Source organism: Gouania willdenowi, chromosome 11, assembly GCF_900634775.1.
Source record: "Gouania willdenowi chromosome 11, fGouWil2.1, whole genome shotgun sequence".
In the NCBI taxonomy this organism is placed as follows: domain Eukaryota; kingdom Metazoa; phylum Chordata; class Actinopteri; order Blenniiformes; family Gobiesocidae; genus Gouania; species Gouania willdenowi.
In genome coordinates this window covers 31425740-31541277 of record NC_041054.1, presented here as the reverse complement: position 1 = coordinate 31541277, position 115538 = coordinate 31425740, and the positions used below count along the sequence as shown (strand labels likewise).

Genomic DNA, 115538 nt, shown 5'->3' with positions numbered 1-115538 from the left:
CATTTCATAACCAAGGCAAGTCAATGTGCTTTACATGATCAAAAAGTACAACAGCTTAAAATCAATAAGAACATTAAAGTAGGCAACAAAACATTTAAAATCATGACATCATCATGACCATAAATCTCTATCAATCATACACAGTAGAGAAAAAAAGTTCATTTAACTTTGATTTAAAAATGTTCACATGTGATGCTGACTTCAGCTCTGCTGCAGTTTGTTCCACTTCTTTGCAGCATAACAACTAAACACAGCATCACCATGGTTACTGTGAGCTCTGGGCTCCACTATCTGACCTGTGTCCATAGATCTCAGAGACCTGCTGGGTTCATACCTGACTAACATCTCACTGATGTATTCTGGACCAAACCCATTCACACATTTATAACCAGCAGCAGAACTTTACAGTCTCCTCTGAGGCTGACTGGGAGCCAGTGTAATGTGTTCTGACCTCTTTGTTCTGCTTCAGACCTGAGCTGCAGCGTTCTGAACCAGCTGTAGATGTTTGATGAAGACCATTACAATAGTCCAGTCTGCTGGAGATAAAAGCATGGACCAGTTTCTCCTGATCTTTCTGAGTCATTAAACCTTTCACTCTGGAGATGTTCTTTAGGTGGTAGAAGATGTTTTTGTGATAGATTTGATCTGATGCTGAATGTCAGATCTGAGTCAATCAGAACACCAAGGTTTTTGACTTGGTCTTTATCTTCTAAAGATCCAGACTCAGATACTTGCTGACAGCAGTCCTCTTTTCATTGTTACCAAAGACAATCACCTCCATCTTGTCATGGTTTAGTTGAAGGAAGTTTTCTAGGACACGCCCCCCCTCACTAAATTGTCCATATCTCAAAAAGTGTTCATCAGATCAAACTAAACATTTACAGTGTGAATATTGGATAATCACTGAACAATTGGTAAACATTTCAGGTAGGTTGTTTGTTGAAATGACCCAGCAGCTTCTTGCTCCAGGTGTCTTCTTCTGTTCGGCCACAGGTGGCGCTAATGACCAGAGTGTGATTGTAACCTCCGTAAAACACCAGCGAAGAAGAAACACGATCAGCGTCCTCCAATGAGCTGCTGCTGTCAGTGCCCGGGGAGGGAAGGCTCTGCTAATGCTAACTGTCTGCTAATGCTAACTCGTCTCATTATGTTCCTGAGCCGATGAGAGGGTGATGGTTTTTAGCGCTGGAGGTGCAGCGGCCTCAGGATGCGCAGCTTCACCGGGCAGCAGCAGAGCTCTGGGGCGGCTCCAGCTGCTAGCAGCGCCTAGCTAACATGCTAACCTGGAAAAGGGCTGCAGCTCAATGAGGTCCGGGGACCCACCTGTGTTCGTTCAGAGATGGTACAAAGGTGAGTGTTTGTGTCCACAAGTGTGACATCAGAGACATAACTTTATATAGCAGCGTTAGCATCATAGCTAAGAGGTTAGCTGCTAAAGAACAGGCTTTGAATGCAGCTCAGCTCGTGTTTTTAACGAGTCAGATTTAACACTGGGATAGTTTGACCTCCATCACCTGTGATTCACCTGTTTGATGGAAGAACCCAGTAGAGTAGTTCCTACCGAGCATGAAGCAGTGTTAGCATCTAAATCTAAATCTGTGTTAGCAGTGATATCATCTGTTAGCATCTAAATCTGTGTTAGTTTAGCAGCTGTTGTCACTTTCCTGGATTACAGAGCCTTGGATTAGCTTCACTAACTGGATTAGATGTTTCCACCATGGAGACAGAAGCTCCTTCAGTCTTCTCCCACAGTAGTTCATAGAACTAACTCAATCAGAAGTTATTGATCGCAGAACCATGTCTTTATTGTGTTCTATAACTAATGGTATCTTTATAGGAGCATAGGGCAGGATTTGTGTCAAAAATAAACATGAATTTAAAGTTTTTTTTTTTAATGCTAATGGTTGATGAAACGTTATAAACCAAAGACAAAGAGTCCACACACATTTCTACCTGTTGCCTTCAACACATTGTGATACATTTTGTTCTCCTGTTCTGGGCACAAACTTCTCACGCAGTTCTGCAGACGTGAAGTCTAATGACGCTGATGGTAGTGTGCGTTCTCGACTGAGAAACATCTTAATACCAGAAATAAAGAAGAATGAGAAGAAGTCGTCTTGGAGACTGAAAGAAGACAAGCACAGTGGACTAAACTACTGTTTGGTTCTGCAGATGTACGCAGAGGCATGCGCACATGAACAGCGAGTAAATAAATAACTGTCACAGTTGGAGTACGGATCGGGACACATTTTCATCATCCGACCAACAGTGAAAACTTTATTTTTTCTTAAAGAAATGACATATTTATGTTTGTTTTAGTGGTAAACAGATTTTATTAACAAACAACTGATAATGTCATCATTAGATCAGCGCACAGTTCACAAGAGAAAGTGAAACACAAACGGGGCGCAGTGCACGCAAGAGACCCATGAGCCCTATGATCCTTTAAGTACAGAAATATCTGACAGGAGCAAAAAGACTCAGCTTTGATTCAAAATGGACTGAATGTTCTTTGTTTTTAAGATATGAAACAGTCTCTCTCTCCACACCTGGAACACCTGGATCGTCGTTCTTAGAGAACGCGTCACAGGAAGCCGGTGACATTGTTGACAGCTCTGACAAACATAATCCATCCATCAGTAGTGTCACTGTGTCCCGGTCGGTGGGGGACAGACAAATGGCCCCAGTGGGCCGGATCTGGCCCGTGGACCACTAATTGGGGTTTTACTGCTGTTAGTAATGGTATCTTTCACATTTGAACTGATACTGTGTACCTGTGAATCAGTATCTATTTCCTGTACTTTTGTGTGGTAATAAATAGTGTTGGCATCGTTTGGATTTTAACGATTCTGATTCCGATTCTGAATTTCGGTTCCTGTTCGGAACGATTCTCGATTCCGATTCTTTGAGTTGTGCAGGTCAACAGGTCACAGATTTCACAGGATAATTTTTTTTATTTGAAAAAGCCTTTAAACAGGTTATTTTTATTAATTCACTTAGTTAATATAGTTTAATGTGGTTACTGTAATGTAACTAGGATATTAAATTAACAAAGGTTTCCAACTGTAACTAAAAGTGAAACTTTCTGAAATAAAACTACAAACAAGTTGTCATCAGTTTAAAAAACATAGAGCTACAGGTAGATGTGAAACTAAATAAAACAAACTCAAACCCTGGAACAGTCATGTGACAAATCAATCAATAGTTTTTGTTGAGAATTATTATTATTATTCTGATACAGTGGAAACAGAAACTATAAAAAATAATTATATTATGAACCTGTTTTTATTGTAGGGAACATATTATATACATACAGTAAATGTAATTGGAGTCTGAAGCCACAAAAAAACACCACTTTAAAAAGATAATAGACTAATATAAAACCTCTTTACAGTTATGAGTCATTTTGCGCTTGCGCGACTTGTGGTGATGACGCGCAGGTGACGACATAAACCAAGATGGTGGCGGCCCGGACTACAGCTGATATTATGTAATAAAGCCTTAAAAGACATGAATATAATGAAAAGTGTGGATGGACAGAGACATAAACATGTAGACACACACAGACTTATTTTTTTTTTTTTTTTTTTTTTTTAAAGGATTTTTTTGGCTCTAGTGGCCTTTATATGACAGTTGCTTGACAGGAAGGGGGTGAGAGAGAGCAGGGAATGACACGCAGGAAAGGGTCCCAGGCCGGGAATCGAACCTGGACCTGCTGCAGGTGAGGAACTACAGCCTCCGTACATGGGGCGGGCGCTCAACCCACTGAGCTACACACCGCCCCACACACAGACTTATTAAACACACACAGACTTATTAAACACACACAGACTTATTAAACACACACGGACCTCGGTAAACGGAACAGGCTTCACCGACTGGCAGGCACTAGGACCCAGAGGTGGAGGAAGTGCGTCCCCGTAGTTTATCATTTTTGGAACCGGTTCTCGGTGCCCAACCCTAGTAATAAATGGTAAATAATTAAATCTAAATGCTCCAATTTACCATATTTATCTCTCATAATAACAAACATCTGTTTGTATTGTATATTGTAACATTTTCTTCATGATGAAAACCTGAACTAGTGCTTTTTTTTTTTTTTTAAATAACTGCAAAAAAATAGAAAGCTGCTCTATGTTGTATTGTCTATATTTTATTTGTGCACAGAGGTAATAAAAACCTATGTGAACCTAAAAATGAACATATTTCTGTGTCTGCTGGAACACAGCGACTAGCCTGGTCTACGGCTCTGAAAGCTGAGTCAGCGTCTTTGTTACACACTTTTCGACCAAATGAAGCAAGTTTTGGTTGGGTGCTACTGCTAGGGCCAGAGCTTAGTTAGTTCTAATCCTGTTTATCCTAAGAACTGTGTGTGGGAGGAGCCTGTTTGTATATTTTAGCTGTGCGGTTACGAGGTGAAGGAGAGTCAGATTAAAGAGGTGTGTGTGTGTGTGTGTGTGTGTGTGTGTGTGTGTGTGTGTGTGTGTGTGTGTGTGTGTGTGTGTGTGTGTGTGTGTGTGTGTGTGTGTGTGTGTGTGTGTGTGTGTGTGTGTGTGTGTGTGTGTGTGTGTGTGTGTGTGTTCAGTCTGCAGAACCTTTTTATCAGCTGTTACTGAACCCTCAGCTACGCTGTTGTGTGTGTAATGTTGTGTTCAGGTACTGCTTGTACTCTTCCACTCCCTCACAGTCACAATGATGCGTTTAAGTACCAAACATACCATCTTTTGATTTCACGTGAATCGGTACCAGGTAGTACCGAAGGAATTCAGTCGCTTTCTAAAAAGTACACAATAAGCATTTTCACACACACACAAATCTCGCTCTTGTTCAGTTCTCGCAACTGAGGTCAAAGGTCAAGAGGTATAAACTCTCCATGGCTGACAGCGAGATTTAGATTATTTTTCCCGTTGGGGCATTGATTGCTTAAAAGATTTTTTGCATAAATGTGGTATCAGTCTGCGAGGCAGAAAGACAGTTAGATGCTAAAGCTAATGCTGCTAAAGCTAATGCTGCTAAAGCTAATGCTGCTAAAGCTAAAGCTGCACAAGAGCTGAAAATTCAGGCTTTTCCTGACTTTTCAAACTGTTTACTGTCCATCTTGTGAACTTCCTTTAAATTTGTAAATGTAATATAATAATAATAGCTTATTAAAAATAATAATTGGCCTGGTTAGTGAATGGTGGACCTCATAAATGTACCTTTTCAAAGTGAGAACTCATCCTGTTCTTTTCACACTTGTCCCTCAATTACAAGTAGACAGTCATCAACATCCCCCTCCAGATTGGTTTTCATTATAACTCAACTTTTTCCTAAATGTCCTAAATCTAAGATCTTAGACGTATACATAATAAATTATGATCACATCAGAATATACAATTACTAACTATCTTAAACGGTTTCTAAAACAGCTGTCCCCTATGAAGATACCTCGAACAGAGTTAAAAAAAAAAAAGGACATTAACTCCAGAGGAAATAATTGCACGCTTCTCATTTTCAAACTCTATCAACGTATTGATATCCTGACACACACTGAATTAGGTTATCGTATATTAAACAGTTTCTGAGAAAAGCTGTCCAGAGCTCAAACCTATATCCTCCTTCACACTTTATGGCGGGGATAATAATACAGTAATATATGATTTATTAGCGCTTTTCAAATACATTTTACAGTTAGGCCTGGGCCGATAACAGATTTTGCTGGACAATATATTGTCCCACAAATTATTGCCGATAAACGATATTGTTGACATTTTTTAGACCAAATTAATCACTAATATAATAATAACATATAATAATGCAAGTACACCTTTTCAAATGCAATTAACTTGTATTTCTCATTAGTATTTTTTACCATTGGAATGTCAAGAACTTTTAAATATTTTAAACAAATAAAACAAACAATTAAAATAAACTCAGAAAAAAAATGCACTTTAATAAATATCACAAATAAAAACAATAAAATAAACCCTTTCTCTGTTAAGAAAAAAAACACCTCAAATATAAAACTACACACAACCAAAGCAATAAATTAAAGAGTTTATCACGTCTCTATCAAAAAACTAAATAGCACTTGGAATAAATGATAAATATTGAGACACAGAGGTATATAATATAGTTGTACATTCCTTAACAGGTATCACTTCTAATCCAGTTAGAACCTTTGTAAACAACAATGCTAGTGGCCCCGCCCCCTCCTGTTTCATTCTGTTTTGTTTTCATTCAGTCTTAAACCAAACAGAATGGACCAAATAGTTTCTAGTTTACTCTGTTTATTCTGCTATCTATCTTTAAAAGCAAGGAACGTCTGTGTACGTGTGTGTGGAGCAAATATCTCTCAGACGCGGTGAGAGTTCAACCTGATACTCGGTCAACAGGGTTCCAAATACCCCGAGTGTGTGTATCTGTTATTTTAGAGTAATTTAGTCATTTCAAAATGTTTATTTTAATTTTATTTCACCTCTGGACGGCCCCGAAATGAAACCTATTCAATTCTTGACCTCAGGGTGTGAGGGGGCGCTAGCGCACCATCTATATCTATTTCACTGCACAGCTCCTCACACGAGCAAGAGTCACGTGTGCGGCCAGAGCCAATCGCTGCGCACACAGCCAAGCAGACACGGACTGTGATAGAGAAGAATATAGTTTAGACCGAGACACTGGAGCTCTCTGAATAGATCATATGAAACCATCAGCCACTGGTGAGTCTTTAGCAGACACGTTTCTCAACCCGTTCAATTCTCCATCTGGAAAACTACAGATTATCTGTGGTGCCGTGCATGGAAGCTAAGCTCTGACCACTCGGTTCAAAGGTAAAAAATGATTTTAGTTTTTTAAAAAGACAGCCGAATGTACATAATACTTTAATGTTGCAATGCTGCAATGTCTATGGAGTTTGGTTATCAGCGTCTCAAACATTTCACAGGAACACACACACAAGGTATTTATTTATTTATAATAAAAATATACTCAATGAGTAAAATAAAACAAAAAACTAAACAATATTTATACAAAAAGTACACAAAATGACAACAGAAATGCATAAAAATATACAAAAAGGCTCCAAAAACACACAAAATTACTCCAAACAGCATACATTTAAAAAAGAATACACCAAACAATCTTATACACACACACACACACACACACACACACACACACACACACAGTATTTATAATAAAAATATACTAAATGAGTAAAATAAAACAAAAAACTAAACAATATTTATACAAAAAATACACAAAATGACTCCAGAATCACACTACAATGGCAACAGAAACAATAATTATACAAAAACATAACAGAAAGATACAAAAAATACACATAATGACTCCAAAAAACATACATTACTGAACAATATACCAAACAAAAAAATATAAAAGGGAGTAAAAAACACAACGAACACATTTATCATGCACATGTCCCATAGAATTAAACCAGGAAAATTGCACCACATTTTGCACCCACAAATATACCCCTTATGCTCCCACATGAATGCATACTTCCAACAGGCACTGTACTAGTAGAACAAACATGCAGGTGCTGACGGTGAACCCTCCTCATCCAGTCTGTTTGGAGGCTAAAGACGAGGGAAACTAAATACTTAGATTTAGCTTGGATGCTAGCCCCACTCAGCATCCTCGCTTCTGCTTCCAATCACACCGCTTACGTCTCGTCCACTGGCGTGCACCGTGAGTAACAGGCTCCACTGCTTCACAGGCCGCTGGGTGTAGCCGGCGTATCAATCAGAAGCTACGTAGTAGGTCCAGAGTTACTGCATCTACTGTAACTGTTTGATTGACCTAAACCTAAGATTACCTGGCTGTGGAATACTATTATAGAGTAATTACGCTGCAGGTTCACTGATAAATAATTAGAACTCAGTTATCTGTTGTTTAATATCCGTTGCTAACACTAGCATCTGCAGCCGACAGGCGTGCCACCAAATACGCACGCATATGACAATATACCGAGGCCGGCAAACTTACTGAGTTCATTTTATTTATCGTCCGGTTAATTGATTTATCGATATGAGTTTGACTAAAATGCTCAGATATGTGCATCATTCCCAGGTAGGGTCTGAATTCCGACCGCTGGAGTATTCTGTGTTGTCATTCACCTGGGGTCACCTGTGTGGAAACAAGGGGACTGCCCTTGCTTCACACTGCTGGGGGGTCTTTCATCAAAGTGTTCTTAGTAGAGCCAGGCCTACAGTTTAAACCTGGTTTAAAGCCGTTCATGACTACGCCCCTTTTCCCATTCCATCAAACTCTTCTCAGCTTGGAGCTCTCCAGCTCAGCCAATCAGCTGACAGTGTTTAGATTAAATACACGTCTTCATTAGACCCATGAGATCGATCACAGATTTAATGATTACAGACGTGAGGGCGGATGCGCTGCAGCTTTTAAACGATGACTAAACAGCCAATAGAAACCAATGCTGAGACCAACAGGATGTGACATCATCTGTTACTGAGCAGTGACAATAAAGGACGGACGTGTTTAAAAAGTTTGTGCTTTGAACATTTTAAAAGTAGTAAAGGGTTGGTGTTATTTAGTCAATTTATCACAGAAAACAACTGATCATGTGATCACACAAAAGAGATGTAACTCATAATTAAATAATATATAATTAATGAGACTAATGAGTGTTTGATGAACTCAACACTAAACATTAAATTCTAATGAACAGAGGGAGCAGCTCAGCTGTGCTGTTGGATGCTGTTGGATGTCACATCCAACACTGTAGACGCTTCAGGTACAGGTGAGCTGTGCACGTGAGGTACGTGCACTGTGTGCACATCTCTTAAAGTGATAGTGTATCTTAGTGATTGGGAGCCTTAGTGCTCCGCCCTCTCCCTGAAGCCCCTCCCTCTCTGTATATCCACAGCTTTCTCATTATTAATCTCTGATCAATAAATAAACACATTTATACCGTGTGGTAAACAGAGGTGATGATACACACGTATATATTATATATTATTACTGATGTTTTAAACACATGGAGACTGTGATATCATTAATAATACGCTACACATTAAACCTGTAATAATGATTATATCATCATCTGTATCGGTTTAAAATCATATTTAAACATTTATCATTATATTCTGTATTAATACCGTATTAAAGTGGTATTTCAAGTATAACAGAAGTCTTTATTGAGTGTTTTAAAACATCACTAAATGACTTCTTTAATAATGATGACGTGGTTTCATGAGAGTGACTCAGCAGATTAAACCTGGTCAGGAGCAGGTTTGACCCACGGACTGTTACCATGGTAACCAAGGTGTTTTGTTCCAGTTAGAACCCGACTTAATGGAACCAGACTCTCAGGTTAAACCTGGACTTAACTCTGAGCTGGGTTTGATCAAACATCCTCTGATTAGCTGTTCAGATCCCTCCTCCAGTCTGAATATGTGTAAAATGGTAAATGAACATGATTTATATAGATCTTTATCACCACTGAAACAGTCTCAAAGCTTTACATATCTGCTCATTCACCAGTGGGACAGGACTGACATGCAAGGCGCTAGTCAACCACTGGGAGCAACTTAGGGTTCAGTGTCTTGCCCAAGGACACTTCGACACATAGTCAGGTACTGGGATCGAACCCCCAACCTCTCGATCAGAAGACGACCCTCTACCACCTGAGCCACGGTCGCCCGTAATATTAATAATAGACACTATTAAAACACTAAAGATCTCTGGAATAACATAAACATTGTTAGGTTGTAATAAACAAGCTTGTTTACGTTATTATCTCTGACCTTTGACCCCCCGGTCGTGTGAAAAGTCTTCAATCTTTTCTTTAAAGTTGAAGTGATGAATATATAAATCTATAATATGAACATGTTTACTCTGATTCCTGTTCCTGACTGATTGTTGTTCTGTTTCCAGGGTAACGGCTGAATGATAGCATCCAAGATGTCCTGTTCCCCTACTTGTCCTGTCTCTGCACACCTTCGGAGCGTTCTCTGTGTGGTCCAATGGGACGCCTCCGTTTCCCCCAAACACTGTGTGGAGTTGTTCTAAAGTGAACAGTAGCTGTGATAAGTTGATGAACCAATGACAGGATGAAGTGACTAAGGTGACAGAGTATCTGCTTCCTCCTCTCCCTGTTCTGTTCACGTTGAGCTTCTTTAGGCCATGGTTCGTAAAAAAGGTTCTCTCATACTATGTGGTGCTTTCCTGTTTGTGGCCTGGAACGCTTTGCTCCTGCTCTACCTATGGGGTCGCCCTCCCATTGGACGCCTCGGAGAAGGAGGCGGAGCTGAGCCCGGAGGGAAAGAAGAGTGGGGTCTGGGGCGAGGGGGGGGCGCCCACCTGGCTGGGGAAGTGATCCGTCTGGCTGAGGAGGTGGAGCTACAGCTGGATACGCAGAAGAAGCTCCTTAAACAGATAGAAAGTCTCAGGGCGGTGTGGGCCCGACAGAGGGACTTAGGGAAGAGAGAAACGGACCATAAAAAAGGTGTTCAACCTGAGGTTCTCCACCAGCCCCCAGACACAGCGCTTCCTAAAACCAGCGTGACCGTCAGGGAGCAAAGTGAAGCCAAACGCACACAGAAACCTCCTCCTACGGCCCCCTCAGACTCCAGGTCCCAACAGAACCAGGTTCCTGGAACTAAAGACCCCTCCACGTCCACGTCTCCAGCCCCAGTGGTCATCCCCGTCCTGGTCATCGCCTGTGACAGGGTGACGGTCAAACGCAGCCTAGACAGACTCATCCAGTACCGCCCCTCTCCACAGCTCTACCCAATCATCGTCAGCCAGGACTGTGGCCACGCAGAGACCGCCCGCGTCGTCGCTTCCTACGGAGATCAGGTGACCCACATCAGCCAGCCCGACCTGTCGGACATCAAGGTGCGACCGGAGCACAGGAAGTTCCAGGGCTACTATAAGATCGCCAGACATTACCGCTGGGCCCTGAACCAGGTGTTTAACACCTTCTCCCAGTCCACAGTGGTTATAGTGGAGGACGATCTAGAGGTGAGTCACTACTTCCTGTTTCTGTGAATGTTCACATGTTCTAAAGGGTCATTACAACTTTAATAATATTACATCTTTATTCTCATAAAATGACGACTTTACTCTAAAAATATTATGACTTTAATATAAAAATATTATGACTTTATTGTAAAAATATTATGACTTTAATGTAAAAATATTATGACTTTAATGTAAAAAAATATTAAGACTTTAATGTAAAAATATTAAGACTTTAATGTAAAAATATTAAGACTTTAATGTAAAAATGTTATGACTTTAATGTAAAAATGTTATGACTTTAATGTAAAAATATTATGACTAATATAACAATATTGACTTTAATGTAAAAATATTATGACTTTAATGTAAAAATATTGACTTTAATGTAAAAATATTATGACTTTAATGTAAAAATGTTATGACTTTAATGTAAAAATATTATGACTAATATAACAATATTGACTTTAATGTAAAAATATTATGACTTTAATGTAAAAATATTATGACTTTAATGTAAAAAAGTATTATGACTTTAATGACTGGTAGTGCCCAGATTTTTATTTTATTTTAATGTGGCCCTAATACGCCGTCATGTTTAAAAAGATTGGCATTAAATTGAACATTTCCTCCCGTTTGTTGCCCCCACTAGGGGGCTCGCCCCACACTTTGAGAAGCACTGGCTTTAGGTGTGAACACTCCACAGACACTGAATGAATAACTTCTTCCTGCTCCAGGTGGCTCCAGACTTCTTTGAGTATTTCCGAGCCCTGTACCCCATCCTGCGCGCCGACCCCAGCCTGTGGTGCGTCTCAGCCTGGAACGATAACGGCAGAGACGCTTCGGTGGATCCCACCCAGGCCCAGCTCCTCTACAGGACCGATTTCTTTCCCGGGTTGGGGTGGATGCTCCTGAAGGAGATGTGGGACGAGCTGGAGCCCAAGTGGCCGTCTGCGTTCTGGGACGACTGGATGCGTCAGCCGGAGCAGAGGAAGGAGCGCTCCTGCATCCGTCCTGAAATATCTCGTACCATGACGTTTGGCAGGAAAGGCGTGAGTTTAGGTCAGTTCTTTGACCAGTACCTGAGATACATTAAGCTAAACACGGAATTTGTGCCTTTTACCAAACATGATTTGTCCTTTTTACTACGAGAGAACTATGATGAGAAGTTTATCAGAGATGTTTATGAAGCTCCGCTGGTGAAGATGGAGGATCTGCAGAGGTCGGGGGCCGTGAGGGGACCAGGACCCTACAGGGTCCAGTACTCCACCAGAGACAGCTTCAAAGTGTTCGCTAGGAACCTGGGCGTGATGGATGATTTAAAGTCTGGGGTTCCTCGTACAGGCTACAGGGGCGTGGTCAGCTTCGTCTACAAAGGTAGGAGGATGTTCTTGGCTCCACCCCCGGGCTGGAACCACTACGACATCAGCTGGAGCTGAACTAAAGCCTGACTCTGTCAGACCAAAGAAAACCTGGAAATAAATCCACACATTGGCTTTCATAACACTGATGTTCTTTAGCGTTAGCGACGATGCTACGTACCGACCATTGGCCACGTGCCTTGCTTCTTAAGTACATGATTGGTGTGTTTTCTAAAAATATTGACCTGACATTAATAAAAGTAGAATCAATACCACAGAGAAAAAGAAGAGATAAAATATCACATTAATGTGTTTTCATTGTCATTAGCCACATGTTCAGACTAGCCTTTGCTGCTAATGCTACACCGTGTTTGTTCTGCACACTTCAGACCTGAAACACACACACACACACACAGTGAGGTCACATGACTTATAACTATTGGATAGTGTTACTACTTCCTGGTTCCTTACAGAGATGATCTGATGAAGGTGGGCTCACAGCAGGGTTGGGGTCAACTGTTCAATTACGACTTCAATTATCTATGTTCAATTACAAATAATTTCCTCAAGTCAATTCAATATTCAGTTCAATATTATCTGTCATCTAATTAGTTCCTCATCTATTGATGACCTTGTTAGGTTTCCTAATCAATGAATATATTGATATTTATGGTGTGGGCTCTGAGCCTTTTTTCTGTCACTATAAACATAGTTTTATATATTTTTAATAAAGATAAAATGATCCTGTAGAGAAGTAACAGGTAAAGTTAATCTGAAACATATTTTAATAATAACTACGTATGTGTCAGACATAGAACATGGTTCACCAGGTTTGTGTTTAATTACATTGTAATTGAAAGTTTTACAATTACAGAGTCCATTATCTGAGCTCAATTACAAATAAATTGATCACAACAGCAACATTATTTTCCAATTCTAATGATGTCATAGTTGTAATTAATAATAATGATTGACCCCAGCCCAGGCTCACAGTCCTAATAGAAGGAGACACTGATGTGTAAGTTTATTAAATTATAAACGTCAAATACAAATGTTAGATTTTGTGACACTTTAATTTGACTAATTAAAGTGTTTTATCTCATGAATTCAGTGTTTGTAATAGTTTAATAACGCGACATGTGCTCAGTGCAGATTTACTACAATAATAACTTTTAAAATGGATTCATTTCCTCAAACAAATGATTACATTTAATAAGAACAACAGAACAAAGACTGGGCTAATCCACATCATTGTGTGTGGGCGTGGCTAAAGGAGGAGGATGTTACCGTAGTGTACTTAGCTTTGGCACATTGTTTTCATGTGACTGTGACCATTTCTCTATGGTGATGTGTTCAACCACTGCCTGATGTCTTTATAACTTTAATACATTATGAAAAGAATAAATAAATTATTTTGATATGGATTCTGATTCTTAAAGAGTCTCTTCTTTTTCAGCGTCACTGATCAATGTATGGATCCACTATTGGTTTCTATGTCAACTAATGGTCATAAACTACAATATGTTCAAATTTACTTTGATCTCCTGAAGTGTTTTCACTGTCAACTGCCAGTCTTCCTCAGAGGCGTCTGCTTGATGTGTCCTTGACTTTCGCGTCATAATTTGCAGAAGACAAATGTATGAATGTGTATATATAGTTTTTTTTAATGTGATGTATTTTATTCAAAAAGAAGAGAAAATGAACTTTCTGGAATTAGTCATAATTTATTGTAAGAAAACGTGAAGCTTGGGTTTATTTATATATTATATTTATTTATTTATTACATTTCAGAATAAATTGCTATAATTATAATTAACTGAATCCCAACAATAGACTAATGCCTCAAAACATATGTTTTTATTGAACACAAACATTCACACAGCATGTTTACATAAGTTCATACTAAGAATCGTTCTCTACAGCAGTGATTCTCAACCTGGGGGTCGTGAGACACTGGGAGGTGGTCACCAGATGCCTTCAAGAAACTCAGAAATATATATATATATTTTAATTAGAGCCATTTTTTTCTTATTTTTACCTTTTTCTACAACTCCACCAAACTCACCATATTTTAACCTATTTTATTCACTTTTTATTGACATTTTTCTCCTTTTAATGTATTTTTGCTACATTTCTCCCATTTCTGACACTTCTACATCACATTTTAATGACTTTTCTACACATTTTTTCCACGTTCCAGACATGTTCATCACTTATAAACCATTTCTACCACTTTTACACCTAATGTCACATATGTTGATCCATTATTGTCACTTTTAACCTCTTTTCACCAGATTATTTTTGTCTATTTAACCACATTCACCATTTTTCATGCCCATTATTTACCAGTTTAAACTAATTGTTCCAATATTGACACTTTGAACCATTTTTAAAACTTTTTCTGTCTGTTTTTGTCCAGTTTAGTTTACAACTTTTAATCAATTTCTGTGGTTTTTAATTTCACCACCTTTTCCACTATTTTTGATCACTTTTAATCTATTTTATTAGTGATTAAAACATAACTAAAACTATAATAATAATAAACGATAACAGTGGATATTATTCAGATGAATAAATAAATGTGGTTATCACAGATTCATAGAACAATAGACCATCATTTTACTGACTTTATGGATGGACCCCAAAAATCTCTCCTTTATTCCCCCTTATAGATGGTCCTGTCTCCACATGACTGTTCTTTAATGTTCATGTCTGTGTTCAACCACCTTCAGCTACAGTGGGGGTCCCTGCTCTCTGGAACCTTTATTTTGGAGGGTCCCTGCTATCTGGGACCTTTATTTTGGAGGGTCTCCACTCTCTGAGACCTTTATTTTGGAGGGTCCCTGCTCTCTGGAACCTTTATTTTGGAGGGTCTCCACTCCCTGGGACCTTTAATTTGAAGGATCCCCGCTCTCTGGAACCTTTATTTTGGAGGGTCGGTGGCTGAACAGGATGAGAACCACTGCTTTAGAATAAAGCTAAAGTATCTATAATAGCTTTCTGCTCCTCTTCATATTTCTCATATTTAAAGGCCTGGATTTGGCCCCCGAGCCTCGTGTTTGACACGTGGTTCAGTAAGATGGTGGTGACGTCAATCCATTCTCGTTAAGTCTTGTCCAATAGAAATACACAGAGAAATGGACACGCCCTTTGTGAGACTGGCACCACGTTGGTCTTCATGTTCCCAGGACTAACTGCTCACAGCTTCTGTCCATGTCAAGTATGTGTCAAACTCAAGGTACAGGGCACAAATCTGGCCCTTTAGAGCAGTGAAATAGGTCCGCAGAAGAAAGTAAAACTGAGAGGAAAAGCATTTTTATTGGATAAATGACCAAATAATTCAGTCCTTACAAATTAATAAATTCATTGAAACTCCAACATTTGCAGGATGTTGTTATTTCCCTGTGTGTATGTCACATGGAGCCACAAATTGTCAAAAAAAAAAAAACTCAATTCCACAAAATTTCCCCAAATTACACAAAAATGTTGTCACAAAATCTAGATATTATAAAGTTAAAATCCTGAAGACACTGATTTATGTCACTTATTACTTTATTATTGTTATGGCCTTATACATATTTATATCAGTTATACATGGAAGTACAAACTAGGACAAAATAAGATTAACATTGTTGTTTTTTTTACACCTGAAATCTGTGGCTGACTTTAGATCAAACTGCTCCATATTTTGCCCCTAAGGAGAAATAAACTGTTATTTATTTATTTAGTTATTATTACATTATGTTTGATTTTTCATTTTTATTCATTTCATCAAAAACACTAATAATTATAGATATACTAAACATTTGTTTGTTCTTTACTTTTTTAAAGTGATGTATTTGATAGTTATTATTTCCATAATCTGTAGCTCGCTGCTGATGGCAACATTTTTAGAACATTCCAGAATACGGAACGAGTCTTTTTTTTTCTTCTTTTTTTTAAATTAATAAATTGATAATACACAACAACTTCCTTAGTTTTACATCAATGTACAACATTTACAAACATTAATTAAATACAGTTCATTAACCAAAACAACACAAAAGGAAAATATACAATAAAATAAAAACATTGTACAAGAGATATTTTTTATACATTTAACTTAATCATCAAATTAAGGAAGATGCCAAATTGAAAATTTTTAAATGACAAGAAATCACTGTTTATAATATTAGAAAACAACAAATCATATAGAGATTTCCATATAGATTTAACTATTTCACACTTGTTTCTAAATTTGTTTTGCATAATGTATCAATTGTCCACATCCAGTTTAAATCTATTAACATAATTTGATGATTAAATGTAATTTTGAAGTGGACTTCTTTATATTTGGGGAATATGACATTTTAAACATGTTCTGATGGCTGAAATTTCAAATTTAAAGTAGTTTTTAAATTAATTTAGGGGAAAATGGAGTTTACTAGATATTGTCTCATGAATTGATTATCACAATAAGTCTAATAAATCTATATAGTCTAATCTGATCTCGTGTAATGTTATTTTTTTACCTTATTATAAATATTTAGGGAGCGCCCAAGATTATATTTAATCTCAAAATAGTCCAAAATCATTATGTTAATACTGAACGAGTCCTATCTATCTTCATAGATCTATATACGACGCTTCCGGTTGTCGCTGTTACGTCATCAACACGAGCCGAAACACGTTTGTTTTTCAGGAGTTGTGGAAACACAAGTGTTTAAAGTAGGTAAACTTCTACATGTTTATCAGCTGATTACGGTTAAAGTTAACGTAGCTGAGACCAATTACTTCCGGGTGGGAGTGGAGCCCACGTGGGCGTAAATGCTCATTTACGTCCGATCGTGTGTGAATGTTTGTTAAATTAAACGTTTTAAAGATGATCTCAGTGCTCTGAGGTTACTGTGTAAAGTCATACCTCGGTTTATCAGCTTATTTAAGCTAATATTATCTCATTTAAGCTCATATTATCTCATTTAAGCTCATATTATCTCATTTAAGCTAATATTAGCTCATTTAAGCTAATATGAGCTACAGTTGGGCCACAAGCTACTTTAAAGAAAAAAACATTTTTTAGCTTTCACAAGAAGGTTTCTAAAGCAGTGGTTCTCAACCTTTTCAGGTCGAGACACTCAAAATAAAGGTCCCAGAGAGCAGGGACCCTCCAAAATAAAGGTTCCAGAGAGCAGGGACCCTCCAAAATAAAGGTTCCAGAGAGTGGGGACCCTCCAAAATAAAGGTCCCATAGAGCAGGGACCCCCACTGTATCTGAAGGTGGTTGAACACAGACATGAACATTGAAGAACAGTCATGTGGAGACAGGACCATCTATAAGGGGGAATAAAGGAGAGATTTTTGGGGTCCATCCATAAAGTCAGTAAAATGATGGTCCATTGTTCTATGAATCTGTGATAACCACATTTATTTATTTATCTGAATAATATCCACTGTTATCCAGGAACGTTTATTATTATTATTATAGTCATCTTAAAGATGGAAATCATGGTTTTAATCACTAATAAAATGGATCAAAGTGACCAGAAATGGTGGAAAAGGAGGTGAAATGAGATTTTAAAAACCACAGAAATTGGTTAAAAGTTGTAAATTAAAGTGGATAAAAACAGACAGAAAAAGTGTTAAAAATGGTTCAAAGTGTTAATAGTGGAACAATTAGTTTAAACTGGTAAATAATGGGCATGACAAATGGTGAATGTGGTTAAATTGGTAAAAATAATGATGAAAAGAGGTTAAAAGTGACAATAATGGATCAACATATGTGACATTAGGTGTAAAAGTGGTAGAAATGGTTTATAAGTGATGAACATGTCTGGAAAGTGGAAAAAATGTACGGATGTGATGTAGAAGTGGTGTTTATTAGTTTTTATTGTTGTGTTGATGGATAAACATGGTGATGTCACTATGTCAGTGTGATGTACTAAAGTGCTGTTTCTCGCTGTGTTCTCAGATGTCGTGTTTCCATAGTGATTCCAGCTTCTGTCCAGAATGTGGAAACGTTCTCCCTCTGCCAGGTCTGGCCAACGTGGTTCTGTGTCCTCGCTGCTCGTTCTCTATCGATGTAGCAGGTAAGTAGGGATGGGCGATATTGACAAAAAAATGTATCCCGATAATTTCTGGTATTTATCACGATAACGACAAAAAATCACGATAAATAAAAACTATAAATAAAAAAAAAAGAAAAGATTCACAACATAGTGTAAACAGGTTCATAACAAACATAAATAAATGTTAATAAATCAACATTAGACACATTTAAAAAGGCTACAATAACTGCTGACTCATAGAGTTTATGAGTTGATATTTTATGGAATATATTAGTGCATATGGTTATTTATTATATTTATTTTTTCACTTGAAATAAAATTATTTTTTAATAAAAAAAAACACATGAAAAGCAAAAATAACTCCATTAATGTTTTTACTGTTGATGAATCTTGTTTCATTTATCTGATAATGAGTTACATAAAGTTATGTTAATAAATAACTATGATTTCCTATAATAAAACCAGATCAAGCTGATGATGTAATCATTCAGTATATTTATGTGTAATAATATCAATAGTTACATTAGCTTAATGGGACCAGCTTTGTCTGTGAACACGTGAAATATCATTAAAAATATTGTGTTTCACAAGTTGGGACGAATGAATAGTGACATTATTTATGCTGATATTTATTTCACACAATGTGTGACATGTTTATCTTTTATTCTTCCATAAAAGTGTTAAATCTGACCATAAATAAATCTATGGTTCTCTGTGGTTTTATTTGGTCTATTATTACTAATATGGAGTGGTTAGCATTAGCTATTAGCTCAGTCTGTGTGTCGGTGTGTTAGCTTAGCATAGTTAGCTTTAGTTGAGTTTCCAGTTCATAATGGTTGCTACAGGTTCATCTCTGTCTCTGTGTTTGTAGAACTTTAGGTGGATCTGATGGAGGAACTAGGATTGGTTTACTTTGTTTATGTTTATCTGGTTTTAACCCAGTAGTGGTTTATGATGTATCGTAGCATAGTAGCTTCAGGTAGCCATGACGATCACCTCACACACACAGACAGCGGTGTGTGCGGGGAACTTCCATAAACAACGTTCTGCTCCAGAAAATAATAAGTTGTTGATAAACAGGGACAGTTTTGTTCCATGGAACAAGGTTTTTTTGGGGCATTCTCGGCTAAATTAAGGGACAAATGACACTCGCTAATTTCAGACATGAGAATTTATCCTTTATATCGAGGGATGATAAATTCTTACCGGTGAGAATGATTTTGACGATAAATCATAAACGATAAAATATTGCACATTCCTACAGGTAAACATGTGGGAATCATCTTTAAAATCGTATGCAACCACTTCATCTGTGATCCACTCTGATCCAGCTCACTGCACAGCTGCTGTTCCTACGGGAATATTTATTTACCCTGTAGTTCACACCAGCGTTGGGTTAATTAGGGTCTGAAGTCCCAGAAGCTGAGAATGCCCAAAGTCTCACCAAAATGTAAGCACACCTCAGGCCTGCTGAAAAATGTTATAATTTGACGCAATAAAAAAAATTGGTAAAAAACGCGCACAGCCCACATTATAGATGCAAAAAATGCGACAGAACTGCACGACTGGCAGGTTTGACTGATATGTATGAAATTTACCACATATGTTATTGAACCCAGGATGAGAAAAATGGTACGTTATGACCACGCCCACAACCAAACAGGAAGTCAGCCATCTTAGGTCAAAGGTCAAAAATGGCGAAACGCATTTGCGTGAACTAGTCTGAGGGGCTTCATCTGATTCACCTCAAACTTGACCAGAACACTTAGGACCCACTGACCCATGCGCCGCCGCAAAGCTAACTTTTGTTAGCACACCACCATTTCTAAATCTCTATAACTCTGACACACAACGTTCAATCAGCCTCAAATTTCACACAAATGACATTTGCCTAAGCCTAATCATGACTGCCTTGAAACATTTCCCATCATGCCTTGTGTTTTCGAATGCCACCAGTTACGGTCATGTTCACTGTTAGCAACATTAGCACGCCATAATAGAAAAATCTATATAACTTTCCTCATTTGCAATGTTCAGTGTCAGAAAGTCTTTTATGTTTACAGTCCTTTTATTGTGAAACTGCTTGCTAGTGACGTCATTTCCTTTCTCAGTACTAACGCTGCGTTCTAAGGGATGAGGGCTCTCTGTGTGTGTGAATAAGTTACAGTAAGTTTATTGTTTGTTAAGACTTAAATATTGTCATCTGACTTGGTTTAGCATTGTTTACTCACACTTGCTTTGCTTTCCTGTATCTTATGTACATGTTAGAGTATTTTCTGAGTGTATTTTAGGTCTTAATAGGTCACGTGACTGTGTTATTAGCTGTGGGAGACTGTGAAATGTGTAGCTAACTTTATTCAGCTTTAAACTGTATTCCTGTGTGTTATATTGAGGTTTACACATCGTTTATTTGTACTGATAGATTTTATTTAGCTTCTGCATCACGTCAGATGCACCGAGATGTAATTTGATACTCTCTGCTCATGCACTAGAGGGAGACAAAAACCACTGAATCCATCTAAAATCCTTTCATTATCCATTAACCCTTTACATACCTGCACGTTGGCTGTTTTGCTGCTTATTTGGGTTTTTTGACCGAGTTCATATATTTTGATGGTTTGATTCAATGTTTATTCTTGCATTACATATTTTTATACATCTGTACAAATGAATGGTGTTATTATTATTTGTACGTGATTGGTGATATTAATTATGTTATTATTTGTTTCCTTTAAAGCATCACACATACCTACAAATATTGAAACCCTCGCCATCATCCTGTCTGTAAACCAGCTGTAATAATAAATACGCTGGTAATAACTTCTCTCTGACCAGAGCCCTGTCAAAGAAAACTGTCAGACCAGTATTATCCCCTCCAGAGTGTCCCATTCTATCACAAACAGCCTCATATTTGATACACATGATGACTGTCCATCCCTAAACAAGAATCAATGTGAAAATTACCCATCATGCCTTGCGTTCTCAGATGGTGCCACTTTTAGTGGAGTCTGTTGTAACAGCTCTAGCAGAAAGATGATGTGTCGTGTTAACTTCAAACTGGTGTTGGATGAATCTTCTAAGATGGGAGCAGGTCACTGATACTACTGTGTAAACAGGCCTTTAACTGGTTTTACTGGTTTTTCCTGTTCTACTGCAATATCATTTCTACGTTAATACTAACACCAGGTTATTGCTAATGCTCATGTTAGCCCAATGCTAATGCTAGGTTGATGGTAATGCTAGGTTAATGCTAATGTTACATTAATGTTAATGCTAAGCTATTGCTAGATAATGCTATTGCTAGGTTATTCTTATTGCTAGGTTAACGCTAAAACATTTTAAATGCAATGTCAGCTGCTTGCGGCTTTAATTATGATTGTAATGGCAGAGTTGATAATTAATTAAAATGATGGTGTAATTATAATTGTAAATGTAATTTAAGAAATCTGTTGCTGTCGTAATTGTAATTAAATTGTAATTGGGAGTTCAGAAAATTGACTTTGTAATTGTAATTGCTATGAAAATTCTATAAAAATTGTCAATTATAATTTAACGCAAAACTGGTGAACCATGTTACAGTTCTATATGTACAATTCTACACAGATGTAGTTAATATTTATTAAAATATGTTTCATATCAAGCTTTACCACATTTTACTATTTAAATAATATATAAATCTAGGGGTACACTGACACAAAACAGGCTCAGACGCCCACACCATAAATATTAAAACCTATATATTCATTGATTATGAAGCCTAACAAGGTAATCAATAGTTAGGAAATACATTAGATGATAGATATTTGTTTTTATTGTATTTTACAGCTGATTTAGGACCCATTTGTCAGGTTGTTTTGTTTGTATTTAGCCCTTATGGTTCTTTGTTGGTTCTGTGTGAGCCTCTTGTGTTTAACTCTTGTCTGTGTTTCAGCTATTCCTGCTTGTGGCTCCACCCCCTAGTGATGTCTGTGTGCTTGGTTTGTGACTGATTAGCTCCCTCATGTTTTCCACCCAGGTGTGGCCCATTCCCAATCAAGCTTCCCTCACTATTTATCTGAGTGCTTGGACACAGTATGGCTGCTGGATCATTGTATTGTCTCATGTCAACGTTCCTCATGTCCTGCTGTGTTTGTTCCCTGGTGTCATCGTGCTGCCCGTCTAGTTTTTTAGTTTTCTTATTAAAGAAAGGACTTCTACCAACACTACATCTGCCTGCGTCCTCCATTTGAGTCCTCACTAACACCAAACCTTGACACCGTTAGCATTAAAGATGCTAACAAAAGCTAGCACAAGACAAAGGTTACGTTTAATGATGCTTATTTATTAAAGGCTCAGTAATTGTAATTAATTGTAATTGAACTTTAGTAATTGAGAATGTAATTAATTGACTTTTGGGGAAAGAATAATTTAAATTTGAATTGTAATTATAAAAATTGCCGGTCACTGTAATCAAAAATGAGTTTTAATTGAACATGGATGATTTAAGATGTAAATGTAATTGTATAATGTAATTGAGCCCAACCCCATACTGTCATGTATGGCTGCAGTGGTTCTCAAACTGTGGGGCGTGATGTCATGACGGGTGGGCGTGATTATTAACATTGTTTTCTTTATACTCATAACTTTATTATTTCCCGTCATGAAGTGGAAGGGGGATATAGGTTTGAGCTCCGTCCGTCCGTTTAAGATAGTACTTTAATATTCTGATGTGATCATATTTACTTATGTATACATCTAAGTTCTTAGATTTAGAAAATTAAGGAAAAGGTTGGGTGATCATGAGAACCAATGTGGTGGGGGATGTTAATGATTGTCTTATTACTGTTCTAAAATATGCAATTGCACATTTGTTGTTATTTCACAAGATTTAAAAGGGATTAGCCACAATTTTTCACAATAAAGGTAATTTTTTGTGTGCCTGAAAGTGTTTAATTCTTCAAACAACAGAAAAAGTTTAATGTGTTAATCAAAGATGGTTGTTAAAGAGCAGGAAGTGAAAGGATGTTAATTAAATTAAAGGTCATTTCTTAGACTTCACGTTAACTTTGATGTGTTTTCATAAATGTGTCAGAATTCTCAGGCCAAGAGATCCGCTCAGAGGTGGTGTTTAACAGTGTGGAGGCATCGTCGGTGGTCCTGGAGGATGAAGAAGACTCGTTTTTAAAGGGTCCAGTGGTGAGAACACAGAGAGAACCTGCTGATTGATCACAGCTTCAAACCAATCAAATCATTGATGTGTTGACTTCAGATCGACAGACGCTGTTCTCAGTGCAACAAAGAGGGAATGATTTACCACACCAGACAGATGAGGTCAGCTGATGAAGGACAGACCGTCTTCTTCACCTGTATCCACTGCAGGTAACTATAGTAACTATGTATAGTATATATACTGTTTACTATAGTATATATACTGTCTACTATACGTTAGGATGAGTAGTATACGTCAATATGAGTAGTATACGTTAGTATGAGTCATCATATACGCTAATAACACAGTACGTTAGTATGAGTAGTACGTTAATATGAGTAGTACGCTAGTATGAGTAGTATACGTTAGTTTGAGTAGTACGTTAGGATGAGTACTACACTAGTATGAGTAGTACGTTAATATGAGTAGTACGTTAATATGAGTAGTACGTTAGTGTGAGTAGTACGTTAGTGTGAGTAGTACGTTAGTGTGAGTAGTAAACGTTAGTATGAGTAGTATACGTTAGGATGAGTAGTACGTTAGTATGAGTAGTACGTTAGTATGAGTAATATACGTTAGTATGAGTAGTACGTTAGTATGAGTAGTACGTTAGTATGAGTAGTACGTTAGTATGAGTAGTAAACGTTAGTATGAGTAGTAAACGTTAGTATGAGTAGTAAACGTTAGTTTGAGTAGTATACGTTAGTTTGAGTAGTAAACGTTAGTATGAGTAGTAAACGTTAGTATGAGTAGTACACGGTAGTTTGAGTAGTACACGTTAGTTTGAGTAGTATACGTTCGTATGACTAGTATACGTTCGTTTGAGTAGTATACGTTTGTATGAGTAGTATACGTTAGTATGAGTAGTATACGTTAGTATGAGTAGTACACGTTAGTTTGAGTAGTATACGTTAGTATGAGTAGTACACGTTAGTATGAGTAGTACACGTTAGTATGAGTAGTACACGGTAGTTTGAGTAATACGTTAGGATGAGTCATCGTGTACGCTGATGACACAGTATGTTAGGATGAGTAGTACGTTGTATAATATTGTAATATTTGTTCTTGTGTCGGTAAAAATCAAACACGTTAAATTCACTTATTTAAGTGTCACAATCGATTCAACTTTGACTTTTAAAACTCACATTAAACGACTTTGTAATTCCCTTAAATTTAACCTCTCAAATTCTCTAACAACTGAGGCCTCACATGTATTTAAACTCTGGTAATTTCACGTTTTTCGTATTGTATGACGACCTGGTCACAGGCGTGCAAAACAGCTATGAAACCGGTTGAGTCGTTATATAAACAAGGGGTCAAAATTGATGACAGAAAACCTTGACTGTACCACCACTGTTGTGTTCTTACCAAATATAATTTCCTAAATTTTGATAGTTTGATCATTTACGTCAATCATTTCCTACTTTTTAAAGTTTTAAATGGTGCAGCTCCTCCTCTGAGAGGTTTTGTCTTGTTGACCTCAGAAAAAACAACAGAGGTGTGTTCCATAAAGGAGGGTTAACAATCTCTGAGTCTATCCATAAACTCTGGGTCAACAAACCCCGCGATGGGAAACTCTCTGTATCTGATTTCATTACAGCTGGTATGAAGTGGGTTAATCAACCCTGAGTTTGTAAACCTTGGGTTACTGACGTGCACGCGCGCGATAAAAAGCCATCATCAATGGATCGAAGATGACTTGAGCTGCCATGGCAACCACCCGTAAAATAGTGATTTATTCACCGTAATGGGTGAATTAAGCCGGTGTTTGATGAATATGATCCTGTTCTAAAGGTGTGTTCAGTCTTCAGTGACTATAGTGGCTTAAATCACCCATAATTAGTCACACTTTTTGGTCACTTCATCACTTTATTGCTTCAGTGACGTGACGAGCGCTGAATAATATGAATAAAATATGTTTGAGGAGACGTGACAGCAGCATAGGATGTCTGCATAGAGAGTCCTCCTGTTACACTGGATATTAAGACAGTAAATGCCGCTCGATAACCCATCATTTATATTGATTTTTAATGTAATATTGTTGCCAGAGTCATCTCGACGTTATAAAAAACACTGAAGCGGGACGCGAACCCGCAACCTATCACTTCCAAGAGCAGCGTCACAATTTACTGCACCATCATACCTTCAAAGACGCATGATCTACAGATTTAACTGTATAACAATATAAAACAACAATCGAGCCTTAAAAGTGTATTAATTTAAATGATCATCTCATCCTTTATATTATCTACAGGTTTATATTCAGTGAACTTTACTACAGACGTCAGTAGATGTTTTAATGTAGATCAACCTCTCAGTGTATTTCACTTAATGATCTACATCTACAATGTTATAAAGAAAATTACTGTTATCACAAAACAAAACAAAAAAAACATAAATCAACATTAGTAATGATGTGAACACGTCTGTGGTGTGTGATGTTACTAATGTGTTTCAGAGAAAAGTGTTAAGGTTCATTAAAGTGTTCATAAACAGTGTTCAGGTGGGCGGAGCCAGGTAGAAACCCAGGGTTTCTTTGATAAAACCTGCCAGTGACCAGGTTTAGTTCACGGACAATGTTACCATGGTAACATACTCAGAGAGAACATAACCTGCTTTATGGAATACCACTCTGGTGTCACACGCTCTTCCTCCAGAGAGCAGTGCAGTGTTCCCAAATATAGGACCTCACTCACTAAATAGGCCTTCTTTTCTGTGGCCGTAGGTCATTGGAAAAGTTTGCCAACAGATATCCTGGCCTGCACTGAGTTTCCTGTTGTTGCACGTGTGACAAAGACATAGCTGCTGTCTAAACAAAACTGTACATATTAAGGATGAAAGTTGTTGATGTAAAGTGTATGTTCTGTATTCATTATTGAGAAGGAGAGAGAGAGAGGATGAGGGAGTGAATGGCAGGGTTCAAATTGTGTAAATTGTGGATCTATTTGTAATTTTTTTGAGACGTCTCTCCCCATAATTTACAACACAGCCTCAAAGTGTCTGTGCTGTGATGAAGCTCCGCCCATTACCTTTTGTTTCTTTAAAGGCATCAAGAAAAAGAAGATTCCTGAGAAGAATCCGAGGCTTTTCATTGGATGACGATGTCACCATCATGGGTTCATGTTCCTGAAGCACTCAGTTCATTTTCTTTCTCAGTAGAACCAACGTTGATAACACCACGCCTTGGTGCACGTTTGAAAACATGAGCCAGCAACAGATGAATAGAAAGTGATATTAGTTCTAAATAAATCATTAACAGAGAAGAGAAGAGTGGAAACAGGAAGTAGTGATACAAACACCATGTGGAGCGTTGAACATTTACACAAATAACATCAATGGATTTCTTTTGAAACTTCCTTTTTCAATGAATTAATGTCCAATAAAATTTGTATTGACTTGGCTTTGATGTGCTTTAATTAGAAGGTAATTGTTATTGACGTTTGGGATCAGTTTAAAGACAGATTTCATCATCCAATGAGAAGTCCTGTCTGGTCTGACTGACATTAAACAAAGATCAAAGTAATTGGTGATCAAAGGTGATGCTGTTTCCTTTGATCAGGTGTGACACACATGGTCGTTTCAGACATAAAATATTTTATAAAATCATATATTTATGAGCAAATATTGATGAAATTTTTAATCTTAAATTGTGTTAAATAATTGAAATTCTCTGACTAATTCATTCTGATGTGTCAGATTTCCAGTTTGGAGCAGCAGCAATTTTATATATAAAAAACTAAAAGGATTATTTATTTCAACAAGTTCAAATTTTAATAAGTAAAGAAAAGAAAGGCTACGATCAATCTCATTATGAATAATGGTAATTATTATGGATTCAATCAAACAGAACCAGAGCAGGATTTAAAGCCATAAAAGACTTCATTAAAGTCTCAGTGTTTACAACAGAAAGAGTAAAAAAGAAAACAACAATAGTAGGAAGAGAAGATGACATGATGGAAATATGAATAAAAGGAAAAGAAGTTAAAAGAATCAAGAGTAAGAACGGAATCATCAAAATGTACATTTTGCAGAGATAAGAATCACATTATAATAAACTGTCCAAGATGGAAATATGTAGTTAAAAAAATGAAATGTAATGACATTTTAACAACATTAGAAAAAAAGTCCAACAATGAATTCTATGAGTCTTTGTTCCAGGTTCTGCAATTTGGATTACATTGATTTATTGATTGATGTCTTTATTATAATGAATTACAACAACAGAAATAAACCATTGATCCACAATCACTTAAACTTCTCAACTTACATGTACGAAAAGGAGTTGATGGAAGTGTATGTTTATTTAATCTTAACCCTTTAATCACTACCCATTTTGCTTTTTTTAAGTTTAACTAATAATACAATTAATTACCCATATATCATTAAACAAACAATCTACATATTAACAAATACTTCATTAATGTATCTGTACTGTGTCTTATCTATAAAGCAAGGAATCTGTCTGTGGCTCAAATATCTCAGCGATTCAGAGACAGACAGAGCTGAGACTTTCAACATGGCTGCTGCTTGGTTCAAGGGTGTCCAACGTCAGATTTGTTTGGACTGTAATAACACTGTTCATGAATTAATTCATAAAAATGTCTCAAATGCAGCATTGCAGAACAGCCCAATGTTGACAGGTAGTCATGGTAACTCAGGATAAATTGAAAACTGCGTAGAATCTTTGGGTGGTAATGCTCCTTGCCGTGGTTGCAAACCGCGGTAAAACTACACTGAAGAAGAAGAATCTACAGGAGTGACTGCACAAAGGGCTTTTAAAATGACTAAAGTGGGTCTAATAGCCTAACAAAACAAAAAAACACCTCATAAATCACACAAATTGAGTGTTTACAAGGTCAGTTAAAACAGGATTCAACTTTTATTCTGAATTAAAGAGGACTTAAAGTTCCCATGTAAACCATCCATGAAAAAGCTATTTAATTTCCCACGTTTCTATAGTAACATATTTCCTACGGCACTGCACTAGTAAAAATAATAATTACATTTTAATTACATTTTTAATACAAACTCAATGCATGTAATAATGAAAAACTGCATAGAATACATTATAATATATATTTCTTTTGTACAAACTCAATACATGTAATAAAAAAACTACATAGAATAAATTATAAAACATTTTTTATACAAACACAATAAATGTAATAATAGTAAAACTGCATAGAATAAATTATAAAACGTTTTTTATACAAACACAATACATGTAATAATAAAAAAAAACAACTTATTTTATTTTTTTGCAATCCAAACACAATGCATGTAGCAATAAAAGAACATCATAGAATACAATCTAAAATACTTTTTTTTCCTTTTCTTGTCGGTGTCACGGTCTGAGTTCACATCGGTCTGAGATCGGTTATAAGCATGCGCACTACCGGAAAATGAATTTATGCTACTTCCGCTTAGCTTTTTTCTACTTCCGACGTGCTGAGATAAAAAAAAATGTAATTTCAAAGCTAATGTTATTTGACGAGTGCAGAATGGCTTCTTTTATTTGAGGAAAAATGTCCAATATACGAGACAGGAGATGTTCTAACGAAACAAAAAAATTATAGACAAGTTAATCTTCTTCATGGTGAAGAACACGACATCGCCAGACACTCACTCTCTTTCTAACCACTGGGTGGCGGTAAAACGTCTTTAGTTGTTGCCAAGCGTCACGAAAGCTAAAAAAGAAGAAGAAGAAGAATCCACCGAAGAAGAAATAACAAGGTAACAGATGATATAAATATCAGTTTTTCCAGTTTTGTTTTGACTCGGAGCTGCTTAATGGCTGTAGCTGCGTGTTATTGTGTGTTATTGTGTGTTACTGTGTGTTATTGTGTGTCATTGTGTGTATTTGTGAGGCAGATGATGAAGCTTCGTGTCCAGCTGCAGTGTAAATAATGTAACTGTAGCTGCTTAATGGTTGTAGTTGTGTGTCACTGTGTGTACTTGGGTATTATTGTGTGTATAATTGAGTATCATTATGTGTTATTGTGTGTACAATTGTGTATTAATATGTATTATTGTGTGTTTATTGTTTATTACTGTGTGTCATTGTGTGTTATTGTGTATTTCTGAGGCAGATGATGAAGCTTCGTTTCCAGCTGCAGTGTAAATAATGTAACTGTAGCTGCTTAATGGTTGTAGTTGTGTTACTGTGTGTTATTGTGTATTTGTGAGGCAGATGATGAAGCTTCGTGTCCAGCTGCAGTGTAAATAATGTAACTGTAGCTGCTTAATGGTTGTAGTTGTGTTACTGTGTGTTATTGTGTATTTGTGAGGCAGATGATGAAGCTTCGTGTCCAGCTGCAGTGTAAGAACCTCCATGAGTATCTGAGGGAGCTGAGCCCGGAGCTGCTGGACAGACTCTACAACCACCCTGCCACGTGCCTGGCTGTCTACAGGTACCAGATATTCACACATACACCTGGGTGTCCAACCCATGGCCCGGGAACCAACCCCGGTCCACAGAAGGACATCAACATGACAGAAAACATGGATTATTGTGTAGATTACCAATTAATCTGAGCCCTTCCTAATACACAAATTTAATAAAACTCCACAATATTTGCAGTCTCACAGTTTTCCCCATGATTATATTAATACATGATAGCAGTCAAATTTTAATGAATGAAATAAAAAAAAAAAAAAAACAGCTACATTTTTCCCAAATCTCGCCATTTTCCTCAAATCATTCCATAAAACTTCTCCAAATGAGGTAAAAATCAGTCACAAAATCAACACATTTTAAAGTAAAGATGCTGCAGTGATTGATTCCTGTCACTTACTGCTTTACATACTTTATATCATTTTAAGTTTGGAGTGAAAACTAAGGCACATCAATGTTAAAATAATGCTTTGTTTGTTAAAATTGATTAAAATGGAATCAATATTTTTTTGCTTTTTTCTTTGGTTGTAAATAGTGATATTCTCCGAATGCACAAATTTAATAAAACTCATCAATATTTGCAGTCTCACAGTTTTCCCCATGATTATATTAATACATGATGATGGTAAACATTTTTAATCTCCCAATTTTATTTTCCCAAATTCTGCAAATTTCCTCAAATTATTCCACAAAATTTCTCCAAATTAATTGATCACAAAATGTCGAAGAAGAAAAAAAGATAAAATGTAGACTGAATGGAGAGCCCCGGGAATAAAGATTATTTTTAATTTGTGCTATATTTCTGTTTATGAACAGAATATCATTATTGTTTGATTATAGTTAATAATTATCCTATAATAAATAATAATAATATATAAGTTTTTTGTTTCTTATGCATCTTGTGTTTGTCAAATGGGTTTTTTGTAATGATATTTTGGGTTTTATGATTTTTCTTTTGTATTTCTTCTCGGGATGTAATGATTCACTCAACTCCCGATACGATTCGATTCATGATTTATTTTACAAAATGAGACTGTAGACAAATGACTGAAAAATATTCTTTTTTTTTCAAAAATAAAAAATAAAAATACTGTACTACTGTACTTGTATTTTATCTTTCATTGTAAAATAATCCCATGATAAACTATGCAAAATAATGCAATTTAATTAAAAATAAATCCTGAATGAAATAAATAAAGAAATAATACAAATGAAGAAGAAGTCTATTAATTTAAATTCTGGCTCTACAGTAAAATATGTAAAACTACATAATAGTTCCTTTTCTTTTGAAACGTGCAACTGAAAATATAATTTGTGACTTAACAATTGGACTTTAAAACAAATCCCATATCAAAGAAATAATGTAATTATATATTAATTATATATTTCCTCTCTGTGACCTTCTGACCTTTGATTTCACATGTTTTTTTTATCGATGTGAACCGTGACACCTTTGAACCGATTTTTAACTGCTTCACGATTAATCTTTACATCCCTAATTTCTTCTGTTGCCATTTTGTGTTTTTGGAGTTATTTTTCTGTGTTTATGGAGTCATATTGTATATTTTTTCTAGGTTTGTGTATATTTCATGTCATTTGGGTTTTTTGTAGTAAAATTGTGTATTTTGCTGTTGTCTGTGTATTTTTTTATGTTATTTTTGGTTTCATGAGTCTCCTTGTGTATATCTGTTGTCATGTGGTATTTTGTTGTCGTTTATTTCTACATATATATACTTATATAATAATAAATAGTATTATCACAATGTACTTATTATATAATATATACCAAAATTATTGCTTGTAATTTATCCCAAAATGTAATGATCAAAACAAATAAAACAAGTCTGTTTTCCTGTCTGGTCCGTGGCCCACTTGAGGTCCAACTGCTCTGTGTTTGGCCCCTGATCTAAAATGAGTTTGACGTCCCTGATTATGTGATCTAATCTAACACGTGTTGTTTATAGATTAGATGGTAGAGTAGAAAATGTGAGCTTCTAATCGATCTAAATGTCTACAGGGAGCTTCCCTCTCTGGCCAAGAACTACGTGATGCGGATGTTGTTCGTGGACCAGGCTCTGCCTCAGGCTGCTGTGGCTCTGTGGGTGATTAAAGACAGACACAAGTAAGAGAACACACTGATAATAACACACTGATAATAACACACTGATAATAACACACTGATAATAACACACTGATAATAACAAACTGATAATAACAAAATAACATTAACACACTGATAATAACACACTGATAATAACACACTGATAATAACACACTGATAATAACACACTGATAATATTAACACACTAATAATAACACACTGATAATAACAAAATAACATTAACACACTGATAATAACACACTGATAATAACACACTGATAATAACACACTGATAATAACAAACTGATAATAACAAAATAACATTAACACACTGATAATAACACACTGATAATAACACACTGATAATAACACACTGATAATAACACACTGATAATAACACACTGATAATATTAACACACTAATAATAACACACTGATAATAACAAAATAACATTAACACACTGATAATAACACACTGATAATAACACACTGATAATAACACACTGATAATAACAAAATAACATTAACACACTAATAATAACACACTGATAATAACACACTAATAATAACACACTGATAATAACAAAATAACATTAACACACTAATAATAACACACTGATAATAACAAAATAACATTAACACACTGATAATAACACACTGATAATAACACACTGATAATAACACACTGATAATAACACACTGATAATAACAAAATAACATTAACACACTAATAATAACACACTGATAATAACACACTAATAATAACACACTAATAATAACACACTAATAATAACACACTGATAATAACAAAATAATAATAACACACTAATAATAACACACTGATAATAACACACTAATAATAACACACTAATAATAACACACTAATATTAACACACTGATAATAACACACTGATAATAACACACTAATAATGTGATGGAGCAGCGCCGTCACTAACCGAGCAGCAGCGCGCCGCACACACACACACACACATTCTCTTTCTCCCTCCGTATTTCTCCTCACATCATACATTTAACTAATCTCCTTCTTCCCCAACTGTTGCTAGAGTCACTTGACTGTTCTAGGTTCACCTGCTGCACAAACATTCACACATTCTCACACACACACACACACACGGAAACTCTTACCGGTGACATGACGTCTCTGAGCAGCTGACGGACAAAACGGGGCGGAGTTAACTAAGGGATTATGTAAGGCAGTAGCGCAGGGTGGGAGATCATGTGATCAGGGGTTATTTTGTCTTAATTGTTTTTACATTTATATGGGGATTAATTTAGGATGTGATTTGAAAAATGCATTTGTTTATTAGAAAATCAGTTATCATTTGAAAAGGATGTGAATATTTTTTTTTGTTTGTATTCCTTAATTGTTTTTGGTTTAATTTAAACCACACCCATGGGAGGGGCTAACCTGTTAAAAGCAGTGTAGGAAGCTGCATAGAGGGCAGTCTTTCTCTGGAGGTGCATGTGGGAGCAATGTACCTGAACATTTCTGAAAGCCTCTCAGCTGGAAGTAGAGCTGGGACCAGGTTGGGTTTTTTTTTTCCCTTGATGTAAATATTTATGTTCCACTGTAAATATTGAGCACCGGCAACATTTTTGGAAAAATAAATGAAAGTCGACTTGCCATATGGATGGTCGTGGTTCTTCTTTTTGAACGAAAATCGAACCCCGCCACAAATAATAACAAAATAATAACACACTGATAATAACAGACTAATAATAACACACTGATAATAACACACTGATAATAACAAAATAATAATAACACACTGATCATAACACGCATTAATAACACACTGATGATAACAAAATAATAATAACACACTGATTATAACACGCATTAATAACACGCATTAATAACACGCATTAATAACACGCATTAATAACACGCATTAATAACACGCATTAATAACACACTGATAATAACAAAATAATAATAACACTGATAATAACACACTGATAATAACACACATTAATAACACACTGATAATAACACTCATTAATAACACGCATTAATAACACACTGATAATAACAAAATAATAATAACACACTGATAATAACACGCATTAATAACACACTGATTATAACAAAATAATGATAACACACTAATAATAACAATCATTAATAACACGCATTAATAACACACTGATAATTCAAATCTCTGGTCTTTGGAGAGAGCAGACGTGTTTTCATTCGCTCCGATAACACGACCTTGGCTACAGCTGAACAGCCTGAAAAATTGGGCCCAAGACTGAAGGAAAATGGTGAAAAAACCGCAGGGAGGCCCTTCAGAACCCAATTCAGGTTTGGAAGAGGTCAAGGAGATGATACGCGAGGGTCTACAAAACCTATCTGCCGAGATAAAGTCATTGGAAAAGACCCTGGAAAACTCACTGGAAAACCTACAAAGCGAAGCAAAGGTACTGAAAGAAAAGAATGAAAGAAATGATGAAGAGATAAAATTGTTGAACGCCAGGGTTGAACAGCTGGAACAAAAGGAAAGAGAGAAAGATGTCATCATCACAGGCCTAAAGATAAAACCCAGGAGTTACGCGAGTGACGAAGAAACAAAATCGATTGAACAACAGGTCATTGACTACCTGGAGTCGAAGGACATTGTCCTGAACCCTGACAACATCAACTCCTGCCATCTCCTGCCAAAGAAAAATGATAACAGAGCTGTAAAAATAACCTTCACGAATATGAAATTCAAAGGAGAACTACTGAAGCAAGGAAGAAAGCTGAAGGAAATGAAGGTTTTTATTAATGAAAGCCTGACAAAAAAAAATGCAAGCATCGCATGGAAGGCACGCCAAATAAAAGGAGGAGGAAAGATTCTAAAGACGTGGACAAGGAACTGCAGGATTTACATCACACCACTGGGAGAAGAGAACGGAAAACCAATCCTCATCAAAACGATGGAAGACTTGGGAAAATACGAAGGATCCACCTAAACAACAACATTACTGATGGTAATCATGGATATGGACCCAGATCAATATAAACACTGGAAACAAAACTCAGACTGTGATTATTTTATGGAGACTGAATTAAATTAAATTCATTTCAATTGCTAGGTGGTGGGGTGATTAAGGATTACATTAAATTTAAATTCAAAGTGTTTGTCATATGTGCAGTTAGAAACACGTTTTCCTGTACAATGAAATTACTACCTTGCTTATGAACTAAGATATAATAATGTGTTTATACAAGTTAAATCTAACAGTGGAAAATACAACACTGCCAATAGAACTAACAACAGCTGGATTAACCTTGATGTAGAGACAAAACAAGCTGCAAACTTGTGTGTCCAAAAGAGACATTCCCGAGTGGTGACATTATGGATGAAAAGGGAAAAACCTTCCAAACACCTTCGAAAGAGGAACTATTCTTGAACTGGAGGAATGCTAACAACGTCTGGCAGGGAACAAGGCCAACACGAACAACAATAGAGAGGAGGAGGAATAAAAATTAAAAAAAAGACAACACTGACTACAGATGAGAATACACAAAAAAGGACTGTTCAGAACAACTCAAGAATGTTTGACCAGAGAGACATGTAAACCCATGTAAATTTGCGATGGTAAAACAGGGGACGGGACCCAGATAAGCAAACTGCTTCTCTCGTCTCCTTTTCCGGCATGTACAAAAAAAAAAAAGTGAATGTAACCATGTCGGAAATAAACTGAATAAATAAAAAAATAAAAATAATAACAAAATAATAATAACACACTAATAATAACACACTAATAATAACACACTGATAATAACACTCATTGATAACACGCATTAATAACACGCATTGATAACACACTGATAATAACAAAATAATAATAACAAAATAATAATAACACACTGATAATAACACACTGATAATAACACACTGATAATAACACACCGATAATAACACACTGATAATAACACGCATTAATAACACACTGATGATAACACACTGATAATAACACACTGATAATAACACGCATTATTAACATGCATTAATAACACACTGATAATAACACAATAATAATAATAATAGTAACACAATAATAATAATAATAACACAAGAAAAATAACACACTGATAATGACACGCATTAATAACATGCATTAATAACACACTGATAATAACAAAATAATAATAACACACTGATAATAACACACTGATAATAACACACTAATAATAACAACACACTAATAACAACACACTGATAATAACACACTGATAACAACACACTGATAATAACACACTGATTATACCACTAATAATAACCCACTGATAATAATAATACACACTGATAATAACACACTGATAATAACACTAATAATAACCCACTGATAATAATAATACACACTGATAATAACACTAATAATAACCCACTGATAATAATAATACACACTGATAATAACACTAATAATAACCCACTGATAATAATAATACACACTGATGATAATTACACACTGATAATTACACACTGATAATTACACACTGATAATTACACACTGATAATTACACACTGATAATAATAACACACACTGATAATAACACAATAATAATAATAATAGTAACACAATAATAATAATAATAACACAAGAAAAATAACACACTGATAATGACACGCATTAATAACATGCATTAATAACAAAATAATAATAACACACTGATAATAACACACTGATAATAACACACTAATAATAACAACACACTAACAACAACACACTAATAACAACACACTAATAACAACACACTGATAATAACACACTGATAACACACTGATAATAACACACTGATTATACCACTAATAATAACCCACTGATAATAATAATACACACTGATAATAACACACTGATAATATTAATACACACTGATAATAACACACTGATAATTACACACCGATAATTACACACTGATAATAACACTAATAATAACACACTGATAATAATAATACACACTGATAATAGTAACACACTGATAATAGTAACACACTGATAATAACACACTGATAATAAAGGGAGTGGTGGCCTAGTGGTAAATGACGCTGGACTTGTAATCGGAGGGTTGCCGGTTCAAGCCTCACCTGGGCCGTCACTGTGGGATGTTAACCCCGAATTGCTCCCCAGGCACCGCAAAATGGCTGCCCACTGCTCCTCAGGGATGGGTTAAATGCAGAGGACGAATGCCATTAATGTACTAACATTACATGGCCAATTAAAGGCCAATTAAAGGCGAAAGCCCCGATTTAATCTTAATCTTAATCTTAATAATAATAACACACTAATAATATCACACTGATAATAACACGAATAATAACACACTGATACTAATAACACACTGATAACAACACACTGATGTTAATAACACACTGATAATAATAACACACTGATAATATTAACACATAATAATAATAACACTCCAAAAACAGACAGAAAAAATGTTGGAACAATTAGTTTAAACTGGTAAATAATGGACATGACAAATGGTAAACGTGGTTAAATTGGTAAAAATAATCATGAAATCTGGTAAAAATGGGTTAAAAGTGACAATAATAGGTCAACATATGTGACATTAGGTGTAAAAGTGGTAGAAATGGTTTATAAGTGATGAACATGTCTGGAAAGTAGAAAAAAATGTGTAGAAAAGACATTAAAATGTGAAAAATATGGAAAGAAAAAGGTTCAATAGGTGTGTGCGTGTGTGTTAAATGTTATATTTCTCAGAAAAATATATTTAACGACAATCCAAATACACAAAAAGAAAACACAAACACCTAACGACAACAAATATACCTGTAAACAACAGAAAAATATAGAAAATGACAATACAAATACACCAAGGCCCTATGCTGCAAATCTAGATAATTATATCCTGGATTAATCTTTGTTAGTGGGATTCAGCTGTCCTATGACGGTCGATAACAACTCGCTAATTTAAGCCAAGTGTTTTCAGTCTCGGTACGTGCATGTTCACATAAAAGGGGTGGAGCTTGCGGCGTCTAACCAATCAATGGAGAGCCTGACAAAGTGAGCGTCTTTACAGGAGGAACAGTTTATGATCTTAAATAAATATAATGAATATAAATTCATGATGACAATGAAGAGCAACAGTGTTAGTGCAGTGCACAGCAAGAGGCGGAGCTTTTATACTCGCTGAGATCTGATCTACTTTATAACTTGGTCCTGACCAGGTTAGGTGTATCACATTAATCCAATGGATTAATATCATAAATAATATCACGTTTTTACGCATTCACAGATGCACAGACGGGTAAAGTCATATATTGATTAATTAATATATGACTTCACTCGTCTGTGCAGACGTATACATAAGCTTCATCAGCTGATTGTAGATCAGTCCATCAGATATAAATGTATATGTTTCCTAAATTATGTCATCAGTAAATGAAAAGATTGCATCAATGTCTAAATATTCTCTCTCCTGTCAGAGTCAGATCACATCACATCAGATCAGATTACATCAGATCAGATCACAAAACAACAACAAATATACAGAAAAACCACAGAAAAATGTCAAGCAGGAGAACAAAGGATTGTGTTATTGTGCTGATCTGTGGTCTTTTATTTTGAAGGGACCATCATGAGTGTGTGTCGGTGCTGGCAGGACTTCGTCTGTGGCACAACCAGCAGCTCCAGGGGGGTCTACAGGGGTACATCCTAAACCCAGTGTTCAAAGAGAACCTGAGGACAGCTCTGCTGGGCGGGTGTGTGTGTCTGTGTCTGTGTCTGTGAGTGTCTGTGGTGTGTTTGTCTGTCTGTGTCTGTCTGTGTGTCTGTGTCTGTGTGTGTCTGTGTGTCTGTCTGTGTGTGTCTGTGGTGTGTGTGTGTCTGTCTGTGTCTGTGTGTGTGTGTGCGTGCTTTAATGCTTCTATTGTCTAACCCACAGAGGTAAAGCGTGGGCTGATGAGGGCACCACTCTGGGTCCTGACCGTCATGCCCGTGACCTGGAGAGTCTGGATCGTTACGCTATGGAGCGCTGGGAGGTCATCCTGCAGTTCATGGTGGGCTCCCCCAGTGCCGTCAGTCAGGACCTGGCCCAGCTACTGGTGCAGGCCGGCCTCATGAAGAGGTAACAGCTGCACATTTAAAAATACATTAAAATCAAGGATGGGAAAGAATATCACTATTATAATTATAATCTATATTTCTGCCCTGAAATGATTTTTGTTCATAAGTTAACGTTCATGCGCAGTGTAAACAAGTGATGCATTAAATGGAATTGGAAAACACAAAATGACAGCAAATGCAGTTTACACACTCAATCCAAAAACACACAAAAAAACTCTAAAAACACTAAATAACACCAGATATACAAAATAAAACTCATAAAACCCCCAATAACATTAAAAATACACAAAATAACAACAATAATATATAATATCACTGCAAAAACCCAAAATGACAACAAATACACAAGACTCACGAGACACAAAAGTACAGTAAATATATCTTTAAAAATACATAAAATAATTCCTAAAACACACAAAATAACTCTAAAAACACAAAATGACAAGAAAAATATGTTTGTTAAGCAATAAAATAAATACATTTGTTTTAAATGCAATAATAAAAATATTGGACTGCTTGTAGCTTGTGTAGACTAGGCATAAAAAGTAAATAATAAGATACACAAAACAACAAAAAAAATCACTTCAAAAACCTAACACATAAAAATAGGAAAATCATACAAATTGACAACAAAAATAAACAGTGTTTTTATATTTGACAAATGACGTTTTTATTTCTAATGTAAGCTTCAAACTGTGACGTAGATTATTTGAATAGAATGTGGGTCACTCAGTGTCTGATGTTTCCTGTGCTCAGTGAAGCAGGAGAGGCCCCCTACATCACCTCTGCTGGTTTCCAGTTCCTCTTACTGGATACAGCCTCTCAGCTCTGGTACTTCACACTGCAGTACCTTAAAAGTGCTCAGGTAATGGATTATTAATCACACGTCAAAGCCTGTGGGATTAAAGGAAGTAAAGCATGGATGTGTAAGGTGCAGTGCAGAAACTTTCATTCATTTCATTTTTTAGCATCAAAGTCTGGATTTTGTTTAGTTGAGCCAGCTCTGGGGTTAGATCTGAGGTGATGCTCAATTCAACACCAAAATGACAGAGAAACAAACAGACAATAAAAACATACCAAACGACTACAGATAGACACAAAAACAACCGATAAATAAACAAAACAACCAAGAACACATAAAATGAAAAAAAGGCTACAAATATACAGAAAAACCACAGAGAGATGAACAAAAGCACAATGACAAGTTTGGATAAACTACAGCAGGGCCCGCGTTACGTCTCCGTGCTGAATAACACGTACCTCGTTCCAGAGAATTCAGTCAAATGACTCGATTCCACGACTAACAAAATGTCTCTGAGAGGCTGTAGACATCCGTTCATAGAATATTTATGTCAAATTACAGCCTGATTCAACCAGCATTAATGGAGGAGTAGTCATTGGAAAAATGGGGCCCCCTGGTGCCCCCGTGGCACATACAGAGTAATGAGCCCCATTCATATATCGTTATCTGTCAATAATTCACCAACCGTTGCAATATTTGACTCACAAATAAATGAGAAAATGACTTTAATGCAAATTGACAAAAAAAGGGGCCCTTAATCAAATTGTGTGAGGCATAATCGTAATCTGCACTGAATTACCTTTGAAACCATATACTGTATCACACGTCAATGTTCCCATAAATATGGAAATTACCGGAAATTCTCAGTGATTGTGATTGGTCTGACACTGCTCACTCCGCCCCCTGTCACAGGAGCGTACACATAGCCGCACTGAAATCAACACGCTTAACTTAGCGACTTCATATCGTGCTTCATAGTTCAGCTCCTGTCTGACTGAGAATGTTGGGTTGGGTGAAGCTAATGGAGATAAATCCAGGCTTCACTTATCAAGCTTCATAGTACAGGCCCATGACCAATACAACAGAAAATATACAAAGTGATAATAATAATACACATTCATTTTATGTTCAGCGCTTTGAGATGACTTTGTTGTATTCTGCGCTATATAAATAAAGTTGAATTGAATAACAAGTACAAATATCCACAAAAACAACGGAAAATGTACAAAATGACAATATAAATACACAAAGATAAGACAAAAACATAAACAAACTAGATAACTACAAAACTACAATAAAGATACACATAAAGACAACACAAACACAAAAGACGAGTACAAATAGACAAAAATTAACAGAAAAATATATAAAAGGACAACAAATCACACAAAACATGATGTTGAAATTTTGTGATAAAGTGGATCATCTCTGCTCCAGAGGAACCAGATCCTGTTTGAATTCTTCTACTACTTAAAACATTAGGAAGCTCTTTTATGTTTAATATGTTTACTTTTATTGTTTTTTATTTGAATGGTAAAAGGACTTTATCACCACTGAAACAGTCTCAAAGCTTTACATATCAGCTCATTCACCCAATCACTCTCACATTCACACACCAGTGGGACAGGACTGACATGCAAGGCACTAGTCGACCACTGGGAGCAACTTAGGGTTCAGTGTCTTGCCCAAGGACACTTCGACACATAGTCAGGTACTGGGATCGAACCCCCAACCTCTCGATCAGAAGACGACCCTCTACCACCTGTAGCTCCTCCCACTGTCGACCATGAACTATTTCCTTATTAACTGCAGCTCCTCCCACTGCTGACTATTAATTATTTCCTTAATAATTGTAGCTCCTCCCACTTCTCTCCTGTAGTCTCGGGGGCTGGACCTGGTGGAGATTCTTTCCTTTCTCTTCCAGCTCAGTTTCTCCACCCTGGGCAGAGTAAGTAGAGCATGTGTTGACCACGCTAGCGTCATGCTAATGCTAACATCATGCTAATGCTCTCGTGGTTGTGTGCTAACAGGATTACTCAGTGGAGGGAATGAGTGAGTCACTGCTCACGTTTCTGCAGCACCTCAGAGAGTTTGGACTTGTGTTCCAGCGGAAGGTAGGACAACGTTAACCTGTAGAGCAGCTTATTATGGTTATTGATTCATAAGGTTATTATTATTACTTTTCAAACAATGTATTTCATAATGCTTTAAGCACAGAAATGTTGCTCCAAATTAGAAATAATTGGAATTTCAATCAAAACCTGTTTCACATTTTTGTAAATTATAGTTCTATTTCATAATATTTCGTAAGATGTCTCACGATGGGATGCATTCTTATCTGCAGCCTTCAGAAGCATTTTCTCAATCTGCCAATCCTGATTGGCTGGTGAAACGTGGCCGTCTGCCAGGGACCCTCCCACCTCCTATAAAAGGAGGAGGTGGACAGACACTCCTCATTCAAACACCTCTTCTCACCCTCAAGCTTATCTCACGTCTACTATCAGCTTAACTGTCCGCAGACGGATCTTTTCTAGCCTCATGTTGACAGAAGCACTTGCTTTGGACCACACCAGCTCGAGAAGAAGCCAGCCCCTACCTTGCCTCCGCTTGGTCAGCACTGTCCTCCTGTTCAACACCACTCTACGACCTTGAACCTTTGAGCCTCGGCACACCAGCTGACGTCTCTGCTCTAACGCTGATGCTTTGGCGTACATTGTCCTACCTCATGGGCGCTCACACTCCAGTGGACTGCCCTGCTCCACGCTCTACACCACACCACGATCTGGGGCTTCCAGACACCAGCACACTAGCTGTAGTCTCGAGCAGAACGCTGTTCTCGGTTTCCTTTGACGCTCCAGTATACGTTGGCCCGCATCCCAGCTAGTACACCTGCTAGCTGCCGCGTGGAGGCTTTAAGCTATCCACCTGTTCTCCCTGCTTTCGTCAGCGCAGAAATGGAGGCCTCTCACCGACGGACTGGAGAGTTCTAAGGCTCGCCTCTGCCAATGCAGAATTAAAATCTCCAGTAAGGCCACACCAGGTCTGCTTGAGATGTCTGGAGCTGGAACAGGCCCGGCTCGCTGTCGACGCACCCGGTTCATGTCGACACTGCGTTGTGTTCAACACAAAGACCCTCCACAGGAGGCTGGTGTGTCAGGTGAGTCTGTCTGAGCAGGAACCCTTCCTTCCTCCACGGCGTCCCCGCCGCAGCAAGAGAAGAGCTGGGAGTCCTCATGGATGCTACGGCGGTGCAAGGTCCTACCTGTGGTTCTCAGCTCGACATAGCTGCTGTCTCCCCACACGAGGATGACAGAGACTCCTCTGACCTCCTTGTATCAGGAAAGTATGAGGAAGATGGACTTTCATCACTCTGGCTCGGGGCGAGCTGCCTGTCGCCTCTCGGGCTGAAGATGAGGGTTCCGCACCTGTCTCCCCTCTCCCAAGCCTAGATATGTTTGCAGATGTGCCTCGGCATGGCTGGGCATTCCGTGGCCCGCCGTTGTGATGGAAACAATTAGGTCCCGCTATGAGGGGAAGAGGCTCCCCACACCCAGGGGCACGCCGAGACAACTTCTCACCGTCTTCTCTGAGATGCTAGTTGAGGTAGCGCGTTCCTGGCAGGACCGCAGTTTCATCGGCAGGACCTCGGTGGCAGGTGCCTCATCCATTGACCGCGAGGCATTGGAGAACCTCAGTCTGTTCTGGAGGGCTCCGGTAGAGCCACACCTGCTCCCACGGCAGCCTGCACAGTCTCCAGTCGGACCTGTCTGGCAGAACTTACGCAGTGGCCACGTATTCGGTCAGTGTACTGAATGTCCTCTCTCTGCTCACAGCCTACCAAGCTGAGTTATGTGAGGATTTCGCACAGTCCTAGGACCCAGCAAAGTTGCAGGAGATGTTGGTCATTATCGACGTGTGTCTCCGTGCCCAGTGCTGCGTGGTGCAGGCCACATGGGAAAGTGATGGGCAGTATGGTTCTCCAGGAGCGAGCGCGTTGGTTCGACCTCGCTAAGCTTTCTGAAGCAGTTAGGAGCGACATCCTGGATGTGCCCATAGCCCCTGAGGGAATCTTTGGCTCTGCGCTGAACTCCATGCAGCAGCATTGTGAGGTGAAAAAGAGCGATGATGAGGCTCTCCGCCTCTGTCTTCCCCAAAAACTCCAGTCACAACTCCACCTGTTTGACGGAGGGCGTTCCCACAAACTGCTCCCCAGGGTCCACAGTTTAAGATGCCGAGACCGTCCGCTCCTCGGCCCGCCCTGCCGCAGCCACAACGAGACCCTTCCAGCTCGCCCAGTAAAGCTTCGGCTGCAGCTGCGCCAGCACAGCTCAGCGTACGCAGGCAAAGAGGAAGAAAAAGACGCTTGAGCGCTCCTTCCTCTCTTGGTGAAACAGCTGGATGCTCTTCGTTCTCCAGCTCCACCTGTTCTGCTTTCACATGTGATCAGACACTTTGATCACATGAGTGTGTATGTGTGTGTGTGTATGTCAATGCTAATTTAATCTTTAATAAAATGCATAAACTCAGTATATTTTAGTTTAATAAATTTAGTCAACTAAAACCTTGATGTTATTTATTTCATTTTTTAAAGAAGTTTAAAGATTTTTAGCTAAAGATGGAATTTAATGTGAACAAATGTGACTTTGGATTAAATTCAGCAAACATTTAGAACTATTTGTGACTCCTGAACTGGAGGAGGAGTTGTGTTCAATGTTTATAAAGTGAAACTGTTCCTGTGTGATCAGAGGAAATCAAGGCGTTACTACCCCACCAGACTGGCCATCACATTGGCTGCAGGAGTCACAAGCTCCGCCTCCTCCTCCTCTTCTTCTTCTGTGGTGCCCTCCTTCCCTGGGACTGGAGACACTGGTTACATTGTGGTTGAGACCAACTATAGAGTCTACGCCTACACCAGTAGGTCTCCATACACCACATACTGACTGGGTAAACTGGTTCAGGGGTCTGTGTGGGGGCCACATGTGGCCCTCGGTGTAATTTTGTGGGGCCACCCACAAAATGACACAAAATGCACAAAATGACAACAAAAATCAATCCAAAGACACACAAAATAGCAAAAACATACAAATTGACAATGAAAATTTACAATGCAACTTCATGGGTTTTAAGACTGAAAAGAATTTAAAAAAATGAACAACAGTATCACTGCAAAAATCCAAAATGTCAAGAAATATACACACGAAGACACAAAAATAAACAAATGGCTCCCAAAACTACATAAGGACACCTAAGGACAGCAAATATACACAAAAATTGCACAAAATTACTCCAAAAACACACAAAAATAACGAAATAAACCCAAAATGATGACAGATATAGAATAAAAGACTCAAACAACACAAAATAATATTAAAAAATGCACAAAATAACAACAAAAAGACACAATATCACTGCAAAAAACAAATGACAAGAATTATACATAAGAAGACTCATAAGACACAAAACAGCAACGAAAATGAACAAAATGGCTCAGAGAACACACAAAAGGACAACACACAAAATCAAACCAAAGATACACAAAAAGACTCAAAATAACATCTAAGAATACAGAAAATAACAAAAATACACAATATCACTGCAAAAAAACCTAAATGACAAGAAATATACATAAAAAGACTCATAAACACCCAAAACAAACACAAAAATATACAGTATGACTCCATAAACACACAAAAGAAAAAAACACAAAAGGACAACAAAAATACACTAAATGACAAATTACTTACATTTCTTCAAAAAAATAAAAATAAAACAGTTTCTTTGTTTCCTGTGTTAATGCTCACATTAGTCACTATTCTAATGCTGACATGAATGTTTGTGTGCGTGTGTACAGACTCAGAGCTACAGATTGCACTGGTTGCTCTCTTCAGTGAAATGTTGTACCGTTTTCCCAACGTTGTGGTTGCTCAGCTAACCAGAGAGTCTGTGCAGCAGGCTATAGCTAACGGCATCACAGCACAACAGGTACATTTTTTATTCTCACACACATTTCTAAAATGATTGAAGTTTAAGACATAAGTCATATTAATATTGTATTCTTAGATCATCCACTTCCTGAGGACCAGAGTTCATCCAGTCCTGCTTTCACAGGTACAGCTTTAATCAGCTTTGTTTCACCTGCTCTGTAAAGTGTTCTAATGGTTCCCTGTTCTCCATGTGTTCCCTGTGGTCCAGAACCCAGTGCTGCCCCCCACCATCACAGATCAGATCAGACTGTGGGAGCTGGAGAGGGATCGACTGCAGTTCACTGAAGGTGACTGAGCTGAGCTCACTAACTCTACACTCTATCATTTAAATAGTTTCTATTAAATGTCTTTACTCAAAGCATGTGAGTAGAAGTATAATTAGAGGCTATGCTACAGTTCACAAAATTTCCCCAAAAAGACATAAAACCACCACCAGTACACAAAATGTGTCCAAAAACAGAAAATGACAGAAATATACACAAAATGACCCAAAATTTCCACATAGCGACAGAAAATACACAAAATGTCTCAAAAAAACACAAAACAATGACAGAAAAACACACAGTGACAATAAAAATAGACTAAATGTTTCCAAAAACATACAAAATGACAACAAAGAAAATGTTTGTTATGGTTTAACAGCCAAAGTCACTTGTTTTGTTATTGCTTTGTATTTTTAATTACTTAAAGTGGTAAATGTTGTGTCTGTTATAGATCTTTATGTTGATGTTTTGTGTTTTTTAGGAGTTTTGTACAACCAGTTCCTCTCCCAGGCTGACTTTGAGGTGCTGAGGGATCGAGCTCAGGTTGGTTTTTATTTATTATTTGTTTTTGTTGATGTTCAGACTCTATGTTGTCTTTATATATCTATATATGTTCTATAATGGACATTAGTGATCAGCAACAGTTAAGTAGACTTAATCATTGAGGAACAGATATTCAGCTCAGTACATGTAGAGATGATTTTATTACAAACGTGACTGTATCTGATCTGAGGGCCACATGACTAACATTCATGTCAGCATTAGAATAACGACCAATCAGGGATTAACTGTGTTTGTGGAGTTATTTTATGTATTATTCTGTATTTTTCTCTCATTTTGTCATTGTCTTGTTTGTTTTTTGGTGTAATTTTGTGTATCTTTGTAGCCGTGTTGTGTGTTTTTGGAGTTATTTTGTATATTATTATCTCAGTTACAAAGTGTGGAGGAGGATAATTATGTTTGAGCTCCGTCTGAGTTAAAGAGGACATCTTTTCTTAGAAACCGTACGAGATAATTAGTCATTTTATATCCTGATGTGATCATTTTTTTAATGTCTACATCTAAGTTATTAGATTTAGGACGTTTAGGTCCTGAGGTTTATTCCATAAAGCAGGTTATGTTCTTCTCTGAGTATGTTACCATGGCAACATTGTCCGTGAACTAAACCTGGTCACTGGCAGGTTTTATCAAAGAAACCCTGGGTTTCTACCTGGCTCCGCCCACCTGAACACTTTAATAAACCTTAACACTTTTCTCTGAAACACATTAGTAACATCACACACCACAGACGTGTTCACATCATTAATAATGTTGTGTTGATTTATGTTTTTTTTGTTTTGTTTTGTGATAACAGTAATTTTCTTTATAACATTGTAGATGTAGATCATTTAGTGAAACACACTGAGAGGTTGATCTACATTAAAACATCTACTGATGTCTGTAGTAAAGTTCACTGAATACAAACCTGTAGATAATATAAAGGAGGAGATGATCATTTAAATTAATACATTTTTAAGGCTCGATTGTTGTTTTATATTGTTATACAGTTAAATCTGTAGATCATACATCTATGAAGGTATGATGTCACAGTGAATGGTGACGCTGCTCTTGTCAGTGACGAGTTGCGGGTTTGCGTCCCGCTTCAGTGTTTTTTTATGACATTTTTAGGACGTTGAGATGACACTGGTGACAATATTACATTAAAAATCAATATAAATGATTAGATATGAAGCAGCATTTACTGTCTTAATATCCAGTGTAACAGGAGGACTCTCTATGCAGACATCCTATGCTGCTGACACGTCTCCTCAGACACATTTTATTATTATTATTCACAGCTCGTCACGTCACTGAAGCAATAAAGTGATGAAGTGACCAAAAAGTGTGACTAATTATGGGTGATTTAAGCCACTATAGTCACTGAAGACTGAACACACCTTTAGAACAGGATCATATTCATCAAACACCGGCTTATTTCACCCATTACGGTGAATAAATCACTATTTTCCATTTGGTTGTCATGGCAGCTCGATTAAATGGCTTTTAATCGCGCGCGTGCACGTCAGTAACCCAAGGTTTACAAACTCAGGGTTGATTAACCCACTTCATACCAGCTGTAATAGAATCAGATACCCAGAGTTTCCCATCGCGGGGTATGTTGACCCAGAGTTTATGGATAAACTCAGAGTTTGTTAAACCTCCTTTATGGAACACACCTCTGGAGGTTGTGAGTTATAACGAGAACCAATCTGGAGGAGGATGTTGATGACTGTCTTCTTGTTTTTGTGTGTTTTTGGAGTGAGTTTGTGTATTTATTGTCATTTGAAATATTTTTATGTATTTTTGTTTGGTTTTCTTAAGTCGTATTGTTTTTAGAATAATTTTGTTGGTGTCATTTTGTATATTTTTCTATGATTTTGTGTGTTTTTGCAGTAATTGTGTATATGTTTGTTGTCCCTTTTTTGTATTTTTGCTGTTTTGTTTGTAATTGTCTATAATTCTGTGTGTTTACTTTAGAGGCTTCACAAAATCAGAGTTTCAGTTTCTCATGTTTATCCTGAATAATGCACTCACTAATATTACTGTATGAAGATTCACATCATCAAGTGTGTGTGTGTGTGTGTGTGTGTGTGTGTGTGTGTGTGTGGCAGGGTTTGGGCTGTCTGATGTGGCAGGACGTGGCTCACCGGGTGATGGTGGTGACCCATCAGGGACACAGTGAAGTGAAACGCTTCTGGAAACGACAGAGATCTCAGACATGATCACATGACTGCCGCCGCCTCTCTGTAAATCTCACACATTTCCATCATTTTGTATTTCACTTTATGAGCTTTCTTCTTCTATTTTAATAAAAAAAGTTTTGACATTAATGTTGTTTTAGTTTTTATTTCATACATATTAATTCTGCATAAACCCAACCAAGTTGTATTTAAAGAGATTTAACTCTGAGGCTGAGATAAATTTTGTTCCTGACTATATATATATATATATGTATATATATATATATATATATATATAGACACCAGCCTCAGGTACCACAGCTTTTAACTAACACAGCCCTGCCAGATCATAGCCCCACACAACGTTGGTCTGCAATCACGCTCCATATATGGTGTGCCCAAACCCAAAATCCAGGATTTCACTACAGATAGTGAAAGGGAATTTGCTCACCTGAAGTTAGCCTTGGACAACCTGCTCGAACCTTATCCTGAACTGACTGAAAAATACAAATACCATGTGCTACTTGAACATCTCAAACTCCTTGAGGCACAGATGATTGGCCAGTCATGTCGACATGATCCTTTTCCCTACACAGCAGCCATGCAAGCACTACAGCTCCAGTACGGCCAGCCACATCAGCTAGCACAGAGTGAAATAGCAGCTATTCTCACAACACCTGATGTGAAGTCCGGAGATGCACGCACCTTCCAGAGCTTCGCTCTCAGAGTCCATCTCCTAGTTAGTATGCTACTCTCCCTGGAGGGACCCCAAGGGATGTTGGTCACATGTTGACCGCCTACTTAGTAAGCTGCCCAAATATCACAGAGATGGGTTCATTGAATACCTCCAGCAACAGGGAAAGCTCAACACCACAAGCCTCAATCCCTACAACCTCCAAGACTTGAATAGTTGGCTTCAAGGTAAAGCTCAGCAGCAGCGTCTATCAAACAGACTAGTGCAGCCCTACCAACTGGAGAAACCTTCTAGCAACGGGAAGGAGAAAATTCCATATAAGGGCAAAATTCAGAGCGTAGCTGTGTACCATGGAGCAGAGCCCACTCAGCCAAATGCCTCCAACAAAAATATGTCATCTGGTGGCAAGAAACCCTTTAAGGTGCACTGCCTCTTCTGTGAAAGCAAAGAACATTACATCAGCCACTGTCCCAGCATTAAAGTTCAATCAACAACTGAGCTGGACAGATGGTTAACAGAAGGGACACGTTGCTGGAGATGTGCACGTGCTCACACACCTGAGTCTTACAACCTCAAGAAACCTTGCAGCGACTGCGGTGACATCCACCTTCAAGTGCTTCACAATGTCGCTCAGTGTCGCTCCACCGATCTACAGCCAAGAGCCTCAGAGAGTCGAGTTTACTTTACACCCAGTATAACGACCAGCAAAGTGCTCCTGAAGGTGGTTCCTGTCTTGCTGCACAACAATTGTAATTCGGTGGAAACATTTGCTGTATTAGATGATGGCGCACAACGCACTATGATCTTACCAGCAGCTGTCGAGCTGCTTCAGCTGAATGGAGAGTCAGAGACCCTCACCCTACATGCAGTACGTACAGACGTCACACAACTTCAGGGTTCAAAGGTTAGTTTCCAGATCTCCCCCACAGCCAACCCATGGAAGTGGTACAAAGTTCAGGGAGCATTTACTGCCACAGGTCTGGATCTAGTAGAACAAACCTACCCTGTACAGATGCTTCAAAGACGACACTCTCACCTGTGAGGTGTACCGCTGCAGCTTTTCCAAAAGGTACGGCCACTAGTGTTGCTTGGTTCTGATCATGTACACCTCATCACGGCAACTGAACCAATCCGCAGAGGGTCTAATGGTGGACCCATAGCAATTCACACTGTCTTGGGATGGGCCCTGCAAGGCGCAAAGAGGTGCGTGCCAGAGCAATCTCCGGTGCAGCAGTGTCTCTTCACTTCAGTCATCAGCCCAGACGACCTCCTCTACCGGAACGTCGAACGGTTGTGGCAACTGGATGTTTTGCCCTTCCAAAATGAGAAATTGGCCATCCGCTCTCGTGAGGACCAGGACGCGATAAGCCTCCTGGAAACCAAAACACAGCGACTCAAAGTGGAAGGAGTCTACCGGTACGCAACCCCACTCTTAAGGAAACCGGGAGCACCTAAACTCAATAGCTCCGTACACTCAGTTATGGCTCATCTGAGGGCCACAGAGAGACGACTCAAGAGGGATCCAGAGAAAGCAGCAACCTACTCAGCTGAGATCATCAAACTCATTAAAGCTGGGTACGTAAAGAAGCTCCACCCAAAAGACGGAGAACAGTCGTCAGAAGCATGGTACTTACCCCATCATCTGGTGTGCCACAACAACAAACCACGCCTGGTTTTTGATTGTTCATTTCGGCTCCAAGATGTCTCCCTGAATGAACAGCTCCTACCTGGGCCTACGCTCGGTCTATTACTGGTTGGGGTCCTCCTTCGATTCAGGCAACACCAGGTAGCAGTAAGCAGTGACATTCGTGGAATGTTTCATCAAATCCGCCTGCTACCTGAGGACAGACCACTCCTCCGGTTCATCTGGAGGGACCTGCGCTGCGAAGACCAACCAGATGTGTACGAGTGGCAGGTGTTGCCATTTGGTACAACAAGCAGCCCATGCTGTGCCGTTTTTGCGCTCCAGCAACATGCTTGTGATCACCAGGACACCCATCTTGAAGTGCTACAGTTTGTACAGCAGACCTTCTATGTTGACAATTGCCTTGAGAGTTTTCCTACTGTATCTACAGCCAAGCAGAGAGTCGAGCAGTTGCGCACCCTACTGGCAGAGGGAGGGTTTGACCTCAGGCAGTGGGCCAGTAATCAATCCACGGTGGTCACTCACCTTCCGACCGACGCAAGATCCTCAGCTACGGAGCAGTGGCTGAGCCAGAGCCGTACTGACCTACTTGAACCCACCTTAGGCCTGAGGTGGAACTGTGCAGCTGATACCCTTAGCTATCAGTACCGAATAAGTGTACACTGCGCTGACAATGAGGACAGCGTATCAAGTGTTAGCTAGTCAATATGACCCAATAGGGTTCATTGTGCCATTCACAACCCGAGCCAAGGTGCTAATACAGCAGCTCTGGTCCAAAAAAAGGGGCTGGGATGATCCCGAAATACCTCCTGTCCTCAGAGAATCCTGGGACACCTGGGAGAGTGAGCTGGAGCTCCTCAGCAGTGTATCCATACCTCGCTGTTACCCACCTGTCCCAGTAGAAGGTACAGATGTCAAGTGTGACCTCCATGTGTTTTGTGACGCTTCGGAGAAAGCATATGCAGCAGTCGCTGACCTTACAGTCTATGCAGGAGACTCTATCCACACCTCCTTCATGATGGCAAGATCCAGAGTCGCCCCAAAAAGGCAACAGTCTATCCCCCGCTTGGAGCTCTGTGCAGCACTAGCCGGAGCTCAATTGGCCAACCTCATAGAAACTGAGATGTCGCTCCCCCTCCGACAAACAATTAATTATGTAATTGATATTTAGAAAGTTTTCTACAACAGAAAATTGCATTATGATCAGATATTCCAGTTAAAAAATTGTAAGTATGGGTTCCTTTTTTGGGTTTGTTTGTAAACACAAGATCAATTTTAGTTTGTAAGTCATTGTTGTTGGTTTATCTATAAACTGGGTTATGCTGCAGTAGTCAGTAATCATTATTCATTTTTTTTGTCCCAGTTCATGTTGAAGTTACCGACTATAATTATTTATTTTTTGTGATCATATGAATTAAGAAGCCTTTTTGTTGATTGGAAGTGAGATCGAAATTGAACTTTACAATCAAAAGCAGTTTAATTTTTTAGGAATATGGTTTAACAAAGTGTTGGGCAGTGCACATTCAGAAAGTAATGAACAGATGTAAAAAGGTGTTTAATATGATGAGATGTTTGGTGGGTAGTGAATGGGGGGCACTGGGCAGACAAGAGGTCACTTTAGGCTATTGTGTCTTGGATTATGGTTGTGGTATGTGGATCTGCAGCAATCACGTCTTCAAAAGTTAGACAAGATTCAATATCAAGCATAGAGACTTTGCACAGGAGCTTTTAAAACTAGCCTTACTGCAGCATTACAGGTAGAGATGGGGAAATGCCGTTAGCGCTAATGTTTTGGGTTAATCTACAAGGTCAGGGACAACATCATCTCACTCAATATGTATTAAAGCCTTGTTGGGATAAAGAATAGAAGTTTGTGAAAAGCTTTGCATGGACAAAAACAGAGCAAACAAAATAATGTAAAATTGACCAATTAAAAGTGAGTCCTATAGTGCCAGTGTCAGCAATCCCATCTTAGATACTTCCAGATGTTGATTTTAATTTATTAGACCAACATAACAGGATAAATGCACAGCAATATATAAATATTTATTATTATGGGTATGTGCAGGTTTAAACTGATGCATCTAAGAGTTCATCAGGTAGAGTGGGAGGAGCATCTGTCATTCCAGAATTTAACATTCAAGTAGCAAAAAGGGTTAATGAGGGGTTTCAGTGAATACAAGTATTACAATAGGTAGAGGACGTTAAGCCATCGCTTTAATCTTTAATGATTGTTGAAATGACCTTCTGGTGGAAGTACAGATGGGCTTTTTAGATGTGGGATGAGGGGCCTGTCAGTGGGGTTCTATGGGTTCTATAGGTTCTATGGGTTCTATGGGTTCCAGCACACAGTGGGGTGAGTGGAAATGAAGTCGCAGACAAGAAAGCAAAGAAGGCCACAAAGCATGGACATATAAATTTATTAAGCTCAGCAAAACAGAAGTGAGGGCTATTATCAAACAGAGGAGAAAGGAAAGGAGGCAAAGACAATGTTACAGAATACAGAGGAATGTTGGGAAAATGAGAAGAACAGGAAGAATAATGTCAAGACTAAGGTTTGGTTCCACATGACTGAACAGCACATTATTTAAAATAGGGACACATGACAGTGGAATATGTTGTTTCTGAATGTGGGAAATATGAAATAGAAAGAGGTAGTTTGGTTAAAAATGTTGAGCGAATCAAAAGCCAGTTTAGTTTGGAGATATTGAGGCATAGATCTGAAGGTAAAGAATATGATTTGTTATTTCAATTTTTGAGGGAAATAGGTTTGTTGGATAGAATATAGAATGTTTGTGGGGTTTTTTCGCAAAAGAGAAGTCAGGTACTGAGAGCCACACTCCACATCACTAGGTGGCGGTAATGCACCATGTAGTTGTTTGCCAACCGCCAAAATAACTCCCGTAGAAGAAGAAGAAGAAAAAAGAGAGAGACCGTAGAAGAAGAAGAGGAGGAGGTCAGGGTTCTGTGGAGGACAGCGGGGAGCAGCCCTGGAATGTAAACTAGAAGTAGAAGAACCTTCTACATAAAGGGTTATTATTGTACAGTGTGTAGAGAGGAGCTCCTAAACATCTCTTTATCACCTATTGTTCCATTGTGGGCCGGTAACGGTAAGATATCTGAGCTTTTCTCTGTAGCACCACCTAGCCTGTTAGCACCATAGATCTATATAAGGGATGGAACGAGGTAGATATGTGGTCCAAACATGGTCTCCATGTTTCTAAGGACAATAATATCATCTTCTGTTTATGTGAAGAACCAGGAACACTCTCACATCATCACATTACACAAGCTAATGTATCACATCTGTAGTTTTATTGACATTACTAATAGAATATGGTTCTACTTTATATGGAGGAGAATGTGTATTTTTTTTAGATAATAATTGCTAAATATTTATTTAAGTGGTAAATCAGTTATTATTCCACTTTGAACATATTGAGGGCCTATATGTGATATTTTTACCAAATAGTGCAAAAGTATTACTATTTATCCCAAATTAGACCGGTTTGGGAAAATGCTGTAGACGAAGAATAAGAAAAATAAGTCAAATCAATATTTGCTTGAGTTTCAAAACAGCATCAATTGTTGTCCGTACACAGGATGATGGTCAGTGTGTAGGTTGTGTTTCAGTGCTCATTCCCTCCATACGAGTCCACAACCTTTCATAATACAGGGACTGATGGACAAATCAGAGCTTTCTATTCAGCATGCCGGATGTTTTTTTGATTCATAATAAGAATTACTGAGAAAACATGAATGGAATGATCATCACTTTAAAGCTCTGTTCCACATATTTCACTCCTTCTAAATTTCCAAATTCACTGATCTTTGTTAAGTTGAGGTTTTGTTTCTTCAGACACGGTTTTTCAGGACATTTTTATCTGCGGACATGTTTCAACTGTCAACAGCCAGTCTTCCTCAGAGGGGTTCTGCTTATGCCTTTGATGTTTTCACTTCTCATTCAGTTCCAGCCATTTTCAGATTTTCTACCCCCTCAGTACCAGCCGTTTTTGAGCATTTTGACTGATTTAAAGACCCACAGAATATTTTCTACAATGACTATCTGAAATCTGACACCAGATTCTGAAAGATTGAAGTCTCTACTTTCATCAAAAAAAAACATTTGTTTCTGGCTCGTTTTGCTCTTTTGTAATCAGCTGTTGAATAGAGCAAGTTTTACAGAAATCTTCAGTTTCAGAGCAAAAAGCTGAGAAAAAAGCTTTTTTGTAAAAAAAAAACCCTGTCAGTGACTTTAAAGCTTTTTTTTTTTTTGCTTTAGTGACAAATCTAACATCTGAACATTGTTTCCTTATATAAAACAAAAAAAAAACCCAGACTGGTTCTTTGATGGCAAAATTATTATTATTTATCTATCTGGGTCAGAGTTGAATGTATTTCTTACTGTATTTTGGCGTTCCTCCAACTTTCTCTCCCGTCAGTCTGCACACACAACTTCCTCCTCCTCCCAGACATACAGAGTGTCACTACTTACCCCGTTTTTTATGGTTTTATTTCACAATCGCCACATTATCCATGAGTTCCACACATGCTCTGGTCGGAGTGTGCGCTGCTGTGCGCTGCTGGGAACATCAACTCTTTACGTAGCGCCATTTTCTGTCTCGTAAACTCCTTTACTCTCTTCCTCTTAGCTCCGCGGAGCATGGATGATCTCTCATCCAAAGGTGCGCTGCTACCTCCTACATGTCACCTATTATTTTGCTATCTGGCTCACAGGCTGGGGGTATTTTGTATCCACCTCGACACCACCCTTCCTCCCGTCCTCCCCCCGACACGCAGGGATGACCCGTTTGGCCCGGTTAGTTGATGGTTTTATCTCACGATCACAACATTATCCATAATCCACTCAGGTCCACACATGTTCTGTGCTAGTATGTGGAGCTGTGAGCTGCTGGATATGTCACAATATCACTCTGTAGCGCCATAATCTTGCTTCTTCCTGCTTTGCTGGGTAGCATCAGTGGCTAATCTCTCATCTAAAGGTACACTGCTGCCATCTTCAGGACACAGTTGGTCACTACATCACCCCACAGCTTAGATATTGATGAGGGACCTCCGCCAGGGTGTTTTCTAGTAATTCCCGTGAAAAAATGCAAATGACGAGATATCTCGTCAATGGCACTGAGCGTTTGGATTTGAAATGATGAGATATCTCGTCAATGGCACTGAGCGTTTGGATTTGAAATGACTAGATATCTCGTCAATGGCACTGAGTGAGTTAACTTTGATTATTTGCTGCTGATTTTCCACGTGCTGTGCTTGTCTTTCTCCCAGGTTTGTCTTGTCCTGTCCTGTCAGTGGGAAACACACTGAGTCCTGTTTACTGGGAGTGATGGTTAGCGGGCAGCGTGCGTTTCCGTGACGCTGGTGCTGAATGGCGTCCAGCGGAGGCGGCGTTACCTTCTTGATGGGTCTGGTTAGACACTGCAGCCTCAACCATCTCAGTCACATCAGGTGGAGGTGCAGCGGTAAACAGGTGATGTTTGCTGTTCATTATTTAAAGAGTAACTAAACCCCTGCTTTCTGCTGACCTGACACTGTGTGTGGGGGGGTAATTTAAAAAAAATGCCTGGTGATGTGCGATGTTCACGATAATCTGTCTCAGCCAATAGCAGAATTTAGATGTAATAGCAGAACTCAACCCTTAGAGGGCAGTAACTCTGACATTTCATTAATAAACAGCACTCCTTAATACCAAAATACATATGTATTCAGTTTGGGGTTTAGTTACTCTTTAAGAAAAGAAAATACATGAAGTGACAAAAAAGTATTTTTTTAAAAAATTGTGTTTTAATGACTCAGCATATTGGTCAAAGAAGCAACACTAGAGAATGACTTTATTTATCGACCTATCTACCTATAAAAGCAAGAAAGTTATGTGTGTGCGCGCACCATCTATATCTATTTCACAGCACAGCTCTGCTCCGGTGTGGCCAGAGCCAATCACAGTGGCGAGCTAGAGTCATGTGGGCGCCCACTATATGAATACATACTTCCGACGGGCACTGTACTAGTTTACCAAACCCGACAAGGCAAAAGTGAAACCTACAGGTGCGACAGACATTATATATTTATATCAGAGTCTGACCTGAAACCCACAGTTAAAACCTATTTTTCCCTCATACAAATGACATATTTACATTTGTTTTAGTGGTAAACCTGCTTTTATTAATAAACAAACGCACGTCAAACACAGGTGCGCAGTGTGAAAGCAGTGGATCTATTTACATAATCCACGTTTAAGAAGAAGAATAATCCATGTTCTTGTGCTTCAAGCCTGTCTTAATTTGTTTTCTCTCTGTTCACTCATCTGCTCTGAGGACAGTGCACTGTCAGCTGAAGCACAACACTTTTTTTTAAATCTTAGGATCATTTGCTCAATCAATCAAATTTGCAGATTGAAAGTTTGTTCTGATCTCCACTGTGATCAGTCAGTGAAAACTAGGGATGTAACGATTAATCGTAAGGCAGTTAAAAATCGATTCATAGGTATCACGGTTGATAGCGATTTTCTGAAAATTGAATCGCAGTACTTTTTTTATCCACAAGTGTAGGCGGCGGGCGGAGTCTAATAGTTTCTTTCTGGCCGCCTTCTACACTATGTTAATAAATGATTCATTACCCCTTTAACACCGAAAGAATATCTGTAATATTACTTGAATATCTGTAAAAGTCACATTTTTCTATTAGCTCTGTCTGCTAGCATAGCTTCTCTTCTTCACTGCAAGATATCTGCATGCCAACCGATCACTGTATTACCAGCGCCCTCTGCTGGTCCAAACAAATATGACGTAAATCAGTGTAATCACGGTTTGTTTTTTTTTTTTAAAGTCCAATTGTTAAGGCACAAAATAAATTTTCAGTTGTACTTTTAAAAGAAAAATAACTATTATGCAGTTTTGCATTGTTTATTATAGAACCAGAGTTTAAATGAATAGGCTTCATTTTCATTTCTATTATTCCTTTATTTATTTCATTCAAGATTTATTTTTAGTTAAATTGCATTGTTTTGAATAGTTTATCAAGGGATTCTTTTGACAATGAAAAATAAAAGGAAAATAGTACCGTATTTTCTCGTTTTTTTCCCAAAAAAAAAATTGTCTACAGACCCATTTTGTAAAATAAATCGTGAGAGAATCGTATCGTGAACCCAGTATCGTGAATCGAATCGTATCGGGAGTTGAGTGAATCGTTACATCCCTAGTGAAAACAGCAGAAATGTGATGGAAGTCACTTTGTCTGAACACAATAAATCACAGAAAGAATTAAGTAAAAACTCTTGAATGCAGGACTCCACATCCCACAATGCAGTGCACCAAACTTAACCAACATTGTGTTTACAGTGGAGATCTTTGTCTTTTTGTCTTTATTCGATATATATATATATATATTTTTTTTTTTTCTTTGTAAAGTCACGATCTCGATTCAGATTATGTCGACTATTTTAAAGTTATTTACCAATAAAACAAACCAAATCACTTACTTATAATCATTGTCCTAAATGGAAAAAATTCATAAAGATCATTTAAGACAAGGTTATTTTCAAATATTTTTAAAGTTGTATGTAAGAAATTTATCAAACTGGTTCCAAGTATAATTACCATTAAACTAAAAGTCTGACAAGTTATTTTAGTCACAGTACATAGTTACTTTGTTTAACTAAAGTAGTGTAGCATTAGCATTAGCAACACTTGCTACATAACAAGGCATCATATCAGTCTAGTGATTTTCACACACATATTAATAAAATCATACTTTAAACAGTGTTTGAACGCCTCATTTCACACAGTTTATACAATCATATCCTTTACAAGATAAAACGTTACTGCTTTGGTTACATTAGGCCTGGATGATATGGACCAATATTCATATCTATATATTTTTCCTCTAAATGGCAATAGGTGATATAAACCGTTTATTTTTTATCAATAGTTTTACAATAAAAACAATAATGGGTCAAAGTCAGTGGAGCCACAAAGACCCTTTTATTAATCACTAGCAGCACAATAACTACATTTTGACTTTCCTTCATTAAGACTGAATTGTGTGATTACATTCTGTAGTGTTGCTAAACCACATTCAGGATGTTGTCCCTTTAAGAAGTGTGTAAACGAGCGATAAAATGTTCCCGACATACGGTTTTACGATCTCTGTGATTTGGCAGATTGTCATCATGTTTAAATCCTTCATGATCTAATATCGTCAGATTGCACAAAATGTCGACATACAGTAGCTCCAAAGGTGTCATAATTTAGTGAACAACACTAATGACAGTCTTCATGACACTTTATTAATGCTAATGACAGATATGTACAGTATATGGTAAAGTGTTCCCTAATATGTCTCCAGTAGCTTTAATATTTTTACCAAAAGTTTTAAACTATTTCTAAAGAAGAAATCATGCAAAACACACAACAAAGAATAATACATGTTTACAAATCTTTACTGTTGATGGTGGAAAAGGATAAATGGGCTTGAATGAGCTGCTGTTGGCATGGCGACGGGCCGTCATCGTGTCAATCCATGTGTTTACGGGAAACTTTTCCCTCTGGATGATTGGTGGTCACGACTCGTGTGACTAAAGTACTGATTGGTGTGGTTTCAGGTTGTCAGTGGCCAATGGATGTGTGGGACACGTCACCTGAGTCGACCGGCGTGGGCTCCCGCCCCGCCCAACAGCTTGAGGTACCAGCACATAGCGCTGCCGGCTCTGTCCAACCCTCACCAACACGTCAGCCTTCTAAAGGAGCAGTGGGAGGAGTCTCACACAGTGTGTCTGCTGGTCTCACCGGGGGATGCCAACGCCCTCCACTCTCTCACACGCCTGTCGTTGTTCAGACAGCCCACAGCAAGAGAGTTGTACTTCTTCCTCACCACAGTAGATGGCAGCAGAGAGGACAACATTAGCGTGGACACGTTAAAGACACGCGAGCACGGCTGCTTCAGGAGCCTCTTTGAGACGGAACTATGTCCTGCACCCTACATGTACGGCTCCACATTTTACTGCTTCCACTGCCCCACCACACGCCTCCATCTGGTGCATGGACACGCATGTGAAGCAGGCAGCGGCATGCTGCGTGGACATGGTGTAGCACCCGCTGAAGCTCCGTCGCTGCGTCACGTCTCTTTGTGTAACGCTCCAAGCAGAGCAGAAAGAGAGTGTGCTGATGGAGACGGTGACGAAGAGGAGGAGAAACTGTCCCTGATGTTTGAGAGGCTGAGGGTGGAGGTAAGACACATGAGCGCTGCTGGGGCTCCCCCAGGTGGTTAGAGATATATATTTAAAACATAATTTATTTAGTTATTAATTGTTCCCATGTCTGCATGTGCAGGGTTCTCACCAGTATTTTTTCACAGCCTAAGGGGATATCGCTTGGCGCGTGAAATGTCTGATTCTCAGAGCGCCAAATTTAGCGAAATAAAGCTAAAGTTGTTTTTTTTTTTTTTTTATCTTTGTTCCAGCCTTACTTTAAAGCTAAGAGTTATTTGTTGAATTGGTGAAGGTGATGATGAATGTAGTTTGAGAGTTACTCATTCTTGGTTTATATATATATATATATATATATATAGGTCCTCCACTAATAAATACTCACACACTGTGTAGACAAGAAATAACTTTTGATTCAAACACTGGCTTTTCAAATTTAAATGATGTATTATGTGGGACCTGATGTAATATTGGAACAAACACACATGTGGAGGGTGAAGCCAATGTCTCTTTAAGCCTCAATCAGACGGTATTCACGTCAGTGCGCACACATGTAGAATGATCTTTTTTTTTTTTTTTTTTTTTTTTTTTAAGGATTTTTTTTGGCTCTAGTGGCCTTTATATGACAGTTGCTTGACAGGAAGGGGGTCAGAGAGAGCAGGGAATGACACGCAGGAAAGGGTCCCAGGCCGGGAATCGAACCTGGACCCGCTGCAGGTGAGGAACTATGGCCTCTGTACATGGGGCGGGCGCTCTACCCACTGAGCTAAACACCGCCCCAGAATGATCTGTTCTGAGTTATAAACATGATAAGCAGCTACATGTGCGCTACATGCTATGTACAGAACTGTTTATATTGGATGGTAATTAACAAGAGGAGGATGCACACAGGCAGCATCAGGGGCAGCTAAGTGGCTGCAGGGGTCCTCCGGTAAAGACGGGAACATCTGATGAGATTGCCTGTATTAATGATGGTGCAGCTGATGAATGTGTTTTTGGGTTATTCATATTAAAATAGAGTTAAAACAACCTGTGCACATCAAAAAGTCCTTTTTTTGCCCAAGTGTGAAACAATTATTACGACTGTATTGAATAAAAAAGGAAGAAAACAGAAAATCACCTCTACGTTGCTGAAAACTGAACGTAGGGGGCGCCATCGCTCCGTAGGGGAGCAAAATTACAACATCGGGGGCCCCACCCTCAAAAGCACTGGAGAGAACCCTGATTAGTGAGATATTTTAAGTATATTAGTAGTACTAGTAAACAAAAAAGTTTTACAAGTAAATGTTTTTGGTTGTAAAGTAAAGCAAATAACTAGTAGATAATTTTGTGTTACTGTGGTACTAGTAGACAAAAAATATGTTATTAGTAAAAGTTCCAATCTTTACTAGCACTACTAGTCCTAATGCTAAATTACTAGTTTATATATCAATATGTATCCATATGTCCATATTGCCCAGCCCTAACTATGACTCGTATAGTGATTCTACAAGTGTGGGAAAAGGAAAATAGGGAAATAAAAATCAGAATATTTGTTTTCTATCAAATCAGTATAAATCTGAATTGCAAAACATACTGTATCTGATCGTCACCCAAGTGTTGTGATAAAAACATGTGGTCCCAGCTCAAGATGGAAATAAACCAGAGGATTTAGTGTTCTCAGCGGAACGAAAGTCACGTACGTAACTATAGTTCTATGAATCCTAGATGACCGCCAGAGACGGTGCTTTAGCACCGCATATCTACACTACCGGTCAAAAGTTTTAGAACACCACATATTTCCAGTTTTTTTACTGAAAATTATTCAGTTTATTGTATCATTCTGCACTCTGAAACAATACTGTTCAGCTGATGCTCATGAGGGTCTGGTACCAAAGTGTGTTCTAACACTGCTTTCTGCAGACAGAGGGGGATGGAGGTAACCTAGAACAGCTTTTAATGCTGATTCAACCTTCATTGCTGCAGAGCTACTTTAAATTATTAACACACTTCATGTTCCCTGAAAAAAGCCTATTTGAATAATTCTGAAATGTACATTATTTTTCAGTTTTGGGAAACTAAACCTTTTTTTAACCTCTGGATGTTCAGTTCTAACCTTTGTAACATTTCAAGATATTCATTGGACTTGAATTACAATAAATAACTGGAAAAATTAGGGTGTAAAACTTTTGAGGCGGAGCTTTAGCACTGGATGAGCAATGTCAACAGTGTCATGAGGAATCCGGCCACCCACCCCACACACTGGATGCTGAGGGTTTGATGGCAAAGACCCCTCCCAGAGGAGGAGGCGTTGCCATGTTGACCCTGTAGAATCTGGTAAAGGTGCTGGGTGAGGTCCACGAGGCTGCAGCACAACCCGCCTCAATGGATACACCCTTCAGAGAAGCCCATGTGGTAGATCTCACCCTGGATGGTGGAGGGAGAGCACTGGCCATGTAGGTATGCATAATGGTGATCACCACCCAGTAGGATAGCCTCTGTTTTGACAGATCCCTGCCCTACCTAGGGCCATTATAGCAGACAAACAGCTGCTCGCATCGGCGTATGCTCGATGTAGCGTTAATGTAAGTCTCCTGAGCTCGAGCTGGGCACAGCAATTCTGACCCCCCTTCTGATGATGGTTCAAAGCGTTAATGTACAAGGGTGACATCTTTGGGAGAAAGGCTATGTTTGACCACAACGTGACCCCCCCTCAGGGTGTTACCTCATGCATGTGTCTTGGGGTTAGTGAACAGAATATGTTATGATATGTGCTTTAGCATATATTGTATGCTAAAACATATGATATATGCAATAGGTTTTGAGTTTATTTTTAAAGGTGGAGAGAGTAGCAGCCTCCTGTACTAAGACTGGGAGCTGGTTCCAAAGGGGAGGAGCCTGGTAGCTGAACATTCTGTCTCTATAGATACACAGGAGCTAGATCATGTAGAGCTTTGTATGCTAACAGGAGACTTTTTAGTGAGTTACTAGGACATCCTGACAGTATAGAGTTACAATAATCTAATCTAGATGTAACACATGCATGGATTCATTTTTCAGCATCACTCTGGGTCAAGATATTCCTGATTTTAGAGATATTACGGAGGTATAAGAAGGCTGTTATTGTGATTTGTTTAATATGAGCGTTAAAAGATAAGTCAGTATCAAAGATAACGTCTAAGTTTGTTACTGTGGTGCTGGGTGACAGAGTAATGTCATCCAGTTACTGCAGTGAGCTGGTTTATTAGTGCCACTGCTGACATGTTGTCTGACTGGACAAGGACGTAAAGTGTTCCAGGGCCAGGTGAACCACCTGCAGCTCCAACACATTATGTGCCTGATGCGTACAATACCGTGGGCTTTCTTTAAATTCATTTCATTTAGTTTTAATAATGTGTTCATATCTGTTCCTAATGTGTGTCTGCTTATGCTCCAATCACAGCTGAGGTTAGTTTAATACTGAAGTTTGGTGAATATGATGGAACACACATGGTACGCTCAGATGTGAACCAACGGTTGATAAATGAGGACCACTGACTCACTGATGTCATCTTTAAACCACTGAGAGGCTGTTTAATGTTTCTATTCTTCTTCAGCTTCCCAGTTTCTTCATGACGAAGCACGACTACAGCATGTACTCTGAGGACGTGGAGTTCATCAATGGCCTCATCAACGTCAAGACCAGGTGGATGACCTAGCTCACACTGCTGCTGAGTTCAGAGCTTTACTCTCTGTGTGTGTGCGTGTGTGTGTGTGTGTGTGTGCGTGTGCGTGCGTGCAGAGGGCGTGTGCTCTACCACCTCACCCTGTCGTCATGGCGTCTGCTGTGTCTGTGTTACTACGCTGAGGCTCGACTGGACGTGCTGAAGCTCACCAAACACACGGAGGATGGAACCATCAAAGCTCGCTGGAGGATCAAAGGCCTTCCCTTCCATTCTCTGCTGTTCCATTTCCTGTGCAAAGACAAGTCTCACCTATACAGGTAACTCCACAGGTCCTGGTTCTGGCTCTGGTTCTGGTCCTGGTTCTGGTTCTGGGGCCTCATTTATAAAAGAAAGCGTATGCCACATATAAGCAAAATTTGGAATATAAATAAAACCTGGTGATTTAATGTGCGCACTTCCACGTCAACTCTGACCCTGCCTTATGCACAAAATCACGAGAAAGGGGAAACTCCACCCCCAACAGGAGAAGGATGAAATTAAAAACAGCTCTGTGAAATTATTATAATTTGTGTGAAATAATCAAACATATTGAACATTTCACAACACACATTATTTGAAGGATGTATTTGCGAAAACGCAGGAGGAAAAAATTATACTGACGCCCCAGGGAGTGAGTGACGTATGCGCGCCTACAAATACAGTTTTATATTATTATTATTATTATTATTATTATTATTATTATTATTATTATTATTATTATTATTATTAATAATAATAATAATAATAATATTAATAATCAAAATCACATGATCATTGCTCAAAACTGCTGATCAATTGGCTGCAACACCTGTAGCTGTTATAAAAAGGAACTCTATGCGTGAAGACGCACAGTGGCTTATTTGGCACTGCTGGATGACGTGGTGCACGGGATACACCGGGGGAGAGGATCTTCAAAGACCAGCGAGATCTGAAGGCAGGACCCCCCGTGAGGGGGAGGGAGGAAGATGCATCAGTGGGAGGAAGACGATTGAGCTTCTGCAGAGTTTACGCCAACGTTCGAGTTGATTGTGATTTATAAATGTAAACAGGCGTGGAACGTACGTGCACCCTCGTTTATAAATCATAAAAAAATAGATTTGTACGCACTTCCTGGTTTTTAGCTCACGCCAGCTGAAGTGTGCTTACCTCGGCACACTTTTATAAATGAGGTCCTGGTTCTGGTTCTGAGGAAACTTTCCAAACATCTTTACTTTGGCTTCATCTGTTGCAGATCCTACGATGCGTTCTCCACGTTTTACCTCGGACCAGACGGACTCATTCACTGTCACAAAGTGGAAAAGGTACGACAGCCAGGGACTGACTTCAATTATCCATATTCCATTGCAACTCCATTACAGTGACCAGCATTTTTTCCAATTACAATCAAAATGATTATTATTATTGTTTTACCCCTTAAATAAATTACAATTACATTCTCAATTACTAAAGTTTAATTCCAAATAATCACAATTACTGAGCCTTTAATAAATAAGCTTTATTAAACGTAACCTTCCTCTTGTGTTAGCTTTCTGTTAGCATCTCTAATGCTAACGGGTCAGTTTGACCCATGTCTATAATCAGCTGTAAAATACACAAATAAAAAGGAATGTATATTGATAAGGATTTTGTGATACTGCTTATCGATCCGTTTTTTTTTTAATCGATTTTCTTATTGGTTCTCAAATAGGCTGAAAAATAAGTTGTACGTGAGTACAGAAAAGAATACAGCCTGGTTTATCAAAATAAATATCAGGTTTATTTATATAAATCTTAATTATTCACTACTGAGAATAAACAATACCTAAATGAGTAAAATGAGTTCACAAGTCAAGTGGACAGTGGTTTAGGATAATAAATGAACCTCATTTTTATCATTATCAATATATAAACCCCTTAACAGCTGAAACCAGCAGGCTGCTTTTGTTGTGAAATATACATGTATGCTACGACTGTACATCCTGTCACTGAATTAGCTTAACTGAATAGCAGCCTGAGTAACAACACTACACACTAACCACTATGAATTACTGCTGAAACGTGAACCATCCTAACACTACGTTAAAAGTGCATAAAGAAACACACTTTTAACTACACATGACGTACTGTATGTAGAACTGACGTAGTGAGACAGGTGTGCTACCATGAACACACACATACCGCTCTGACTTTCATTCACATTAACTAACCAAACTACATCAACAAGAGTAACAACCAACAATATGACAAACCATATGAGGTGGTAATCACACTTTCATTGATGCACACATAACTTATCATTTCACTGTTGATGCCACGAGTCAGCTCGTCCACAGCTTTCTGCGTAATATACTGATCTGATCTAACGTGAGTAAACTCACCTCTGGCGTTAACAGCGGTGAATAACATGAGACAGAGATACGGGATTGGTTAAAAAAATTGTTTGTTTTTTTCCATTGGTTGAAATGATTACAGATTTACAGCTGCTACAGAGGATTTTCTTCATTTCTTTTTCAGAGAACATAACATTTTAATTTCTGTCAGGACAGAAAGACAATTTTAACCAAAAACTTATAAAGTGTATCTGGAGAAAATTACCTACCGTAGCTTTAAATATCTAAGTCAAATGTTTGGAGAAAGGTGAATATTAATCACCTAAACGTGAAACTCAACAACAAAACAAATAATAAAGCAGTGATAGGTTTAGTCTTCATCTGATGTCATTTTCCAGTTTTTACAAACACTGATGTTAATGAAATTATTGGATTTTTTTTATTCATTTTACAAAACCATTTTAGTGTTTGTCACTGAGTGTTTGGTTATGAACAAACAACATTTGATCACTCAGCTGCTGATGAATTAAAACTGTGACAGACAGACTTCTGTCCACGTTGGTCACAGTGATTCAACTCTTTTCATTGCACTGCAATAATCTGATCAAATCAACCTGTTACATTGTTTATCAATGAAGGCGTTTCAAATTAAAAGTGAACTTTATCATTTTCACAGATTTCAATGACATTTACAAGCGTTGGTAAAACTCCAGGTTCCATGATTTCTAGACAGCCCCAAAAAATGACATCACCACCTCCTTTCCTTCAGCCCGCCTTCATTCACAGATGCTCTTTTTGGCTCCTTACGTGCGGTGGGCGTGTCAGCAGCCTGGACCAGAGAACACGCACACGAGAGAAGTGCGTAACTGCAGGCGCGCAAAAAAGCGCTTAAGTCCAGACGAGATAATAGAACCCTTACTTATCTGAATAATATCCACTGTTATCCAGGAAATTTACTATTATTATTATAGTCATCTTAAAGATGGAAATCCTGGTTTTAATCACAAATAAAATGGGTTTAAATGTGACCAGAAAAGGTGGTGAAATGGTTAAAGTTGTAAATTAGAGTGGACAAAAACAGACAGAAAAAGTGGTAAAAAGGGCTCAAAATGTCAATATTGGAACAATTAGTTTAAACTGGTAAATAATGGGCATGAAAAATAATCATGAAATATGGTAAAAAGAGGTTAAAAGTGACAATAATGGATCAACATGTGACATTAGGTGTAAAAGTGGTAGAAATGGTTTATAAGTGATGAACATGTCTGGAAAGTGGAAAAAATGTGTAGAAATGTTATTAAAATGTGATGTAGAAGTGTCAGAAATGTGAGAAATGTAGCAAAAATATATTAAAAGGAGAAAAATATGTCAATAAAAAGTGATGAAAATAGGTTAAAATATGGTGAGTTTGGTGTAGTTGTAGAAAAAAAATGGTGTGTGTGTGTGTGTGTGTGTGTGTGTGTGTGTGTGTGTGTGTGTGTGTGTGTGTGTGTGTGTGTGTGTGTGTGCGTGTGCGTGTGCGTGCGTGCGCTGACTCCAGGTGATGCCGGCTCGGCCCCCTCTTCTACCCAGAGTGACGTCCTTCCTGGCGGGGGCTCTGGTGGCGTTGGGACTCCAGGAGAACCGCCCCGCCCTCAACCTGCTGCCCCTCCTCCTGTCTTCACTGAGACAGAACAGGAAATGATTCCAGAGAAATAAATACGTCAAATGTTCAAACCAGTTTTTGTTTCTCTGTTAAAGATAAATAATGGTTTTATGGAACAGCTGTACCTATAAAGTGTGTGTTTCCACTGTAACGTGTGCTAACTAGAATAAATCATTAGTGCTTATCTGCCTCCTGTTCATCCCACACTTAGTGTTCCAGGCAATAGTCCTATTAATAGAGCAGCAGAGGTGTCAGAGTACTGATATAAACACAGGTGCTGGTCATTAAATTAGAGTATTATGAAAAAGATTATTTATTTCAGTATTTCCATTCAAAAAGTGAAACTTGTCTATCATATCCATTCATTACACAGACTGATACAGTATAATTCAAATGTTTATTTTAATATTGATGATTATAACTGACAACTAATGAAAATCCCAAATTTAGTATTTCAGAAAATTAGAATATTACTTAAGACTGATACAAAAAACAGATTTGTAGAAATTTTGGCCAACTGAAAAGTATGAAGATGAAAAGTATGATCATGTACTCAATACTTGGTTGAGGCTCCTTTTGCCTGAATTACTGCAGCAATGGGCGTAACATGGAGTGGATCAGTCTGTCACTGCTCAGGTGTTATGAGAGCCCAGGTTGTTCTGATAGTGACCTTCAGCTCTTCTGCATTGTTGGGTCTAGTGTCTCACATCTTCCTCTTCACAATATCTCATAGATGTTCTATGTGGTTAAGGTCAGGTGAGTTTACTGACCAATACCATGGTCCTTAAACCAGGTACTGGTAGCTTTAGCACTGTGTGCAGGTGTTAGGTCCTGTTGGAAAATGAAATGTGCATCTCCAGCAGCAGGAAGCATGAAGTGCTCTAAAACTTCCTGGAGAACATCTAAAGGCCTTTGCAGGACACCAGGTGTCTTTAATATTGAACTTCTCCACAATATTCCAATTTACTGAGATACTCAATTTGGGGTTTTCATTAGTTGTCAGTTATAATCAACATTAAAATAAACACTTGAAATATATCAGTCTGAATGAAATGAATGCATACATTATACGTTTTGAATGGAATTACTGTAATAAATCTACTTTCTCATAATCTAATTTTATGACCAGCATCTGTATAATGTAAAGAGTATTGGTCCCAAAACTGAACCTTGTGGAACTCCATGATTAACTCTGGCGTGTCTTACGTGGAACTGATGGAACATTCGTTCCACATCGCACATGACAGCAATTGGACCTTTACGAATCCTACAAAGCACTCCCACCAAGGTGTTTGTGAGCTCTGGACCAGTAAGTAGGTGTTCATTTTTAACGGTGTCTTGGAATTTTGCAGAGCAATCAAACACAACACGAATTTTCCCAGGCTTTTGAGGGTGGTATACCCCATGATGGGGAATATACCAGACTGGGTGATTGTTCAGTTCTTGTTCTGGGACTCTTTCTGCATCACCACGAGCAATAATATCATTCATGAAGTTCACATAGTCTTCACAATACCTTTGGTCCTTCTTGAGCCTTTGTTCCAATCTCATTAAACGCTTAACAGCACATAATTTATAGTTGGGTAGATTTGGTCGGTCTTGTTTAAAAGGTAGAGGCATCTCATAATGACCATCATGTTTGTGTCTGATTCCGTCTTTCAACTTCGTCAAGAAGTGAAGATCGTCCTGAGAGACAGCTGCCTCTTCTCCAACTCTCTCACAGAAGTCGGATTCTAGCACTTTGATTATGTCATCTGGAGAGATAGTTTCTTTAATATGAGTCTTGCAAACATAGTGAACTTTACAATGATGCGATGACTTACACCAATTGTGTCGCCACAGTGTTCACATGGGTCACCATAACTTAGTATGCTCCAACCTATGTCGGTTTTCTGAGCAAAGGGTTGGCTTTCCTCCCCACATACAACTTCCCTGGGCATTAGAGCTTGTGGGCAATTATACCCAATCAACAGACCAATTTCACACTCCCTTTGTGGAGCAATGTGTTCTGCGAGGTGCTCTAAGTGAGGCCATGCCACAGCAGTCTCTGGGGTCAGGATATGAGTTCGATTAGCAGGAATGAATTCACGAGAGTAAACTGTTGGCACTGTGATGAAGGAAGTGTCACTTTGTGAATCTAGCAGAGCATAGACAAGAAACTCCCTGCTTGGATCACTTGGCACTGACACGTAAACAGGCACTATTGCTGAAGTCTGTGTACGAGTACCATCTTGCACAACTTTGTTGGATGTGATTTCTGTGGTGATAGCTTGTGTTTGGGCTGATGGTGGCCTTCTTTCCTTACTGTGACTTTTTAAATTGTTCTCTCTTTGGTTCTTGCTCTTGTTTTGAGCGATCCTCGTGTAGCCATGAGGGATGACGTTTTGAGCAGGTGTTGCAGACCATCCCGTTTCTGCAGTTCTTGGAATGATGGCCAGGACTCAAACAGCCAAAACACAGTCTCTCAGCTCGAATAAATTTGACTCGATCAGTGATTGGCCTTTCCATTAATTTGTGACACTTATGTAAGGCATGTCCTATTTTCTTACAAAACACACATGTTTCTATGTTCCTTTTACTGGTGTTTGTTGTGAAGATCTTACCAGCTAAATTTTGGTTCTTGGAGGCTGTTATGTTTTGGTGCTTGCTCTTTGCTTTCTCGGGTTCACCTTGTCTTAATGCATGGTAAGATGTTATAGGGTTGCAAGCAATGCTAGCTTCCATTGTTAGGAACGTCACAAAATAATTAAAGCTTGGGAACTTTCTGTGTTCCAGTTGGTACTGTGTGGCCTTTTGGTTCCATCTGGTACTTAGTCAATCAGGTAGTTTGGCTGTGAGTCTCTGATTCTCATTTCCATCATCAAGAACTTTAAGATTGTAATTTTGAGACATGGGAGATTCACAACTGCGTAAGAAGTCAACAAACTTCCTTAGCTCAGAACTTTCTCTTGCAGCTATTTTTGGCCAGGCATGTAGTCTGTCTCTGAGTGCCTTGGCTATTACGAAGGGCTCTACAAATCGTTCATTGAGCAGGTCCCATGCTCCATCATAGGAGTCTTTTGAACCAACCAGAAAGTAGCCTTCTGAAGCTTCTTTAGCTGCTCCTCCAACATATTTTTGAAGGAAGAAAATTTTCTCTACAGTTGGAATATTTTTTCTCTCAATTAGTGTCTGAAAGGATGACTTCCAATGATTGAACTTTAGTGGATCCCCACTAAATACTGTAGGTTCTAGTATTGGTAACCTATTTGCAGATATAGCTTCAGCTAATACTTTTACAAGCTCTCTTGTGTCATCTTGAGGCACACTTCTTGGAGCCATAACTGTCTCTGGTTGTTGGTACCAATTCGCTGAGTTAACCTGATTAAATGCCTGCACAACCAGTTCAGGGTTCTGTGGTTCAATTTCTTGCTCAGGATAGACCTCATTGTTATCATAGATTTGAAGCTTTGCTCTTGCTGCATTTAGCCTTTTTAGCTCCTCCAAGCGCTGAACTTCTCTTTTCAAGTTTTCTACAGACTTTCTTCTTACATCATTCTCTTCTTACTGTTTCCTTAAAAGAGCAGCTTCTTGTTTCTCCATTTCTATCTTACGTTCAGTCTCTTCTCCTTCTTTATTAAGATGACAAGTTAATGCAGCTGCTTCTTGATCTGCAGCGATCATCTTTAGATTTTGCAGTTTTTCTCTGCAGCACTCTTGCTCAGCCATAAGCCTGTGTAGCTGCATACTCTGCAGCTGCTTCTTGCCTCTGGATTGCTGTTGGATTAGAACACATAGAATTGGGTTTAGTACGATTAGAGACTGGAAGTGAAACACTGGAGCATGAAGATGCAAATACAGAGCTGTTATCTGTCCAAATCAGATTTTCTGTAGTTCCTTGAATTTGGGATTGGGCGTTTTGTACAACAATATTGGTGATCGATATAGAGCTGTCCAGCTTGCTTCGCATGTCATGAGATGGGCTGTCAGTCCCTCTGTATTCATCATACACCATATTCAATTCAGATAGTTCTCTTTTATTAGTGCTGATGTGTTCTTGTAGAATGTCACTAGGATCCTGTTTTATTACAGATGTTTTATCTACCTTAGTTAGAGCCCTCCAGCGTTCATATATGCTGTCAAAGCGTAGCTGTAGTCCCTTGATTTTTTCTTTCTGAAGTTCTTTCCCCTTTTCTGTTAATATGCGAGCTCTTTCACTTCTACGAGGCTCATCAGGCTGCACCACTTGTACATTGTGAGGCTCCACTACCTGTTCTGGTTCTGCTACTTGTTCTATAGGAGCCATCAATTGACTCTCTTTACCAGATTGTGACATTTTAAATTTTTTAAATTGCCTATGAACTTGTCAAAGTAGTAAACAAAAGCCCTTTTTTCCCCTTTTTTTTTTTTTTTTTTGTGATTGAATAAATGTGAATGAATGAAACTTATTTAAATCACTCTTTCAATCAAACTTTCAAATATATAAGGCTTGAAAATATTTCTGTCGCTTAGAATTAACAGTCCTTATTGCAACATTTCAAAACAAAATAGAATGGATATAAACTCAAAATATTAAAATGTACACAAGTTATTCCCTTCTTAAAGAAACTGAATTACCATCTTTATATCGTAAATCAGTAGCAAATCAATGTCCTTATGTTTCTATAAAACACTGATATTGTTAGGCTTCACACAGTTTTCCAATCCTTGTCACTCTTCAGAACACACACTTTAGTGTCTGGCTTATGAATGTTTTCATGAAGAACTGATGAACATGTGTGTCCTTAACGCTACACAGTGGCTTATCTGTTTTTCCGTCTTGATGAGCTGTCGGGGACGCGCAGGCTCCGAGTTTAACTGTTGCTCCCTCCAGGAAATACTCGGGACCCAAGTTGTCGTCACAGATGAATTTATTACGTTCTTCACCAATCCGCTTATGTCCAACACCAAATTCACTGTCAAACTATTACACAGAATAATGCTTAATGAACTTAAGTCATAAACAGTAAATATACGTAACAGAATGGACATAAATGTAGAACAAACACACATACCTCGCTGGCTGCATAAACCCAAGAGGGAGAGAATCTTGCACAAAAATGATGTAATGTTCCAGGTATTTCAGTTACTTAACAACCTTTTAACTAGCAAAAAGAACACACTTTAAACTTGTACTTATTCAAAAGCAGAAGGAAAAACATCGCCGAACAAAACAACACGGGGACATCATTTCGACCCGTTTTCCATTCCTGAGTGTTACATCCGAATGTGTCCCTGTGCAACAGGTGCGAGTAAGGTCACTTCTCATGTTTCCTCAACATAGTTAAATCCGTATTCATGAAATCAAATCTCTTAAACAATATGTGTGAATAATGAAATAAAATAAACACAACATAAATTACATTTATGGCAATTAAAGTGATCATTGGTTACTTTTACTAAGGCAGTCTCTGTGCTGTGATTGGCTCTAAAGCCAGACTGAAAGCTCTCGTATAAATTGTTCCTATGTAGGTGATCACATAGTTGACCTGTGATGACTTTTTCAAGAATTTTGGAAATAAAAGAGAGATTAGATATTGATCTATAATTGGACAAGTCACTTGGCTCAAGGGTTGTTTTTTTAAGGAGAGGTTTGATTACAGTGGTTTTAAAGGCCTGTGGTACATAACCTGTTACTAGAGATGTGTTAATCCAGTTCATCATATTAGTGCTGATTAGTGGAAGAACATCTTTAAATAGTGGAGTTGGGATTGGATCTAAAAGACAGGTTGTTGGTTTAGAAGCACTAACTATTGAGGTCAGTTCAGATAGACCAATTGGAGTGAAACTATGTAAATAAAAGCTGCATGTTGAGGATATTTCAGGAGCTGCTTTGTTTAAGAAATTATTGATCACTCCTGCAGGGGGGACATTAGCTTTGTTTCTAATTGTTAGAATTTTATCAGTAAAGAAGTTGAAGTCATCACTGCTCAGGTTGACAGGAATAGAGGGTTCAACAGAGCTGTGGCTTTTGGTGAGCCTGGCTACAGTGTTGAATAAAAAACGAGAATTGTTTTTGTTTTCCTCTATTAAAGTTGAATAATAGGAGGTTCTAGCTTTGGAAAGAGCTTTTCTTTTTTATAAGCTAATAAACTTTCTCTCCAGGCAGTATGAACTTCTACCATGTTTGAAGAGAGCCACTTCCTTTCTAATTTTCGCGATGCTTGTTTTAGAAGACACAATTCAGATTTATACCAGGGGGCAACCTTTTTATGACATATCGTCTTTATAAGCGGAGCAACAGCATCCAGAGCTGTGTTCAGTGACATTACACTGTTAATAAGATTATCTATTTTCTCTGTCGTAGTCATTAATAGCTACTCTCTGTTGAGATGATATATGGATCAGAGGTAAGCAGTGATGGAACTAAATCGTTAAATCAGCTACAGCTTTCTCAGACAGTGATCTACTATGGTGTACTCTTCTCTCAGAGTTTAAGCAGGCTGATATTCTGAATTCAAAGGATAACAGGAAGTGATCTGAAAGAATAGGATTTTGAGGATATATTGTCAGGTGATCAATATCTAAACAATATGTTAGAAGGCAAGGCAAGGCTTTACATGATAGAACATCAAATTGTTTAAAATCAATAAGAACATTTATAATCATCAGTAAAATATGACCATAAATCTCTCTCAATCATACACAGTGGAGAAAAAAAGTGACTTTAACTTTGATTTAAAAATGTTCACATATGATGCTGACTTCAGCTCTGCTGCAGTTTGTTCCACTTCTTTGCAGCATAACAACTAAACACAGCATCACCATGGTTACTGTGAGCTCTGGGCTCCACTATCTGACCTGTGTCCATAGATCTCAGAGACCTGCTGGGTTCATACCTGACTAACATCTCACTGATGTATTCTGGACCAAACCCATTCACACATTTATAACCAGCAGCAGAACTTTACAGTCTCCTCTGAGGCTGACTGGGAGCCAGTGTAAAGACTTTAAAACTGGACTAATGTGTTCTGACCTCTTTGTTCCGGTTCAGACCTGAGCTGCAGCGTTCTGAACCAGCTGTAGATGTTTGATGAAGACCATTACAATAGTCCAGTCAGAACAGTCTAAACAGAAGAGGTCCAAGAACAGATCCCTGAGGAACCCCACAGGACATTGGTAATCTGTCAGATTCAAAGTTTCCAATGCTTACAAAATAGCTTTGATCCTCCAAGTAGAACTTAAACCATTGCATTACTTTTCCATTTAGTCCAACCCATGTTTGCAATCTGTGCAACAAAATTGTATGATCTACAGTGTCAAATGCAGACTTAGATCCAATAGAATGAGAACAGATACTTTTCCTGAATCAGTGTTCAACCTTATGTCATTGATCACTTTGATCAGATCAGTTTCTGTGCTGTGATGAGAACCAAAACCTGACTGAAATTTATCAAATATTTTGTTGAATGTTAAGAATTGACTCAGTTGGTTGAAGACCACCTTCTCAATGATCTTGGCCATGAATGGAAGGTTCTGATTGGTCTATAGTTAGCCAGTATAGAGGCATCCAGTGTTCTCTTTTTTAACAGAGGTTTAACAGCAGCTACTTTCAGGGATTTTGGTACGGTGCCTGATTGGAATGAGCAGTAAATTTTCTGACACTAATCAGTGATAAATGACTTTACAACAGTTTTAAAGAACTTTGAGGGTTTTGTGTCAAGGCAACATGTTGATGGATTCAGCTGCTGAACAGTTTCCTCTATTGTTTTTGGGTTCACTGTAATAAACTCTAACATTGTAGTTGACTCCTCCCTCAGTGGTTGAAGCTGTTCAAGCTTTTTGTGATTTTGCTGGTTTGTTCTGATGTTTGACCTTATTGATTGTATTTTTTCATTGAAATATACAGCAAATTCATTGCATTTTCCAGCTGACAGTAATTCAGGGGCTATCTGATCTGGGGGGGTTGTGAGCTTTTCAATAACAGAAAACAACGTGCGAGAGTTCTTGACATTTTTGGCAATAATTTCAGAAAAGTATTGCTGCCTTGCTTTGAACAAGCCATCATTGAATTTTCGCAGACTTATTTTGTACAGTTCTAGATGAATTTGGAGTTTTGTTGATCTCCATTTACGCTCAGCTCTTCTACAGTCAGATTTCAAATTCTGCATTATCTCAGTCCTCCTCCAAGGTGTTTTCTGTGTGTTTGGTTTTCTCTTAGTTTTGATTGGAGCCACCACATCTATGACATTACAGACTTTTCTATTATACTCATCCAGAAGATCATCAACTGTCTCAGCACTCAATGTTGGTGTCATTGCTATGGCTTCCATAAACTGTGCACGTGTGTTGTCATTTATGTACCTTTTCTTTAAACACACATAACTAGGGGGAACAGATGTTACAGTCTCTAGGTCAAAAAAGACACAGAAATGATCAGATAGAGCTAAGTCTCTGACATCAACAACAGAGATATCAACACCTTTAGAGATAACCAGATCCAAAGTGTGACCTTGAGTGTGTGTCGGACCAGTCACATGTTGTGTAAGACCAAAAGTATCCATTAAAGCATACAGTTCTTTGGCAGTATTGTCCATGTTATTGTCTACATGAATATTTAAGTCACCTGTTATTATTAAAAAGTTGTATTCAGTGCATACAACTGACAGCAGTTCAACAAACTCATCCATGAATTCTCCAGAATATTTTGGGGGTCTATAAACGACTAAAAACAGAACTCTTGAATCACCCTTCAGTAAGAATGACATATATTCAAAGGAGATAAAATCCCCAAATATTATTTCTTTGCACTGAAATATTGATTTAAAAATGGCAGCAACTCCACCACCTTTCCTGTAAGTACCACACTTATTTAAATAAATAAAGTCTTGTGGTGAACTTTCATTGAGAATAGTATTACTGATACCATCATTCAACCACGTTTCATTAAGAATTAAAAAGTCCAAGTGATGTGTTAAAATAATATCATTAATTAGTAGTGACTTGTTAACAAGAGATCTAACATTAAGAAGAGCTAATTTTAAAGACTTTACTGGAGACACTGGTGGACTTTTTGGATGACATGTTATAGGAGTCACATTTTTATCTCTATAAAGCTTTTTGCTTTTCTTTAATTTCACAATTTTACCTGTGTTACCTGTCACCACAGGAATTAAAGAAGCTGCATAAACTCCATAGGGCCCTGACTTTTTCTGGTTGTTCCTAAAAATAGAGCTATTGCAGTCTAGACCCAGCACACATCAGACCTGTGTCGCTCTAAGTTGAACACAGCTGGCCTGAGGAGAAGAGTGATCCTGGTCCTGGTATCGTTGAGGAGGGATGGGTGGTGCAGATTGGTTCTTTAGAGGAGATAAGATGGGACCATGGTGGGGTAAAGGGTGGGGTGTCAGTCTTGTGCCAGCCAGAACCAGCTCGTTTATCTGGGCAGTTAAATCCAAGAAGGCAGGGGTAGGAGAGAAGCTGGATGAGGTGGAAGTAGGTGAATTTTGGGGTGAAGCAGGTGGGTCCTGAGATGTGGGGTCTCCTTTGTGGACTGGAGGTATCTGGCCACTGATGAACACTTTAGGCTGTAAACAGCTCACAGTTTTTAGCAGATGGGTGAAATCCTGCTTTAACACCTCAGACTCCTCCTTGACTAAATCATTTAACCCAAAATGAATCACAACATTTTTCAAATGTGGGTAATCTGCAACAATATGCAAGATTTTGTCAGCCAGGTCTGATACTGTGTCATTAGGTAAACAGATCACTTTCACGTTGCTGCTAAACATCTTCTGAGCATCTTTAACAGAAACGTCTCCCACTATCAGTGTGTGAGGTTGTTGCTTTGGCCGACCATGTCACTTTTGTTTTCCTGAAGCACTTTCAGTCTTCACAGTTCCAGAAGGTTGTGTGTTGACCTCATTAGAGCAGATCCTAGGTCATTCAGCAGTGGGGCGAATCGATTACCCAGTTCTACATGAAACTGGGTTTGTGACTTGGTGATACTCCTGCCTTTAGCAGATGTCCACTTTTGTGCCTGGGCAGACAAGGGAGTTGATGTTGAGGCTGCAATCTGAGAAGGGAGTGCAGGCCAGTCCGTCTCATTATTGATATCAGGGCGATTTGCTCGGCCCGTTAGCCTTTGAAGTGGATATGACTTTTTCTTAGGCTTAGCTCCCAGAGTATTCCAAGGAGGACTCGCACCTGTTGGCTTATCAACGGGAACAGGATCCTCCCTAGGCCTGATAGCTTTGTTAGCACGGGCTGGTAGTGAGTTAGCTTTATCCACTCCGCTGTTTTGAAACAGCGGTACAGTCAAATCATTATCATATCCACAGTGTCCATTAACTTCAATGTTTACTTGTATTCCTTGCACTGTAGTCTCCAGTTCAGTAATCTTTTGGAGAAGACTGCTGTATTCTAGAACAAGGTCCAGGGTATGATTAAGATAATGAGTTGGTTTGTTTACAATTTGTGTAAAATCGATTGGATCTAATAGAGATAAATAATTCATTTAGGCTGGTGTTTTCATCATCAACATGAATGTTAAAGTCAACTACTATGATAACTTTATCAGTGCTCAGCACCAGATCAGTGAGAAAGTCAGAGAATTCAGAGAGAAATTCTAAAAATTGACCAGGAGGATGGTAAACTATAACCAATAAAGTGAGTTTTTCTATCTTGTTTTTGGGATTACAATTTTCAAGGGAGAGGCTTTAAATGAATTGTGGTTAAAGCTAGGGTAGGTGATTTCCTCCACATATACTGTTGTAGTGTGGTAATTTCACCTATAGATGGCACTGTTTGATATTCCTGCACAGAGTGTCTCTCTGTCTTCTGTTTGTCTGTTGTGACTCAGTACTCAATAGGGATGTAACGATTCACTCAACTCCCGATACGATTCGATTCACGATACTCGGTTCACGATACGATTTTCTCACGATTTATTTTACAAAATGGGAATGTTGACAAATGACTGAAAAATATTCCTTTATTTTTTTTGGGAAAATACTATACTATTTTCCTTTTATTTTTCATTGTCAAAAGAATCCCTTGATAAACTATGCAAAATGATGCAATTTAACTAAAAATAAATCTTGAATGAAATACATAAAGGAATAATACAAATGAAGAAGGAACCTATTAATTTAAATTCTGGTTCTATAGTAAACAATTCAAAACTGCATAATAGTTCTTTTTCTTTTTAAAAGTGCAACTGAAAATGTATTTTGTGCCTTAACAATTGGACTTAAAAAAAAAAACAGTCATTTCACTGTATTTACATCAGATATTTGTTTAGACCAGCAGAGGGCGCTGGTAACCCAGTGGTCGGTTGGCATGCAGTTATTCCATCATTGAAGAAGAGAAGCTATGCTAGCAGACAGAGCTAATAGAAAAACGTGACTTTTACAGATATTCACGTAATATTACAAATATTCTTTCGGTGCTAAAGGAGTAAAGAATCATTTATGAGCACGTTTAACAGTAAATGGCGGCAAGAAAGAAAATATTAGCAGATTCCGCCCGTCACGTCCGCTTCTGGAAGGATTAATATATAGCGCCCTCTGCTGTTTAAAAAAAGTACTGCGATTCAATTTTCAGAGCATCGATGTGAACCATGGTACCTATGAATCAATTTTTAACTGCCTTACGATTAATCGTTTCATCTCTAGTACTCAATAAAGTTTTTTCATGTCTAACTCTGCATCATACACTTTTTAGGTTTTTGGTTGAAATTGTCTTTATGTCCTGACAGAAATTAAGGTCTTATGTGCTCTGAAAAAGGAACAAAGGAAATCTGTCAACTGTAGCAGCTGTAAACCTGTAATAACGTTGACCAATGTTTTTTTTAACCAATCACGTCTCTCTGTCTCCCTGCTCGTTCTTGATCCCTCGCATGGACGAGCTCACACTGAAAGCGCGTCACTGCTGACAGAGTTAAAACAGAGTTTTTAGTCATGTTTTTTACATATATAATGGTAAAGTTTATTGTTTACTTACTTCTGAATGAGACATGAGACAACAACGAAGTTTCTACACAATATAATGAGCTGAGGACTGCTGCTGGAGCTGTGTGCACATGCATGTGAGTGAGATGAGCACAGAGGGGAGGGGCGAGGGGGGTAAAGGCGGAGCCATCAGGGAGGCTACATTCACGCCGGGTGGTATCGTTCGTCCCTACATGTAACACTATATCAGTAACAGTTGCTGGCAGCGTGGGTAACATTTGATTAAGTTTAAGATAGTTTGAACTGTAGCACCTGGAATACAGTGTGTGATGGCATTAAATAATCTCATGTTCTTTTAATTGCCACCGTTACCCAATGTCCATTTTGGTCAGTACGATGAGTCACAATCTGTGTAGGAAAGTTATTAAAGCATATTGCAACTCCTCCCGATCTGTTGGAGCCATGGTTGAAGAGGATCTTGTTGCTCCACTGATTGATCCAAAAGGCTTCGTCTGCAGCTGAAGAATGAGTTTCTTGAAAGAAAAAACTATGAGAATTGTGTCTTTACCAAAATCCAAAAAAAATCTTTGCCTTCAACATTGTTGGAAAATAATTGAAAAGAACTAGAAAGTATAGAACTGAATTATCTATGTAACAATAAAACTTTCACACTCAGAAGCTAGCTTAGTACGCTACCTGTAATCTTTCCTTAAGTCGCTTTATACATTTTCACCTTTTAAAATAACTTTAACTTATCTTGTCTATTCATCATTTATCTGGGGGCAGTGAAACTACGCCACCTTTCCAGCTTTTCTTCCTTCTTTCATTTGCGTCCACAGCTGACGTCTTTCATCCATATCTTCTTTGGAAAGCATCTCCGCAAATCTGATGCGTTTTTCTTTGCAGAATTTTTGGTCTTTCTCCAGATCTCGTCTCTCACTTTTTGATGGGAGAAGAGCACAATCACATTCCTGTGTTTTCCTTTAATCTTCCTTCCAAGTCGATGCGCCACATCCAATGCATCCTGGTTTGGTCGCATTTCGTTCATACTCTAAACTGATAGAAGATGTAATGTGTAAAATGGACAATCACACAAAAACCTCAGATTTGTGCATGAAGGTGTTACTGTTTCTCTTTGGTTCCCACAGGTGCAGCAACTATCTAGAGTTGGAGGCAGAGTCACAAGAGACTGTGTCCACAAAGTGCTTCATCGGTGTGTGTGTGTGTGCTAACACTCTTTGTACTGTTTCATCTCTGCTGTGGTGTTAAAACAACACTTCTATTCCTCTTTTCATCAGAATCTTTAACAATTCTCTAATGAGCAACTTCAACATGAAGGGGAAGATGATTGTTATGTATTGACATAAGCAGCTATGGTTAGTACTGTGTAAGAGGCACTACTTTATGTTGCGCATGTGTACAGGCGCATACGTTATGTGTACAGTGTCAGCGCACTAATGTTAGAGTTGTGATAAGGCACCTGTGGAGAAAAAGATGTTTAAAACGTACTGGAGCTTTCGTCTATTATTTTACAAGGTTATGTAAGTGACAAACAGAACAATGATAAAAGGAAAAACCCCCTTGAAAGAACAAACATATACAAGGTCAGTACATTTGTCTGAATCAATATTATTTTAGCCCTACACTTGTAATATGGAGTTAAATAAATTATTTGCATAATTCTACTTTGATTGTTGAGAACCTCCAAACTCCATTGATTTACAAGCAGTAGTCCTGACTCTGTGGACCCACACAAGATGGCATCTATGTGAAAGAGAGGCATTAGTGGTCGTCTAGTTCCTTTAGGTTTAAGACAGCAAACTGAACGGGGTGAATCAGGGCACAGGAATGAACAGATGAGACGTGCTTCCTCTATAACTGGAGTGTGTTCCAGCTGTATTTTATTCCAATTAACAGCAGATTAAATGCTAGTTGTTGTAGTAGTTCTAATATTGTATAGTCTGTAACAAACATGAGAAGAATAAACAACTATATGTAAAGCAAATACAAAGCTATGAACAGCTGATATAAGTAACATTCTGTTACATCAACATCAAAAAGGCTCAATTACTCCAAATTATCTCTAATTTACAACCAAAGGGAAAAAGAAATGACCCACATTCACTCTTCTGTATAAATGAAGCGCCTGTAGTGGGTTGACATAATTCACCCGGAACCTAAGTTAAGGTTACAGAGTTCCGGTGGGACAGTTTAGACATGTGGGAATTTCCTGTTTAGTTTTCAGTGTGTGTTAGGATCCCAGAGAGAAAAGATACTGCCAGTTGTTGTATGAGGCTACTTATAAATGTCATTAAAACAACTGCCATTGGCCCCGTCGTTTGACACTCCGCCTCCGACTCCCGTCCTTGCACACCACACTGGTGACCCCGACGTCAGTCCCGCTGAAGATTCCGGGTCTGAACAGAATACCGAGCGAAACGACATGGCGCATTCCGCTGTCCTCAGACTGCCTGAGTTTTGGGAGACTTCTGCGGCAACGTGGTTCGCACAGGCGGAGGCTCAGTTCGCCCCCCGGGGAATTACGGATGACGCCACACGCTACTACCACGTCGTCTCAGCACTCGGAAGCTCCACCGCAGCCAGAGCCGTAAGTTTCATCACATCCCCTCCTGCCCAGGATAAATATGCAGGCCTCAAGGCTTATCTTCTCAGGATTTTTGAACTGTCACGATCCGAACGAGCCCGGCGCCTGTTTGCTATTCAAGGCATAGGGGACAGCAAACCCTCTGAACACATGGAAATGATGTTAAACCTGCTGGGTGGGGAAGAGCCGAATTTTCTTTTCATTGAACTGTTTCTGCGACATATGCCGCCACACGTCCAAACGGCGCTCGCAAATACGACTATTACGGAGCCGCGTGCTCTGGCGGAGGAAGCAGACCAGTTCTACCTGGCCACCCAGCGTTTCGCCCCTGATGTGCTGGCCCCCACACGCAGCTACACATCCCCAAGCGCTGGCGTTTCCCCTGGCAGAGGACCCGCTGCAACCGACAGCCGCACCAGCACAGGTTTGTGCTACTTCCATGCACGTTTTAGCGCCAAGGCTAAAAGGTGCCGCTCCCCTTGCAAATTCAGCACGACGGGAAACGCCAAAGCCTGCGCTCGGTAGTGGCCGCGAGCGCAGGCAAAAAGAACCGGCTGCTATTCATTGAGGACTCCCTCTCTGGTCGCAGATTCCTCTGTGACACCGGCGCCCAGAGGAGCGTCCTGCCGGCTACAGTGGACGACGCTGCTGGAGGGTTGCACGGCCCGCCCTTAACATCCGCCAACGACACCCATCAGGACGTATGGCACAAAGACTGTGGACATATGTTTCGGGGGTCAGCGTTTCACATGGGACTTTGTCACTGCTGACATCTCCTAACCCCCGGCTCGGCGCAGATTTTTTGTGCACCCACGGACTGCTCGTGGATGTCAAGAATGGCCGCCTGGTGGACGCGTTAACCTTCTCCTCCTTCGCATGTGTCCGCGATGAGGGGACATATGACGGTCTCTCCAGTTCGCTCTCCGAGGGCGACATGTACCAGAGACTCCTCGGAGAGTTCCCCAGCCTTACACAGCCCACCTTCGCGGCCACCACAGCTAAACATGGGGTCGAGCACCACATCGAGACCAAAGGCCCCCCCATCCATGCTAGGGCCCGACGGCTCAACCCGGAGAGACTGACAATTGCTCGGGCCGAGTTCGCCAACATGGAACGCCTTGGCATCATTCGCTGTTCTGACAGCCCGTGGGCCTCGCCACTCCACATGGTGCCTAAGCCAGACGGTGGTTGGCGTCCGTGTGGCGACTACCGCCGCCTCAATGATGCCACCACGCCCGACCGCTACCCCGTCCCCCATGTTCAGGACTTTTCTGTACATTTAGCAGGGAAGCACCTGTTCTCCAAAGTGGACCTGGTGCGGGGTTATCACCAAGTCTCAGTGCACCCTGCAGACATCCCGAAGACAGCAGTGGTGACTCCTTTCGGGCTTTTCGAGTTTCTCAGGATGCCCTTCGGCCTGAAAAACGCGGCCCAGTCCTTCCAGCGGCTGATGGACTCTGCGCTTAGGGACATGCCTTTCATCTTCGTCTACTTGGACGATGTCCTCGTCGCCAGCTCCTCGGAGGAGGAGCATGCGGCGCACCTCTGGGCCCTTTTCACAAGGCTCGACCAGCATGGCCCGATCATTAACCCGGCGAAGTGCGTCTTCGGAGTGCCGTCCATCCAGTTTCTCGGGCACCTCATCAGCAGTAATGGGGCCACCCCCCTCCCGTCGAAGGTGGAAGCTGTCTCCGCTTTTCCCCGCCCACATTCGGCCCGGGGGCTCCGGGAGTTCCTTGGGATGGTTACATTCTACCACCGATTCATCCGCCAGGTGGCCCACATCATGCACCCACTTTACGAGGCCCTTAAGGGTAAGACCCCCAACCAGGACATCGACTGGACCACTGAGAGGGTCAAAGCTTTCGAGGATACAAAGGCTGCGCTGTGCCAGGCCACCATGTTGGTCCACCCGTCGCCCGGAGCCCCGGTCGCCCTCACAACCGACGCATCTGACTACGCAGTTGGTGCTGTATTTGAGCAGTGGGTTGGTGGCGCCTGGCAACCGCTCGCCTTTTTCAGCCGCCAGCTGGTCCCTAGGGAGAGCAAATACAGCACTTTCGACAGGGAGCTACTCGGCGTCTGGCTGGCAATCCGCCATTTCCGCTCCATCCTGGAAGGCCGTGAGTTTACGGTTTTCGTCGACCACAAATCCCTCACGTTCTCCATGTCCAAGGTGGCTGAGCCGTGGTCCGCCCGCCAGCAGCGTCAGCTGTCCTTCATCTCCGAGTACACCACAGATATCCAACACATCGCCGGCAAGTCCAACGTGGTCGCCGATTGCCTCTCTAGAGCGGTCATCCACACGGTACAGCTGGGTCTCGATTACTCAAGTATGAGTGCTGAACAAGCCACGGACCCTGGGATCCGGTCGCTCAAAGACTCGGACACTGGGCTGCGTCTGGAGGAGGTCGCGGTTAGACCACTTGTCCCTGCCGGCTGGCAGCGGGCTGTCTTTTGAGGCGATACACAGCCTGTCCCATCCTGGCAGAAAGGCGTCCGTGAGGCTGGTGGCTCAGAAGTTCGTCTGGAAAGGGCTGAAGAGAGACGTGCGGGCCTGGGTCGACTCATGTGTGGCTTGTCAGCTTGCGAAGGTGCACCGCCGTTTACTGTCCCCGAGAGGAGGTTCGACCACGTCAACATCGACCTTGTGGGCCCGCTCCCCCCTTCCCATGGTTTCACCTACCTCCTCACCATGGTGGACAGGACGACCCGTTGGCCTGAAGCCGTTCCCCTCTCCTCAACCTCAGCTGCTGACGTGGCCCGGGCGTTTATCGACACTTGGGTCGCACGCTTTGGAACACCTTCAGACCTCTCCTCGGACCGGGGTGCACAGTTTACTTCCGAGATCTGGAATGTGGTTACTAGGGACTTAGGGGTCAAGCTGCACCGCACCACCGCATATCACCCCCAGGCTAACGGGCTGTGCGAGCGGTTCCACCGCTCCATGAAGGCGGCTCTATGCGCCAGTCTGGTGGATGGCAACTGGGTGGACAGACTTCCCTGGGTCATGCTGGGCCTCAGGACGGCCCCTAAGGAGGACCTGCAGTCCTCGTCTGCTGAGCTCGTCTACGGCCAGGTACTACGAGTTCCTGGGGACTTCATTCCGGACACCACAACGCCTTGGTCGGCGGCCAGGCAGCGGTCATCCCTGCTGGAAGTTGCCAGGGCGTTCGCGCCTGTCCCCACGTCGCAGCAGTGCACCTCTGTTTCCCGGGTGCCCACCAATCTGCGCTCGGCGGGTTTTGTGTTCGTCCGCCACGACGCCTACCGCGGACCGTTGCGTCCGCCTTACGACGGGCCGTTTAAGGTCTTGCGGCACGGGGGTAAGAGCATGGTCGTGGACATTGGCGGTAGGCCTGAGACTATCTCGGTTGATAGGATTAAGCCTGCCCACGTGGATGTTTCCCGGACATTGGAATTGGCGCAGGCTCCACGCCGCGGACGCCCCCCAGCGCCTCGCCCCTCCAACCTGGCTGAGCTCCCGCCTGCCCGACCGACAACACGACCGTCCAGCCCAGCAGTCTGTCCGGCGGCCCCCCCGACCCCTGACCCCCTTCCAGCCCCTGCCACCTACACCCGCTGTGGTCGGGCCGTCGTCCCTTTCCGGCGCAGGGATTTTGACTATGGGTGAATTCTGGGGGGGCTTGTGTAGTGGGTTGACATAATTCACCCGGAACCTAAGTTAAGGTTACAGAGTTCCGGTGGGACAGTTTAGACATGTGGGAATTTCCTGTTTAGTTTTCAGTGTGTGTTAGGATCCCAGAGAGAAAAGATACTGCCAGTTGTTGTATGAGGCTACTTATAAATGTCATTAAAACAACTGCCGTTGGCACCGTCGTTTGACACTCCGCCTCCGACTCCCGTCCTTGCACACCACACGCCACATTTAAACTGAACCAATGTGCAAGGTAATAGCACCCTCTCCTGGCCAAAAATATTATTGAATAGATTTTCCCCAGCAATTATAACAGCAACGTGAACTCCGACACAGTAAACAGTGTTACAGCATGACATCATCATAGCTGTTAGCCTATACACTTATTAACATAGCATGAACTTAAAACATATAGATGGTAAATTACTTTCTGGTCATGGACTATAGACAAACTGGAGCACACAGGAACAGGAGTAGGAACTGCACACAACTCATCATTGATGACTGTGATTAATAGAGGCTTTGTTGTAAATGTCCCACTAATGTACTACACACTCAATGAGTATATACTGTCTACTGTATACTATAGTATATACTGTCTACTGTATACTATAGTATATACTGTCTACTGTATATTATAGTATACACTGTTTACTATATACTATAGTATATACTGTCTACTGTATATTATAGTATATACTGTCTACTATATACTATAGTATATACTGTCTTCTGTATACTATAGTATATACTGTCTACTATATACTATAGTATATACTGTATACTATAATATATACTGTCTTCTGTATACTATAGTATATACTGTCTACTATATACTATAGTATATACTGTCTACTATATACTATAGTATATACTGTATACTATAATATATACTGACTTCTGTATACTATAGTATATACTGTCTACTATATACTATAGTATAAACTGTCTACTATATACTATAGTATATACTGTCTACTATATACTATAGTATATACTGTATACTATAATATATACTGTCTTCTGTATACTATAGTATATACTGTCTACTATATACTATAGTATATACTGTCTACTATATACTATAATATATACTGTCTTCTGTATACTATAGTATATACTGTCTACTATATACTATAGTATATACTGTCTACTGTATATTATAGTATACACTGTCTACTTTATACTATAGTATATACTGTCTACTGTATATTATAGTATACACTGTCTACTATATACTATAGTATATACTGTCTTCTGTATACTATAGTATATACTGTCTACTATATACTATAGTATATACTGTCTACTGTATTATATAGCATACACTGTCTACTATATACTATAGTATATACTGTCTACTATATACAATAGTATATACTGTCTACTGTATATTATAGTATATACTGTCTACTATATACTATAGTATATACTGTCTACTATATACTATAGTATATACTGTCTACTGTATATTATAGTATACACTGTCTACTATATACTATAGTATATACTGTCTACTATATACTATAGTATATACTGTCTACTGTATATTATAGTATATACTGTCTACTGTATATTATAGTATACACTGTCTACTATATACTATAGTATATACTGTATACTATAATATATACTGTCTTCTGTATACTATAGTATATACTGTCTACTATATACTATAGTATATACTGTCTACTATATACTATAGTATATACTGTATACTATAATATATACTGTCTTCTGTATACTATAGTATATACTGTCTACTATATACTATAGTATATACTGTATACTATAATATATACTGTCTTCTGTATACTATAGTATATACTGTCTACTATATACTATAGTATATACTGTCTTCTGTATACTATAGTATATACTGTATACTGTATACTATAATATATACTGTCTACTATATACTATAGTATATACTGTCTACTGTATATTATAGTATACACTGTCTACTGTATACTATAGTATATACTGTCAACTATATACTATAGTATATACTGTCTACTGTATATTATAGTATATACTGTCTACTGTATATTATAGTATACACTGTCTACTATATACTATAGTATATACTGTCTACTGTATATTATAGTATATACTATAGTATATACTGTATACTATAATATATACTGTCTTCTGTATACTATAGTATATACTGTCTACTATATACTATAGTATATACTGTATACTATAATATATACTGTCTTCTGTATACTATAGTATATACTGTCTTCTGTATACTATAGTATATACTGTATACTATAATATATACTGTCTTCTGTATACTATAGTATATACTGTCTACTATATACTATAGTATATACTGTATACTATAATATATACTGTCTTCTGTATACTATAGTATATACTGTCTTCTGTATACTATAGTATATACTGTCTACTATATACTATAGTATATACTGTCTACTATATACTATAGCATTTACTATATACTATAGTATATACTGTCTTCTGTATACTATAGTATATACTGTCTACTATATACTATAGTATATACTGTCTACTGTATATTATAGTATACACTGTCTACTGTGTACTATAGTATATACTGTCTTCTGTATACTATAGTATATACTGTATACTATAATATATACTGTCTACTATATACTATAGTATATACTGTCTACTATATACTATAGTATATACTGTCTTCTGTATACTATAATATATACTGTCTACTATATACTATAGTATATACTGTCTACTATATACTATAGTATATACTGTATACTATAGTATATACTGTCTACTGTATATTATAGTATACACTGTCTACTGTATACTATAGTATATACTGTCTTCTGTATACAATAGTATATACTGTCTACTATATACTATAGTATGTACTGTCTTCTGTATACTATAGTATATACTGTCTACTATAGACTATAGTATATACTGTCTACTGTATACTATAATATATACTGTCTACTATATACTATAGTATATACTGTCTTCTGTATACTATAGTATATACTGTCTACTATATACTATAGTATATACTGTCTACTATATACTATAGTATATACTGTCTACTATATACTATAGTATATACTGTCTACTGTATATTATGGTATATACCGTCTACTGTATACTATAGTATATACTGTCTACTGTATATTATAGCATACACTGTCTACTATATACTATAGTATATACTGTCTTCTGTATACTATAGTATATACTGTCTACTATATACTATAGTATATACTGTCTACTGTATTATATAGCATACACTGTCTACTATATACTATAGTATATACTGTCTACTATATATGATAGTATATACTGTCTACTGTATATTATAGTATATACTGTCTACTATATACTATAGTATATACTGTCTACTATATACTATAGTATATACTGTCTACTGTATATTATAGTATACACTGTCTACTATATACTATAGTATATACTGTCTACTATATACTATAGTATATACTGTCTACTGTATATTATAGTATACACTGTCTACTGTATATTATAGTATACACTGTCTACTATATGCTATAGTATATACTGTCTACTGTATATTATAGTATACACTGTCTACTATATACTATAGTATATACTGTAAACTATAATATATACTGTCTTCTGTATACTATAGTATATACTGTCTACTGTATATTATAGTATACACTGTCTACTGTATACTATAGTATATACTGTCTACTGTATACTAAAGTATGTATTGTCTTCTGTATACTATAGTATATACTGTCTACTATAGACTATAGTATATACTGTCTACTGTACACTAAAGTATATACTGTCTACTGTATATTATAGTATATACTGTCATCTATAGACTATAGTATGATTAGGATGATGAGCATTCCCACTGAAGTATACTTGGAACCTCCAGCGTAAAAACCTTGTTCACACTGAGGCTAAATATCTCTGTTGATTCTCCACCTTTATTTTGAAAGTTCTGAAAACATTTTAAGTGAGAAAGTCACCAAGTAAAATATCAACATTTGCTCATTTGATCCATAAAACTCAGACACATTTCATTCACACACTTTCAGAGACACTCCATTGCTCTACTGACTAAACTTCCTGTTTACTTCAAAATAAGAGCCCTGTTTACAAAAGAGTTGAGAGAAAAAAAACTAATGGAAGACAAGAAATGCTTTTATTTTGAAAAGGGGATGTTTGATATTTAGGACTTTTTACATTCAGCTTCCAATGCATCATGGGACGGTTGACTATGACTAGTGTGACCACCGTGCATACTTTAAAAATGTCCCCATATAGTATAAAAGTCAAAATCATGACCTGGGGGCCAAATTTGGCTCTTTGGAGCATCCATTTTGACCCATTGAAGAAAGTAAAAATGACAGAGAAAATATGAATCATTGTGTAAATGAAAGCCGGTAGTATTTCCAGGTTATCACATGACTGCAATCATTTTTTTTTCCTCTTAAACTTTTGGAAAAACTACAAAATCCTTCAATGGAAATTATTACATAATATTTCTCTTAAATAAAAATTAGCCACGAAGCTCCTGTTGGGACTAATGTGTGCTCTTCTGTTCTATTTCATCTTTCTTTGGTTCTCCATGTAACATCAACCCTGAGAAACTGCTTTGCCTGCAGCGCCGCCTAGTGTCCAAACTAAATATAACATTTGTTTTCCAACTTTTTCAGATGCTGTGCTCCAGTTGTGAGGAGGGAACTGAGCCTAAACACGCCCCCTCTAGAGTGGAGCAACACCTGACACACCTGTAACACTAGACACACCCGTAACACCAGACACACCTTTAACTCTAGACACACCTTTAACTCTAGACACACCTTTAACTCTAGACACACCTGACACACCCGTAACACCAGACACACCTTTAACTCTAGACACACCTTTCACTCTAGTGTCTGGTGTTACGGGTGTGTCTAGAGTTAAAGGTGTGTCTAGAGTTAAAGGTGTGTCTAGAGTTAAAGGTGTGTCTGGTGTTACAGGTGTGTCTGGTGTTACGGGTGTGTCAGGTGTCTAGGGTTAAAGGTGTGTCTAGAGTTAAAGGTGTGTCTGGTGTTACAGGTGTGTCTGGTGTTACGGGTGTGTCAGGTGTCTAGGGTTAAAGGTGTGTCTAGAGTTAAAGGTGTGTCTGGTGTTACAGGTGTGTCTGGTGTTACGGGTGTGTCAGGTGTCTAGGGTTAAAGGTGTGTCTAGAGTTAAAGGTGTGTCTGGTGTTACAGGTGTGTCTGGTGTTACGGGTGTGTCAGGTGTCTAGGGTTAAAGGTGTGTCTAGAGTTAAAGGTGTGTCTGGTGTTACAGGTGTGTCTGGTGTTACGGGTGTGTCTAGAGTTAAAGGTGTGTCTAGAGTTAAAGGTGTGTCTGGTGTTACAGGTGTGTCTGGTGTTACGGGTGTGTCAGGTGTGTCTAGAGTTAAAGGTGTGTCTGGCGTTGTTTAGGGCTAGTTTATTTACATCTAACCATGTCTGGATTTTTGATAGTTCTTCATTTGTTGACTCTATTAGAGTGTTAATGTCTTTACCTGAGCATAAAATGGTTGTGTCATCTGCAAAAAACGTTAGTTTGAGACAATTTGAGACTTTGAAAATGTCGTTTATGTATAAAATGAACAGTTTTGGCCCTAAAATTGAACCCTGTGGAACACCACATTGTATGGTTTGGCATTTTGATGTGTGTTCTTCAAAGTCAACATATTGTCTCCTATTTGTCATATAGCTTTTAATCCATTTGAAGGCGTTGTGCTTTATTCCGTAATTTTGAAGTTTTTCTTCTAGAATATCATGATTAATTGTGTCAAAGGCTTTTTTTAGGTCCAGAAAAATTCCGAATACAAATAGTTTTTTTTCTAATGCTTCTCTTATATTCTCCGTGGTGTCAATTATAGCCATTTCTGTTGAACGTCCTTTTCTAAACCCATATTGTCCTTCATGTAGTATATTATTGTCTTCTATAAATTTGTCGAGTCTTTTCATGAAGAGTTTTTCCAGAATTTTTGATAATTGTGGTAATATTGATATTGGTCAATAATTAGTGAAATTCCATTTTTCTCCACCCTTGTAAATCAGTCTGATTTTTGCAATTTTCATTTTTTCTGTGAAAACACCATTCTTAAATGATAGATTACTTATATATGTTAGTGGCGGGGTTATTTCAGCTGTTATGGTTTTTATTAGACTCATAGTTAGATTATTAACGTCTCTGGATTTTTTTGAGGTACAGGTTGTGATTATTCTGTCCACCTCTGCTTCTGTTACTTCTTCAAGTACAAGGTACTTATCAATGTCTTTCTTCTCATTGTCAAAATGGTTCCATTTAAGTGTTGGGTGTTGATTAATCCCTTTCTCCGTGTTTTTTCCAGTATTTATGAAAAAACTGTTGAGTTCTTCTGCTATATGTTTTTATTGTATTCTTTTACATTGTTTATTATAAAGTGGTCTGCATTTTTTTTCTTTGATTTTGCGGATGGTTATGTTGTTTGTAATTTCCCACAATTTTTTGTTTTGATTTTATTCTCTTTTATTTGTTTTTCATAATATTCTCTTTTTTTTCTCTTAGTAAATTATTGACTTTGTTTCTGTATTTTTTAGAACGTACTTCTGCTTTCAATGTTTTTTCTGTAATATATTTTTTATATAATATGTTTTTCTTTTTGCATACGTTGGCTATTTTCTTATTAATCCATCCATCCATCTTCTCCTGCTTAGCCGTTTCCGGGTTGCGGGGGCAGCATCCTCAGTAGGGAGGCCCAGACTTCCATCTCCCCGGCCACTTCCTCCAGCTCTTCCGGGGGCACCCCGAGACATTCCCAGGCCAGCCGAGAGACATAGTCTCTCCAGCGTGTCCTGGGTCTTCCTCGGGGCCTCCTTCCGGAGGGACGTGCCCTGAACGCCTCACTAGGGAGGCGTTCAGGGGGGCATCCTAATTAGGTGCCCTTGTTCTTTCGGTCATGACCCAAAGTTCATGACCATAGGTGAGGGTTGGAACGTAGACCGACCTGTAAATCGAGAGCTTCGCTTTTTGGCTCAGCTCCCTTTTTACAATGACGGACTGGTGCAGACTCCGCATCACTGCAGACGCCGCACCAATCCGCCTGTCGATCTCTCGCTCCATCCTTCCCTCACTCGTGAACAAGACCCCGAGGTACTTGAACTCCTCCACCTGGGGCAGAACCTCATCTCCAACCCGAAGAAGGCACTCCACCTTTTTCCGGTCGAGAACCATGGACTCGGATTACATAAGCCCCACCTCCTGGCTTATGTAATCTGTTCTTATAGACAAATTTATATCCTTTTATCATAAACTCCATGCCTTTTTTTCTTTCAGCCAAGTTTCTGACAGTGCTATTATGTCAAACTTATACAATGTGGAGATGTAGTCCTTAATGTCTTCAAAATTTGCATACATACTCCGACAATTACAGTGAATAAGTGACAGACCTTTTTTCTTCTTTGTTTCCACTTTGAATTCAGTCTCTGTGTAGTAATGACAGTTCGTGTCTTGTTTCCAGTGTGAAAAGTTGTTTGGGTCCACTTCGTCCACTTGATTAATCTCCCGTTGTTGATGTTGTTGATAATGTTGTGGATGATTTTTAGTGATTCTTTCCATATCCATAATTTCTATCAGTGTTCTTGTCGTTTAGGTACCTCATTAGTATTTTTCCAGGTCTTCCATCCTTTCGACTAGAATGGGTTTTCCATTTTCTCCTCCTGGGGGTGTGATGTAGATCCTGCAGCCTCTGGTCCAAGTTTTCACAATTTTTCCTCCTTTTTTCAGTTGTCGTGCCTTCCATGCGATACTTGCATTCTGCTTTGTCAGGTTCTCGTTCATAAACACCATCGTTCCCTTCAGTTTTCTGCCTTGCTTCATGATTTCTCCTTTAAATTTCACGTTGGTAAATGTAATTTTCACATCTCTATCTTTGCATTTTGGCAGCAGCTGGCAGTAGTTGATGTTGTCAGGGTTCACGTCAATGCCTTTCGAGTCCAGGTAATCAATCACCTGTTCTTCAATCGATTTTGTGTCTTCGGTGGTCGGTTCCTCTGCTAGTCTTGTCGCACTGGCGTAACTCTTTGGCCTAATCTTTAGGCCCATGATGATGACATCCTTTTCTTTTTCTTTTCTTTCCAGATCTTCAACCCTCGCATTCAGCATTTTTATCTTTTCAACATTCTTTACATTTTCTTCTTTCAATACCTTGACGTCACTCTCCACAGTTTTCAATGATTTCTCCAGGGCATTCCTCATGGACTCCATCGCTTCTGTTATACTTCAAAATACAACTTTAATACAATACTTTAAAAGTAAATAAAAAAATATCATGGTAAATGTTTAAATATGATTCTAAACCAGGGCTAGAATGGGACAAAAAATGGTCCCGGGCATTTTGAGCCTAGACCGGCCCACCAGGTATTGATGGAAAGACAATGAAGACTGTGACAATGCTTATACACTGTTAGTTATCTGTGGATTCGCATTCCCAGTTTCTAGTTATTATTAGTGTATCTAAACCCATTAATGTGTGCATTAAGGCATGTTAGTAGATTATGCCCCGCTAAACTAGTAAAAAAAAATGTAATTTTAATTTTGTGTATTTTAATTTTTTATTACTATTATTATTATGTTTTTTTTTTCATTGTGAGATACACTGCTGTTGTTTTCATGTTCAAAAGAAAGAGAAAAAAATTCTAAATTCTTCTTAGAAAATGAAGGAATCATTAGCAGATACACATCATTTACTTCACACAGTTTTATCTACACACATAGGCTGCATATCTTCTTTTTTTTTTATCAATCAATAAGCTTTTCAATTGTATTTGTGGAAAAAGTGAAAATAAAGTGTTTGAATATGATCACCTCACAGATTGTAAGCTGAGGCGACTCTCAGAGGATATGAAGGTTCTCCGAGAGAAGAAGAACTTCACGTTTGGAGAGTTGGAGGAACGTAAACAACGACTGGAAAAGAAAGCTCGTGGAAATACGGAGGAAAAAGACTGTGAAGAGGAGTAACAGCAGGAACAATGACTGCAGACGAGAACACATCACAAAAAAAAAAAAAAAGGGAAGAAACGAGGTTGGATGTAAAATTATCTGTGTTCAAATTAGGGGACGGATCTAGATAAGCATAATGCTTTTTTCCGTCGCCCTTTCCGGCATGAAAAAGGACAAAAAAAAAAACAAAAAAAAAAAAACAATGATGTGATTTTGCTCTGAATGTCAAATGAATTTCTGTGAATGCAACCATGTCGGAAATGAACTGAATAAATAAAATAAAAATAAATAAATTGTTATAATCTTGATTTATTTTTATTTAGATTAATCCTGCTGACTAATGCTAACCATTTCTTTCTCCTCTGGTTCAGTTTGAAGCCAAACATTTGAGCTCCTTTATCAGAACGATTGGAGCATCCCGTACAGCACAGTAAACTGTATGACAAGTTATTAATGTTTCTGACTTTGTTAGACATTTATTTAATTAATTTATCTTGGTACATAAGTGCATAGTAAAAATTCTAACATCTATTTTTATATATGTATGAACATAACACATAACATAACGTGCGCTGTCTGGGTGTGGTGTTTTTTTAATGGTTCCTTTTTAAAAAGAAAATTCAACAAAATTCAAGGCATTACATCCTGTATACAATACATATTAAAACATTTTTTAACCAAATTAATGTTGGCCTTAATTATGTCAAAAAAGCAGGTAAGCTGTTTACACTAATTATCAATACGAATTTACGTTAGGAAAAAAAACAATTTATGGAACTACATAAATATATATTGTATATACACATACATATGACGGTGTACTGCATAAATATTGTCAATCAATCCAGTTATTGACGACAAATTACCGAAAATCCCAGTTATGTCATTAGGAATCAATGGATTAGAATGGTCCACCAATAACTTCAGAGAATAAATTCAGTCTTACATGAATCACGTGATGGTCAAACTTTTTGGACTTTTGTTGTTGTAACTCTCTTTATACGGCTCTGCTAATACCATGAGTTCAAAAAAAAAATAAAAAAAGAAAAAAAAAAAGGCCGGGCCCAAAATCACCATCGGCCCACCAGACATTTGCCCGGTGGGCCGTTGGCCAGTCCAGCAGTGTTGTAAACCGAACCACTCAGATATTAATACAGAGAGGGAGGGGCTTCAGGGACAGTCACAGGGCAGAGCACTGAGACTCCCAATGACAAAGATACACTATCACTTTAAGGGATGTGCACGCTGCTCATCTGCAGCGTTGGATGTGACATCCAACAGCATCCAACAGCACCGCTGCTGCTTTATTATTCTTATAGTCATCTTAAAGATGGAAATCCTGGTTTTAATCACTAATAAAATGGTTCAAAGTTACCAAAAATGGTGGAAAAGGTGGTGAAATGGGATTTTAAAAACTACAGAAATTGGCTAAAAGTTGTAAATTAGTGGATAAAAACAGACAGAAAAAGTGGTAAAAAAGGGTTCAAAGTGTTAATATTGGGTTAAAAGTGGCAGAAGAAATCTGAACAATTAGTTTAAACTGGTAAATAATGGCCATGGCAAATGGTGAATGTGGTTAAATTGGCAAAAAAATGATCATGAAATATGTTAACAAGATGTGACAATAATGGGTCATACGTGACATTTGGTGGAAAAGTGGTGAAAAGGGTTTATAAGTGCTGAACATGTCTAGAAAGTGGAAAAAATGTGCAGTAAAGGCTTGAAAATGTGATGTAAAAGTGTCAGAAATGGGAGAAATATAGCGAAAATACATTTATAGGAAAAAAACAGGACTCCACATCCCACAATGCACCAATCTTTTCTGCCAGTGTTTACAGTGGAGATCAAAACAACTGATAAACATCTCGTCAGTTTTTTTTCTTTTACAATGAGGTGAAAAACGTGTCCAGCGTGTAGATTTAGACATTTATTCAGTACATAAACACAATAATTCATTGAAAAACATGTGAATATTATGGCCAAACATTTTATTAGAAAGAAGGAACTGAACCTGTTTATAAAAGGACCAGTGCTTAAAGTGAACCAAAGAACAAACATTACAATCTTTGTCCCACAGGAGACACACATGGATGGTTTTCACAGAAAACGCTTTGACAGAGTCACAGAGGGATGACTTCATCATCATCATCATCATCATCATCATCATCATCATCATCATCATCATCATCTTCATCATCATCATCATCTGCCTTTAGTTTAGCACTAATACTCAAACCTGTGGTCCACATCCCAAAGAGGGGCCGTTCTTTATCTTCTGCTCTGAACTGGTAGAAAGGCTGAGTTGTTCCTGTTCACATTGGTCATAGCTTAGCTTAGCCTAGCTTAGCTTAGCTTAGCTTAGCTAAAGGCTTTCTTTAAGGTTTGTTTGGAGTTGATATTTATTATTCATCTGGAAGAAGGTTATTTCACAAGGTGTGTTGTGTATGAAATGTAAAGATGGGGGAGGGGGGTTCAGTCATGTGACGATGTGTTGAAAAGATGCTCCGTCACTATCGCACAGCAGTAGCACCCGTTAGCTTCTCTGTTAAAACCATGGCAACAGAAACATGGTCCACTTCAGGCCTGAACAGACCCTTCTCTCTTTCACTGAGGGGGGGTCTTGAGCTCTTCAAGCCTTTGATCAGCTCCTGATAGCAGAGTGGATCTCCTAGTGTCCGTGCTGGTTGTTGGAGCTGACGTTGGGGTGCAAGGGGGGGTCCATTTACCCCAGGGTGGTAGAACGCACACTTACTCTCATATCTACAGTTTCCTTTCATCATGAAATGACGACACACGGGTCTGTTGGACATGTCTGAGGAGAGAGAAAGAGAGAGAGAGGATGAGAAGATCTGCAGAGACGCACGTCTAACATCCAGTGTCGGAAAAGTTTCATTTTCTACATGTTTTACATTCTCAGTTCTAAAAATGAACTAATTGATTTTAGAATATTTCTAAAAATATATATTGCTGTTAGCATCTACTCTGATGTTAGCTGTTAGCTCTGACGCTAGTACTTAGCTCTGAGGCAAACTGTTAGCTCTGGCGCTAGCTGTAAACTCCGAGGCTAGTTGTTAGCTCCAAGGCTAGCTGTTAGATCCAATAGATCCAATGCTAGCTGTTAGCTCTGACGCTAGCAGTTAGCTCCGACGCTAGCTGTTAGCTCTGAGGCTAGGTATTAGCTCTGACGCTAGCTGTAAGCTCCAACGCTAACTGTTAGCTCTGATGCTAGCGGTTATCTCTGAGGCTAGTTGTTAGTTCCGAGGCTAGCTGTAAGCTCAGAAGATAGCTGTTAACTCTGACGCTAGCTCTAAGCTTCAAGGCTAGCTGTTAGCTCTGATGCTAGCTGTTGGCTCTGACGCTAACTGTTGGCTTTGATGATAGCTGTTCGCTCTGACGCTAGCGGTTATCTCTGAAGCTCGTTGTTAGCTTCGAGGCTAGCTGTAAACTCGGAGGATAGCTGTTAACTCTAACGCTAGCTCTTAGCTTCAAGGCTAGCTGTTAGCTCTGATGCTAGTTGTTAGCTCTGACGCTAGCTGTTAGCTCCGACAATAGCTCTTAGCTCTGAGGCTAGCTGTTAGCTCTGTGGCTAGCTGTTAGCTCTGATGCTAGCTGTTAGCTCTGATGCTAGCTGTTAACTCTGAAGTTAGCTGTTGGCTCTGAGGCTAGCTGTTGGCTCTGACACTAGCTATTAGGTCTGAGGCTAGCTGTTATCTAGCTGTTAGTTGCGACGCTAGCTGTTAGCCCTGATGCAAGCTGTAAGCTCTGACGCTAGCTGCTAGCTCTTACACTAGCTGATAGCTCTGACACTAGCTGTTCGCTCTGAGGCAAGCAGTTAGCTCTGATGCTAGCTGTTAGATCTGAGGTTAGCTGTTAGTACTGATGGTAGGTGTTAGCACTGATACTAGCTGTAAACTCTGATGCTAGCAGTTAGCTCCCACGCTAGCTGTAAGCTCCGACGCTAGCTGTACGCTCCGATGAAAGCTGTTAGCTCTGATGCTAGCTGTTAGCTCTGACGCTAGCTGTTAGCTCCGACACTAGCTCTTAGCTCTGAGGCTAGCTGTTAGCTCTGTGGCTAGCTGTTAGCTCTGATGCTAGCTGTTAGCTCTGATGCTAGCTGTTAACTCTGAAGTTAGCTGTTGGCTCTGAGGCTAGCTGTTGGCTCTGACACTAGCTATTAGGTCTGAGGCTAGCTGTTATCTAGCTGTTAGTTGCGACGCTAGCTGTTAGCCCTGATGCAAGCTGTAAGCTCTGACGCTAGCTGCTAGCTCTTACACTAGCTGATAGCTCTGACACTAGCTGTTCGCTCTGAGGCAAGCAGTTAGCTCTGATGCTAGCCGTTAGATCTGAGGTTAGCTGTTAGTACTGATGGTAGGTGTTAGCACTGATACTAGCTGTAAACTCTGATGCTAGCAGTTAGCTTCCACGCTAGCTGTAAGCTCCGACGCTAGCTGTACGCTCCGATGAAAGCTGTTAGCTCTGATGCTAGCTGTTAGCTCTGACGCTAGCTGTTAGCTCCGACACTAGCTCTTAGCTCTGAGGCTAGCTGTTAGCTCTGTGGCTAGCTGTTAGCTCTGATGCTAGCTGTTAGCTCTGATGCTAGCTGTTAACTCTGAAGTTAGCTGTTGGCTCTGAGGCTAGCTGTTGGCTCTGACACTAGCTATTAGGTCTGAGGCTAGCTGTTATCTAGCTGTTAGTTGCGACGCTAGCTGTTAGCCCTGATGCAAGCTGTAAGCTCTGACGCTAGCTGCTAGCTCTTACACTAGCTGATAGCTCTGACACTAGCTGTTCGCTCTGAGGCAAGCAGTTAGCTCTGATGCTAGCTGTTAGATCTGAGGTTAGCTGTTAGTACTGATGGTAGGTGTTAGCACTGATACTAGCTGTAAACTCTGATGCTAGCAGTTAGCTCCCACGCTAGCTGTAAGCTCCGACGCTAGCTGTACGCTCCGATGAAAGCTGTTAGCTCTGATGCTAGCTGTTAGCTCCGACACTAGCTCTTAGCTCTGAGGCTAGCTGTTAGCTCTGTGGCTAGCTGTTAGCTCTGATGCTAGCTGTTAGCTCTGATGCTAGCTGTTAACTCTGAAGTTAGCTGTTGGCTCTGAGGCTAGCTGTTGGCTCTGACACTAGCTATTAGGTCTGAGGCTAGCTGTTATCTAGCTGTTAGTTGCGACGCTAGCTGTTAGCCCTGATGCAAGCTGTAAGCTCTGACGCTAGCTGCTAGCTCTTACACTAGCTGATAGCTCTGACACTAGCTGTTCGCTCTGAGGCAAGCAGTTAGCTCTGATGCTACCTGTTAGATCTGAGGTTAGCTGTTAGTACTGATGGTAGGTGTTAGCACTGATACTAGCTGTAAACTCTGATGCTAGCAGTTAGCTCCCACGCTAGCTGTAAGCTCCGACGCTAGCTGTACGCTCCGATGAAAGCTGTTAGCTCTGACGCTAGCTGTTGGCTCTGAGGCTAGCTGCTAGCTCCTAGGCTAGCTGTAAGCTCCAAGACTATTTATTAGCTTTAATGCAGGCTGTTAGCTCTAAGGCTAGCTGTTAGCTCCGACACTAGCTGTTAGCTTTGAGGCTAGCTGTTAGCTCCCACGCTAGATGTAAGCTCCGACGCTAGCTGTAAACTCCGATGAAAGCTGTTAGCTCTGACGCTAGCTGTTGGCTCTGAGGCTAGCTGTTAGCTCCTAGGTTAGCTGTAAGCTCCAAGGCTATTTGTTAGCTCTGACGCAGGCTGTTAGCTCTAAGGCTAGCTGTTAGCTCCGACACTAGCTGTTAGCTTTGACGCTAGCTGTTAGCTCTGATGCTAGCCGTTAGCTTCGATGCTAGCTGTAAGCTCTGTGGCTAGCTGTTAGCTCTAACGCTAGATGTTAGCTCTGACGCTAGCTGTTAGCTCTGAAGTTAGCTGTTGGCTATGAGACTAGCTGTTAGCTCTGACGCAGGCTGTTAGGTCTGAGGTTAACTGTTAGCTCTTATGCTAGCTGTTAGCGCTTAGTCTAGCTGTTAGCTCTGAATCTAGCCGTTAGCTCTGATGCTACCTGTTAGCTCTGACATTAGCTGTTAGCTCTGAAGTTAGCTGTAAGCTCTGAAGTTAGCTGTTGGCTCTGAGGCTAGCTGTTATCTCTGACACTAGCTATTAGGTCTGAGGTTAGATGTTAGCTCTGAGGCTAGCTGTTAGCCTAGTTCAGTTCCACGTACCATTCATGTTGTGTCCTCTTCGTGGTCCTACCTGCCCTTGGCCCCTGAAGCCCAGCTGTATTCCCCGCTGCCCTTGCCTCCCCCTGTGGAAGTGCCCCACCCTGTGGGGCCCCCCTCCTCTTCTGATGGAATCATCTCCCCAGTATTGGCCATTGCCGTTATCCTCCCGTCCCTGTCCTGGGGGGGGTCCCATGATGCTGGGGCCTCCACCGGCAGGGAAAGGAAGCCAGTAGGGCGGGGGCGGGTGGTTGAAGCGGGGGCCGCCGGGTGCTGCGTTGGGTGGGTAGCCCCCGTACATGGGGTTGATGTTGTTAATGGGGTTGATGGGGTTGATGTTGTTGATGTTGTTGATGGGGTTGATGTTGTTGATGGGGTTGATGTTGTTGATGTTGTTGATGTTGTTGATGTTGTTGATGGGGTTGATGGGGTTGATGGGGTTCATTCCTGGACCATGACCCAGCAGACCTGAGTTCACTGAGACAGAGGAAAACACAATGAGAAAAAGAACAAGGGGGAGATGGGGGGATAAGGGGGGGGGCACAGAAACATGACAGATGTTTACCTAGAGGAGGTCCACCAGGGTTCTGGTTCTGGGTCTGCTGCAGAGAACCCAACAACTGTTTGATCTTGTCTGAGAAATCTGGCTGCTTGATCAGGTCCTCAGTGGATTGGTTACCAGACGCCCCCTGGTGGTCGACAAGCACATTACAGCATTAATACATTACATCAAAATATTAAAACATTTCAACATTAAAACATTACAACATTAACATATTATTAAAACATATTGACACCTTTTAACGACGAACAAGAAGTGTGTTAAGCAGAGGTAAAAGTAATGGATTACAAGGACTCACGTTACTGTAACTGAGTAGATTTTATGTGTACTTGTACTTTTTTGATGTTATTTCAAAATCAGTAATTTTACTTGTACTGAAGTAAGTTTTTAAAAAGTAAAGTAATTCAATACATTTTTACATCCAACGTTACTGAGTCAATTATTATTTTTTGTTTTAAAATGTTCAACGGACTTTGTGAAACTACAAAAAATTAAATGACCAGACAACAAACAAATGCATCACATCATAGCGACCAATCAGATTAAACGTAATGTATCACATCATAGCCGACCAATCAGATTAAACGTAATGTATCACATAATAGCGACCAATCAGATTAAACGTAATGTATCACATCATAGCCGACCAATCAGATTAAACGTAATGTATCACATCATAGCCGACCAATCAGATTAAACGTAATGTATCACATCATAGCCGACCAATCAGATTAAGAGTAATGTATCACATCATAGCCGACCAATCAGATTAAACGTAATGTATCACATCATAGCCGACCAATCAGATTAAACGTAATGTATCACATCATAACAGACCAATCAGATTAAACGTAATGTATCACATCATAGTCGACCAATCAGATAAAACGTAATGTATCACATCATTACAGACCAATCAGATTAAACGTAATGTATCACATCATAACAGACCAATCAGATTAAACATAATGTATTTTATGTATGACTTACTTGTACTTGAGTACAGTTTTGATCAAGTACTTGTACTTGAGTAGATATATCGGTACTTTCAACACGTACCATGAGTGATGAGGGCAGCTCCTGTACGTTCACAACAGGAACTGCAGCGTTGGGGGCGGAGCTAACGTCCTGGGGGCTGCTCCATTTGTTGTGCAGGTTCTCCATCAGGTCGGCCAGGACGGGGGGCAGCTTGGAGCCCTCGGCCTGGAGCAGGGCCTCACCTGGGAGGGAGGAGGTTTCTATGGGCTCCACGTAGCCTTCATCAGGCATGGACGAGTCCTGGTGGGTGGAGAGGGGGGGGGTCACAGTTAGTGTGTGTGTGTGTGTGTGTGTGTGTGTGTCCATACCATATCCAGAGGAATGAGGCGGGGGGGCATGGGCTCGTAGGGTTCTGGATCTGGTTCATGTGGACTATCAGGAACACTAGAGGAAGAAGAATCCATGTTAAACGCACACATATTCAAAATACACAAATATACACAAAAAACATATTACATTGCAAGACATAAATATATAGTGACAACAAATATACTAAAAAACACAAAGCAACAATTATAATATACAAAATATCTACAAAAAACTGCAGAAAAAACATACAAATTTCTCTAAAAACACACAAGCCGACAATAATAATACACAAAAATTACTGAAGATATGACATTACACAACAAAAGTACAAAACACACAAAACAAAAACAAAACACAGAGAAATCACTCCTAACTCCTAAAATAATCACATATTGACTCTAAAATCACATAAAATTAAGGAAAATTATGTAAAACATCAACAAAAATACATAAAAAATGTCTAAAATGACTCCACAAACTCTGTAGTTTCCTGTGTTAACGCTCTGATTGGTCAATATTCTAATGCTGACATGAATGTTGATCATGTGACCTTCAGATCAGATACAGTCACATGTTTGAGGCCCCGCCCCCTGGAACAAACCTTTCTTTGCTGAGGAAGATCTCCTTCAGGATGCACATCTCCCGGTCCGTCTGCGTGAGCTTCTCTGTGCTGTTGTTCCTGGGGGACACCAGACATTCAGCCAGGGTCAGGGGTCTCGGGGGCGTCCAAGGGACGTGCTCCACCATGGTGTCGTGGTAATGACGATGAATCATCTCAGGCGTCTGTATGTCCATCATCAGCTCTCGCTTTGTGGCCTCACCAAAGTCCTTGATCTTATTTACATTCACTGGGAATGAAAAGCAACCATTGGTCAAGTTTACACCAAACATTTTACAAAAACTAAACTAACTTCCTAAACCAGGGGTGTCAAACTCATTGTGGTTTGCGGCCCATTCACGACCCAGTTTGATCCCAAGTGGACCTGACAAATCCAGTTACAGTATTTCTGAAGAAAAAAAACCACTTCCTCATTACTGTGCCAGATATAAACAATGTACTTAAAGGATCCTCCACAAAACCTTCTAAATGTCCTTATTAGTAGATCCATATCTAACAAAACACATTATTATGCACCATATTCATTTTATTAACTTTTAAAAATGGGACGACTTTACAGTTTTAGAGCATGTGTTCCTACACCTTGAAATCACCTGATTGATGATGTCACACAACCCCACTGCCTGTAAACATCCCATTGTTTTCTATTGGAGTGACGTCATAGTAGACAATAAAGCAGAGAAGAAGAGCTTTCCTAAGGGACCTTTACTCTCACTTAAACAGTGCGCTGACACGCTCTGGTGGCTAAAGTTAGAGAGTAAATCACACACCCAAAAGGACTTTTATTCTCAGGGTTTTCCTGGTTTTTTAAAGAAACTGAAAACAGCACATGTTGTCATTGTGACTGAAAATATATTAAATGATGTAAAAAGCTGTTAAATAATGTAAAAAGATGTTAAATAATGTAAACAATTACTAAATTATGTAAAAAGCTGTTAAATAATGTAAAAAGATGTTAAATAATGTAAAAAGATGTTAAATAATGTAAAAAGATGTTAAATATTGTAAAAAGATGTTAAATGATGTAAAAAGTTACTAAATGATGTAAAAAGCTGTTAAATGATGTAAAAAGTTACTAAATGATGTAAAAAGCTGTTAAATGATGTAATAAGTTATAAATGATGTAAAAAGCTGTTAAATGATGTAAAAAGATGTTAAATGATGTAAAAAGATGTTAAATGATGTAAAAAGTTATAAATGATGTAAAAAGCTGTTAAATGATGTAAAAAGATGTTAAATGATGTAAAAAGATGTTAAATGATATAAAAAGTTACTAAATGATGTAAAAAGCTGTTAAATGATGTAAAAAGTTACTAAATGATGTAAAAAGCTGTTAAATGATGTAATAAGTTATAAATGATGTAAAAAGCTGTTAAATTATGTAAAAATCAGGCTTAAAGCTTCACTCCAATAGAAAATGCTGAATGCTCTGCAGGCCTTGAGTTTGACACCTCTGATCCTTCTGGTGAACATTGAGTGTTTACCTCTCTCTGTCTCATCCAGGTCAAAGTACAAATAGTGTTTGAGTTGTTCTTCTTCTGCCCAGTGGACCGTCTTCTTCTTCTTGGTCTTGATTCCAGGCACGGGGGCGGAGTTAAGGGCGCCCAGGGAGCACGTGCACTCCATCGCTGCAGGGAACCAATCAAATGTCAGAGACCGCCCTCAAGGCTGCAGCACATTTTAAAAACTTTAAAGAAATGTTTGGGACTTACGCTGTGCGGGAATGATTTTAACTGGAATTTCTTTGGCAGAATTAGTGGGAGTATTCAGAGGTTTGTCTTTTTTCTCCAGAGGTGGAGCATCTAGTGGATCCAAGCTGTGATTGGAGGAAAATACAGGAAATACAATCATCAGTGATGGAGGGGTACAGGGTACACACACACACACACACACACACACACACACACACACACACACACACACACACACACACACACACACACACACACACACACACAGCTTTAAAGTGGGAGTGGCTTTTTTTTTCAAAAGTTGATATTTCATCACTTTATTATTTTTTAATTTATATATTCAGATTAATTCAATGAGAAATGTTGCTTAATGTCTAATTAAAAAAGCCTGATTGATCATGTGATCAGTAATGTACTGGTGCGCCCCCTCGTGCACCAATTAGTAATAGCAGTTACTTTTATTAAACAATTAAACATAAGTCAAATGTTTAACACCATATTCCAAAAAAACAAAGAAGTAAAATTAGACTTATTGGTATTTTTTACACTGGTGAACTGTAGTGATCAATCAAAGTTTAAAGAAAGAACTAAATATTTTACAGTTGTGATTGATCACTTTAAAAAATGCTTGATGAAGTGTTTCCACCTTTAAGGAACCATTTTATGTGTTTATTGATTCTAGTTGAACTCTTTACATTGTAGTCACAGTGTTTGATCTGGTAACACTGCTGAGGATGTGAAAGAGATCAAATGATAGTGTTTTATCATTGTATGCATCACTAAAAAATAACCTAAAAACAAAACTATATTTTTAATTGTGATAATAAACATCAATTAGTGAAAGAATTAAATATATTATGTGTGGTCAATATTGAGCTGTTTGGGGGATTATTTTCTGAGTCCAAACCTTTTCTACTTTGCTGTAGGTCTATACTGTTACACTGTATGATCCAAATATAGGATTATTTGATACACTTTTAAAGTTTCATTACATTTTGGGCCTAAAATCCACTCTTCTGATAGATGACTTTAATCCAGATGTTTTGGATCAAACTGATCCCATTCCTACTAAAAAGTTGTGAAAAACCCAAACTAAAGGTGTGATCTGGATCAGAACCAAGATTGGATTACGTCATCTAATCCGTTCTGTTTCTTCTTTTGAAAAAAACATTTTCAAGATTTGATCCAATCATTGATCCAGAATCCTCCCTGGTTTATTTCAGCTATATTTGATGATCATGTATTTGTTTCCCCTCATCTTGTGTTTGTTTTTCAGATTGTGTCAGATTCCCTACCATGGTCTCTTGAGCACTGGAGGCTTGATGTTGTACTTGTCTCCCAGCTGAGGAGCAGGAGTGGGTTTCTTAGCTGGGACGGGGGTGGGCGTGTCCATCTCTAACCCTACACACACACACACACACACAGAGAGAGAGCTAGCTGTGAGGCTAACCTACATTGACTATAGCAGTATCAGGATGGATGCTAACAGAGAGAATAAAGTCACCTATGGAGCGGATCTTAGCGTGTCTGGGGGGGTCGGCTTTGGGCTTCTCCTCCTTCTTCTCGTCCTCACCACTCTTTTCCTTCACGTCCTGCACGAGAACCTTGGTCTCATCTTTCTTTTTTCTCTTTTCTAGACATTTATGATTATAATTGTAATTGATCATTATTTATTCACATAATTGTATAAATATATTGCTGTTGTAATTATAATTGAGTTCAAATAATTCACTTTGTAATTGTAATTGTCATGGAAATTATATGAAAAAAACGTCAATTACAATTTGATAAAAGGTAAACCTGGTGAACCATGTTACAGTTCTATGTCTGACACATACTGTACGTAGTTAATAATTATTAGAATATGTTTCAGATCAACTTTTCCCACTACCTGTCACTTCTCTACAGGATCATTTTACCTTTAAAAATATATAAAACTATGTTTATAGTGACAGAAAAAAGGCTCAGACGCCCACACCATAAATATCAATATATTCATTGATTAGGAAACCTAACAAGGTAATCAATAAATGAGAAACTAATTAGATGATAGATAATATTTATTAGTGTATTTTACAGATGATTTAAAACATGGGTCAAACTGACCCGTTAGCATTAGAGATGCTAACAGAAAGCTAACACAAGAGGAAGGTTACGTTTAATAAGGATTATTTATTAAAGGATCAGTAATTGTGATTAATTGCAATTGAACTTTAGTAATTGAGAATGTAAATGACTTTCAGGGGAAAACAATTGTAATTGTAATGCCTGTTGCCGTAATCATAATTGACTTGTAATTGAACATGGATAATGGAGGATGTAATTGTAATTTAAAAATGTAATGGAGCCCAACCCTGTTGGTTGAACATGTGAGGAAAACACAGTTTAATATTTACCAGCTGGAGCGTTTCCACTGCTAGCGACGCTGTGTGAGCGAATGGTGGCCATCCATCCATCGACCAGCAGAGCTGCCAGTTTCCTCACGTCTAAACACAACAGATAAAACAGTTACTAATGGATCACATTATACACTGACTGGTTTTATTCTAAGGAGAATAAACTGACCTTCAGTCTCTGCGGTTTTGCTGAGCTGTTTCACCAGTTTGGCTGTGTTGTTCTGAAAAACAAAGAGACAAACCAGTAAAAATCCATTCAGTGAACAGGGACAGAGTGTGTTTTCTACCTGTTTGAGGTGGTCCACTTTGAGAGGCAGCTTCTGCAGAGTCAGCAGAATGAGCTGAAGGAGAGGGCTGTTGTTGGTGGTCTTAGAGTAGGTGAGCCACGAGTTAAGCAGCCGGTAGCCCCCAACCCTTATAAACCTGGACAGAGAAGAAGAGACGAGTTACCAACAAGGCAAAAACAACTAGACACGCTTATCTACCAAAGATTTATCATATGTTATAGTGGCATTTATTCTACAGGAGGTCAAAGTTCATTTCCTGGAAAAATAGTTGTCTGAATAAATGAAACCTTAACATATGATATGAAATGAACACAAAATTAATTTGCTGGAATTCAAATGTCATCAGATAAAGACAAAAGTGTTGCCTCATAGATCAATAAATCAAAGATCATTTGATTGGAAAAAAGATGTAAAAAATTGAAAGTTTGTTCTCCACTGTAAAAACTTCTATTGATATTGTTGGTAAAGTTTGGCACATTGCATTGTGGGATGTGGAGTCCTGTAGACAGATGCATTAAAGTGGTTTTACTAAGAGGGAATAAAGGGGAGAGATTTTTGGGGTCCATCCATAAAGTCAGTAAAATGATGGTCCATTGTTCTATGAATCTGTGATAACCACATTTATTTATTCATCTGAATAATATCCACTGTTATCCAGGAACGTTTATTATTATTATTATTATTATTATTATTATAGTCATCTTAAAGATGGAAATCCTGGTTTTAATCACTAATAAAATGGGGACGTGACCGTCTGCGCCATCTACCCTCTCCGGTGGCCCGCTGTGTGGATGGGCCAGGCTCGCACCAGACAGGCCTCGTAAATGGATATTTCACTTCACTCCCAGCTGGTCTGGCTCACTCACTTGGTGCACCACACACCCATACCCAATCCCTGGGGGGCTGGATGGTGGGGCTGGGGGGGAGGGTGCTGCCGCCTGTGCTACTGAGTAGTGGCACGGGGCGACATTCACACCTCAAGTTGCCCTACCAATCCCTCCAATTTTAATCGCACCTCAACACACCACCCCCCAGAAGGTGCGACTACCACTTCCACTCTCCGGAGCTATTGCACCACATACACATATATACACAAAGGTTGGATGGGGAGCACCACTCCCCTCCACCCCCTTTCTTTTATTTGCACCTCATACATTCACTAAACACACACATTCACACAGGGGATAGGGAAGTAACATAACAGGGAGGTGGGTAGGATCACATATTTGGGCCTGTCAGGTGGGGGCCTGGCCCCTCTGTTGATGGCTCAGAGTGCAAATACATCAGGATGGTGCGGTCAGGCATGGTGGGGCGGTGGGTCTCAGGGGGCATGGAGGGGTGTTGCCTGGGGCTCTCTTCGCAGGGTCTCTCAGGGCGGTGTTGGCCCGGCGGGGCATGGGGGTGCCTCTTCCCTATGGGTGTTGCTTGGTGCTTGTCTCATCTCCTGGTTGCCTTGGGGGCTGTCCTCGGTGTGTGCGGGTCCAAGCCGGCCTGCCTCGCCGGTGTGGGGGTGGGCCCGCTGGAGGGTACTGGCATTGGTAGTAGGGTTGGGGCGGAGTTGCTTGGTTGCGGTTGCTGTCGGCTGCCTGGTAGGTCTGTCCTGCAATTCTGCAGACCGGTGGGTGGGTCCGGGGCGCCCTTGGTTGGGGGCTGCTGTTCCACACTGGGTGGGTGCCGTTGGAGTGCCTCCTTCCTGTGGTGGCGGCCGCCGGGCACTCGCGCACCGATGGGTGGCATTGCCTTGTGGCTTGCGCTGTCCGGTGGGCACCACTCACTCCTTCCCTCTGTCCACAGCCACCACCATTATAGTTAAGCCTCACGCCTACAACTTCACATCTCACTCTCACTTTACAATAATCAATTCTTCCCCACCCTTCCCATTTTCTACCTTGAATCTATCCTCCCTGCTCACTTCCCCCTCCACCCCCCCACCCCCTCCACCCCCTCACCCAGGTGTAACACTTCTCTCTCTTTTTATATTCTCCCTTTAATAAAGTGTTTCTTACCCTTCCTTATGAAGGGCTGGTGATGGTCACATCTAAGCAATAAAATAAATTCATTTATTTAATTGAAATAACAAAACATGCATTGCTGTCTAAAAAAAGATTACACTTCTTGTAGTGTTGACCTTTGACAGCATGTGAAGACAAAGGAAAAAACAAAACAAAACAAAAAAAACAAATAAAATGCATTCAAAGTGACCAAAAATGGTGGAAAAGGTTGTGAAATGGCATTTTAAAAACCATAGAATGGCAAATAATGGGCATGGCAAATGGTGAATGTGGTTAAATTGGCAAAAAAAATAATGAAATCTGGTAAAAAGAGGTTAAAAGTGACAATAATGGATCAACATATGTGCCATTAGGTGTAAAAGTGGTAGAAATGGTTTATAAGTGATGAACATGTCTGGAACGTGGAAAAAATGTGCAGAAAAGACATTAAAATGTGATGTAGAAGTGTCAGAAATGGGAGAAATGTAGCAAAAATGCAATAAAAAGAGAAAAATACGACAATAAAAAGTGAATAAAATAGGTTAAAATATAGTGAGTTTGGTGGAGTTGCAGAAAAAGGTAAAAATAAGCAAAATTTGCCTCAAATTGTTCAATAAATATTTTTAGTTTCTTGAAGGCATCTGGTGACCCCATCCCAGTGTCTTGTAACCCCAAATAGAGTCCTGACACCAAGGTTGAGAACCACTGGTCTACAGGACTCCACATCCCACAATGCAATGCACCAAAGATCAATGAGGCCTACACTGTGCCTTTATCTGATAAAAAGAGATACAAGTTTATACATATATATATATATATATATATATATATATATATACATATATATACAGATCCTATTGAGAAGCTACCTGTTAAGAACATCATGGGACTTGGCCTGGAGCAGGATCTTCAAGAACATGCATCTACTGACCATCTTGGTCGATGCTTTCATCATGCTGTATTAAAAGAGAAAAGCAAAGTGAACAGTGAAAACAGGGTAAAGATGGTGGATAAACATGACATTGTCTCTATGGTTCCTTACCTGAAAAACTTGGGAACGTCCTCCAGACTGCGGAGCTCTCCATCCTTTCCTAATAGAGCCTCAATACCTTTCAGAATGTCTCTGGGGTCTACTGGTGCCCCCGCCATCTCTGAAACACACACATTAATACCACTTTAAACTAAACTGGATTCATTCTGGCAGCCAACCAGTGTGTGAAATAACCATAACAGCAGAACATTAAAGAACCATTAATACATATTTTATTGTTGAAAACAATCTTTGGTTCTGATATTATCGTAGCACAAACCGACCGTTGTCGCATCAAGGTCTGAGATTGAGTTACAGTATCGTCAACAAACCAATAAGTTAAAAAAGATTCAGTTTGAGTTCAAACTTGTCCTGAAACACGCCTCAAAGGGGGGGGGGGGGGGGGTTGATTATTTTAAAGTGAGAGTGAGATGTGAAGTTGTAGTTGTGCATATTGTGTTGTGTAATCCAGCCAGTCTGGTGACCAGTGTGAAGGTCAGTCTACCCAGCCTGGTGCAGGTCTACAGTTTAGTTTCTGGTGTCCTTTGACAGCTCTTTGGTCTTGGCCATAGTGGAGTTTGGAGTCTGACTGTTTGAGGTTGTGGACAGGTGTGTTTTATACTGATAACCAGTTCAAACAGGTTCCATTAATACAGGTAACGAGTGGAGGACAGAGGAGCCTCTTAAAGGAGAAGTTACAGGTCTGTGAGAGACACAAATGTGGCTTGTTTGTAGATGACCAAATACTTGTTTTACAGAGAGGATGTTGCAGCATCTTTGGCTTTTATTCCAGCACTCAGTGTTTGTGGGTCAGAGTCTATCAGTGTGGAACATCTTGATGAGGTCATATTTACCCACTCTTCTTTACTAAACTGATCTAAATGTGACAGATAGTGAGGACATCTGTGTACAGCCCTCTTCAGATCACCACACAGATGTTCAATGGGATTCAGGTCTGGACTCTGGTTGGTCCATTCCTAAACCTCCATCTGATTGTGGTGAAGCCATTGTTTAGTTGATGCTGTGCTTAGGGTCATTGTGGTGTTGAAAGATAAAGTTCCTCTTCATCTTCAGCTTTCTAACAGAAGTCTGAAGGTTTTGTTCCAACACTACCAGGTATTTAGAACTGTTCATAATTCCCTCCACCCTGACTAAGGCCCCAGTTCCAGCTGAAGAAAAACAAAGCATGATGCTGCCACCACCATGCTTCACTGTAGGTATGGTGTTTTTTTGGTGATGTGCAGTGTTGTTTTTGCACCAAATATACCTTTTGGAATTAGGGCCAAAAAGCTCAACCTTGGTTTCATCAGACCATAACACATTTTCACACGTGTTTGGGAGACTTCAAATGTGTTTTTACAAAATAAAGCTTGGCTTGGATGTTTTTCTTGGTAAGATAAGGCTTCCGTCTTGCCACCTTACCCCATAAACCAGACATATGAAGAAGACTGTTTTGTTGTCACCAGTGCCGTCAGGGTAGGTAAGGTAGGCAGTGCCTACCCAAGGGTGAATTGATATTTTGATTATTTGTTTTAATTATATTATAATTATAAATTATTTATTTTTCAATTTCCAATAGCCTACAGTACCTATAAGTTTGAAAGTGTCCGCATTTTGTGCGTTTCATAGCCCAAATTACTAAACAGCGCTATTTCCTGGAACAGCTGCACAGTCTATTTTTTTTTTTTTCACTCCGCTGTAAGGCAGAGGGAGCCCACGCCCCCTCTCAAAGGCACGTTGCTCCTCTGTCTCCGTTCCCATTCCGTGTTTTTATGTGTTTGCGCATGCGCAGTCAGGTCGCCAAGATGACAACCATTTACGTAACTGCACTATGCTAAATGCCATACCTAAGTTCACAGTACATTAGTGAATAGATGCCATGTGACCGCTGCTGCTACATTCTCTAGCTAGTGGGCGGGATAACACTACAGTCAGTATGACAGCTCCAGCTGACAGCTTTTAAAAGATGGAGACCAACACCTGAGCTACCAGACCTTCAGCAAAGGTAAGGTCAGAACATTGTTGGTACTTTCTACAGTGAATGGAACAAAAGGAAGGATTGACTTTGTGGATGCTCCTCACTGAGGCTGTTCTGAGTTGTTGTTGTTGTTATTTTCTCCATGTTTCTGTGTTTCCAACACAAACAACAGATGTGCTGCCGTGTCATGAGATATATGTTGTTGGAGAGTATGGAGGTTATATTAAATAATTGTTTATGTTTCTCTAATGGTGTTTATGATGTTGATTTTGTTAGATGATAAATACTTGTTCATGTGGATCTTGTTGGGTTTTTTCTTTCTTATTATGAATTTAATATTTTGATAAGCACATTGAGATGACTTTGTTGGAAATTGCTTTATACAAATAAAATTGATTTGCCACTTGCCAGCAAAAACATATGAAATTGTCATTGGTGGTCTCGATTTGCAACGTGCCTACCCAACCCTAGTGGTCATGGCACATCACTGGTTGTCATATGTTCTACACAGACAGTACTTGCCAGAATTTCCTGCAGGTCCTTCAATGTTGCTGTCGGCCTCTTGGCAGCCTCCATGACCACTTTTCTTCTCGTCTTGTCATCAATTTTGGACAAACGTCCTGTTTTTATTAAAGTCACTGTTGTGCCATATTTTCTCCACTTGATGACTGTCTTCTATGTGTTCCATGTTATATTTAATTCATTAGAAATAGTTTGGTAGCCTTCACCTGACTTATATCTGTGAACAATGAGATCCTCTGATGCTTTGGAAGCTCTCTGAGGACCATGGATTGTTCTAGAAGATGTGGCTAAAAAAATGTGAGGAAAAGCTACTAGAACATCTGAACTTCATTTGGGGTTAATCAGAGGCAATGGTGACAGGTGTGTGCTGACTCCATTTAACATGAGGTAAAATGTTTTTTTTAATTTTTAATTCACCTCCCTGAGAGGTTTCAGTTTGTTTTTCAATTGCATTGTACAGGTTATAGGTCACATTAAAGGTGGAAAATGTTGAGAAAATATTTATTGTGACATCATTTTTTTACATCACAAAAACCTGGCATTTGAACAGAGGTGTGTAGACTTTTTATATCCACTGTTTGTGCAAGAACCGTTACTGCGAACCCGCTGCCCCGGGCCCAAAGATGCAGCCAGACCAGCAGAAAGAGCAGGGGCCAAGGAGCCCCAGGCCACCCCTCACAACCGAGTGGCTCCCCAGAGCTTGGCCAGACCTCCATACCGGCATGCGGCGCACAGCCCTGAGACGGCAAAGCTGCAGACATCGCAGGGCACCGCTCAAGCAGGGGCCACCCCGCACCGCACTCAGTCATGCATGGACCAGCCGAGTTAGCTGGCAAAGCCCGCCGTACCCCAAGAGCACCTCCCAGGACCGGAAACCCCTAAGTATGAGCCCCCGGGTGAAACCTCTTGGGGAGATGTCCCCCCACTCCAGCCTACAAACCGGCCACGGTCCAGCAGGACCGCAGAGCCCCAGATGGCGCAAGGACAGCACCCGCCACCCACTGAACAGTGCAAGCCACGAGACAATGCCCCCCACCGGTGTGCAAGCGACCGGCGGTCGCTACCACGGGAAAGAAGCACTTCAACAGCACACACCTTTTGTGGAGCAGCAGCCCCCAGCCAAGGGCGCCTCGGACGCACCCATTGGCCCGCAGATAGCAGGACAGACCTACCAGGCGGTCAATAGCAACCTCAACCACCGGAACAGCTAGTGCCGCCCCTCCAGCAAACAGCAGCATCCCGAAGCGCCAAGCCACCTCGCCCGAACCCCGGTACAGACGCCAGCATCCCCCAGCGCGCCATCCCCCACACCAGTGCGGCAGGCCGCCTTAGCCCACACACGGCGAGGACCGCCCCCAAGGCAACCAGGAGACGAGACAAGCACTAAGCCACACCTGAAGGGAAGAGGCACCCCCACACCGCCTGGATAGACCCCGCAGAGAGCCCCCAGTAGGGCAAGTTGAGTTGGGAGTGCCGTCCCCATGCCACTACTTAGTAGCACAGGTGGCGCCCCCCTCGACCCCCAGCCCCACCATCCAGCCCCCCAACGGTTGGGTATGGGTATGTGGTGCACCAAGTGAGTGAGCCAGACCAGCTGGGAGTGAAGTGAA

General features: G+C 39.4%; 5 protein-coding genes across 11 annotated transcripts in view; 4 read left to right on the top strand and 1 right to left on the bottom strand.

The window, feature by feature from the left end:
• The first annotated feature begins 1044 nt into the window (after positions 1-1044).
• On the top strand, positions 1045-13768 carry mgat1b (alpha-1,3-mannosyl-glycoprotein 2-beta-N-acetylglucosaminyltransferase b). Its single transcript, XM_028460639.1, has 3 exons — positions 1045-1350; positions 9898-10986; positions 11721-13768. The coding sequence occupies exons 2-3, from the start codon at positions 10147-10149 to the stop codon at positions 12420-12422; spliced, it is 1542 nt and encodes a 513-aa protein (XP_028316440.1). The 5' UTR covers positions 1045-1350; positions 9898-10146; the 3' UTR covers positions 12423-13768.
• A 3218-nt stretch (positions 13769-16986) lies between these two features.
• Positions 16987-26977, top strand: polr1h (RNA polymerase I subunit H). The gene is made up of 5 exons (XM_028460652.1): positions 16987-17051; positions 18292-18409; positions 23460-23563; positions 23637-23746; positions 26623-26977. Exons 2-5 carry the CDS (start codon positions 18292-18294, stop codon positions 26645-26647), a joined length of 357 nt encoding a protein of 118 aa, XP_028316453.1. The 5' UTR covers positions 16987-17051; the 3' UTR covers positions 26648-26977.
• A 2118-nt stretch (positions 26978-29095) lies between these two features.
• gtf2h4 (general transcription factor IIH, polypeptide 4) lies at positions 29096-49090 on the top strand. 2 transcript variants are annotated; one of them, XM_028460641.1, is made up of 14 exons: positions 29096-29309; positions 29864-29986; positions 31988-32092; positions 38676-38807; positions 38990-39172; positions 39928-40036; positions 41853-41921; positions 42004-42087; positions 44719-44887; positions 45825-45955; positions 46034-46081; positions 46166-46244; positions 46702-46763; positions 48872-49090. In XM_028460641.1, the coding sequence occupies exons 2-14, from the start codon at positions 29868-29870 to the stop codon at positions 48980-48982; spliced, it is 1401 nt and encodes a 466-aa protein (XP_028316442.1). In that variant the 5' UTR covers positions 29096-29309; positions 29864-29867; the 3' UTR covers positions 48983-49090. The 2 variants fall into 2 exon arrangements, with proteins under 2 accessions (XP_028316442.1, XP_028316441.1); XM_028460640.1 differs by having other exon boundaries at positions 29104-29309; positions 29868-29986.
• Positions 49091-53645: 4555 nt separating this feature from the next.
• c11h6orf136 (chromosome 11 C6orf136 homolog) lies at positions 53646-68216 on the top strand. Of its 3 annotated transcripts, XM_028460643.1 has the most exons (8): positions 54068-54389; positions 56017-56098; positions 56575-56776; positions 59906-60529; positions 64084-64172; positions 64269-64469; positions 65423-65492; positions 68041-68216. In XM_028460643.1, the coding sequence occupies exons 3-8, from the start codon at positions 56675-56677 to the stop codon at positions 68182-68184; spliced, it is 1230 nt and encodes a 409-aa protein (XP_028316444.1). In that variant the 5' UTR covers positions 54068-54389; positions 56017-56098; positions 56575-56674; the 3' UTR covers positions 68185-68216. The 3 variants fall into 3 exon arrangements, with proteins under 3 accessions (XP_028316445.1, XP_028316444.1, XP_028316443.1); XM_028460644.1 differs by lacking the exons at positions 54068-54389; positions 56017-56098 and adding an exon at positions 53646-53834; XM_028460642.1 differs by lacking the exon at positions 56017-56098 and having other exon boundaries at positions 54072-54389.
• Positions 68217-97234: 29018 nt separating this feature from the next.
• LOC114471754 (serine/threonine-protein phosphatase 1 regulatory subunit 10-like) overlaps positions 97235-115538 on the bottom strand; it is a 19869-nt gene continuing 1565 nt past the window's right edge. The window contains exons 2-16 of one of the 4 annotated variants that reach the window (XM_028460629.1): positions 111441-111549; positions 111268-111354; positions 108408-108543; positions 108290-108341; positions 108121-108210; positions 107229-107357; positions 107020-107125; positions 105746-105849; positions 105518-105661; positions 104016-104262; positions 103414-103489; positions 103058-103345; positions 102071-102194; positions 101509-101982; positions 97235-98132 (exon numbers count right to left, since the gene is read on the bottom strand). In XM_028460629.1, coding sequence (XP_028316430.1) covers positions 97831-98132; positions 101509-101982; positions 102071-102194; positions 103058-103345; positions 103414-103489; positions 104016-104262; positions 105518-105661; positions 105746-105849; positions 107020-107125; positions 107229-107357; positions 108121-108210; positions 108290-108341; positions 108408-108543; positions 111268-111354; positions 111441-111547 — 2466 coding nt within the window. In that variant the 5' untranslated portion in view covers positions 111548-111549 and the 3' untranslated portion in view covers positions 97235-97830. Of the gene's footprint in view, positions 98133-101508; positions 101983-102070; positions 102195-103057; positions 103346-103413; positions 103490-104015; positions 104263-105517; positions 105662-105745; positions 105850-107019; positions 107126-107228; positions 107358-108120; positions 108211-108289; positions 108544-111267; positions 111355-111440; positions 111550-115538 lie in introns of those variants that run through there. The other 3 variants (XM_028460630.1, XM_028460631.1, XM_028460632.1) reach the window with 3 other exon arrangements.

Coding starts and splice junctions, on each gene's coding strand:
- polr1h (XM_028460652.1), top strand. CDS start 18,292: ATGTCGTGTTTCCATAGTGATTCCAGCTTCTGTCCAGAATGTGGAAAC. Junction 23,564..23,636: donor CGTTTTTAAAGGGTCCAGTG/GTGAGAACACAG, acceptor TGTTGACTTCAG/ATCGACAGACGCTGTTCTCA. Junction 23,747..26,622: donor TTCACCTGTATCCACTGCAG/GTAACTATAGTA, acceptor GTTTCTTTAAAG/GCATCAAGAAAAAGAAGATT.
- c11h6orf136 (XM_028460644.1), top strand. CDS start 56,675: ATGGCGTCCAGCGGAGGCGGCGTTACCTTCTTGATGGGTCTGGTTAGA. Junction 60,530..64,083: donor TTGAGAGGCTGAGGGTGGAG/GTAAGACACATG, acceptor ATTCTTCTTCAG/CTTCCCAGTTTCTTCATGAC. Junction 64,173..64,268: donor CTCATCAACGTCAAGACCAG/GTGGATGACCTA, acceptor GCGTGCGTGCAG/AGGGCGTGTGCTCTACCACC.
- gtf2h4 (XM_028460641.1), top strand. CDS start 29,868: ATGATGAAGCTTCGTGTCCAGCTGCAGTGTAAGAACCTCCATGAGTAT. Junction 32,093..38,675: donor GTGATTAAAGACAGACACAA/GTAAGAGAACAC, acceptor TTTATTTTGAAG/GGACCATCATGAGTGTGTGT. Junction 44,888..45,824: donor TAGAGTCTACGCCTACACCA/GTAGGTCTCCAT, acceptor GCGTGTGTACAG/ACTCAGAGCTACAGATTGCA.
- mgat1b (XM_028460639.1), top strand. CDS start 10,147: ATGGTTCGTAAAAAAGGTTCTCTCATACTATGTGGTGCTTTCCTGTTT. Junction 10,987..11,720: donor TAGTGGAGGACGATCTAGAG/GTGAGTCACTAC, acceptor TTCCTGCTCCAG/GTGGCTCCAGACTTCTTTGA.